At 45.0% G+C, this 144,179-nt stretch overlaps 2 protein-coding genes across 2 annotated transcripts in view; both read left to right on the top strand.

The window, feature by feature from the left end:
- Positions 1-21,982: 21,982 nt before the first annotated feature.
- Positions 21,983-100,265, top strand: LOC144767725 (phospholipase A2 inhibitor and Ly6/PLAUR domain-containing protein-like). Its single transcript, XM_078651109.1, has 5 exons — positions 21,983-22,081; positions 30,008-30,127; positions 33,450-33,599; positions 54,005-54,154; positions 99,049-100,265. The coding sequence occupies exons 1-5, from the start codon at positions 22,030-22,032 to the stop codon at positions 99,180-99,182; spliced, it is 606 nt and encodes a 201-aa protein (XP_078507235.1). The 5' UTR covers positions 21,983-22,029; the 3' UTR covers positions 99,183-100,265.
- Positions 100,266-135,618: 35,353 nt separating this feature from the next.
- LOC144770797 (phospholipase A2 inhibitor and Ly6/PLAUR domain-containing protein-like) overlaps positions 135,619-144,179 on the top strand; it is a 16,416-nt gene continuing 7,855 nt past the window's right edge. The window contains exons 1-2 of the mRNA XM_078655556.1: positions 135,619-135,722; positions 138,046-138,165. Of these exons, the coding sequence (XP_078511682.1) occupies positions 135,671-135,722; positions 138,046-138,165 (172 nt within the window). The 5' untranslated portion in view covers positions 135,619-135,670. The remainder of the gene's footprint in view (positions 135,723-138,045; positions 138,166-144,179) is intronic.

Below are 144,179 nucleotides of genomic sequence, written 5' to 3' on the forward strand. Positions count from 1 at the left end.
GCGGTAAATCTGCTTTCTCCTTTCTTTACTTTTTTCTCCAAACGAACTTTCACAAGGTCGCCAACCTTGAATGAATGATCTTTTGCGCTGTGTTTAGAATCATACCATTCTTTGTAGTACTTCTGTGCCTTGATGATGTTTTTTCTTATGTTTTCAGGTGACCATTCAATTTGTTTTGATTCAGACATCCATCCTAGATCAACGCTCATGGGCTGTCTGCTTCTCATGAGAATGAATGGTGCTGTGCGAGTGCTTGCACAAGGAGCAATCCTGAATGCCCAGATGAGTTTGTATATTTCCTCTTCCCAGTTTAAGTTTGCATTTCTGGATAGTTGAATGTGTCCTTTCAAGACACGGTTGAAGCGTTCAGTGAGGCCGTTTCCTTCTGGGTGATAAATTGAAGTGGTGTGGTGGGTGATGCAGTTTCTGGCAAGAAATGACTTGAATGCTTCAGAACAGAATTGCCGGCCATTATCGGTGAGGATGGATTTTGGTAAACCTTCACTGAGAAATAGCTTGTCCAAGAAGTCTATACATTTGGAGCTGTCAATTTCCTCTACGATCTTAATCTCTGGCCACTTGGAGAAGTGATCTATAGCCACCAAGATGTACTTGATTGCTCCATCGTGTCCTTCTACGGGCCCCACTATGTCCAAACCTAATTTCTCCCATGCCATTTGCGGGGGTTGAATCGGGGAGAGACTGACTTTTGACGTTTTGAGGGTTTTGTCTGAGTCACAGCATTCCATACAGTTCCTGACCTGGACCTCGATTTGCTTGTCGATACCCGGCCACCAATAACTTGCCCTGACACGCTGCTTGGTTTTGGTGATGCCAAGGTGGCCAACGTGACACAAACTTAGGATTTTGTCTCTGAGCGTGGCAGGGGCTATGGCTTTACCCATTCTGTACAACACGCCATTTTCCAAACTGAGTTCATTCCTAGTTTCCCAATACACCTTGACCTTGTCCTGTAGGTTGCGCTTATCTGGCCATGCAGAGTTGATGAACTGGCATACCATTTGCAGAGTGGAGTCGCGCGACATGTGTTGACCCCATTCTTCCGCTGATATTCCATCCAGGTCCGTGTTGAAGAGCAGAGCAACCTTCTCCTCGTCTTCTTGAGCGATCATGCTTTCCATGTGAGGCAGTGGTAGTCTACTCAGGAAATCCGCAATCTTGTTTTTCACTCCTGGCCAATATTCCGCCGAGTAGTTGTAATCCAGCAACTTGATTGACATTTTGCTGAGTCTTGGTGAAGCGTTTTGTAGACCTGAGGCTGTCAGTATCTTAATTAACGGTTTGTGGTCTGTGCGGAGATGGATATTGTAACCCCACACATAAGCTCTGAAGTAATTGAGCGCCCACGAACAAGCCAGCATTTCACGCTCTATGACAGAGTACTTTTCCTCCGCAGAGGTGAGCGACCTGGAGGCAAAGGCTACAACCCATTCTTGGTTAGATGAGTCCTTCTGTGCTAGCACAGCTCCAATACCTTTGTTGCTTGCATCTGTGGTGAGGTAGATATCTGCTTTGGGGTCAAAACCTTTGAGGAAAGGAGCCTCGCTGATTTCTTTTTTGATGGTAACGAAGGTGTCTTGACAGTCCGATGACCAGACAAATTTGTTTTTGTTTTTCAATAATTGTCTTATGCTGTAGGTTTTTTCAGAGAAATTCCTTATGAATTTGGAGTAATACTCCGTCAAGCCGAGAAAGGCTCTTACATCCTCTTTGCTTGAAGGACATGGGGCATTGAGGATGGCATCCACCAAACCTTGTTTGGGTTTGATCCCATCACGGCTGATAGTGTGCCCAAGGTAAACCACTTTGTCCTGTGAAATTTTACATTTGTCTAATTCTACTGTTAAACCATGCATTTTCAGTTTGCAAAACACTTGTCTAAGGCGTGTGTCATGTTCCGATTGGTTGCTGCCCATGACCAGGATATCATCCTGGAAAAACCTGATACCATCAACACCTTCCAGAATGGATGTCATGACCCTTTGGAAAAGTGCTGCGGCAGAGGCTAAGCCAAATGGTACCCTGGTAAACCGATAGCAACCAAAGGGTGAGATAAAGGTAGTGAGTTTTTTACTGTCTGCATGCAGGGGAATTTGGTGATATGCAGATTTTAAGTCAATTATTGAAAATACACACATATCATTGGTGGCACTAAACATTTCACAAATACGTGGTAGGGGATATTGATCAACAATAATGTTCTTATTGAGGTCCCTGAGATCGATGCAGAGTCTGATTTTCCCGTTGGGACGTTTGACAACAACCAAGGGGGAAACCCACTCTGCCGATTCCACTGCTTCTATGATGCCATCCTTGACAAGTCTGTTTAGTTCTGTTTGGACATCACTTCTCACAGATACTGGTAGATGTCTAACCTTGTGGATGCAAGGAACAGCTGAGTCCTTGAGTTCAATTTTGTGTTCGAAACTGTTGAGCAGACCAACTTTACCTGAGAACACTTCGGGGAAGTCTTTTTGCATAGACAGTTTGCAGGAATCGTTTATGGACAAGACGGGATCATCACTATTGGGGTCGAGCATGATGCCAAGATCAGCTTGGTCACTCCAGCCAAGGACAGAGGGGCCTTTTTTTTTCCTCTTCCCAGTTCCCAGGAAGGTACCATGCGCAGGGGTGCAGGGGGGGTGGCATGGGTGAGATACAACAGTATCCATTATGCCTGTAAGATTTGAATTTCAGAGGAAACCATATGTTCAATGGCAGTGTGGACTCCCTAGGTCAGTGGTTCCCAAACAAGAAATGTTTTTGTGCTTTTAGAACTATTTCCTACGGACCCCCTGGGAATGTTTCACGCACCCCTGGGGGTCCGCGGACCACAGTTTGGGAAACACTGCCCTAGGTTATTGTGTTCATGTTTTTTATTCCATGTTTTTCTGCATGACTGGATCTGTGACTTCCGAATGAGGGGGGGCAGGGAGTAGAGGAATTAATTGGAGACGGGGGTCGCTTGATTGAAGTGGAGGGGTTGCTGGCTTCCCTCTTTATTCCTCTGTGTGGAGACCCATAGAACACACACAATATAACACCCTCGCATGGTACTTAACACCTTGACTAGGTACCTAAAGGGTTATTTTATTTTTGTTTTTATTCAGATTCAAACATAAATGACATGATATAAGCAAATACTCATGGCAACATCAAATACAAGACATGCAATTGTAGTAAATGTATAATACAATGTACAACACAATGGAGAGGGTGTCATTTCAGCCAATATATGCCATCCAGTTGTATCAAGTCAACACGCATAACGTAAAAAAGACCAGAAAAACAGGAATAATACATGACTCAATCATCAGTATATAAAAAATAAGGTTCCTAGAGCTGCTTGGTCCGTAATCGTAAAAGGAAAATATGATAACTCCCACAGTCCCATGAGTGGTGTTCAACAGTGTGAAAGGAGTAGTAAGGGAGGAGGCGTAATCTGGACAAGGGTAGTGAAGGAGGGAGGATCAAGGAGTCAGAGGGAATCTGTTTTCCCATATGTCAAAGGTAAGGGAAATACCCGAGGTAGCTATAAGTGTGGGGGAACATGTAGGGGAACCCAGATTGTTCCTGTATTACCTAGGGAATCGTGGAGGGTGGTCCTGAGGCATGTGAGGAAGAGTCATGAGACTGATCTTTTTTCAAAGCAAAGCAAAGGTGCACCACCAAGGTCGCTGCTCTTGCCTTTCTCCCCCCGTTACGAGGTCCACGCTATTATGCCTGCATCTTGACTTGCTTGGAGACACTCGGGGGCTCATTAACTGATGATAACTCTCCTATGGGGATGCCTCCACTATTTTGATTAACTCCTGGTACTCCGTGACCTATTTTAGTACGGATGTATTCTACACTTGGAAAGGATCTTATTTACTAGCGCGACGGTGCCATTCTAGATCTTACACGGGAAAGGTAGTATATGACCATCCCCCTAATAGATACTCATACTCATACAATACATAGACGAAGCTATATGAGAAGAAGTGATATATTAAGGATCGCCAGGAAATGGGTTATCGGTGTTAGAGATTAACGCCTACTTATGTAGACGTAGTCCTTCTGTTCATTTTACTCCTTATCTAGTTACTTCAAGACCCCTTCTCTTTAATATATTGTACTTGACCGTGAACGACGTCCAGTAAGATAGCATATGCCCCACTGAATACATCTGGAGGGGCTTGTCCTACTCTAGTCTTCTGTCCTGAAGAAGTCCTGTATATGGACGAAACGCGTCGGCTGTCCGTTGTGTTCTTTGCACTGTTTTCTCTGGAATAATAACAAAGAGAGAGAAAAAGAAAAAAAGAAAAAAGAAATAAAAAATCGTCAAAGAAACGTTGAATATGGACATTTGATTTGTCTTTGCTGGTAGAACTCCTTGGTGGTGCACCTTTGCTTTGCTATGAAAATTGACTGTGGTCCATCTGGGATCTAGTACTGTGGCGGTGGGTACTATACAGTGTGCACATCTTCCCAACCAGAAATAGTGAGTAATTATTAATAGAGTAGATAATCCAGGTAAGGTGCTGTCAGACAAGAGGTTCCACTCTCTGTTCTTTTTTCTCTTCATGAGACTGATCTGTAAGTGTCAATATATAAGCACATCATGGTTGATAAATGTCTTTCATTCTAAGGTCGTGGTTGAAGAGATGTGTATAGCTCACTGGTGGTGTCGCCTTATGTCATACTAGTGAGCCAGTCTGAAGCGGTAGGGTGTAGTCATAAACCCCAGTGAATTGCAACTTCTTGTTTGGCCAATCAAAGGGGAATTGACGAGAAGCACCTAATGTTTTTTTGAGATCCAATACAAATCACACAGGGTCTGAAGCCAGATCTGTTCCCAGTATTCGGGGTAACTCACTGTAGTGTTCTACACTGCTGCAAGAACAGGCAATGTGGAGGACATTCCCTTCTGGAGTGTGGCATTTCAGGAAGTCAGAAGAGTGAGTTACTTAGGCGCGCCACAAACATTTTAAATGCAGGACATTGTGCTGATGGTTGGGTCATTCCAGCTTAATTTGGGCACAACATGCATCCCATATTTTATCTGTTATGCGACGTACCAGGTCATGCTCCCAATAGGATCTGAGCATTTCGTTGTGTGCAGGGAGAAGTAGCATGCTAGCATGATATATTTTAGATACCAAGTATATCCCATCTGTATCATTAATGACGTGTGAGAGGGGATAATTAATCCAGAGCAAGTGGATAGGTAGGTGATGGAACTACTAAGTGCAATGTGCATGCAAAGTATAATAAAACAGTTGATAAGTGGTGCCACTCTAAAACATATATCCGTGGAATGGGTGATAGCATGCCCCTCGGGAAACAGACTAGCAAACGTATGGATGTCATTGCACGATAACGTGCGCTTCAGCATAGTTTTGAATGTGATGGGGAGCTAAAGGTTATGAGCCAGGACAGAACTAGGGAGCATAGAAGGGTACCTCCCAAATTTATCCAGACCCAGCAAGTAGTAGACAGGGTTTGAATGTCCATAGGGTCTAAGGGTATTCTCTTCAGAAGGAGAGATGCAGGAGGGTAGGGGAAGTGAGATCTACCTCTAGGTTCACATAGAGCAATCAGGTGTCAGCATGGGACCAGTGATGAGTATACTGGCATTGTGCAGCCAAATAATAAGGGGTACTCCAAACCCCCCTTTTTCATAGGGAACCACTAAAGTGTCCCAGCTGACATTGGCCGCCCACCTGCCCCAATTAGTTTAAGGAGTACAATACGCATGGTGGAGAAAAATATGTTGGTAAGCGGTGTAGGAATATTGAGAAACAGGTATAGGGAATGAGATAGTATCACCATATTTACGTTCACAATTCTTCTGGCCATTGAGAGAGGCAACCAGATCCACTTATTGGTTTGCTAAGACTGTGTGTCAATGGCGGGACCATAGTGGAGCCATATCATCTGCTCTCGATATGGATGAATAACTACTTCAAAGTCTTTAATTGGCCCATCACACCAGGTCAGGGGGTAGTCACATTGGAGCCACCTCGTGGCTAGTGTTAATCGGAAAAAGGTAAGATTTGGACCAGTTAATTTGAAGACAGGATAGATTCCCAAAACTCATCCGTCCAGTCACTATCGGGGTAAAGTTTTCCTCTGTGCGTCTGACAAATAGTAAGATGCCATTCATAAAGGGAAATGAGTATTGGCCCAGGTTTAAAGTGGAGGCTACAGTGTATGTGGCTCATATGAAGGTGCCTTACTGAAGAGTCCAGAACACAAATGAATAATAAAGGGGACAAAGGATACCCCAGCCACGTGCCTCATGTTATAGTGACTGGTGCAGTGAGTGAGCAATCAACTCTGAGATGAGCAGTTGGTTTTGTGTATAGCAGGTCAATCAAGGAGGAGAAACCAATGGGAGCACCCAATTTACGGAGAACGCACGTAGGAGATGCCACCCCAAGGAGTCATACTCCTTCTCAGCGTCTATGAGTGCAATTGCGGCAGGTGTATCCAGCTAGATTCTATGGAGAACTAAGAACACGGCCCTTATGTTTAAAGAGGTAGAGCGATGGGGGACAAAGCCTGACTGTGCGGGTAAGATGATCTGGTCCATTAGAGAACATTTTTGCCAACATTATATTGTCTAGATTGAGAAGTGACAACAATCTGTAAATTCTGCAGGGTAAGGGGTCTTTACTGGGTTTGAGGAGGAGGGTTGTGATGGCTTCCTGCATGGATGGGACTAGAGTGCCAGTTTTAAGTGATTCCTCATAGAACTCAAGTAATCTCGGCACCAGGAGATGTTTAAAAGGTTTATAAAACTCTCTAGTATAACCATCTAGTCTGGGAGCTTTGGGGCTTTGGGGCTGTCATGGAGTCTATGGCTTGTAATACTTCCTCACAGGTTATGGGTTCACGGAGGAATTGTTGTTGGGGATTAGCAAGCGAGACCATGTCAACTGCCTCTAACTACATAGTCTGATTACGATTATCACTAGGAGGGCGGTAGGTGTAGAGTTGAATATAGTACTGAAGCAGGGCCTCAAGGATTCCCGCTTTGGAGGTGATCCTTTGGCCCACATTTGTACTAAGTTCAGTGCTCCCTTGGGCAGAGCAGGTGGGCTAATGTACCCCCAGGATGCTCACCCTCTCCATATCTCTGTGCCCATGCATGTTTATCTAAATAAAGACCCTCCCTATTAGCCAGGTCACAGGATTCATTTTAGACAGTCGCCCTGGCCTATGCGTCAGGCATTTTATTACCACCAGACAACTGGAGATCTATGTCTGCAGTGGCTTCCTCGAGCCGTGTAAGATTCCCACGTAAGCCACTAAGGACCCCAGAATGCTTCGAGATACATATGCCTTGGATAAAGGTTTTGAACGCTTTTCCAGAGTGTGAAATGGATGTTAGAGAACCTTCATAAGCTGGAAATATTCTTGAATTGCCATACACAGGTCAGATGGGAACACCTCGTCCAGCAATGCTAAAGTTGAAAAATGTCACAGACATTCCCTCCGCCACCAAAAGGGATATTAAAACCCGCCAGAACTGGAGAATGGGGGGAAAGCGTGCCATTAAGATGTTGGGTGGAAATCAACCAAGGGCAAATGGTGGTAGAGAGAAGGCAATGGGAGTGGCCTCTGTCATTACATCTGGGTCTCCACTTGATCCGCTCCCATTGAAAATTTGGAAGGAGTTTGAGGTTGACCTTTTTCCCAAGCTCCGGCTTGTTTGTAACCAGTCGCTCGCCACTGGAGTGGTTCCTCTGCAATGGAAGAGGGCGGTGGTGACCCCTTTACTGAAAAAGCCCACCCTTGACCCTAAGTGCGTGAAGAACTTTAAACCCATCTCGTTTCTACCTTATCCAGCAAAAATTGTAGAGCGGGTGGTGGCAGGCACTCTTTCTAGATATCTAGAGCAACACAAGCTCTTGGAGCAAGTGCAGTTTGGCTTTTGGCCAGCCCATGGTACCGAGACGGCCTTGGTGACCGTGTTATATGAGCTTCGCTGGCGAGCAGACAGGGGTCAGGCAGGTGTGCTGATACTGCTTGACCTGTCTGCCGCCTTCGATACGGTGAACCACGCCATCCTGCTGGACAGGCTAAGAGAGGTGGGGGTTGCTGGCAGGGCCCTGGGGTGGTTTGAGTCCTTCCTCCAGCACAGACAACTAGCGGTGGCCCTCCCTCCCTTCCAATCCTCCTTCTCTACCGACTTGCACGGCATTCCCCAAGGCTCAGCAGTCAGTCCGGTGCTGTTTAATATCTATATGACGCCCTTAGTTGCAATCATCAAGAAATATAACATCGAAATTGTCAACTACGCTGATGATATGCAGCTGATTGTTTCTCTGGAGGGAGATAACTCAACCTCCTTGGAAGAATTTCATAACTGTCTGCGAGATACGGCGGGGTGGTTGAAAGCCAATTCAATGCAATTCAATGTGGAGAAAATGGAGGTGCTATACTGCCCTAGGCCTAGGGTGCAAACTCTTTTACCCTGTAACTTCTGGCCAGGGGATTTTTCTTCAGCAGTACATCCAGTGAAGGTAGTACATAACCTAGGTGTTATGTTCAATAATGAGCTTTCTTTGGAGGCGCAGGTGTCGAAACTAGAAGCTGGCATTTTAGCTGTCATCAGACTTCTGAGAAAAATTCTTCCCCTATTACCGCCCCCTGCCCGGGTTGAGGTGGTACGTTGCACTGTGCTCAGCAGGCTAGATTATTGTAACTCCTTGCTGCTGGATTCTCCAAGCTATCTTATGAATAGACTTCAGAGAATCCAGTCGGCGGCGGCTAAACTAGCCCTGGGGTGGCCGATGAGAGCTTCTTCCTCTACGGCCTTGGCACAGCTACACTGGCTCCCGGTGAGACAGAGGGTACAATTTAAGTCTCTCTGTCTGACCTTTAAGGCCCTGCATGATTTAGATCCTGTTGGCCTACAAAGGAAATTTAGATGGTATGCTCCAGCGCGTAGCCTACGATCCTCCTCTGCTCGGTTGGTGACAATACCTTGGTTCAAGAAAACCGAAGCAGGAGGAAGATCGTTTGGTGTAGCCGCAGCAAAACTGTGGAATGCTCTCCCGGCTGAGCTTAGACACATCTCCGATCTCCTCCTGTTTAGGAGGAGATTGAAAAAAATACTCTTCCCGATATCTTAGTCTACCACCGGCCGCCTTTTGCTGTTATGAGTCTGCCAGCGCCAGGATGCCTTTTTTAGGTGATAAATGCGCTTTATAAATGCAATAAATAAATAATGGTCAATCAATCAATCAAAAAAGCTTTATTTGGTACATTACACATGACCATAAAAACATTCAATTAACAATATATACTCCTTGGAGTGGAAGTTGCGCGGTACAAATGTCACTTACAAATGTCACTTACAATAATAAAAACATGTTACTTATACATCCTCACAATCATTTACAAAAATACAGTCCATATTTAGTTAGTAATCCAAGGAAATCAATATAGTAAGGTTCATTAAGATCTTTTATAATCATTAGTCTTCAAAAACTTCTCGAAAGCGTGTATAGTGCATGCAATTCTATGTATCATACATTTGGTTAAAGGGCATTATAACAACAACGTCAATCATCATAATATTCAGAAGTTAATGCCTAAATAGGAGTAAGTCTTTCTTTTCTTAATAGACATTTGTGTAAAGTTGCAAGCAGCAGTCATGATTTTATCATTCTCCAAGCTACAGATAAAATTAAAAGCTTGTTTATAGTAATAAACTGTATTTGCTAAAAAAAGAGGTTTTCAAGCAAGTTTATGAATGTCCCTATAAATATTACAAAATAATAAGAAATGCAACGTGGATTGAGGAGATTTTGTATAACATGGGCAATTTGGTAAAATATGGTACCTATTCCTGGACTTAGGGAATGCAACTAGATAATGTAGGGTACCGAGTCTTAGTCTTGTTAAAAAAAAACCTATGTTGGGTATTTCTTACTTTTATGAGATAAAGTTGTATGCCCATTAAAAGTGGGCGCTCATAGTAAATGTATGTGTCTTGTAAAGCGCACTGCTGCCCTGAGGCGTCGTGGTGCTGTAGACCGCTTGGGAAAATGTCCTGGCTATCCCTGTGAGACAGTCCCTACTGGGTATCTCCCAGGTGAAACCAGGCATCCCCGGCGAATGTGGGGGGCTGTTGTAGAGATGAGGCAAGCTAATGCCCAGAGTTGCCGAGTGTGATCTTTGGTTAGAGTAGGCACAGAGACGAGAATTATTGAGTTCGCTGACTCTGGTCCACAACCCTGCAGCGCCAGGAATTGAACCCTGGTCCCGGGCCGTTCTCTGCTTTGGGGTCTGCTGCCTCTAACCAGTGAGCCACACCACTCCACTAAGAGATGATACTTTGTTTCCTACTTGATTCACCATCCCTTACCAAATCCATTGCGGTAATAAGCCTTGTTTTCAACTCTCTTTTAGTATACTCTTGTATAGACATAGGTTATTTACGCTCTAGGGTTAATTTACAGCTTTTTAATAAAGTTTGAATATATTAAAGCCACAGTATTTTTCTGCTATTATCTAGAGTCAAACAATCCAGTATTATACTCTTAGTAAACCTTGCTTCTTCTCTCTTCCATATCACATGCCATAGAGTAAGACCAGCTGTTCTTATAAAATCACTTATGTAAGGGACAGACAATTCTCTGCAGACTAAACAATTTGATGTAGAGCTTGGAACTGATATGAAAAGTTTTTAAAACTTGTTCTCTTGTATTTGAAGGCTTTTTTTTTTTTCAGAGTTTTATATAGAGCGAACTAGACCCGAACCGAATCAGGTATCAGAGCGCTTTACATATCACCAGTTATGTTACATGAGGACACACATTCATTTTAGGCACGGGGAGATTAAGTGATTTGCCCAGAATCACAGGAGTTTTTTTTTTTGGTGTCGTTACCGAGACTCAAACCCAGATCCCCAGGTCTGAGGTCGAGCGCCTTAGCCGTTAGACCAACTCCTCTACCAAAGGGTTACAGTGTTAGCTCTTCCCCATAGAGTGCACCATAGCATGCAGTTGTAATAGCTTTGCTTCTATATAGGGTGAGCATTTCCCTTATGGGTTTATTTACTATTTTTGTAGAAAATCTATATGTACCCTCTATTGTTCGTATACATTTTAAATTTGATAAATGAATATGCGAACCCCATGTGCCATTTTCATTAAACATTAAACCCAAATACATAAAACTTGAGACTCTATCAATTACGGTGCCGTCCACATAATGCTTTTTAATCCTTGTTCTGTTTTTACTACAGGTCATAACGAAAGTTTTTGTTAAATTCAGCTTTAAATCCTTTTCAGACATGAAATGAGCACATTTTTCTATTAAACATTTCAGACCATTTGCCGTCCTTGAAATAAGGACAGCATTGTCCGCATGAAGAAGTACTGGAGTAGGACGAGCACCTACCTTTTGGGCATCGGCCTTTAGGTTCTGCAGAAAAGAGTCAACATTATTTATATATAATGAAAATAAAAGGGGAGCTAAGACACACCCCTGTCTTATCCCACGAGTTACCCTAAAGTCCGGCAAACATTCTCCCTTTATTCCAAACTGGACTCTGGATAGTAGAAAGACATAAATCTGTTTGCCACAGTTTATCATGATTTACCAGGTCAAAAGCGCTTGTGAGATCAACGAAGCAAAGATGTAGGAACCCTCCCTTTGCTAGGGTATATTTTCCCACCAAGAGATCCAAGTTTACACATCATCCCAATACCTCTCCTAAAACCATACTGGGCCTCTGATAGTATGTTGTTCTCAGGGACCCAGTTCTCTAGTCTTCCCAGCAGGACTCTCCCCATCAACTTGGAGGTAGAGGCAAAGAGAGATATGGGACGATAACACTAAGCATTCCCTCTATCCCCTTTTTTTAATATGCGGACTATTATACTTTCAACCAAAGATGTAGGTAGCATTCCATCAAAGGTTGCATTCAAAAAGTTCAATAGGATAATGTTAATGATGGTATGTTAATGAAATTAATAAGAGCGTACAAATACCAAATGATGTCTTGGCACTGAGGACACAAGTAACCTGCTGTGCGCCTAGCCCTGGAACAGCCATGTTTTTAAGTTTCTCCTGATAGGTGACCAGATTTCAATATCATGCTTAAAGACATCAATTGGAATCCCCTCGGGTCCGGCTGCTTTGCAACTAGCACTTTTATTAGGTACCCCTTTGATTTCTTCTATGGTTAGCCGGGGTAACCCAACTGGCTCAACTGTAATAAAGTTACTTTTTTCCCTTTGCATGACAATAGCGCCTTCTGGGTTGAAAATACCTTCGAAATGCGCTATCCATTCCTCTAACGGAAGTAAAACATCTATCGTTACTGCTGAGATATCTCTATCGTCTCGGTTCTCAGTTTTCCTAAGGTTCAGGGCAATTTCATACTTTCTCCTTAGGTTACTTATTTCAGAATTGTTCCTGGGTTTTGTATCTAATGTGATTTTTAATTCCTTACTTAACCTTGAGCATTCCTGATTAAACCATCTAGGTTTTTGGTTGCGCCCTTTATTCTTTTGTTTTATTTTTAGATCGTCCGCAATTTCGATAATAATATTTGAAAAGGTGCTAATAATATCAGAATTAATGGATGAACTATCTAGGCAAGTATCAATGTCATGCTGTTTTTTCCTAGTAAGATTTCCATAAGCAGACAAGGGTTTACGCCTGACCATTTTATTGTGACTCCCTTATTACCTCTGGTCTCGATGTTAATATCGGCTGCCTTCCCTCTTTTAGTCCGAGACATATTAACCTTCAAAATCAATGTTAAAGGGTGGTGATCACTAAATAGGTTTACACAAACTGTAAAATATTCCACTAGATCCCTACAATGTTCTGAGACAATAAAATGATCAATGGTTGAAGACGATCTAGCACCTACAAATGTCTGGGTAGGTGACTGTCCATCAAGATCATTTAATTCCATAATTACTAAATTATATTTATGAATAGCAAAGTTAATGGCTTCACCATAAATGTCTTGGGAAAAATGGGAGATTCGATCTCCATAATGATCAAGGTAGCCACATTGTTATCCTGCTATAACTTCACATTTTTCGACATTAAAGTCACCAGCCCTTATAAGCCTATAATCAACCCCCCATCCCTTTTAGGAAACCATCCAAATCTTCTTCTAGAGAATTAATTACCTTGGTTCTTGTATTATCGAAAATGTTTTTATAGAAGTTCATTATAACAATAGACTGTTTCCCCTCACTTTTAAAATAAAGTAATTGATAAAATTGTGATGCAATATATACATTTTTTTAAATGAGGGGAGAGGTTACTGGAATTGCGGCTGCTAAAAGCCACCTTTTTCGCGACCCATCCTAGATGGTTTGACATATGTACATATAGTTTGATATGTAGAATCCAATTGTAATGTAGATTATCGCACTTCGGGTGTGTATAAACGTAGTCAGGCTTGCTCTAGGTGGTGGGTGCCGTGTTGGTAAACCCTTCTGGGCATAAGGGTGAGTAACAACATGACAACAAGCGTTATTTCCCGTGGGAGTAACATCCCCAAGTAGGCGCACCTTGATTGAAATTTCAATAAAGTTTCATAGAAGTCTTGTGAATGGTTTTATCAATCCCTGATCAAGGGACTGCAGTTGGTCATGACGAATAGAAATGTAACTGGTGGGTTCAGGATTGTCAACCCATTGGGAAGAGGTCGACAGTTGGGCTGGAGTGGATGTCTGGTGATAACCTGTCAGGAGTTGTATGACCTCAAGAAGGACAGTCTCTAGAATATTGCTGGCAAAAGGCTGGTGAGTTGGCCAGAGTGTAAAAAACCAGGGCTTACAATTCATTTCCACCCTTAGGCGTGATGAATATAGCATCCCATAAATAAGTTCCAGCTTTCGAAGCGTAGCTTTTACACCAGCAAACTTATGGAGCACCTACTGGACCAACGCAGAAAAAGTCAGGGCACAAGGATATGGTTGAGCCCTGTCATTGTAGAGGATCCTGCTCTCTGGCGATGTGTAAGGCAGTGTCTTGGTCCCTAAAGTTTAGAAGGCGAGCAATGATTGGGGCGTGTGCCTAGCCAGCAATGCTTCCGTTCTACTATAAATGTGAGGGTAAGTGATTTCTTCCAAAACAGTTCTGTTAACAGTAGTTTGACAAACAAATCCAGGCGGCTAGTATTAGTGTATTCTGGCACACCCACTAATCACATATTGTTAAGCCTGCCCCAAGCTTTCAAACCTTAATATATCATTGCCACAGTCTTTGGGAGCTTATCCATTCGTTCCAGTCTCTTCGTTATTGGCCAGCGCCATCTTCCAGGTCCGACACTAACTACTCAGTAGTCTCTATTTTGATCTCATTGCAGTCAGGGCATTCATCCATCTTATCCAGCCTCATGGCCAGGGTGTCAAATTGGCCATCAATGGCCCTAAAGCCTGTCATAAATTCTGCTATTATCACGCCAGCCCAAGGCAGCAGCTCTGGGCCCGCACTGTATGTGCCTCCGTCTTCTGCCATTGAAGGGAGCCCCTCCACGCTTGAAGTCCGCTGCTTGCTAAAGTTTAGTCGTCGTTGTTTGGGGTCTCCCCTGGCGATAGCTTTCAAGATGAGGGCCAGAGAAGAAACCAATCTAAGGGGCAGACACAGAGGTGAGCCTGACAGGCAGGCATTAAAGTCATTGAGGATTCCATCTTGCGATGGAATAGGGCAATAGTGGTCCAGGAGTATGTCAAAGCTCATGCTGAGCACTGCTGGGCAGAGATGAGGATAAAGGCTCAGTGCTGCTCACAACACACATTGCCCCACCAATACCCCAGGTTCCACCACATAGGACCTTTGAGCCACCATCATTTACTGCAGTCAGAGGCATAGGCAGACCACAGAATGTTGGAGTGTTGCAGACATGTGATGAAGTAGAAAGGCAGGTCAACAGCAGGCAATAACCTTTGAGGAAGAGAGCCAGAGACACCACGGGGGCTGGTCCATCTACACATGCATCCCCAAGTGCGTACAGCAATGCAGGTGGAAGGCAGCAGCCAGAGGCATGGTGATGTGTGCCGGGTGGGGTGCAGCAAACAAGGCAGGAGAGTATGAGTCTCAAGCTTGCAGGACAATGGAAGCAGCCACATGACAGGAGCAGAGGTTCTCTACTTGTAAGGATATGACTTGGGGTCCTTAGTGGCACTGGTGTGACCTAGACTGTTGCAGATGCAGCCCAATCCATTTTACATCTGTGGGTAATTGCAGCCCGCTGTGGCAAATGGGCAGGAAGTCTGAAGCGTCTGGGCAACGGCATGTGGCCCAACCATAGTGAAACCACGGGCTTGATTATTATAGGCGGCTGCCCCTGGAGAACCCGACAGCGGTCATGATGGAGGGGGGCAGCATAGGAGAGGCGGAAGATGCAGGAGGCAGCAGCCAGCACCCCAGGCCAACCTGCGACCAATGAGAACAATGTTTATTTGGAAAAAACTCAGCGCCCGATTTTCATATAAACTATAAACACTCTCTGGAGTTGCCAGTAGTTTTCCTTTACCAGACTTATCTTCCTACTACAAAGCAGCTCAACTCTGAGTCATCTCTGAATGGTCCCTTAGGGAATTAAACAAACATTGACTCTGTATGGTTTGTGCGGCGGTGGATAAGACAATCTGTGATATCCTGTGAAAACCCAAACCTGACGAACCGTAAAATGGTTACTTATGCACACCGATTGCCACCACATTGAAGGTTTGGGACACTGTAACCAATGCAAATGACTTAGCGACCTTTCCCTTTCCCTACACACCTATCCATTATAACACGGCTTTGAACTGGCACTGTTACCGGGTCCCTATGACTTATGGTGAGATGGAGGTTGTCTCACTGTTGTGGACGTCTTTTGTGGATGGGACATATTGACATTTGGAAACTGTTGTCGGGATTTTAATTCACCAACTTCCAAAATGTACCACTAAGCTCAACTGAAGCACTGGGTATTACAATCTACTCTAGGATTAGCTGTCACCACATACCTACTCCATATAGAACAATTTGTACGCTGCCCAGGGACTACCCGTGGGTGTATCTCCTTTCTTTATACACTTCTGATGTCCACCTCCCACACTTTTACTCAGTGACACATTTCTTTCTGGGAACACATATTGGGGACACCCATCGATGGTAAACACTGGCGCACACTTTGGAACAACATTTTTCAGATTCATCTATTCATTGGGCCTGCGCAAAGCACTATAAAGTACTTTATGAATAGTATTTACATCTGACCAAACTCCAGAAGATATTTTATACATCAGGTTGCTGCTGGAGAGGTTGTGGGCTATTAGGCGACATTCAACATATTTTGCGGGACTGTCCATCTATTCGACTCTATTGTTCTGAAATTCTAGCTCAGAAAAAAGACATCCTACGATATCCAGTTCCATACACCTCTGAGTTTGCTCTTTTAGGTCTTACGGACCCCATCCCTCAAACATCAAACACAGGGAGATAACTCTATCCCTTGACTCTGTTTGGGAGCAGCAAAGATGGCTACAGCCTCAGCATGGAAGAAAACCAAGGCTCCCTCTATGTTGCAGCGGCATGCTCGTCTTTAGGGAGCCCTTACAATGGAGCATATGACTGATATCCTATTAGATACCAGAAAGGGATTTGAATCTTTTCTCCTGGCCTACTCGTACACAAGCACTCCATGAATTCCAGACGTAACATCTCTTAGTCCTTTGACTTGTTTGACACATATGAGGGTGCTCCATGAGAGTATAAACCCTCCCTCTGAATCAGAACCCTCCCTGAAGCTACTCATTTTACATGATTCACTCATGCACGTTGCAATATTTTTCTGTACATTTTGTTTCCTATTGTTATTGTTGTTTAATTGTTTACAAACTGGGTCATACATACTCTCATACTCTATTTGTATGAAGATGATTGTAGGACTTGCCCCTTTTTGGCTAAAGTTCCCTAAACTTTTTGCTTCCCCCCTAGACCTTTTTCCTGACATGGTGTTTCCAACTTAGATGCTTTGGGTACTTTGCCACTGCTGATCAGTGTCAAAGTGCAAGTGCTCCCTGTGTATAATGGTAATTGGTTGTCCATGATTGGTATGTTTGCTTTACTAGTAAAGTCCCCAGCTAAGTGCACTATGCATGCCAGGGCTGGTAATGCAAATGCTACTAGTGGGCCTGCAGCACTAATTGTGCCACCTACACCAGTAGCCTTAAAGAGGCCAGTGCAGTGCCTGTGCGTGGTTTGTTAAACTGCCATGTTGTTCTGACAAGTGCACCCACTTGCCAGACCTTACACTTCCCTCTCTATGCACATCAGACACCCCTATGAAAGGTTCAGGTTACCCCCTGGGCAGGGTGCAGTGCATGTGAAAGGTAGAACATGTACTAAGGTGTGTACCATGTCCTGACCGTGAAATAATCTCCATTTAGTTTTTCACTGCTAAAAGGCCATCTTGCCCATAGGACAGAATGGGGAGGCTGTGCAATATGTTTTCCAGCCTATCTTTCCAAAGGCTTAAGATGGAGAGGTGAAGTTTAGTATGCCTGAACTCACAATGTAATAACACATCCTTCTATGCAGGTGGTTTTTGCATTATATGTTTATGAACCACTCTTTTAGAAGTGGCTGGGTTTTTGTGCTCTAACATTGCTGTGTGTCTCTGCCTGGTTGTGGATTGACGGCCTGGATTTGAAAGCAATAGGATCTGGGGAATGTCTAGAGCCAGGGGAGAAAGTGAGACAGCAACAAGCTGACCTGCATCTGGAGTGTCACGGTTATTTACAGTTTAAGTGTTTTGTGTGTATTGGTCCTCATGTATTTACAGCATTGATTTGCTTACAGACCACAGCTCCCTGATGAAGGCTATATATTAGCCGAAATGCATTGGAGATTGTAGATTGTTAATACGATGTACATAGGAACATAAGAGGAAATGAACAAATGAGTGAAACATAACTCTTGAATAGAATGAAATAAATTACAAATTCTGGAACAAAATTGATGTGTTAATTTCATTTTTAATAAATTTGCAACCCCAGGAGGGGACAGTGCAGTGACCAGGGGACGTTCCCCAATTAAGGGGCGCACGTTAATATGATTTAATTGAAGTACTCTACGGAGAGCACACCCTGGAGCACGCTACAACTAACAGACTTGGCTAATTAGAAGTGTGAGTGTATATGAACATTTTATACCACTACAAGTGTTGACATGAGTGCTTGTAGTGTTTATACCAACATCAACATAAAGAGATCAGTATCCTGCAATAGTGGATGATGCCTTGCACTTCCTAGATGAAGGATGTTTATGTCTCCTCATACACCTGGATCTTTTGGAACAGACGTGTGGCCCAAAAAGTGTTCCATTTCAAGCCACATCTTCAACCCAGCTCGGGACACCTCTTTGATTGTTCTTACAGCATGGAATCTGATGAAGATATCAACTCAGGAGATGGACCCTCCAAGTCAAGAGCAGCCAGAATACGCTCACTAAGGGACAATCAGTAAATCGCATGAATCACCAGGAAGACCACACAATTTTCTGTTTTATCTTAATTTCTTTCTCTTCTTTCTTTTTTCTGTTCCTTTCTCCACTGCCTTCTGACTTTAATTTCTTGATTCTCTCTCATTCGTCCAGTGGAGCTGGAGGAAAATATAATTGTGGCATGACCTAGCAATGAAGTAACTCCCAGCTTAATGGGCAGGCTTGTTGGCACTGGTTGCAGCTTCCTCGAAGGCAGGAGACAAAGAGGAGAGAGTGTAAATGCCAAATGGAATGCACATGCCAGATTATAGCACCTCGATAAGAAGGAGCTCATTCTTGAAAGTAGTAAGAGCAAGCCAGAAATATAGGAATGAACGGAAAACATTGTGACCTGCATTGGTGTTAGACCTGTCGGCCTGAGAGTGGTCTTCTTCCAAATGTTTTGCCTTCCTCCTCCATTGTTCTGATATCGTTTTTGCTGGTTACGACTGCTAATCAGTGCTAAAGTGCTTGTGCACACTCCTTATAACATGGTAACATTGGCGTATCCCCAACTGGCATATATAATTTACTTGTAAGTCCCTGGTAAAATGGTAATAGATGTACCCAGAGTTGGTAAATTTAATGCTGCTAGTGAGCCTGCAGCCCCTATTGTGCCACTCACTTAAGTAGCCCTTTAAAAATGTCTCAGGTCTGCCATTCAGGCCAGTGTGTGCAGTTTTTAAACCGTCCTTTAAAAGGGACACTCCATTAGCACTCATCCGTACGTGGTAGGGGACCCAGGGGTTTCTTTTTTGTTGTTAGTTTCAATTTTTAAACTGCCTTGTCAACCTGGTACTTTACCACTGCTAGCCAGTTTGGCTGGCCTAACTGAGTCGCTGTAGCTGACCTGCATTTGTTGAACCTAGGACTCCAAAGTGACTCCTAGGGCTAGTTGGCTAGACTCCTGCCTAGAACCTTAGGGACAGAAGGCTCCAACAACTTAGGAGCCAGCATTTGGACTCTGCTATCTGTGAGTTCTACCCTGTCAATTAGTGTCACCGCAGACCTGGTCCCTTGGAAGTGGGCCTAAAGGTGTTTCACCAGCCTGTCTGTGGTGCCAGCAAAACCAAAGCATCTCCTCTGCCCTGAGGGTTCTCCTGACTCAAGGGCTCCACATTGAACTCACAGCTTGCATCAGAACCTCTGCCTGCGTGAAGCTTTCCTGACGCAGGCCCTCACATTACAAATCTCTGGTAAACTGCAGACTCAGCATTGACTCAGGTTCTTGCATTGAGCCACACAGCTCTTTTAAACTGATGGATCACCCCGACTGCGCGATGCATTCTCGACACTAAACTTCACATCACAAACCCTTATCGATGAGATGCTCGATGGTGATGCGTGACCTCGCATTGCAGCTCTGCAGCACCTCACAACCGATTCATCACCTCGGCTGCACAATACATTCACGGTGCAGGACCATGCAACTCTCTGCAACCAGGATCTAACCTAATCTCGATTGGCTATCCTAACTGGATCCCTGTAGCCAGTCCATGCTCCATCATGGTCAGCCTGAAATTGTGATTTTTTTCTGGTCCGGCACAAGCAGATATCCACAGTTGGTGCTTTGTGTCTTTTGACGCTATATTTACTGAAATCTTTAAACCTGCATATATCCAGTTCTAATGATTTTATTTTTGTTCTTTTGGTCATGTTTTATTTATTACACATTACTCCATTGTTCTAATATGATGTGGGATCTTTTTGTTGTGTGTTTTTATGGCGTTATTGTTTGAAGTTTTGCAAAAATACTTTATACATTGCCTCGAAGTGAAGCATGATGACTGTTTGATACACTACCCAAATTTTCAACGTAGATTAATTTAGGGTTTGATGGTGACTTCATCCTGACAAGAATTGTGGCTGCTGCTTGAGAAGGATTTCACCACCTCAGCCAGTAATACAATTTGTTACACTAGAAAACCTTTTCTTAACTGATTGGTCCCGTAGTACTTGTGTCACAGTGGCCTTTTCCCTTATTTGCATTCTTATGCTGTAATCTAACATTGATCATTTGGAATTGCCACCCAAGTTCCTGCCTTCTGAAGAAAGGCTGCCAGAAGATTGATTGTGCCAGATGGTATCGGCTAGTGTAGGTGCGCCAATCATTACATCATCTACTGTTGCATTTCTTAAAGGACAATGCACTACAATTCCCTTATTATACCTGGAATCCTGCAATCCCTGTATAAACGTCCATTTCTAATTCTTCATAATCATTGACTTTTAACGCTCTTAGTCCTCATTTATGAAGACAAGACATCAGAACTCAACCATAAAAATTTATTCAAGCCGAATTCTAACATCAGAATGCCTGCTGCTAAATCCAGCAGCCAAGGTGAAAGGCAGGTCAGGTCATTCAGCAGCTGCTTAACGCAACGGAAATTAAACATTACTTTTCTTTCTTATGCTCAATTTTTCTAGTTTACAGTGACAAGCAGTAAGAACATGTTTATTTGTGACACTCTTTAGAAAATTATCCAAAAGTTAGAATCTTTCTTCATGTTTCTACACATTCTGAGCTAATGCAGCTTTTTTATAAAGAAAATTGCCTTGTATTGAATTATTTTAAATATCTTTTTGCAATAAATATCTAACAGGTTTTTGATGCATTTAATTTTGCACTAGAGGTTCTATTTTTATTTTTCATGTTAGCAAAAATGCTCTTTTTCTCACACTCTACACACCAATATTTTAAGTGGTTTGTGAGAATTATTATTGTGTGGCCATGTAGTATATGGGATAAAGTAATCCGTGCTGCACATGATAAGGATATTACAAGTCACCTTGAAGTCCCATCACCTAATAAAGGTATGATCATGGAACGCCACAGTAACTTGAAATATCCTTATAATATTCGTCAGCTGCACTTTATCCCATGAATAATATAAATTGAAATGTGAACCACATAATAATTCTTATGTCATTAGCGATAAATATCGCTGACATGCAAAGTGGGCCCCAAGATGATCGCTATCTCCTACTAGCTGTCTCTAACTGGTGTTAGCGACAGCTAGGTAATAGGGCGATAAAATTATCGCCCGCTTTAGCGGGAAAAATTCCTGCTAAAGCGGCGATACGGCCCTTGGTAATATGCCCCTTGGTTCTTACCAGATATTATGGAAATCAAGGTCTCCTCTAATGAAGAAAAGGGCAAGGTGAGAAGTGCCCTGTCCTAAAGCCACGTTTGCTGCTTCTTTCTTCTGACATAGTTGTAACATTTCATCTGGGACATGGTGTGGATGACAATGCATGATATACACACAATGTGCAGGTCAGAAGTACAATGAAAGAACGTGGAGTTCCACCTCTGGCGAGGGGGGCGGAAGATCAGAGAACGGTGTGCCAAGGAAAGCATTTCTCGATTACATTGCGCAATATGTTTGTCTTTCACACATAAAACAGGACATAAATAATCTGCTCCAGGAGGCTGTGCAGGGAGAAGAACTTCAGATTTTCAGCTTAGTCACCTCCTGCTTCACCTTCACCCTCCTGATCGCCATGAGGGCACTCCTCACCAGCATCAGCGTCCTCCTGGCTTTTGTAGCAACAGGTCAGTCACCTCTGCCTTCCTCCTATGCATTGATCTGATCTCTGATGTCTTTAGCAGATGTCTCCTGACCTTTTCATTGGTCAGTGAGTCATTGTGAGGTCAGTCAACAGAGTGCGGGCTGCAGTAAGGTCTTCCCATCGGCAGCATCATTCATCAGTGTGCTGGGGACCGGCTTGTCGCGGGATCTTGTGGACTCTATCAGATTTAACATGATGTATCATATGTTGGAGTCACTACTGTAAAGATGACCAGTAATGCAGGTAAGTTGTAACTTCTTTATTAAGTATACCCCTGACGCCAAGGCACGTCTACATGCAGTCACCACTCTGATAGCAACTGTCATTCTCAACTGTCAACCTGCCGGTGGTCAGCTAGAACACCCTGACATCACAATGCACCGGCAGGTCACGCGTGCAAGGAACATAGCGCGCGTGCAATGCATCAGATAAGAGCACTAGATATGTAAACATAACACATCTCTCTTCCCAAAAGAACAAGAAGGAACGTGGATGCACGACTGAAGCTTAGGATGAGGAGGGGTAACCACAGCTAGTCACATATGTAATCATGTAACTTAACTGGAGGTTTTACCACTCTTCCATATCTGCTCACAGTGAGTTCATCCTCACAACTGACGTCCGGCGATGTAACATCTTCATAAACAGAAACATCTGAATCAGAATCAGTATCGCTGTTGGTCTGGTACCTGTACTCTTCCGATGTCTCCTTGCTCTGCCTACTACTACTGTCTTCCACCCATGAGGCATCTGAAGTGTACTCACTCCCAGAAGATACTTCGTTTGCACCCAAAAAAACAATGTTAGTACCATCTGGTCGAGACCCCTCAACTTCCTCACGGTCCAGAATCCAATCGTAGTCTTGGGAACAGGAAACTTCATTATTTTCCGGAGTGAATTTATAACCAACCACACCTTTCCCCTCCTTGCACAATGATAGAGCAGAAAAATGACAAGTTTTTCCATCACTCAAAAGAGCAGAATTACAAAACACTTTCTTTACCTCCATGGGTTGAGAGTAGTGATTTTTGCCCTTGCTAGTACCTCTAGTATTTTTCACTCTTACATTGTCACCTGCTTTGATGTCAACCTTTTTACATGCATGCTTATTGTCATAATATTTCTCTCCAATGGTTTGTGACTTTCGTACATTCTCTTGTATCTCCTCTGGTGACCAATTCTCTATTTTGGGGGTAGCCCAACCTACATTATCCTTTGTAATGGGAGTCCTCCCTCTCAAAAGTACAAAGGGACTGGTACATGTTGAAACACATGGTGTAACCCGAAAAGACCAAAGATTTTTGTTTAGTTGTTTTCTCCATGACATGTCATTCTGATTCGCTAGTTGAATTATTCCTTTAATCACTCGATTGAACCTTTCAACTGCACCATTTCCTGCAGGATGATAAACAGACGTGGTTTTGTGTTCTATCCCTTGTTTCTTCAGAAATTCTTTGAATATTTTTTACGTGAACTGTGGGCCATTGTCCGACACAATGCTGTTTGGAAGGCCCTCACTTAGGAATAGCTTGCGCAAGAAACTTACAACACTTTTAGCTTCCGCATCTTGTACCACTTCAACCTCTGGCCACTTTGAGAAATGGTCAACCAGTACAATAAGATATAACAGTTCTTCTTGTTCACGAATGGGCCCACAAATGTCAATACCCAATCTTACCCAAGGCATGTTTGGACAAGACCGGGGTTGAAGGGGTGGTCTAAGTGTTCTTTTAGACTTGTCGGAGTTTTCGCAGGCTGTACAATTCCTGACACTCCTTTCAATTTCTATGTCATAACCAGGCCACCAGTATGAATTCCTTACTCTACTTTTTGTTTTACCAATTCCAAGATGCCCCTCGTGGCAAATGTCAAGGAGTTTAGCACGTAAACCTTTGGGCGGAACAACCTTTCCATTTCTCAAAATCAAATCACCTTCGATAGACAACTCATCTCTCAGTTCCCAAAATGATCGCAAATGTCAGGCAATTTTTTCTTATCAGGCCAGCCCGCTCTTATGTATTTCTTTACCTCAAATAGAACATCATCCTTTTCCATGTATTCTGTCCATTCTGCACCAGAGATACATGGCACTTCTTCTATGACATTAGCTATGCAGAAAGTGTCAATGTCTGAAGCCAGATCATCATTGCATTGTTTGGTAGAGGTAAACGGCTTAGACAGTCCGCCACTTTGTTTTAGCACCAGGAAGATATTCTACTTCGTAGTTATATTCTAACAATTTCATCGAAATACGTGACAAACGTGGGGAAGCAACTTGAAGACCCTTAGTAGAAAGCACTTTTATCATGGGTCACTTCTGAGGGTGATTTTGTATCCCCAAATGTATTGTCTAAAATGGTTCAAACCCCATGCACATGCAAGTGCCTCCCTCTCAATCACAGAATATCTTCCTTCTGTTTGCGTGATTGAACGTGAGGCAAGAGCAACGGTAACTTCTTTTCCTTCTACATTAACCTGTGAGAGTACCGCTCCCAACCCCTTGTTGCTTGCATCTGTGGTCACAATGCTTTTTAAAGAGGGGTTAAACCCTTGTAGGGGTGGGGCATCGCAAATCTCTTTTTTTATCCTGTTAAATGCTTCTTCACAAGTAGCATTCCATTCAAATGTATTCTTTTGTTTTATGAGTTCTCTTAAATGTAAGGTTTTTGAAGAGAAGTTCTTTACAAATTTAGCATAAAATTCTGATAGGCCTAGGAATGTTCTTACCTCTTCTTTATTCTTGGGTGAGGGGGCTTCCCTAATAGCCGATAGCAGCTCTTTTTTGGTTTTATGCCATTTCCATCGATTTCATGCCCCAAATAGGTGACTTTATTTGCTGTAAATTTGCATTTGCGCAGATCCGCAGTAAGCCCATGATGCTCTAGCAACCCTAAGACTCTGTTAAGTTTTGCATCATGTTCACCTCTACTTTTGCCTGTTACCATGATGTCATCTTGGAAAATTAAGAGATTCTTCTCCCCTTTGAATAGTTCACTCATCAACCTTTGAAACATGGCCGCAGCAGAGGCCAGTCCAAATGGTACTCTTTTAAACCTGAAACACCCCAGTGGGGTTACAAATGTGGTAAGGCTCTTGCTTTTGGGATGTAAAGCCACTTGGTGGTAGGCCGAGCTTAGATCAATGGTTGAAAACCATTTTGCACCATTTGTAAGGGACAGCATCTCGCTAATTTTTGGCAAAGGGAATTGATCCACCAGAATGTTTTGATTAAGATCGCATAGATCAATGTATAGACGGAGCTTGCCGTTGGGCTTCTTCGCGATAACCAAAGGCGAAACCCACTCTGCTGACTCTACTGGCTCAATGATGCCCTCCCTCTGTAATTTTTTAAGTTCCTCTTCTACCTCTTCAATGATGGAAAATGGTATGTTCCTGGACTTTGTATACAAGTCACAGCATCTCTTTTAAGTTTAATTTCATGGACAAAACCTTTAAGTTTCCCAATGTTCTCTGAAAACACCTTAGGATATCTTTTCTTAAAGAAGTTGTTACATTCTTCCTCCGTTTGTAAAATGAGTACGGGATCCGGACTGTTAAGATCCAGGATTATACCTAATTCCCCTTGGTCAATCCACCCTAACACAGATGGACCCACCTTGGAGACATACAGTTTGCCAACAGTTTGTCGGGATTTGAGTTGGAACTGTAGTTCCCTGTAACCTAACATTTCAATAGGTTCGTAATTAAATGACTTTGGGAAAATATCTGGGTTCTTTAACTTCTTTCCAACAACTGGAACAAATTTCTCTAACCAAACTTCTTCATTTACTATAGTATATGGCGAGCCAGAATCTGCAACAATAGATATGTCCACCCCGCCAATGTTCATGTCACATATAGGTTTCTTTTTTTTGTTTCCACCATCTTCCACATTCAACACAAACAAGTTCATATCATCTTCATCTGAAGATGTAAATTTTTCTTCTTCTTCATAAATTACTGCTTTGACATTTCTACCCCCTTTTTGTTTCTTAGGACACATAGCACTGAAATGTCCTACCATACCATAAATAGTACATTTTTGTCTTATTGCTGGGCACGATCTGTCGTTGGCCAAATGGTATCTACTACCACATCTATAACATTTGCTGTCATCTGAAAGCTTAGCTTTATGGCTAGTATCTCTTTTCTGTACGTAACCGGAATTAGGCTTACTATTTGCTTTTCTAGAATTAATGACCTTTGCCACCATAGATTTGTCCTCAGTAGAGGATTTTTCTTCTTGTAACACAGCCTTAGCACACCTTCCAGTTAATTCAGTACATTTGACTATTTCTACTACTTCTTCTAATGGCAATTCACCCTTAGCCCACAGTTTCTCCTGGACATGTTTATTTGAGGATCTCATAATGACCTGGTCGCGAACCAGTTCGTCATGTAATGCCCCAAATCTGCACGTTAGTGCTAAATTTTTCAACGCAGCAACGTAATCTTCTACAGACTCTTCTGGTGCTTGCTTGCGTTGAAAAAATTTGAATCTGTTTACAGCAATAGAGTAGGTTTGAAATACATTGTCAAATCTTCTAATGCAATAGTATATACATCGCCTGGCCTAGTTTTTTTGTTGATGCGGTTGAAAATTTTCATTGCCTTTGCACCTAAGCAATGAAGAAGAATTTTCTTTTTCTTCTCCGGGGTCAATTCTTCATCCCCCTCAAAAGTGGATAAATAGTTTTCAAAGTACTCCCTCCACTCTTCCCATTTAAGGGCATCATCCCCTGTAGAGGGTATGAAAGGTAAGGGTGGAGATAAATTCCAAACATTACCTGAAGCCATGGCTATTAACCTTTTATGTAATTTTCTTGAACAGAATATGAAGTAAGTAAAGTTTCTTTTCTTGTAAATACTTTTTTCTAACCAACCATTACCATATTGTCTTTCATTTTCCTTAATGGAAATTGTAGATATCCAAAATGTTTTATAATTCCAACCCAAAAGGGATACTGGAAGTGTTTATGAACAGTTAATACTAATTTTCCATTAACATACTTTTAATGGTGTGCGTGTCACCCCTTTGAGCAACACGCAAATTCAAAAAATCTTTGCTTACTAGTGTTTATTTATTTCTTTAGAAACATCTAGTAGCGCTGGAATCAGATGATTTGTTAATGAGGCATGGTGTGCGTATCACCGTAACAATGACAAGCACCAAACACTGCATACGACTTTTCCAAGATGGCCGTTCCACTGACGTCACTTCGACACCTGACTGGAAAATCTTCTCCTCAGGATGCATCGTGCAGTCTAGCAGGAAGGCGGTAAACGCCTCGTAACCCAAACGCGAAGTCGTCTCTCACACAGCGGATCACCTCATGCCAAACACAAAGTCGTCTCTCCACGCAGCGGATCACCTCATGCGTCCGTTCTTCACTAATCACCCCAGGCATCTATTCCTCTCCGTTCGCTGAAGGAAAGATCTCCACATAACCCGGGTGCACCGTCCTCACATACGTGAGATCTCTATCCAGTCAAAAGATGATGGAGGGCAAACCGGAACAACTCCGCTGGCACGGCCAAGGTCTTTTTAAATCTACCAGTGCCGATCCCCCCGGAACTCAAGAACAGTCAAACCACCTCCTTAATTCTCGCACTCGCACCGGAGGGGTGAATCACAAAAAACCCTGACAGCGCGCAGGGCTACAACCAACAGCTGGACACATCCGCCTCACCCGTCAAGAACGGTGTATAGATCGACGTCCAGGACGCTGCCTCCAAGACTGTTCTATGTTGAACACGAACACAGCAAAGCCGCAGTGACAATCTGCGACTTCAATGATACCCGCAATTCCTGCATGGTGGGACAGCTGTGGTCCTGGAGATTCCGCTTTTCACCAAATTTCTTAGCGGAATTCAGATGAGATGGTAACACACTGCCTTGTTCGACGTACCAACCAGCAGGTCTGAAGGCTTCTGGTGGGTTCTTCGTGGTGTCAGGATCCCCGTCTCGTCGCCAACTTGTAAAGATGACCAGTAATGCAGGTAAGTTGTAACTTCTTTATTAAGTATACCCCTGACGCCAAGGCACGTCTACATGCAGTCACCACTCTGATAGCAACTGTCATTCTCAAATGTCAACCAGCCGGTGGTCAGGTAGAACACCCTGACGTCACAATGCACCAGCAGGTCGCACGTGCAACGAACATAGCGCGCGTGCAATGCATCAGATAAGAGCACTAGATATATAAACATAACAACTGCCATGATGAGAACATTACATGACACAGATGTGAGAAATGACACCATCCTGAATAAAAAGCTGCAGTTCCCTGTTCATATATCCATGGAATAAGCAATACTGTAGGCAGAAAAGGTCCAAGCACTCCATCCAGTCTGGCTGCTTCTCTGCTTGCTCTCAGCTCTTTTTTAATTGATAAGCTTTCAATATTAAAACAATTTACCCCTAAAATAGTTTTAAGAAGCAATGTTGATGGCCCTCTGCTGCACCTAAGCATCAGAGGGGCAATGGATGGAAATACTTGAAACAATGTGAGCCACTGGTAATATTTCTGACTGCATGTATTCCATTTAATTGATCTGGATGGTTTTGAATGTTTTCTTTATTGAAGGGGACAAACCATATGCACACCTTAAAATACACTGCCAAGCATGTTCACAGATATAAAGAAAAACATGTTGGGCAGCATCAGGTGTTCCCATTCAGGGAGGTCATGGCCAAGTGACTTGTGTGGGCTTGAGTGGGTGCTATCTTTGTGTTGATGGAGAGATGGATTTTCATGTAGACGATCCATCTCTATAGTTGACAAGAGAAGCTAAAACAATGGAATGGAATGTGCCTAGAGTAATTACCAGTGGATCAGACTAAATCTGCAGCCTTAACAGCTTATATATTTTACTTCCCCCGGTGGCTCAGCAGCCCCAATAGACAGAGAGGGCTCTGCTGGTGTGCATTGCATGTATGTGGTGGGATTCAACTGCCTACCCTAGCATTGACGGAGGGCTGTACAGTGAGGGAGGCAGTTTATGGGAGAGGAGGATAACCTCTCTTTGTTCAGTTCTCTTTGCTATGCATTGGTATCACACAGAAAAGACTCTTCTCCCCTGCACCCCATGAGCCCACCAAACCCTAATCTAGGATCTCCCAACCCAACCACTCAATCACAGAAGGACCAATGAAGATTCTTTGGGTAACTTGAGAAGCTCAGAAGGTCCAATCCATCCAGACAGACATTCCTAACCTCCCCTAAAAGGTGAATGGATTCTCCTTGGGATGTAGCCTTGTCATGGGTGGCATCTGGGATCACGGGGGCCAGAAACATACAGTGTTGACACTATCTGGGATTGCACATCTGGTTTCTAGAGGATGCTCTTGATCCAACCTTTCAAGAGGTGAAAACCAACTCACTGAATAAGAACAAAGTTACCGACAACTTCCTGATAGCAGCCTTTTGCATTGAAATTCGCTTTTACCATAGTTCCAGGGGCTAAGGACTGACACCACTTCACTGCATTATTGTGTTTGCTGGTGACGGTATGATCTTAAGTTTGGCCATAATACCCAAATGTCTTTCATGTACGTCATTTTTTTCTGATAATGTCATTTTATTCTGATGATGTCATCAGGCACTCAAGCTACACTGTCATTTGCTATGATCTAATGCCATGTGAGTTGCTGTGATGTCTTAATTGGGCCTAAGTCTTGTGATGTCATTTCGAGTGATGCCATAATTATATTAATTGGTGAATTTAAACCCTGAAAAATCCTATTTCTTCTGGTCACACAACGTTGGCAAGCATTCAAACGGGAAATCTGACAGCAATTCGCTCAGTTCTGCCCGCGAGGCCCGGCCCAGGACAGTGACGTTATTTGTCTTGATGCAGTTACTCCACAGCCGCAAACGAAGCAATTAACCCGCTCCTTGCCTTGCAGGAGAGACCCTGAAGTGCGAACTGTGCATGAATCCGAAAGGCACAACATGTTCTGGAGACAAGACCACCTGTGATGCCAGCGTGACACACTGCGACAACACCTACCTGGAGGTCGAACATGGTAGGTGCAACCAGGGATGGGGGGGAATCAGATGCTTCTTGGGGTGCAGTTGCTGTATTTTCACGTAGAGAAACTGCGCAACATGCAATTGAGGTGAAAACACAATTCATGCACGAAGTGAAAGTGTAGAAAGCCTGCACCTGGGTCATTTTCGAAAGGTGACACTCGTTCCAAGGGAGATCCGAATCAATCTGCAGATGCATGCTGTGCAGGGCTATTCACCAGCTGCCGCCAACTGGATGTAGACAACAACATGTCTGAATGATGAGCTTGCTGGGTTCGATAATTGGGCACGCAGAATAAATATATTGTACCAACCTACTCAAACATGTTACATTGTGCCTTCTGTCTGATCTAACTAATGATTGATGCAGCGTCTATCCTTACCTGATGATTTCTGACCCCTCACATACCAGTCAATGGGTCAAAACCCCAAAGACAGACCTTTGGTTAGTAACTGTTAGTTGCAGGGAAAGGCCTCTTGCAGCATTGTGTGCCCATGTAGCCACACAGGAGGTCAGCCAGCTACCTCTTGATACCCACCTCTTTGTCCTTGGTACAGAGAGGAGCAAGTCCAGTCCTTCAGAGCTCCTCAAAGGTTACAGATCAATCAATCAATCAATCAATCAGGGGTTTGTTAAAGCGCGACTAAAAAGGGTCTAAAGGCGCTAGGGGTGTGCAGGTTCCATTCCATCAAGGAGGGGGTCTGTTGAAGAGCCAGGTTTTGAGGTTTCTTGCGAAGATGGGGAGCGATGTTGTCTGTCTGAGGTGGAGCGGAAGGGCGTTCCATGCTTTGGCAGCGAGGAAGGAGAAGGAGCGGCCTCCCAATCTGGTCTTTCTGGTGCGGGGGACCACGGCGTAGGAGAGCTGGGCTGATCGTAGGGTCCTTTGGGGTGCGTGGAATTTGAGTCGGCTGTTCAGGTATGCTGGTCCAGTGTCGTGGAGGGCCTTGTGTGCATGGGTGAGCATCTTAAAGGTGATTCTCGCCTCGACGGGGAGCCAGTGGAGTGTGCGCAGGTGCTGGGAGATGTGGCAGTGTTTTGGCAGGTTGTGGACCAGTCTTGCGGCGGCGTTCTGGATGTTCTGTAGCTTGCGGATGAGGTTTTTGTTTATTCCGGCGTAGAGTGCGTTGCCGTAGTCGAGTCTGCTGGTGACCAGGGCGTGAGTGACTGTCTTTCGGTGTTCGAGGGGGATCCATTTGAAGGTCTTACGATGGAGGTGGAGGGTGTGGAAGCAGGAAGATGAGACAGAGTTGATCTGGCGGTCCATTTTGAGCTCGGAGTCCAGGATGATTCCCAGGTTGCGTGCGTGGTCTGTGGGGGTTGGCGGGTTTCCGAGGGCGGTGGGCCACCAGGTGTCGCTCCAGGCATCGGGGTTTGGGCCCATGATGAGTACTTCTGTTTTGTTGGTGTTTAGTTTGTAGGCAGCTGTTTTTCATCCATTTGGCGACGGCTTCCAGGTCGATTCCTCTTCTGTTCTTCATCAAGTCCAGAAGGTTTTCTTATGGGGTTCCCTTGGGGTGCCACATTCATGCCGGGCACCTGCTATTGGGTGTGGATGGCTCCTAGTTACTCCTTCACGGTTGTATGGTGAACCCCGCATGCATTTACCACGCATGCCTTACATCGTAGTCTCTACCCCAGCTGCAATGTCACCACACATTCCTTTACCATGCAAGTCATTACAGCGACTTGCCTTATGGGGCACAGGACTTTGGAACAGTGAATGTACTATTCCAACTCCAGTCTACTCAACAGTAGGGAAGGTGTTGGACTTACAAATCCAACACCAGTTCAGCAACGCGCCCCCTAAAGCCCATCGTTGTAATCAGTGATGGCTCACAGAGGTAAGTGTGGTTGGGTGGGGCGGGGTGGAGTGGTGGAAGTCGACAGAGATAAGTGATATGAAAGAAATAAAGAAATAAAACCACTTACCTTGAGCTCGCCTAATCGCCAAGTCTTACAACACCTACACACTGCCCCAACTTCGCCCCGCCCCTGGCCTGCCGCTCTTACCTGTGTGAGACACTACTGAAAGTAATGTCTTATGTGGTAAAGGAACACGTGGTAACATCGCAGTTGGAGTAAATTATGTAATTTAAAATGGGATGTCCAGTCAAAAAGGGAACATTTCCTGAATACAAAATGAATAAACTTTCTTAGCCAATGCCTCCCTCGTTGGGCGTAGCCTAATATTATTATGAATGACCCCCTCATGCAAGTCCCTGCATATCTGCAGTCACCCTTCTTTATCCATTGGTCTGTGTGTGTGTCAGTCACATGCTGTTCCTCTCGCCACAACATAAAGCATGGGGCAATTGGTCTACCCACTTCAATGATTGGTTCTCATTAACTGTGTTTGACAGCATTTTGCTTGCACATAGGAGCACATCTGACCTAAAAGTAGTCCACTGCAGTGCCAAAGCTGGTAGGAGAATGTCTACTTTCATTTAATGTTTTTTTCTTTTCGGTATTTCTGACTGGTCATATTTCCCTTTTTTAATAAAAATATATTCAGTCATCTTCAGATGGTGGCATTTTTACCGTTTATCATTTTCATTCAAATTGCATATGTTTCCAAAAAAAGAAATAAATGAATGCATGTATATATGTGGTATATCTGAAGCATAAAGTGAACCCAAAAAATAACAGAGCGTTGTACATGGTCAAGGACAATAAAAGATAAAGAAACATACATTTACAGGTTCCCCAAGGCCAGCCGCGGTCCGTGCAGGTAACAGCAGTGAGTCGGTGGGACCAGGCGAGGATGGGTTTTTGAGGGACGATGAAGAAGGAAAATTAAATAAATAACTAATTTTCCCTCTGCATCGTCCATCGAAATCCCCCCTTAACTGGTTCCACCGTTGTTACATACAAGGACCGCGGATGCCCAAGGCTAGTCCTATTACCTTTGAGAATGACTGTTCTTCATTTGTGTTTGGTGTATGTTTTACTGTGTAATGATCATTTTCATTTCTCAAAACAAGAGCATGTGATTCAGCCATTACATTGTGACACATGCACTATAGTATATACGTTGAATTACCTCTTACCTTACCTCTTATGTTAGGCCCTTTTAGCAATTTGTTATGAACCCTTTATCACCATCATTCCTCTGAATGTTCGGGAGGGTGAGGCACCTCCCACAAAATCAGCAACTACTGCAAATCATGTGGGGATACCAACCAGCACTCACTACATCCGGGTCTCCTGTGGCGGCCATTTTGCTGGCTAGGCTGATGTCTTCTGCTGGGCTCTTAACATCTTGGAAGGTGTTTGTGGCACTTAATCAGACTCACCTTTGTTTCCTTGTATTTTTACAGAGGGTCAGACCACCTTAATGGCATTCAAGTCCTGCGCAGAGCCTCGCAACTGTAAGAGCTATTTGTTCAGCGAGACCATTGGAGACTTCCGGCTCCGGATGAAGAAGGACTTCTGTGATAAGGACAACTGCAATTCAAATGAAATCAAGTGTATGTGAATCTGATAATGTCACGTAGTATTTACTTTGGCCATCAATGCACCAAGCACACTCTTTTTTTTAATTTGATGGGGTTCAGGAGCTAATTTCCTAAAAGATGGATGAGGATTTATGTTCTGAACATATATGGCCAAGGGTTGTGGCTTTGTTGACCCTGCGCAGCTGGCTCACTAGTAGGCCATATTGAAGATTCCGAAATTCACTCTCTATAATAGAGTTTGAGAATTAGTAGCCACATTGAAGCAGGGGCATAGCTTCAGGGGTGGATATGTAGGGTGTCACACACCTAATACATGTTTTTTTTACGATACATCGTTCGGTCCAGGTGCTTCCAGTTGGGTATGGTGAGGTGGCTGTTGGATTTCACCAATACTTTATACACACACAGATAAAAATGCACACACACACTCTCTCTGTTAGAAAAGACTTACACATTGTTGGTTAATTCACTAATAATGTGATTTCTGTCTTTTAGTACCCCTACCAATCAGCACCCCTCTCCGTTTCCACTGCCCCTGAAGCCCCTCATGTGAATTTTGCTTGTCATATAATTATTTTAACATTATGTGCAAGATCAATTGTTGGAAAATCTGAAACTCAACCGATCCCCCCCATCTTACTGACCAAGCTATTCCCCTGTATTCAAGACTTAATAGGCCAGGTACTCTCTAAAAGACAACAAGCATGCATTTCTCTGCAGCCCCCATCCCCCAACCCGTCCGGGGGCCCACAACAGGCCCCCAGAGCAATTCCCACCAGCCTTTCCATGGCAGCATCGCTGCCATGGAACACCTTAACCACCCGGCATCATGAAATGGATGGCGGTGCCTTCCAGGCACCACCACCATATGATGCCCCAGGTCCGCCCGGCTGGCAATCGTAACAATTGCCGACTGGCAGAAAAGCGGTGGACAGACTTTCCGTCCTCTGCGGTACACCAACCATGGTAATATGACGGGGGTAAATCATGTTGTGATGGCGGGCGGATGGCCACCGCCCGCCATCATAATGACCCCCTTAATCTTGAAAAATACTTTGCAATTTGCTTTTAACCAAGCCTGTCGGTCTTCAATTCTCCATTCTCAGGACAGTCCTCAGATTTCAAGATTGGCTCATTACAAATCAAAAAAATGAGTGCCTTTTGGGGAAGTGTGGGTGAAATGGATCCCGCCTCCTCACGATTAGAGCGCTTGAAAGATACACACATGGACAGTCCTCATTCATTTCAAAAGCTGAACAAGGAAGTCCACTTGAGAGCAATAAGACAGCTAAAGAGCAACATATTGACGTTTTACATTCTCAAGGTTCTATGATAACGGAGAAAAATCCGATGGTACCCCCAAATTGTTGTTGTTGAAGGCGTCGGAACCTTCATTCATTTTGTGCTATCATTCATATACAGCTTATATCACCTTTTTAAATTAACATATTTCATATGTTGCCACGACCAGACCACGGACAACATGTCGGCCCTCAAGCACGCCACCCGCAAACACCACCAGCTGATCCGCACCATCAAGTAGACAGCATTCAAAGAATGACTGGACAACAACGCCCACAACAGCAAGGAACTCTTCAGCATCGTCAAAGAGTTCTCCAACCCCAGCGCCAGAAACAACGACATCACTCCCTCGCAAGACCTCTGCGACTCACTCGCCTCGTTCTTCCACCGCAAGATCGCCGATATACACGTCAGCTTCGGCGCACCAACCACGCACCCAACCACCGAACCAACGCCCCCCACCACCACCCTCTGCGCCTGGACCCCGGTCAGCACGGAAGACACCACCCGCACGATGAACACCATCCACTCCGGATACCCAACCGACCCCTGCCCCCACCACGTCTTCAACAAGGCCGACTCCATCATCGCACCCCATCTCCGGGACATCATCAACACCTCCTTCAACACCGATACGTTCCCGGAGAGCTGGAAGCACGCCGAACTCAGCGCCCTCCTGAAGAAACCAACAGCGGACCCCACCGACCTCAAGAACTACCGCCCCATCTTGCTCCTCCCTTTTCCTGCCAAAGTCATCGAGAAGACCGTCAACAGACAGCTCGCCGCCTTCCTTGAGATGAACGGATCCCTCGACCCCTCGCAGTCCGGTTTCCGAGCCAACCACAGCACCGAGACCGCCCTGATCGCAGCCACTGACGACATCGGATCCCTGCTCGACAACGGGGAAACAGCGGCCCTCATCCCCCTGGACCTCTCCGTAGCATTCGACACTGTCTGCCACCGCACCCTAGTACAGCGCCTCAGCAAAATCGGAATCCAAGAGAAGGCACTGGAGTGGATCCTCTCATTCCTCGCCGGAAGAACCCAGAGAGTCCGTCTCCCCCTGTTCAGATCCGAGGCCACAGAAGTCATCTGCGGCGTATCACAAGGATCATCACTCAGCCCAACCCTTTTCAACGTCTACATGAGCCCTCTCGCAGCCATCGCATGCAAACACAACCTCAACATCATCTCCTACGCCGACGACACCCAGCTAATCCTGTCCCTCACCAATGACCCCGCCACCGCCGTAACCAGCCTACACGAAGGGATGAAAGACGTCGCCGAATGGATGAAGAACAGCCGCCTGAAACTGAACTCAGACAAGACGGAAATCCTCATCCTGGGATCATCACCCTCCACCTGGGACGACTCCTGGTGGCCCCCTGCCCTGGGCACCACTCCCAAACCAACGGACCACGCACGCAACCTGGGTTTCATCCTGGACTCCTCCTTCTCGATGACCAGACAAGTCAACGCCGTCTCATCATCATGCTTCAACACCCTGCGCATGCTCCGTAAGATCTTCAGATGGATCCCCACCGAAACCAGGAAGACGATCACCCAGGCACTTGTCACCAGCCGACTGGACTACGGAAACACCCTCTACGCCGGAACCACAGCCAAACTTCAGAAAAGACTCCAGCGCATCCAGAACGCCTCCGCACAACTCGTCCTGGACATCCCACGACACAGCCACATCTCCGGCCACCTGAGAGACCTGCACTGGCTCCTCATCAGCAAGAGGATCACGTTCAGGCTCCTCACCCATGCACACAAGGCCCTCCACGACTGGGGCACCAAGTACCTCAACAACCGCCTGACCTTCTACGCGCCCACCCGCCAGCTAAGATCAACCGGCCTCGCCCTCGCCGCCGTACCACGCATCCGCAGAGCCACCGCCGGAGGAAGATCCTTCTCCTACCTGGCAGCCAAGACATGGAACTCCCTCCCGATCCACCTCCGGCGGATCCAGGATCATCTCTCCTTCAGGAAGCTCCTCAAAACCTGGCTCTTCGAGCAGTAGCGGACCCCTCCCCCCAAGTGCCTTGAGACCCTTCCGGGTGAGTACCACGCTATACAAATGTCCATGATTGATTGATTGAGGTTCCCCTTAACACATCATAAAATAGGACTCTGGTGAGGGTCATGGTCTAGAGAGCCAATGACTGAAAAATCCAATGATTCAGTATATAAGCATTTTTTTACTTTAAGTTGAAAACATTGGCAGCATTATCCACCCATTCCATGAAAGGTAAATCCAAAATCCCATGTCCCTATTTGAGAAAATTTTTAAATCCACTGGAAAAAGTTGCTTTGGTTTTTCTTGCAGAACCAACAAGGTGGGCCTGATTCACAAAGGGCCTCCTCCAAGAGTGCAGACACTCCCCCACGACTGCGGGCCTCTGCCAGGAGTGCAGAGACTCCCCCACCACTGTGGGCCTCTGCCAGGAGTGCAGATACTCCCCCACCACTGCGGGCCTCTGCCAGGAGTGCATAGACTCCTCCATGACTGCAGGGCCTCTGCCACAAGTGCAGAAAACTCCCCCACTACTGCAGTGCCTCCACCACCAGTGCACAGACTGCCCCACGACTGCGGGCCCATTTCATGAGTGTGGAGACTGCTCCAGGATTGCATGGCCTTTGACATAAGTATGGAGAGTGCCCCATGACTGTGAGGCCTCTGCCACAAGTGCACAGACTGCCCCATGACTGCGGGGCACTGCGGGGCACCTGCCACAGGTGCACAGACTGCCTTATGACTGCAAGGCATCCGCCACAAGTGTAGAGACTCCCCCATAACTTCGGGGCCTCCGCCACAATTGCACAGACTGCATCATGATTGCGGGCCTCCGCAAGGAGTACACGTTCTGCCTCATGACTGCAGGGCCTCTTCCACGAGTGCAGTGACTCCCCCGCAAGTTTTGGGCCTTCCCCATGATTGCACAGAATGCCTCGTGACTGCGGGCCTCCGCCACAAGTGCACGAACTGCCTCATGACTGCGGGGCCTCTGCTACGAGTGCAAAGACTGACTCATGACTGCGGGGTTTCTGACATGATTGCGGAGACTGCCTCATGACTGCGGGGCATCCGCCACAAGTGCGAAGACTGCCTCAGCACTGCAGGTCTTCCACCACGAGTGTGGAGACTGCCCATGACTGTGGGGCTTCCATCACAAGTGCAGGGGCCCTATGTGAAAAGGGTAATGTTTAATTAGGAATACGAATCTTAAATATGCCCTGCTGTTCAATTTTGTGTGATCCAATTTCCAGATGCCTAGTGCCACCCTAACTCTAGCTCATTGAACAGATAGCCAGGATTGCCAACATATGAGATATTCCCATAGTTTAACTGAGACTTCGCTACGGCACCTCTATATATATGTCGACAACAAAGAGAAATAATCTTTCTTAAATGTGATAGCTGAAAATTACAACTTCCATCAAACTGGCAAGTCACATACAAGTGTCTCTCTAGTAGCACATCCATGTCTTTCACCGATCTTTGGTCTCATGAACTCTCCGGGAATGTCGGGGAGAGTCCAAAACATCGACTTGAACCCAAATGCACCTCCCCTATCTGTGGCTATGAGAGTGTGATCTTGTTCAATCACAGAAGCTAAGCAAGGTCTGGCCTAGTTAGTTCTTGGAGACCTCGTGGGAAGAACAGGTGCTGTAGGACAGTTATACAAATAACTTCTCCCCAAACCTAGCCTTGATAATGTCCCAGAACTAACGAAAAAGCGTGTAACCGGTTTAAATCCCAAGAAGCGATGAAATACCCTGTTTGGGTGATTTGTGCGCGGTCAGCAAGTTAAAGCATTTATTCAAGCCTAGGGCCTCTACTTTTCCCTCAGTTAATACAAGTGTTAGGCAAATAATTTTCAATTTTTAGTTGCCTTTATAGAAAATAAATGATTGGGCCATGTAGAATAGTAATTAACTTTTTTGAATATTGGTATCTGAAATGATACCAATCTTGTTGTAATATTCATAGATTTTAGTGATGCTCCAGTTTGGACTTAAATACTTCATCTAATCAGATCACCTGGAGAGCCTTAGGGGGGAGAGTGTTTGTTTGGGGTAGTTACCTAAATGCATTATAAAACACAGCTCTACAACTGGGACCAGAGGGGTACTAGCAGCCGGCCCCACAGTCATCTCGGTAACAGTGTTGGACTTCATCTAGGCACTGAACTATTCCAACATCCCTGTAAACACAGTAAACTAATATATTTAGTGAATATTCGATGGATGCTAATCAGGAACGGTATGCCGCTGTTGTCTGACTCAGCCTGTGGTGTGTTGCTTGTTCTTTTTGTGCTTAGTGGTTACTAATTACCTCAAATGGTGATGAAAACGTTTAAATCAAAACAATTGGCATTGGGATTAAATATAACGCGAAATTGTTACCAACGTTGTTGCATGAATAAGCTTTTGTTTAATTAAATTGTGCTGTAATTTACTGAAAAAATGCAATTAAAATTAATTTGGGGTTAAAGTTAGGGTGAAAGTTAGCATTGACATTGAAACATTCGACTACAATTTAATTAAAAATACCTTAATTTAATAAAGTAACACATTTGTGCCAGCATTGGACTTAAAATAAGACATAGACAGTTATTTTAATAACATGTCATTGAATTATAGCAACGTTGAGATGAGGATTGAAGTTAGAATAAAATAACTTGATTGGTTAATTTAATTTTATTTAGGAGATAGGGCCAGATTCACAAATGTGACCTTACACTTGTATGCAAATTCACTATTTTTGGGATCGCAGAGGAATTTTACGATTTGTATCTTTACGAGTGCGTAGACTCCGCACATACAAAGTCATTAAGATACTACGGGTAAGATTTTAATGTGAATTGCAAAAAATCGGAAATTTACTCTAAAGCGTAAATGTATCTTTTGTGAATCAGGCACTTACATTGGTTCAATTACATAAACTAATAACAGAGTTAAAGAAATGCTTAGAATTATGCTTACGTTCACGGTTGGGCTGAGACAGATTGAATTTAAAGGGAAAACGTACATTTCATTTTAGTTGTCGGGATGGTGGAAGAAATATATCTAGTATGGAAGTGGGATCTTTCAAGGGACCTGGGATTTCGGGTTGGACCTTGTCTGTTTTATTTTATTTTCCTTCCCTGATTTCATTATATATTGAGCCCAGAATCACAAAAGGCATGCCTGTAAGTAACTGACACAAGTCTCATGTTTTTATATATTCCAAAGCAGTTTTAGTTGAGGAATTAATCCGGGATGACTAGATTAAAGACGGAGGTAGAAAATCTAATATCTGAGGGATGGTTTGGGGGGGATGTGGGAGGGGCATCACTTTCAAAGGAGCAACATTCCTCTGCTTTAATGTTAAAGGTAGGTGCTGCACATCTGAGAAATGCACACGACAGACACATGCTTGTGTGCACTTACATACCCACAGAGTTGCACACATGCACACTCCCTGATGGACACGCTTACAGACACAGTGCTTCAGACACACTCAAGTTGGTTGCGCCCATCTTCTATGGTCTAGTTTCTTACTGTGTTGTGTGTGCAGGTGGGTTGATTGATTGGAGTTGAGAGAGCGCAAACTGACCTAAATGTATGAGTGCATCACACTTACTTGTAGTAAGCACAAATCATGAGGAGAAATGCCATGAGTGCTAATAGTATCTGCAATTATATTCTAAATGTATAGCTAATATAGAGATTTAAGTAGAAGTGGAACTAATACAGAAATGTGTGACGCTATATGATTTTATTAGATGTGATTATTCCTGAATCCATGTCGTGTAGCTGTTAAAATGTAAGATGGTAGGTGGTTAAACGCAGAATGTGGTAGGCCTCAGGGCCAGAGCTGGAGGGAAAGGGAAGATGTTTCTTTTCACGACACAGATTGTATTAATGTTTTGGTCATTGCATTAATGGGCCAGGATTTATAAAAATGTTTACTGAATAATAGAATAAGAGTATTAACATGCTTTAATTAATGAAGAAGTTGAATGCTATAATCATTATGAGAAATATTGTAGGCCTGAAATGTTTTAACATTGGTTTACACGTACATGTCTGGGCTGAGAAATGTTGCAGGCCTTTTTGGAAGTCTATGAGAGTTGGGTTCTTGGCTGCAGATATCTGTCTGCAAAGGAAAAGGGGGGATCCAATTATAAATGAATGAATAGAGGTCTGTTCAGTAGACGGCCCAGACATGGAGGAGGGTTCCGGAATGTTTAAGGGGTATCAGCGGGCCGGAGAAGAGTCTGAGAAGCAAGGTCAACTCTAACGTATGAGGCCCAATACAAAGCATCATGGAAAAAGCCAGAAGCTACACCACGTGAGGGGCGTCTCGAAAGGGGCGTCTCAAATGTTGTTGACTGTTTTGTATTAGGGACAGCACCCCTGGGTGGAGTTAGAGCAGATACCTGAGGACCCTTTAGAGAGCGGATGGGTAGGCAGAGAGGGGTCATGACTGGAGAACTATAGGTTTTCACCAAGAGACTTAGAGTGAGTGACTTCCCTTGGGGTCATTCACTGCTGACACCTTTGTTAGGTTGGGATTTGGTTAAGTAGGGATACCATCTAGAGCAGGGTAGGGACAGCCTAACCTGTGCGTTTTCCTCCAACTTAAATGAAGGAGAGATATGCGTCAATGCTGATAGCTTTATTATTCTTAGAACTTGTGTTAGTGATTTCCGTTGCTCGTCTGAGGGCTTTCCGAGAGCACATGTATGTAATTGGACCTGTGTATCTCGTGAATCTCATTCTGAGATGCCTGTATTTGCAGCTTATCATTTCCTTACAATAAACTTTTGAAAGCTAGAAGTTGTTTGTGATCTTTGGGAGTAGAGTCCTTTATTGGGTGAACTAACGTGGAAATGGATGTACTTTGTACCTTAAAGACAGGCAACAAAGGTTCAGTCGACCAGATCGAGGTTTAGATCAATAGTGCTAAGGTATCGATCAAAATCTCGCCCTTCCAGTTGGTAGCTATAGAGGATGGTTGCCTTCTTGAGGACGGTAACCTAGGCCAGGTTAGCTTACCCCAAGGCCCCTAGAAATCGATGATTGGAAGAACAGCCCGCTGAAGAAGATCCGGATGACGTGAGACAGAAACAGCAGCAGTATCGGTCGAGAGTGAGTATAAAGGGTTATGCGTGTTAAGATTGCGGTGTTTTGTATTGTATCTATGTTGTAATGTCAGGCGGAGGTGAATGTCTGTAGAGTGACTGTGGAACAGGTTGTGAGCGCGCGCAACCGGTGGAAATCTTAAGTTCAAGGAGAGCTTAAGTGGTTCGGGTGTATCGGACACCCAGAGTAATTGTCAACTGTGAAGGGGGTCATGAGGTACCATTGATCACCCGAAAGACCGAGATAGGGGGAACGTAAGAGTGAGTGCGTGAGTAACGGACGCTGGTCGGAAGTTACTGTGTGTGTAAGCAACCTATCAGAGAGACGATAGACATTTCGTCAGTTACGTTGACAATTACATATAGACTGTGGACGTACAGTCGAGAGAAGTGACCGCTTGGTCGGAAGTAGTCATTTTTCGGTGTATGAATGGGACGCATGCATAACCGGGAGACGAGTTGAGAAAGGAGGGGTGCTGCTGCGAAGCGGAGAAAAGTGACGTCAGAAAGTGTCGCGACGTGATTGGCCGACCGGAGAAAGACCGCGCTGTGATAGGCCAGCTAGCAAAGACGTCAGAAAGTGTCGCGACGTGATTGGCCGACCGGAGAAAGACCGCGCTGTGATAGGCCAGCTAGCAAAGACGTCAGACAGGGTCGCGACGTGATTGGCCGACCGGAGAAAGACCGCGCTGCGATAGGCCAAGTTAGCAAAGCCGCGACAGGATTGGTGGATTGTCATCAGGAAGTAAACAGAGTAGCGAGGCTGGATATTGTGCGCATAATTATGAAGTGTTTTAAATGGTTGAAAGCGGTGTTAAAAAAAGAGAAGCGGGGATCGTATGAAGGGGAAGAAGCCCCGCCGGAGGGGACGCCAGCTCGTTACATGGCAGTGAATGTTGGGTTGCATACGATCCTCTGGATATCAGAGTGGAGTAAGATTACGGAAGGAAATGAGGAACTGACGTTCCCGAAGTACGGGACGTTCAGATTAGAGGTGTTACATCGATTAAAATCAGTCATGACCTCAATAAGACCCTTGCCTAGACCGACCCAGTTTGAAGCCCTTGAAGCATGGATTAGGGCAGCGCATGAAAAGAATATGAACAGACGACAAGAAAGGGTGAAACGCTCGGTAAGGGCAGTGCAGGATGCCAGGTGGGATGCGGATGCTAAAAGATGGAGAGTGCATAACCTGGAAGTAAATAAACTGTACCCAGTGTTAGAGGTGCCCGTAAATAAAAGCCCCCTAGAAGAAGATGATGAGAGCGAAACAGAGGACAGCCTGATAAACAGATTATTGACAGACAGGCCACCCCCGTATAATAGAGCAGGGGGAGAGGTCGAGCATACAGAAGGAGAAAAGGGGGGCAATGCAGGAGAGCATAGACCGCTTCCCAGTTCAGAGTGGGATCCTGAGGCAAAGAAAGAGCTGTCCCAGCCTAGTCAGGTGCAGCAGGTAGTCGGTAGGTTTGTGGTACAAAGAGCGCCGGAAACGGAAAGCGCCACATCCTACGCATTACCAGATGCACTACAGGTACCTGTTACCATAGGTCCTATAATATCGATATATGACCAAGAGAGAGCAAGAGGGGAAGAACGGGTACGGAAGGACAGAGAAAGAGCAGAGAAGGCAAGAAGGAACGATACGATCAATTCCCCAAGTCAGATGCCGATACCGAGAGAGTGGAGCACCCCGATGCACACAGCAGGGGACCCGGGAGGAGATCCTGGGGGCCCTAGATGGCCAGTGGATCTGAGGGGATCTGGACGAAAATCCTTTCAAGAGCTAAATGAGTACATGAAGCAGTGGGATGAGGCAGTGAAGGCTCAAAAGAACATCATAGCTGCGGAAGCTGAAAGGGAAAGTCAGGACAGCCGAGCTCGGACTCACTGCGGGGCTGGGGAGAGTAGCCCGGAGTGGGACTGTAGAGAGAGAGATAGTAGGGGAGTCACCCATTGGGCCCGGAGTGGAGATAGAACAGACCTGGAAAACGGGGGCCCCGGGAGTGGAGGGGTGGCGCGCCCAATACTCAGTGAAGGGGAGAGGAGAGCACAAGAGTACAGAAACAGCTTTAAGTGTCCACACTGTGTGCCTGGCACCAGAGAACTGAATGGGAGTTGTGAGAGGTCGCACCATAGACCCTGTGATGACGGAAATGAGCGCAGCCCAGGGAATATGGGGAACCAGGAAGGATCGTATCGGATACTGAGCGATACGAGGCAAAGGGAGAGTAGCGACCAGAGGGAAAATAACAGAGAGGTGTACGGTGAGAGGAGAGAAGAAGAAGAGAGTGGGCAGAGCAAGAGTAGGGGTAACAGGCCCGTGTTCCATCGCCTTCCAAGATCGGATGGCCGAGCATGGGACCTGGAGAGATGGGAGCAAGGGAGGGCACCCATTAACTCTCCCGAGCCCAAACGCAGAGCTCGAAGTTGGGATGGTAGGGAGACCAGTGAGCCCCCTTCGAAAGACATATTGCGAGCTGAGATAAAAGCCAAGAGACTTGATGTCACCAGCTTAAGGTCAGATCTGGATGACATGGTAGATGGTACCCTGCCTTTAGAAAGAATGGAAATGTATGAGCAGGATGAAATACTGTATATGGCAAAGGACATCACTCGAAAGGCGAGAGCAGTCCATGAGAAGTTAGTCGAACTAGCAGGCAAATATATGGTGGATCTGTCAAGAACCAAAGCATTACAGGGTAACCACAGGCTACATTACACAGATCGAGACCTAGATGAGAGGAGAACGATTGGGCTGAAAATGCACATAAGGGAACTGATCGCTGGAATAAGGACATGGAGGGCACTAGATAAGTGGGAAGAGAGGTGGTCCAAGAAAGGGACCGGCAGGAGAAGCACGCTTGGTATGACACCAGGACTGCAGGGAATAGAAGCATACCCTTTGCGGGAAGTCGCAAATGGGAACTATGTGCATGTCCCTTGGAGTAGGGGAGATTTAGCTGCTTTTACCACCTCCTTCCCCAAATTGCGGGAAAACCCCATGGAGTGGTACAAGCAAGTCGAGAGGTTTGTAAAAATCTCAAAGGTCCTATGGATAGATCTGAACACGCTGTTTGACATTGTAGTACCAGGAGATCTGTGGACAGCATGCAAGGTTAGCGCTGAGTGGCCCACAACGGAGCCAGAGAGAGATGCTAAGACTAATGGGCCGTCCGAGATTGTGATGGCAAAATTCGAGAGAGTGATGACTTGGCTGAAAGAGAAAGTGCCAATGCAAGACATAGATTGGGTCAGAATAGACCGAACCAGACAGGAACCCAAAGAGACAGTCCACGAATATTACGAGAGATTGCTGAAGGCGTTTAAACAGTATAGCGGCTTGGATGTAATGGATCCAAAGGACATAGGGCAATTTGTGTCCAAGTTCGTCCTGGGACTGAGACCGGATATTAGTTTAATGATTCAGCAACACTCGATTTGTTGGCAAAGTAAACCCCTAGACGAAATACTGAGATATGCCAGGTACTGCTGTGATGAGATAGACTCCAAGGCTAAGAAACTAAAAGAAAAGTTGATGGTGGTACAGATGCAGGCAGCAGGAAAGGGGGGACCGCAGCAACAGCAGCAAGGAACAGGTACAGGAGGAAAGAAGCAGTACAGTCAGAACAAGGGCAATGAGGAGAGTTCTACCTTTAGACCCAGAATAGACATAGCTGCCTTGAAGAAAACGACTAGGTGCCACCAGTGTAACGAGGTGGGGCATTGGAAACGCGAGTGTCCCTACAATGGAGAGATAGGAGAACAAGAGATAGAGGAGGAAGAGGTCCAGAGCACACCTACAAGAGGGGTGACGCCATACCAAGGAAAGGTGCTCAAAGGGGGGGGGGCTCCTCCCCGAGCTCAGTTCCCGCAGCCTCCTCGAGTAGGGACTGTGGGTAAGACCTATAGACAAATGCCCCTGTTTGTGGAAGGTGAAGAGTGCTATTATGTGGACCCATTAACCGGACAGAGAGTGGAAAGAGAAGACTGCACCCTCGGGGCAGCCTTAGAGGTGGACCAGAGGGGACCCTATGTCGAAGCAGAAGTAGCAGGGTGCCCTACGACATTTCTGGTGGACACAGGAGCCACTAGGTCCACGATCAGATCAGCTGCAGTTCCAGACCTGCCCATGTCTGGAGAGACCATACAAGTGGTAGGGGTCGCAAATAGGAGAATAACCAGCCAATTGACAGAACCGGTACAGGTGAAAATAGGGAAGTACAGCGATGAGCACCAATTTGTGGTTTGCGATTCAAGCCCTGTGTGTCTGCTAGGAAGAGACCTGTTGTGTAAATTGAATTGTACTATATATTGTACACCTCAGGGAGTGGAGGTATTGACCAATGATGATGATGCAGATTTCAAAGTTGCAAACTCAAGAATATGCGTGGAGCTGTATCCTACTTTGACAGTAGATGAGCTCCCCTGGGACTTGAGAGAGACAGTGGCACCAGAAGTATGGGATTTCACTGGGGAAGAGATAGGTTTGGTCAAAGGGGTGGACCCAGTGAAAATTGTAGTGAAACCGCATGCTGAGTTCCCAAGAACACCCCAATATAAATTGACTCCAGAAACGATTGCAGGTATAAAACCCGTGATCGAGTCCATGATTAAACAGGGAATACTGAAAGAAATCGTGGGTAGTCCATGCAACTCCCCGATTATGGGTCTGCAGAAACCAAATGGGAAATTTCGGATAGTGCAGGACCTTCGAAAGATTAATAACATAGTCGTTTCGTGTTGTCCAGTGGTACCGAATCCATCAGTGATACTGTTTCAGATTCCATTCCAAGCAGAGTGGTTCACAGTGATCGATCTTTGTCAGGCTTTCTTTTCGATCCCTCTGGACGAAGAAAGCCATTTTCTTTTCGCATTTAAGCTGGAAAATCGCGTCCTAACATGGTGTCGTATCCCTCAGGGGTATACAGAGAGTCCATCGATCTTTAACCAGCTTTTGAAGAAAAATCTTGAAAGTCTAGTGCTGCCCCAGAAGTCAGTTCTGGTCCAGTACATAGACGACCTCCTCGTGGCGTCAGAAACAGAAGAAGCTTGCAGGGAGGACTCCATTGCTTTGTTAAATCACCTAGCTGCCAATGGGCACAAGGTGTCCCCGGGAAAACTGCAGTACTGCCTGACAGAAGTGCAGTACTTAGGACACAGAATAGAGAAAGGCAAACGAAAGGTGTCACCAGACAGGATAGAGGCGATCATGAAAATGAATGCGCCTAAGACACAGAGAGAGGTCAGGATGTTTCTAGGGATGGTGGGTTATTGCCGACAGTGGATCGCGAACTTTTCACTGAAAGCAAAACCCTTGCAAAAACTGACGCACAAGGAGGTGAGCGATCCGGTACCATGGGACAAAGACTGTTTGATGGCATTCTTACAGCTGCGAGAGGACCTGTGTCGTGCTCCGGCATTGGGAATGCCTGATTACAATAAACAATTTTTTCTTTACTGTTGTGAGAGAGAAGGTTGTGCGTTGTCTGTGTTGGTCCAAATCCATGGGAATGCCCGTAGACCAGTTGCTTATTTCTCGGCTACTTTAGACCCAGTAGCCGCAGCGTTGCCCGGATGTCTCAAATCCGTTGCTGCAACGGGTGTCAGCATTGAAAGATGTGAAAATATCGTCATGGGGCACCCGTTAGAGGTGTGCGTGCCCCATTCTGTTGAACTGTTAATGACCAGGACCAAAACACAGCATCTGACCAACAGCAGGCTCACGCGATATGAGCAAGTTATTCTTGCTGCAGAGAATGTGACCCTCAAGAGATGCTCTGTTTTGAACCCTGCCACCTTGATGCCACTTCCAAATGATATCGATGATGATGATGAATGTACAGACCATGACTGCCTCGATGTGACTGAACTATGCACCAAACCCAGACCCGACATCGTAGATGAGCCACTGACCGACCCAGACGAAATTTTCTTTGTCGATGGCTCATGTGTAAGAGACGAAGTTGGGCAGTTGAGAGCAGCTTACGCTGTTTGTACAATTGCTGGAGTTGTGGAAGCTGGGTGCCTGGAAGGAGTACACTCCGCTCAGGTAGCCGAGATCATTGCCCTGACACGTGCTTGCTTAGCAAGCAATCAAATTCGAGTCACCATATACACCGACAGCCAATATGGCTATGGGGTAGTTCATGATTACGGGCAGTTATGGTCTCAAAGAGGGTTCATGACCTCTTCAGGCTCTCCCATTCGCAATGGAGAGTTTGTGCGCCTGTTGTTAGAGGCGTTGCAATGCCCAGCAGGTATCGCAGTTGTAAAGTGCACCGCACATACCAGAAATGAGGACTTTGTTTCAAAAGGCAATAGATATGCAGATGAAGTTGCGCGGTATTGCGCGGAGCAAGGGTACTCTTTCACAGAGGTGGAAGTGGGCGGAATAAATGTAAGAACTGAATTAGCCATGATATTGGAAACTGTTGATACTTGGGATGAACTGTCAAACATGCAAGAAAATGCTCCTGATATTGAAAAGGAAACATGGGAAAAGGCAGGATGTGTAATGGGTGAGTCCCATTTTTGGGTCTCAGCAGACGGCAGAGCAGTGTTGCCCAATGAGATGGTGAGTCCTATGGCCAGACTCATACATGGTCCCGTACACTTAGGGAGAGATGCTATGCTGAGAGTGTTTAGACAGACTTGGTACAATCCTAAGTTTAGAATAGCAGCAGAAGCAGTGTGCCAGCGTTGTGTGACCTGTCAGCAGCTGAACGTAGGAAAAAGAACACCAGTTACACTGAGTCACATAGGAAGGTCTGGAGGTCCATTCAACAGAATGCAGATAGATTTCATTGAAATGCCAAGATGCAACCGCCTCCGCTATGTCCTGGTGGTTGTTTGTGTGTTCTCCAGATGGGTTGAGGCATACCCTACACGTAGGTGCGACACCCTCACCGTGGCCAAGTTACTGCTCAGAGAACTCATTCCGCGCTTCGGGGTGCCGGCCTTTTTGGAATCAGATAGGGGAACGCATTTTAACAGCGAGCTTGTGAAGATGATTTGTGTAGCGCTCAATATCGACCAAAAGTTGCATTGCAGTTACCTACCAGAAGCTTCAGGGATTGTGGAGCAGATCAATGGCACAATCAAGGCCAGAATAGCAAAAGTGTGCTCCTCAACGACCCTGAGTTGGCCTGACGCCCTGCCATTGGTCCTCATGAGCCTTCGTAGTACCCCAGACAGAAGAACAGGGTTGTCACCACATGAGGTGTTAATGGGGAGAGCAATGAGGCTGCCATCTGTCCCAACTGCTGCACTGTTAAATATCACAGATGATATGATCCTGGACTATTGTAAGGGGCTGTCTGACGCCATTCGTTCTGTGTCCCTTCAGGTGCAGGCTGCCGAGGTTCCAGCGTGCCAGGGCCCGTGCCATGACCTGTATCCTGGGGACTGGGTCCTGGTGAAAAAACATGTGAGAAGAAGCTGTCTGGACGTTCGTTGGCGTGGGCCCTTCCAGATCATCCTGATCACGAACACAGCTGTGAAGGTGGGAGGCCTGCCCAATTGGATTCACGCGTCACATACGCGAAGGGTTCCAGCACCTCTGGAAGAAACAGCTCCTCTCTCGGATAGACGTCCAGCAGAGGACCGAGAAGCCATAGAGGGGGCTAGCCAAGCTGTAGAGGTGCCAGCGGAAGCAGGGGAAGAGTCTGACCAAGCTGAGGACGGTCAGTACAACAGCGAAACAGACGACGCTACAGAAGGAGAAAGTAGCTGGGAGTACGAGTCAGACCCTGACAGGTCTGAAAGAGAGAGAGAACAGACAAGAAGGAGAAGGAGTAGAAGGGCACGTGGAGAAGCTAATTGGCCGCAAAGAAGGAGCTCGAGCCTGAGGTCAACTCCAGAAGTAACCCTTCCTCCGATATCAGAAGACTCAGATCCGGAAGAAGGTGCTCAGGGCGCTGAAGCACCAGACCGAAGAAGGTCAAGAAGAGTGCGTGTGCCAAACAGAAGATACTCCACACCTGAGTGGACATATCTGGCGACAAATGTCTGTGAAACCGGAGACAGGGAGGATCCGAGCGGTGGTGGTGTCCAGTTCTGAGCCCATTATCACCGTGGAAATACGACTGTTGGTACCCGGTGTCGAACAAGAAGGGTCACTAACATTCATGCTCCCCAGACCTCCCCGCCTCAGCAAGTTAAAACACATGTTTCTTTCAGAATTGCAATTCCCCAACTTTGGTACAACGATAACAGCACATGAAGAGCACAATCTTCGTTTGGAAATATTGAACTATGCTATTGAAGCTGCAACAACAAATCTGATAGTAGACTGTTAAGGACTTTGTAAATAAAGCAAGCAGAAAAAGAAGATTACCTAGCGCCCAGGAAGCAGAAAATTTTAGGGAACTTCCCTTGAGTTGATGGAGAAGGGCTAGGGTTGTCTTTATTGAACTGTTAAAGGACTTTTGCGGAGAAGGTTGTCAGCTTCCAGTTGTGTAGATTCTAAAGACAAAAGGATTAAAAAGAGACTGTAAAGGAACGAGAGGAAAAGAACTTTTGCTAAGATAAGAGAGAGCCATATTGTCTGACGAAATGGAGGCCGGCACCCCGAACCGCAGAGCAAAATGTATAATAGGTACACTAATAGTAGGAGTGATAATATTAATAGCTTTAGTGGTAACAATTTCTTATGTAAAGGGACATGAGGAAGAGGCAAAGGTAACTGATGTGAATTCTGTAGAAACGCTTTCACCTACTGTTGTTGGTGAAAAAGGGGAAAACACTCAAGAGAAAGCGTTATTAGCTGCAGAAGCCCGCAGGTTACACGTAGATGAGTCCCAAGGAGACTTTAGGTCAAATGCTTATGCTAAACTCTTATATGAATACGTGGATGCCATGGAGGTTAAGAATTGTTATGTCTGCATGCAGTTGCCGGCGTCTGTAGATGAAGGAATTCGATATCATCACCTCCCGCTGACATATGGCATTACATGTAGCTTATTGCTTAGTATATTTTATGAGAGAGATAGTTTTGAATACTATTTCTCCAATTATGATTCAGTGTTGCCAGAAGTCCCAAATTATAAGCAGATGAACAAATGGGATTACTGGAAGAGTGAAGACAGATTGGCTAAGTTCTTCATTCCTTGGATTACCTTAGATACTTCACATGCCCGTAGAAATAACCTGACATGCAAGGTGTCAGAAGTCGAGAAGAAGTTCATAGGGCAGGTGGATGATCGTTACAGGAGACAAAAGATTTTGAAAAAATCAGGACAATGGAAAACAGATTGGACCGAGGAAGAAAAGGCACACAAGAGAAAGGGTAGTAGTGGTCCAATAGCTTTAGATAAAACGCAGAGAGGAAAGCTATGTCTTCACCGAGCCAAAACGTATTATGAAAATGTATACGTTGGAGAAGTTGACTGTGAACATGCTTTCAATATAGAGTACTATACTAAAGATTTCCTGAAGGGAATGCAGGTGATTCCAAATGTGTATTTTGTATGTGGAAGAAATGCCTACGTGAGACTACCTGACAACTGGTATGGATCATGTTACTTAGCAATTGTCTTCCCCAAAATATATCATGCACAAGACTTAGTGATCATTGAGGGCAAGACATCTTCGAGGGGAAGGAGAGATATAGGTGATGCAGAAATGGTTGGAGATGTCTTTGGAGCTATGTTCCCTCTTTTGGGAGTAATCCTTAATGATGTTAAAATTAGACGACTGGCAACAGTTGTCGACAGGTTGTCTGCCAGCACTGCTCAGTCTTTAATGCTGGTAGAAGGAGAGATGCAATCGATAAGGGCTATGGTTCTTCAGAACCGTCTTGCATTAGATGTCCTACTAGCAAAAGAGGGCGGAGTCTGTAAGGCTTTGAAGGTCCAGGAATGTTGCACTTACATTCCAGACAATTCAAAACCCCTTGAGAAGGTTATTAGGAACATAACTAATATTCACAAGGAGATCGAAGACTTGAGTAGAGAAAATGTCTGGGAAAAGGTGGGCCACGGAATGAGTGCAGTTGGTGGGTGGTTTTCCACCTTGGGCAAAAGCTTTGTGTGGTATATTCTAAAACCTGTCATCATAATATTGGTCTGTGGGATCATATTGTGGGGATTGGTGAGGGTATTCAAATGGTACCGAGCAAGAAGGACAGAAAGGGCCCAAAGAGAGCAGCTGCAGAGATTAGCTGCCATACAAGATAATCAGTACAGGAGTCTGAGGGCTCTGGAAGCGCAGAGACAAGTTATGCTACCAATAACTGCAGTTTAAATGTTAGTGATGACCCCGAGAGGTCATCAAAGGGGGGAACTGAGAGAGCGCAAACTGACCTAAATGTATGAGTGCATCACACTTACTTGTAGTAAGCACAAATCATGAGGAGAAATGCCATGAGTGCTAATAGTATCTGCAATTATATTCTAAATGTATAGCTAATATAGAGATTTAAGTAGAAGTGGAACTAATACAGAAATGTGTGACGCTATATGATTTTATTAGATGTGATTATTCCTGAATCCATGTCGTGTAGCTGTTAAAATGTAAGATGGTAGGTGGTTAAACGCAGAATGTGGTAGGCCTCAGGGCCAGAGCTGGAGGGAAAGGGAAGATGTTTCTTTTCACGACACAGATTGTATTAATGTTTTGGTCATTGCATTAATGGGCCAGGATTTATAAAAATGTTTACTGAATAATAGAATAAGAGTATTAACATGCTTTAATTAATGAAGAAGTTGAATGCTATAATCATTATGAGAAATATTGTAGGCCTGAAATGTTTTAACATTGGTTTACACGTACATGTCTGGGCTGAGAAATGTTGCAGGCCTTTTTGGAAGTCTATGAGAGTTGGGTTCTTGGCTGCAGATATCTGTCTGCAAAGGAAAAGGGGGGATCCAATTATAAATGAATGAATAGAGGTCTGTTCAGTAGACGGCCCAGACATGGAGGAGGGTTCCGGAATGTTTAAGGGGTATCAGCGGGCCGGAGAAGAGTCTGAGAAGCAAGGTCAACTCTAACGTATGAGGCCCAATACAAAGCATCATGGAAAAAGCCAGAAGCTACACCACGTGAGGGGCGTCTCGAAAGGGGCGTCTCAAATGTTGTTGACTGTTTTGTATTAGGGACAGCACCCCTGGGTGGAGTTAGAGCAGATACCTGAGGACCCTTTAGAGAGCGGATGGGTAGGCAGAGAGGGGTCATGACTGGAGAACTATAGGTTTTCACCAAGAGACTTAGAGTGAGTGACTTCCCTTGGGGTCATTCACTGCTGACACCTTTGTTAGGTTGGGATTTGGTTAAGTAGGGATACCATCTAGAGCAGGGTAGGGACAGCCTAACCTGTGCGTTTTCCTCCAACTTAAATGAAGGAGAGATATGCGTCAATGCTGATAGCTTTATTATTCTTAGAACTTGTGTTAGTGATTTCCGTTGCTCGTCTGAGGGCTTTCCGAGAGCACATGTATGTAATTGGACCTGTGTATCTCGTGAATCTCATTCTGAGATGCCTGTATTTGCAGCTTATCATTTCCTTACAATAAACTTTTGAAAGCTAGAAGTTGTTTGTGATCTTTGGGAGTAGAGTCCTTTATTGGGTGAACTAACGTGGAAATGGATGTACTTTGTACCTTAAAGACAGGCAACAAAGGTTCAGTCGACCAGATCGAGGTTTAGATCAATAGTGCTAAGGTATCGATCAAAATCTCGCCCTTCCAGAGTGATGTTGGTTTGTCAAGGGATGTTAAATGAAGCAGACGTTATGATGTGCACACACACACAGACAAACATTCGCCAACACATGCATCCATGCACTGGTTCACCCATTCCTCATGATCTTGTTTCTGCTCGAGCCTGTGTGTAGTTGTGCTGGTTTCATGGTTGTGCAAGAGATGTGCCTGCACTGGAGTTATTGATGCACAGAAAGGTCTCAATGCCTCAGTGCAGGAGGCAGGCTGAAGGCTGCTTTGCATCAACTGAGGCTTGTTCTCCTTTCTCTTGGCTTCACAGTACCCCCCAGGAACCTCACATTGAACGGAGTGCGATGCCCCCTGTGTTATGCTGAAAACACCACAACCTGCAAGACTAATAATGTATTCCAGATGTGCACCGGCCTGGAGACAAAGTGCATGGACTTTGGAGGGAAGGTTCGTAAATTTGGTAAGTCACCTCACTCTACTGCCAGGGTGTGCCCACGAGGCTTACTCAAGAGGAAAATGCGACTAAGAGGGGGCTGGGATTGGCCTTGTGTGGAGTGTGGTGGCCTGTGCGGTGCCTTCCATGCAGGAGAGATGGAGGCCATGTCTTACAACAGTGAATTGCAGCCTTCACGTCTCCTGATCACCTATAAGTACAAACATGTGACACTTGTTGACCCATATCACTATCAAAGGAGAGAGAGAGGACTAGGTAGCTAATCCGTTTCCCCAGGGTTTTATATGTGTAATCAATAAGGACTAGCCTATTTGTGAATTAACATAGACTCAAGACTGTAAGACAGGGTACAAACCCTTTTGTTTGTTCATGAAGCCCTCACCCACCAACCTGGTTGGTGGCATGCTTCATCATCGGGCCCACCCAGTGACTCCGAGTGTGTCCCGGGTGTGTTTCGACGCCTGAATACAGCGGAGCAGGTATGTTTCTGAGTGTGCAGTGTAGTGACGTGAAGGTGAAAGTTTAAAATCTATACAGGGATCCCAGTACCCGAGGGTAAATTATATCCGGCCTACCATAGGGGTTACTCACATGAAGCAAAGGGAAGGTTTAGGGACTGACAAGTGGGTGCACTTGCCCAGTCAGCATGACAGTACAAGACTGCACGCAGGTTCTGCAATGACAGACCTTAGACACATTTTACCAGGCTGCTTCTGTGGGTGGCACAACCAGTCCTGCAGGCCCACTAGCAGCATTTGGATTTACAAGCCCTGGGCACTCATGGTGCACTTTACTGCGGTCTGACAGTAAACCAAATAAGCCAATCATGGAATCCCATCAATGTATACATTTTATACAGGGAGCACTTGCACTGTGGCACTGATTGGCAGTGGCACAATGCTCTGAGCAGCTAACACCAGCAAAAGACATGAGGAACAGTAACAAAAAGTGGAAGGGAGACCCACGCCAAGGTGCCAGGTCTAACACAGTGGTTTTGGCAAACCCAAGTCCTCTTCTCATTCACACACAGGCACAAGCTTGTGCCTAGATCCTGGATCCGCAGACCCTACAAAGACGGCTAGTCGATGGCTGACATTTGGATTCGGAGGCGATAGATGCTAAAGAGTTGTTTGATTATTTTACAGAATGTTTCTGTTTTGTCACGTCGTAGGTATCTCATAATGAAGCACTTTGAGCAAGTCAAATCCTTCATTTGGTCATCTTCAGCATATTCCAACCACAAATGAGCACTACTGACCAGTCTTCTAAATGGAGGGCACGCCAAAGTGTCTGCAAGCGCTGCATATCTTGCGTCGGGTTTTTATAAAACAGCGCTACAGATAGACATTGCTTTCGTAAGCAGGCATTCATTTATCTACCAGTGTTTGTTACGGAAGAAGTTCTGACTCAGAGAGGAATTCTTGTTTATTTTTTGCTGTGTGGAGCCGCAAGCAATTGGTAACATCCCACTTCTTTAAAAGTCTTAAAAAGAAGTGTAACAGAAGGCATTACTTGTCAAAAGGCAGACTTTGTTGTCTCATGCATGTACGTGCTGCCTCGGGCTCCTGTTGCAAACAAGGAAGTTGCATTGAAAAGAAAACTATATTTCAATGACATCTAGGCCCTGCGCTCAGTTATCTCTCAATCACTATGCTCTATTCCTTCAAAGGTGTAGCGCTTTGAGATTTCAGAATTCTTGTAATACAATTCCTGGGTACTCGAGGCCCCAAGAACAAACCATGGGACTTATTCACAAAGGCATTATGAGTAAGTGTTATCATCATTTACATAAGGGAAACATCCATTACGACGCAACTTTTACCACGCAGTGCCTTTACAATGCAGGATTTACAACGCAAGTCATTACAACGAATTGCGCTGGGGGCGCTCTAGGATAGGTAATAGTTTAATTTACTATCCAACACCTTCCCTAATATCCACGGGGACTGGAGTTGGAATAGTAAATTAAACTATTCACTATCCAGCACCCCCCAATGCAAGTCGTTGTAACGACTTGCGTTGTAAATCCTGCGTTGTAAAGGCATGCGTAGTAAAAGCATGCGTTGTAACAACGTACATCCTTCACATAAATCTCTGACATGCCCCAAAACATCTGTCACATAAATATTATACGAATTTTCACGGAATAGTTAAAGAGTTAGTACAAACAGAAAAGACTGTGCCTTCTTTGCATTTTTACTATGAGGATTTTGAGTCGATTTACAAAGACCAGTCAGAATATGTAAACGAGTACTACCTGTACTTGTAGATGCTTTTTGTGAATCGGCCACGTGCTTTGTCCTATTCCATGTACATTTATACAGTATTGGAAGGGAATTCCTATTATATAGCGGGTGTTGGTTGGGGGCCTGAAACAGAATAAAAACATTGGCAGAGGAAAGCTATTTTTAGGTCGATCCTGGGAAGCGCATGCGCTGCGAGTCATGCTGTATTGGAGTATGGACTAGAAGCCCCGCACGCTCTCCACCCATTTTTGTCATTGGCTTGTGTCATTGTCCTTAGTAAATGCTGGCTTCTGATTTGTTAATAGGCTTGTTAGTCCCTCCTTGGTACCGCCTTGTCTTCATTTATAACCTCCCATGAGGACAGGCCCTGTTACTTCAGTACATGGTACGTCTTATTTAGTCTGTAAGCACTATTTTCTTTACTGAGTTTCTCTTTGCAGGCTTTCCTGCAACATTCAGTGCACCATGCACGCTTTCACTTTCCAAGCAGCTCTGGACGATGGCGGCCGCTTCTTTGAAATGCAATAGGTCTTGCATTTACAAGAGTTTGAGATATTGTCATGGTAAATTACAATGCCTTTTTTTTATGTGTTAATTATCAAAACAGATCAATAAGAGGCATCGTCATTTACAATGCCAATGGCTTAAAGTATCGCAAACGCGAGACCTATTGCATTGCAAATGCTTTTTTAGGTTTTGCTTACAACTATGTTTTGAGAAGCAGCTGTTCCTCAAGACACTGAACAGAAGCCAGGAGCTCTTCGTGGGAGGTCGCACTTGACACAGTTGTCTTCCTCCCCTCACACAATGCCTTTCTAAAGGGCGCGATGTGAGGGCTGGAGGTAGGTGTAGAGTGTAGTCTCCACCAAAGTGTCTCTGCTGTATCTCTCCATGTCTGGGATGTCTCTGTCCTCTCAGCTCCTGCCTAACTAGCCTGATCTGAGTCTTAGGGATATGCCATTTCCAAGGGCTGCTTCTGCTAACAAGGAGGTGAGGTACTGGGAATATATGTGTCAATAAGCATACAAGTGGTCAAGATGTGTTTCACATTCCAGAGATACCTGCCACTTCCCAAAACATTCCTTTCAGCGGTGGCTGGCACAGGTAACCTTGGAGGGGTGGGGCTGGGCATGGCAGGGGGGAAGTCGACAGACGAAAAAATAGGTATTAATAATTTATTTATCTAATTATACCCATTCTGTCGTCTGTCAACTTACCTCCTCCTACCCTGCCCTTCCCCACTACCCCACCACGCTTACCTGTGCCAGCCGCCACTGATTACTTTACCAGTGTCATAGAAATTGCCAGGATCCCATAATTTTGACCCACAGACAAAGCTGCCCAAGAGGTGGTCCACAATCAACCTTAAAGAAGCTAATAAGGCCAAGGGAGAGTGGGCTAACTCTAGACTTCCATCACGAGTGCCAGGAGGGCCTGTCTTCTGGTGTTTGTAGTTCTCACAGTCACTGTGAACAGGTAGAACATGTACTTTTTTCACAACAGAAGGGAGCCTTGAGCAGCCCTGGTAACCCCAATAGTACACACAAACCCCCCTTGGCTTTCAGGCTCTTTAGCATGGATCTGGTTGGTGCTGACATTGAAAGATATGTTTTATATCACATCCATGTATTATCAGCCCCCAAAAATGTATCAGCAAACATCAAGGCTCAATCAATTTCATAAACAAAATTGGGGATGCAGCTACCTAATGACCCCGATCAGGGGGAGGGGTGCTGCTTGAACAGGGGAGAATGTGGGCTAGATCCTGCCTTCCCACATTTGGTCAGGTCCTTCCTATCAGGCTGGAAGCTATGAACCTTCTGGGTCCCTCCCTCTAGGAGTAATGTTGACTTTCTTTACACGCAACATTACTGGCCTTGAATGACCTTGAACTATCCTTGACCAGGCATAACCCACCCCTGACAAGCTACCTGGTCCTACCATGCCTTTGACTGTCCCTTCCTTCCAACCACTCTTCTTTCAATAAGAATCAGAGACCCTGGTTAGAGGTAAGAGATTGCAATTTTATTAAGGAATCTTGAGATGGTTATAAGTCGCCATGACAATAATCGATCATTGATATACCTCATAAATCATTAAGAATGTCAGCATAAATCCATTCTACAGTCATACATCAGAGGTCCCCAGCCTTAAGTTAGTTTTGCAACACCATAAATCATCTTTGACTGCACCATCCTACACAGGTTCCTATGCAATCGCTGGGCGTGAAGGCCCCTTGGGTTGCACGCAGATTCTTCTATACTTCCCTCTTTTAGGTTTCCGGGGGCAGGGAAGTCACACCCTCCTCCCAGTATTAGTTCCTTTAAAAAGACACCAGACAGGCCTTAGTGTGGGCTTATCTGGTTCAAGGTGGGACTAACTGCCAAAGGAGAGGCAGTGGGATGCGTATGTTTTCTGCTTCCACCCCCCAAAAGCAGTACATACTTCTTGGAGCCCTCCATTGTGATTGCCATGCTACCCTGATGGCCCGCCTTCTGTTCCGCTTCTCTCTCTCTTTCTTTTTTAACAAAGTTTTATACAGTGCAAACTTCACCTGAAGGTATGGGGTATCAGAGGGCTTTACACGAGCACCAGTTGCTTACATGAAGACACGTTCATTAGGTCGAACCTCGACCTGTTGTAACGCTTCTGTGGGCTTTTGGCAAATGCAGTGCTTGCCAATGGTTGCTATCTGGGGCATTCATAAATTCTGGCTTGTTATTGGTGCTTTTCTGCAAATGTCCCTCCTTTGTGCGCAGAGTTACCTCCCTGGCAATTTCACTCTGAGAACATTTTGATTGGCTGTTACACTGTACAGCGTGTGATGGCCCCTCCCCCCATCTGGGCATTGCAGTCATTTTCACAGCTTGTTTAACATCCAGCTCCATTTGTCTCTCCCCCTCCCTGGCCTGCCTTCCGTCCTGCTTTCAAGTTCTCCCGCAAACCAGAGCTGCCGCCAGTGTGGTGGCGTTTTCTAAAATTAATTTGTTCAGACTCTGCTGCACTTATCCGGCATCTTTTCCAACAAATACAGCTGACAGAAAATAAATTACATTTTGTATTTTGTATCGCTTTGTTTGCCTAAAGTTGGCAGTTATGCTCAGACGTGAGTTTCTTGCTCACTTTGCCACTGGATTCAAGATACCCTGGCTGATGAGGGTTATGAACCCGAAACCGGTCCCAGGATGCCTTTTTCCGGTCCAGGGAAGACATGAGGCACAGAGTCAGACTGATTTGCATTTGGCCATGTCTGAACTGGGGTGGCGGAGTGAGCTAAAGAATGGTGATGGATTAAAACCCAGATCAGTTGACTGGGGGCGAGTGTTTGATTTGCTCAAATGCTCCGTCCATCATCCCCTTTTGTATTGCTTTGTTCGCCTCAAGTTGGCAGGGTATGCTCAGACGTAAGTCCCTTGCTCACTTTGCCACTGGATTCAAGATAGCCTGGCTGATGAGGGTTATGAACCCGAAACCAGTTCCAGGATGATTGTTTCCGGTCCAGGGAAAACATGGCTTGGCAGTTCGGGCTGGACTGTTCCCATGAGGCACAGGGTCAGACTGATTTGCACATGGCCATGTCTGAACTGGGGTGGCGGAGTGAGCTAAAGAATGGTGATGGATTAAACCCAGATCAGTTGACAGGGGGTGAGTGTTTGATTTGCTCAAACGCTCCGTCCATCATCCCCTTTTGTATCGCTTTGTTCGCCTTACGTTGGCAGGGTATGCTCAGACGTGAGTCCCTTGCTCATTTTGCCACTGGATTCAAGATAGCCTGGCTGATGAGGGTTATGAACCCGAAAAACCGGTCCCAGGATGCTTGTTTCCGGTCCAGGGAAGACATGGCTTGGCAGTTCGGGCTGGACTGTTCCCATGAGTCACAGGGTGAGACTGATTTGCATATGGCTATGTCTGAACTGGGGTGGCAGAGTGAGCTAAAGAATGGTGATGGATTAAACACAGATCAGTTGACTGGGGGTGAGTGTTTGATTTGCTCAAACACTCCGCCCATCATCCCCTTTTGTATCGCTTTGTCCGCCTCAAGTTGGCTGGGTATGCTCAGACGTGAGTCCCTAGCTCACTTTGCCACTGGATTCAAGATAGCCTGGCTGATGAGGGTTATGAACCCAAAACCGGTCCCAGGATGCGTGTTTCCGGTCCAGGGAAGACATGGCTTGGCAGTTCGGGCTGGACTGTTCCCATGAGGCACAGGGTCAGACTGATTTGCATATGGCCATGTCTGAACTGGGGTGGCGGAGTGAGCTAAAGAATGGTGATGGATTAAACCCAGATCAGTTGACTGGGGGTAAGTATTTGATTTGCTCAAACGCTCCGTCCATCATCCCCTTTTGTATCAATTAGAAAGTAAATTAATAGCATAGCTGCACCACTTCAAGCAGAGCATGGAGGGCTGGGGGGTCATCTCCAGGTTTTCCCTACAAGAATGAGCCACGGGGCAGGATGACAAATCTTCTCTCTGTTTCTCCGCTACCTGAGTGGATTTCGGTGTAAAAACGGAGCAATTGCGCCATGCAACGGGCAGTGATTACTTACGTCAGTGGGCACAAACATGGAGCAGATTAGCGCATGCATGGGGCCTCTCTGCTTCTGGTCACAGACACTGAGGGGTTTATTTTGCGGAAGGGAAAGCTTTTTACTGAACAACATCAATAAGTGTCTCGCTGGCACGGTGCTCTGCAGCTCTGCGAAGCCTTTTCATCTGGTTTTATGTTTTTCTGGATCGCAGGAGCAGAGCTAAACATTCAGCTGAGTTGTGTGCGCCCTGCTGCTAAACTTTCCCCCGGCGTCGCTCTCTGGGACTCGGGTTGGTGTGCACCACATAAGAGTATGTCATCACATTCCATCTGATAGAAATATGCATCGTTCATGTTTTGTTATTCAGTTATGTAGTTCACCCTATTTAACTTGTTTGCTTGCAATTTGATAAAATGTGCATCATTAATGTTTTAGGTCGAGCCTAGATAGTGCACTTGCGCTGCTCTGCGAGACTTTGTCTAAGGGCTTCAGAAAGCTCACCACACACTCGTGCGTGTGTTTTTGTTTGTGTCATAGGCTATTGGGCTTTGCATGCATCTTCCTAAGAAAGACAGCACGCAATTGGGCAAAGGCGGGCAAAGGCGGGCGCATGTACCGCCTTTCCCTAGCCCACGGCCTATTGCTTGCGGTTACCTGCACGGGCCACATCTATTTTCAATTATCGTGCACAGATGTGTGCGCAATAATGCAAAACAGATGTCTCGCTGTGGAGCGCACGTGCTCACCACTCGCATGGTTGTCTGGTGTTTTGTCCGGGCATGGAGACTGCGTGAACGTCTGAAGGCGCTTAGGGGACCGCTTGCTGTTTAAGCCTTCGTGTTATGCACTGTACGTTTCAGGAAACATTTTTAGCATACATTTCTGTCATACCTTTGGGGTTTATAACTTTCAGCAATGCTCGTTAAGCCTGTTATCATGGCTGGTCGGAACCCATGCTAGGGCACGCACAGAATGTGAAATGTTTTCCGAAACCTTTTATTGTTCCAGCAGCATAAAAATAACAATTTGGCTTGAGGGATCCCAGCTCTGGGGTATCACATATGAGCCCTGATATACAATGCTCAGATACGTGCACTCAGGGGTATGCCTCTAATGGCCCCCAATATTCTGCCACTGAGGGCAGTAGGTGTTTGTTTTCCATGTCAGCAATCCTGACCAGACGTGCTTTCTTTCTGGGAATAAATCTACTTTAATCTACATGAATGGTGTATCTTTCATTCCAAGATACTACACAAGCCAAACAAGTGCTTAACACCCTTTTCAACTGAGCGGCACAGTAATCTCGATGCGGACAGATGGTAATAGCATGTAGTCTTGTAATTTGCGCGACTACAATTGCTCAGCAGAACTGACCTTGACATTTCTCCTGCCCAAAGCAGGCAAAGTGTCTGTGTGGTAATCTGTCGACAAATGTGGAATAATTTACAGGAATCGATGCGGAAGTGCCGTCTCCACCAGGTTATTCCTCATTCCTTATGTGCCCATTGTGTATCAATCTATGATCTCCTGGTAATATCTGGATACTGTTTTATCACTATCCCAGCTTTCAGTAATGCCAGGTGCTCTGTTACTACCCAGGGATGCTTGTGATAGGCCTCGAAAAGGGAATAACGAATGCCCTTTCAAATATCTGATCAAGGCGATGCTATACAGCCTCTTAAAAACTCCTCACCTGTTAACATGGCCATATACATAGATATCCCTTGTTAATGTAACTCCATGTAGTACAACATGACTAACGTAAAGAAAGAATACACGCACTCTCACGGAGCACGAGAGCAACATTACAAACCCCTGCAGGGGGCTTTGTAAACAACGCCTGTAGGGGCCGTTAAATAAGCCGGTGTCTGCCGGTACGCTCTTCTGCAAATACAACTAAAATAAAGAAAAGTACATAAAAAATGTTTGCGAGCGCGCAGTAAATCTACACTATAAAAATAAAGTTGACCGCTTTCTCCATAACCCCATATTTTGCAACTGTTTTCGGTGTGTTTTGGGGTGAAGTATGCCAAACTGTTGGGTTTTGCCCAAAACAGGTGCTTTAAGTTATCATCTGCAGGGGGTTTAAATTACGCAGTTGTCTGACAGGACTCTCTGAGGACAAATCAGACAAAAAACAAATAATTGCAGACAAATAACTAATACTTTACTTAAAAACTAAAAAAACAAAAAAACTAAAAAAAACAACACTAAACATGGTGGATCTTAATTTTCACAGGGCACACGTTTTAAAATATATTCATTAGGTCGTGTATCAGCGTATCTCCCCTAAACATCGTAGACACGTATGTTTACCCATATTTGTTTACACATTCATTCCCTGTGTTTACAATGTTAACCACCCTCTGTTCATATTTTCCCCCAGCCTCTCCCTTTCTATAAAGCAAACAGTTTCTATGCGGTCCTCCTTTCCCCTCTGCCAGTTCCCCTTCACCCCACCCCTTTCTTTTAAACTGCTTCCCCAATCTTTAAGAATATACCACGAACAGATGGTGGATGCTGCGAAAACCATGATGTAACCAACGCCTGCAGGGGGCTTAAATTGCCGGTACGCTTACCAGCAAATGAAAATACATTTTTTTTAAAGTGCAAATATATATTTCTCTCACATCCTTCTCTCTTCGCTCTGCCTTTCCTCTCTCCCATGAGCCTTATTTCCCATCAGCCTCTACCTTTCTTTACAAATACGTTAACTCAGGTCCTCCTTTGCCCTCAGCGTATTTTCTTTCCCGCCACCCCCTTGTATACTCCTCTGCCTCTCCTCTCTTCCGTGGTCCCTGCTCCCCTTCAGCCTCTCCTAAAAAGAGCCGTAATGCCATCGCCAGCAGGGGCCTTAAATTAAGTCGCTGTCTGCCGGTATAACAGCCAAAGCACGTAAAAACAAGAAAAGTACAACTATTACTTGTAACTTTACGCAGAATACTTAAAACCACTTCTAAATGCAAAGACTTAGGCATAGATGCGCCAAGGTAAAATCCGCTCGCAAAGGGGCAGATTCTCAGAATCTGCCCCTTTGCGACCTGTATTTTTGCATTTGGGATGCATCATCCCAAATGCAAGAATCGCAAATTAAGAAATCGCAAAATTGCTCTCCCCGCTGTCTAGTCTGTGCATGGAATAGGCCACATCAAGCTCTGTAACAGATCATTTGTAAACTCGTGGCAGGCTTCTGCTAATCAAGTCGGTGGGAGTTTGCGGGTTCTCGAACCACTCACTCCAAGCTCCATATCTATAAGGGATCACTTTCACTACCAAGCATTTTAATGGATAATTAAATAAAATGACATTTCTCAAAAGACTTTAGTCTATACATTTGAAAAATGACTTTTTGTCCCACTGAATTAATTGACTGCACCCACCCAAACACTTCAATTACATTTCCTTAAGAAATGAAACTGCATACATGAGTCTGAGTGAGGATGCTTCAAGATTAAACAAGTGTTGGACCTAGATTACCCAAGCCTACATATGGTAGCTTGGCACAGTAGTGGTCTACAGCTAACTCAAGGCGTTGGCTAAGTACTTACAAGTCTCACTCACAGTAACTCAGTGTTGAACCACTAAAATAAAGACACAACACCACTGTTTGGAAAAATACCGTTACCTTTTATAAAAATAATATGTCTCTTTAGATTCAAATCATATAGGATACAACATCAATTTCTTTCAGGAATAAACATTACACTTTTACTTTGAGAAACTCTTTTTCACTCTTCCTGCTGTGGAAAAAGGGCAGTAAACCACATTCTTTTGTCAAAGATTCAGTAATGAATAACGGTAACTCTTTGAATGATTAAGAGAATCTCATTAGCTCCTCACTATACAGGGTTACTTTACATTAATACTCAATGTCACAATGCTTCACCAATAGATTTACAGAAAGGAAGATGCAGTCTGTCAGTGCAATACGTTTTTAAAGACTCAGTAGCAGGTACATTACCCCACAGCTCCTAAGCACTGCTCAACTCAACAGAAAGACCTTGTTGTAGATCGTCACAGCATTACCCACCAGTGATGTGACTAAAAGGGGAGACACAATAATATTAGCAAGGTACCTCTCACTCTAATTTAAAGGCACACCTATCTAGTAGGGGATCTACTTCTTCAATTATCAAGAAACTGCAAGGGTTTTTACCCAGGAACCCTGTGATTCCCTACACAACTTCCTTCTCTTTCCTCCGTGCCACTTACGGGTTATTTTAGTTAGAATTAGGCAGTACACTAGCCCGCTTTCTCCAGTCAGGCTTCCCTGGACAGTTCAGTTTATGGTCCTAGACGTAGCCCCACTGTCTTGTTTCCTCACCCGGTGCTGCTGCCTCCCGTCCCCACACTACCCGGCTTACTTGCAGGATTCTGGGCGTGTTGCGAGTGTTTCCCTCACTCGCGCTGAAGCCTGGCAGCAGTCGGCTGTTGGGAAAGGTCGAGGGAGGCTTCCCTGGACAAGGCTCTTTACTAAAACGTCCGCTGTGGCGCTTCTGCCTCCTCAGGATGGGGGAACGGCTACCTGAAGCTCCGACGCGATCGGCTCACCTCAGGCGGCACTACTCCGCTGGGCATGCGCGGAAGCGCTCGCTCTTCTTCCGCCTCTGCGCGCCGGCTCCCAGGAAGGACGCTGTTCTCCACGGAGACGCTGCTCTGTTTCTCCTGGGCCTGCCCGATCCTAGGCCCCTCCTGCCTCCACAGAAGCGTTTACACGCCGGTCATGCGCGGAAGCGCCTACCTCCTCAATTGACGCGGCCGGTGCCCCCGGGGTCCCGACGCCGATCGGAGCAGCGCCGCTGCTTCTCCTCAGACACTTTTCACTCCGGCCTCACAGGAAGGATGTGCACACACGGCGCCCTCGCTCCTCAGGTCACAACAGGCTTCACGGTTCCCCGACCTCACCAGGGCACGTCAAGGGGTCCACAGCTGTTTCGTCACACTGGTAGGTGCAGCGCTGGGCAGGGGATGTGGGAATGATCTTCAGACAGAGTATCCTGTCAGCTTCCACTGGGGTGCAGGTTGAGAAGAGTCTCCCTTCACACTCAGATGGCTGTTCTTCTCAGCAATTGTTGTATTGGGAGGGATTGGTCAGAGGCTGAAGGGGGAACAACCCTCTGAAGAAACTGTCAGCCTCAGAGACAAACTAGCTGCTCTCAGTGTGTCCACCTCCTCTCACCACTGCCTCACTCCTCCACTCTTGGGTCAGCACAAAATGGCTGCTGGTCACTGGCCTTATATAGGGTGGCCTGAGACCTGCAGAAGTCTCTAGTCAATTCTAGAAAGTTCCCTAATGTTATCCTATGGACCTGTCCTCCAGTAGTGTCCGTTATGGCAGTTGGTGGACACCATCTTAGGTTTCTGGAGATCCCTAGATTTTCAAGGGGGCTGACTAGGCCTCACAGGTTATGAGGGAAAAATGGCGTCATCGCCAAGGAACACCTAGCCCCCTGACAGCATTAAAAAATTCCTGATGGACATATGTAAAAATAAAAATAGAAACTCTGGGAGGCTAAGGGGGATAAAAAATAAATAATAATGGTTAGAGTCTCTCCAGAAGCAGACAGGTCTAACACGCGTCCCCCCCAGCTGAAAGTGGGGAGAACTACCCAACCCCTTGGGAGTCCTCATCACTAAGGCGGAAATACCTGGATAGACCGTCTGCGTTGGCATGGTCCGCCCCAGGTCGGTGTTCCACCCTAAAGTCCATTCCCTGTAGGGAGATGGACCACCTTAGCAACTTGGGATTCTCCCCCTTCATTTGCATCAGCCAACGAAGGGGGCGATGGTCAGTCTGAACTAGGAAGTGCGAACCAAACAGGTATGGTCGCAGCTTCTTCAGAGCCCAAACCACCGCAAAGGCTTCTCTCTCAATTGTACTCCACCTCCTTTCCCTGGGGAGTAGTCTCCTGGACAGGAAGACCACGGGTTGATCCAAGCCCTCATCATTTAGCTGCGATAACACTGCCCCAATGCCATGTTCTGACGCATCTGTTTGGACAATGAATTCTCTAGCAAAATCAGGGGCCTTGAGAATGGGAGCGGAACACAATGCTTGTTTCAAGGTCATGAAGGCTCGCTGGCAAGCCTCCGTCCAGACTACCCGTCGGGGTTGCTTCTTGGAAGTAAGTTCAGTGAGGGGTGCCACGATAGTGCCATACCCCTTCACGAAGCGACGGTAGTATCCAGTGAGGCCCAGGAAGGCTCGGACCTCTGTTTGAGTCTTGGGGGGCTCCCAGGCGATGATGGTCTCAATCTTTGCCTGGAGGGGCTGCACCGTCCCTCTGCCCACCAAGTGACCTAGGTACACCACCGACCCCTGTCCGATCTGACACTTGCTGGCCTTGATGGTCAAGCCAGCCTGTTGCAGGGCATGAAGAACAGCTTGCAGGTGCTGCAAATGGTCCTCCCAGCTGCTACTGAAGACAGCAATGTCGTCCAGGTATGCAGCAGAAAAAGCTTCCATTCCCGAAAGGACCTTGTTCACCAGCCGCTGAAAAGTGGCAGGGGCATTCTTAAGCCCAAAGGGCATCACACGAAATTGGTAGTGTCCCTGAGGTGTAGAGAAGGCTGACCTTTCCTTCGCCTCCTCAGTAAGGGAAATCTGCCAGTACCCTGAAGTTAGGTCAAAGGTACTTAAGTATTGAGCAGCTCCCAGCCGGTCAATAAGCTCATCCGCCCGTGGAATAGGATGTGCATCAGTTTTGGTTACTGAATTCAAGCCTCGGTAGTCCACACAGAATCTCAATTCAGGTGTGGTGCCTGGTGGGGCAGCTTTTGGTACCAAAACCACCGGGCTAGACCAAGGGCTACCAGAAGGTTCAATCACCCCTAACTCCAGCATCTTGGCGACTTCACTTTTGATGTTGGCCTTCACCTTGTCCGACAGCCGGTAGATTTTAGATTTCACAGGTGGGCTGTCTCCTGTGTCCACGTCATGGGTACACAGGTGGGTCCTACCTGGGACAAGGGAGAACAGGGGAGAAAATTGCTCCAGGATCTGGCGGCAATCACTTTGCTGTTCAGAAGTCAGGGATGGCGAGAAAATCACTCCCTCCACGGACCCATCTTTTTCTTTGTACGAGAGAAGATCAGGGAGAGGTTCACTTTCTTCTTCCTCTGCTCCATCGGTTACCAGCATTAAGACAACCTCGGGCCTCTCATGATGTGGCTTGAGACGATTGGCATGCAGCACCCTGAGGGGCTGCCTCGGGGTCTTAAGATCCACCAAATAGGTGGACTTCCCCTTTTTCTCCAAAACCTCAAAGGGGCCTGTCCAACGGTCCTGGAGGGCATTTAGCTCTCCAGGTTCCATTACCCACACTTTCTGTCCAGGCTCCAGTTCCACTGGGTGAGCGTTGTGGTCATACCACTCTTTCATAACTGCTTGGCTGGCCTCCAAGTTGTCTGAAGCCTGCTTCCACAACTTAGCCATTTGGCTCCGGAAGGCCAGCATGTAGCTCACCACGTCCTGGGGAAGCTTCCTGGGAGTCTGTTCCCATCCGTCTTTCACCAGGCTGAGAGGTCCCCTTACAGGGTGCCCGTACAAAAGTTCGAAGGGGCTGAAGCCCACTCCCTTCTGTGGCACTTCCCTGTAGGAAAACAAGAGACAGGGTAGGAGGATGTCCCATTTCCTCCGTAGGCTCTCAGGTAGACTCCGTATCATACCTTTCAAGGTTTTGTTAAACCTTTCCACCAGACCATTGGTTTGTGGGTGATAGGGAGTGGTAAACCGATAGGTAACGCCGCACTCCTTCCACATAGCCCGCATGTATGCTGAAAGGAAGTTAGTCCCCCTGTCGGAAACGACCTCCTTGGGGAAACCCACTCTGGTGAAGATCCCCATCAGGGCCCTTGCCACTGCAGGTGCAGTGATGGTCCTCAGAGGTATTGCCTCTGGGTACCGGGTGGCATGATCCACCAAAACCAGTATGAACCGGTGTCCAGCTGAAGTTGGTGGATCCAATGGCCCTACAATGTCGATGCCCACCCTCTCAAAGGGGGTGCTAACGACAGGTAGTGGTTCCAGGGGAGCTTTTAGCTTCACCCCAGTTTTCCCACTGGCTTGGCAAGACACACACGTCCGACAATATGTATCCGACGCCACTTTCATTCGAGGCCAGTAGAAGTGGGGGACAAGCCGGGCAAAGGTCTTGTCCTGTCCTAGATGTCCTGCCAATGGTATCTCATGAGCCAGTTCCAGTAGAAAGGCTCTAAAGCATTGAGGGACCACCAAGGCTCTGGCTGAACCGTGGCCAGGTGCCTTGGGCTCACTGTAGAGGAGTCCATCCTCCCAGTAAATCCAGTAGCTCCCTTCAATGTTTCCCGCTGCCTGGGCGTTGGCCTGTTGCCGCAGCCCCGCGAGAGTAGGACACTCTTTCTGAGCTTTGCAGCACTCTTCCCGGGAAGGACCTCCCTCCACATGCCATTCAGTTGGGATGGGTAGGTTTTCCAGGGAAGCAACATTCTCCCCGGTGGACTCCAGATCCACCTCCGCAGGTGGTCCAGCTGTCTCACGAGGTGGAGATGTCGAGGCAGGGTCCTCCGGCCTCCTGTCCTTCTCCTCTCTGGCAGCCGGCTGGGCCATTGTTCCAGGCTCCAGCGTCAGTGAACTCCCCCTTCGGGCAGTCGCGGACCTTGTGCTGACACAAGTCCAGTCAGGGGGTCCCAGCATCTCAGAGTGAGTCTGGTACTCCACCCTCCTCCAAGCATTGTGCTCCATATCATTCCCTAACAGGCAGTCAACAGGCACGGCAGGGCTTACGGCAACTCGAAGTGGACTTGCAACCCCTCCCCACTCAAAGGGAACCTCAGCCACAGGGTAGTGGCCCAATCTGCCGTCAGCCATTACGGCGGGATGGAGTACATCTGGGATGACCTGCTCTGGAGACACCAGCTGACTCCTTACCATAGTCATGCTGGCTCCTGTGTCTCTCAGAGCCTCCCCTCTACGGCCATTGATGGTGACCCACTGCTCATACTTAGTAGTATTAGAGGGCAGCTGGGTCTTGGGAACCATCTCCTTATCTCCCAGGGACACTAAGGTGACACCCGCCCGCTCCCCTCCCTTAACCAAAGGCATCTCCTCCCCGAGCACTACACTAGTGATTCCCGGGGCTTTTCCTCCAGTGGGAGGGGGTGGTCTTTTTGGGCATCTCACATCTCCTTTATAGTGTCCCACACCACCACACTCAAAACAATGAACAACCCTTGGCTGCTGGCTTTGGCCAGGGGTAGGGTTGCGAGGGGGGTTACTCTTGGGGATGAATCCTCTGCCCCTTCCTTGCGAAGTATTTTGTGGCCCTTTTGAGAACTCCCTCTTAGTTTCCCCTCCCTCTTTCTTCTGGGGGGCGCCCTGTCCTTGCTTCTGGGAATTCCCTCCAGTCCCCTTAGTCGACACCCGGGTACTAACCCAGATGTCCGCCTCCTCAGCAAGCTTCCTGGGGCTGGTCAGCTTGCTGTCCACCAGATGCTGTCTTAGTTCGGGAAGACACTTCTCGAGTAGGTGTTCCTTGAGTATGAGGTCATATAGTCCCTCATAGTCTCCTACTTCGCTGCCTCTTACCCAACCCTCCAGGGCCTTCCTGGAGTAGTCCAAGAAATCTACCCAGTTTTGCGTGCCCAGCTTGTAGCTGCCCCGGAACTTTTGCCTATATTTCTCAGGGGTCAACCCAAACTTCTTGAGCAGCGCTGATTTCATAGCCGGATAGTAGGTCTGTTCAATCTGGTCAAGGGCCAACAAAGTATCCCTGCCAGTGGGGGGCATGTATTTGTATAACCCACCTCCCCAGTGGGCTTCCAGAATCCCATGGGCCCTCAGCGAGACCTCGTAGGCGGCTAGCCATTTAGCAATGTCGTCACTGGGTACATAACAAGCCATAATATCTTTTGGTAGGTACGGTCTAGGTTCTTTGATGTTGGTCTGGGTATCGCTGCCACCATTCTCTGATTTGGGGGATCCTCGGTTTAGGGCTTGTAAATCCATCTCTTTGATGGTTCGCTCATGCGCCAACCTCCTATCCTCCCTTTCCATGTCCATCCTGGCTAGTTCTATTTTCAACCTCCTCTCCTCCCTCCTATCTTCCAGCTCGGCTTCGGTTAAGCCCCTGTCTGAAACGCTGCTGCTTGCCCTTGAAGGTATCCTGGGACCTGTCAGAAGATTCCCTCTCCCCATTTGGTTCAGCAATGCAGCCTCAGTAACAGTGTCCCCATCATCCACTTCCGTTTCTGGTTCCTCCCTTAGACGAGCTTCTAACCATGCCCTTATGCTTGTCAGCAACTCTCCTTTCTTGGCACCTTTATTAAAAAATACCCCGTTCTGCTGACACCAATCCCTGAGTTGGGCCACAGTATTGGCTTCCAGCTCTTTAAGATTTACCTCCAGCTTTGCCATGGTATAAAATTACTCACAGGAGAAAACCACGAAGTGACCTGAGGTTAACCTCCACCCACCACCAGAAGTAAATTTAGAAAAATCAAAAATGTAAATTAGGAGGGCCGCAGGGAGAAAACTCCAGGTGGGGTCCCGTGGTTGGCACTGCGTTACTACTAAGTGAGTGTAAGTACAAATCCGTGATCCCACCGCTGAAACACCAATTATGTTGGACCTAGATTACCCAAGCCTACATATGGTAGCTTGGCACAGTAGTGGTCTACAGCTAACTCAAGGCGTTGGCTAAGTACTTACAAGTCTCACTCACAGTAACTCAGTGTTGAACCACTAAAATAAAGACACAACACCACTGTTTGGAAAAATACCGTTACCTTTTATAAAAATAATATGTCTCTTTAGATTCAAATCATATAGGATACAACATCAATTTCTTTCAGGAATAAACATTACACTTTTACTTTGAGAAACTCTTTTTCACTCTTCCTGCTGTGGAAAAAGGGCAGTAAACCACATTCTTTTGTCAAAGATTCAGTAATGAATAACGGTGACTCTTTGAATGATTAAGAGAATCTCATTAGCTCCTCACTATACAGGGTTACTTTACATTAATACTCAATGTCACAATGCTTCACCAATAGATTTACAGAAAGGAAGATGCAGTCTGTCAGTGCAATACGTTTTTAAAGACTCAGTAGCAGGTACATTACCCCACAGCTCCTAAGCACTGCTCAACTCAACAGAAAGACCTTGTTGTAGATCGTCACAGCATTACCCACCAGTGATGTGACTAAAAGGGGAGACACAATAATATTAGCAAGGTACCTCTCACTCTAATTTAAAGGCACACCTATCTAGTAGGGGATCTACTTATTCAATTATCAAGAAACTGCAAGGGTTTTTACCCAGGAACCCTGTGATTCCCTACACAACTTCCTTCTCTTTCCTCCGTGCCACTTACGGGTTATTTTAGTTAGAATTAGGCAGTACACTAGCCCGCTTTCTCCAGTCAGGCTTCCCTGGACAGTTCAGTTTATGGTCCTAGACGTAGCCCCACTGTCTTGTTTCCTCACCCGGTGCTGCTGCCTCCCGTCCCCACACTACCCGGCTTACTTGCAAGATTCTGGGCGTGTTGCGAGTGTTTCCCTCACTCGCGCTGAAGCCTGGCAGCAGTCGGCTGTTGGGAAAGGTCGAGGGAGGCTTCCTTGGACAAGGCTCTTTACTAAAACGTCCGCTGTGGCGCTTCTGCCTCCTCAGGATGGGGGAACGGCTACCTGAAGCTCCGACGCGATCGGCTCACCTCAGGCGGCACTACTCCGCTGGGCATGCGCGGAAGCGCTCGCTCTTCTTCCGCCTCTGCGCGCCGGCTCCCAGGAAGGACGCTGTTCTCCACGGAGACGCTGCTCTGTTTCTCCTGGGCCTGCCCGATCCTAGGCCCCTCCTGCCTCCACAGAAGCGTTTACACGCCGGTCATGCGCGGAAGCGCCTACCTCCTCAATTGACGCGGCCGGTGCCCCCGGGGTCCCGATGCCGATCGGAGCAGCGCCGCTGCTTCTCCTCAGACACTTTTCACTCCGGCCTCACAGGAAGGATGTGCACACACGGCGCCCTCGCTCCTCAGGTCACAACAGGCTTCACGGTTCCCCGACCTCACCAGGGCACGTCAAGGGGTCCACAGCTGTTTCGTCACACTGGTAGGTGCAGCGCTGGGCAGGGGATGTGGGAATGATCTTCAGACAGAGTATCCTGTCAGCTTCCACTGGGGTGCAGGTTGAGAAGAGTCTCCCTTCACACTCAGATGGCTGTTCTTCTCAGCAATTGTTGTATTGGGAGGGATTGGTCAGAGGCTGAAGGGGGAACAACCCTCTGAAGAAACTGTCAGCCTCAGAGACAAACTAGCTGCTCTCAGTGTGTCCACCTCCTCTCACCACTGCCTCACTCCTCCACTCTTGGGTCAGCACAAAATGGCTGCTGGTCACTGGCCTTATATAGGGTGGCCTGAGACCTGCAGAAGTCTCTAGTCAATTCTAGAAAGTTCCCTAATGTTATCCTATGGACCTGTCCTCCAGTAGTGTCCGTTATGGCAGTTGGTGGACACCATCTTAGGTTTCTGGAGATCCCTAGATTTTCAAGGGGGCTGACTAGGCCTCACAGGTTATGAGGGAAAAATGGCGTCATCGCCAAGGAACACCTAGCCCCCTGACAGCATTAAAAAATTCCTGATGGACATATGTAAAAATAAAAATAGAAACTCTGGGAGGCTAAGGGGGACAAAAAATAAATAATAATGGTTAGAGTCTCTCCAGAAGCAGACAGGTCTAACAACAAGCATTAGCATAGCCAATAGGTCTTGCATTTGGGACCTTATAAGTGTTTAGCCATGCAACAGTTGATGTTGTTGCACCAAGGATATTCAGCTGCATAAATAAATACCTATAAGGTCACAAAGGTGAGACCTATTGGCTATGCCAATACTTGTAACATACTGATTGAATTCACTACGATGTAACAGATTTTTCTTGTACCTCTGTAACATACATTATAATTCCAGTTCGTAGTGACTTTCCGATACAAGTACATTGATTAAAACAAATGCACTGCACATGAGGTTAAGAGGGACACTTGATGTTTATGTTGTGGGTTTGCATGGACGGGCTTTGCAACCATCACATACTTTACAACACTTTCTATTTTTGATTGTGGACACTTCCTCTGCACCTTGTTAGTCCATTTTCAGCCTCTATCACCCCGCACATCAGGCACCATCTTTGTCGTCAATCAAATACACCTGGATCCGACAGTTGCTTTGTCCTGTGAGCCATACTAATCAACAGGGTTTCATTGGGATTAGAAATCGGCCCGGGCACTCTAAAATAAAGTGGCCCACATTTGCATATTACCTTCCCTCAAAACACTGCTTCAGTGAAGTTTTATAAAAACCTGAAAACAAGTGAGGCCACATCTGCTCAGGCCCCCTACCCCCACTCAATATGCACACATTAATAGGCCGGCCCAGAAGAGAAAGGGAGTGACACCTCTGCCCGTTGATAAAAGGAAGGTAATTGATGCCCAGCTGCCTCTAGATTGGCCACTCGGGGCCCCACTGGGCAACTGGCGACATCTGAACACCAGGGCCGGACTGGGAACAGAAACTGGCCTTGGCACATTGCTCAGCTGGTGAGAGGTGAGTGCAGCTGAGCAGTTTGCGAGGGCCGATTTCAGCTAATTTTGTTACAGGGGGTTGATATTGCCGACCCTCGGTAACAAAAATGGCCCCCCAGGTGCCCAAAACCAGCCCCAACTCTAGCGACCCACTGGGGAAACGCCTGGTGCCCGCTATGGCCAGTCCCTGAACACACCAGACACAGCCCAAATCGGCCTCCAAGCTGCCTAAAAAGCAGCCCACAGCTGGAACGTTGATACCGGCCCCTCTGCCATTGCCTGAGTGCCCGCTTTACCAATCTTCCCCTGCTAATCACGGTGAACACATGTGTGACAGTTGGATTCACTGGCATTTTGGTGGTGAGTCATGCCGGTTTTTTAACCTTATTTGCTGGGCGCATGTGCAGAGATCCATATTCTCACGGCTGTTTATCACTTCTCCTAGTTCGCTTATGAAGCCTGATCAGTGGTTCAGGTATTTACTATCGCTTGTTTAGCTCAGAAGGCACTGTAATTAATAAAATGAATTTCGTAACGCGGGCTGCATTGCATTTTGCGATGCAGGGCACGCTATGAAATTCATTTTATTTATTAAATTGTTTACTTACCTCCAATTATCCATATTCCGGTTTTTAGCACCCCCCTCCCCCGCCCCACCTTTCTGCCCCACCGCAACTCCCTCCACGGGCTGTAGCTGCTTCATGCATTATGAGTAACTGCTGTCTGGGAATTCCGGCAGTACCATGTAACACAGGGGGTCTACATACTGCCCAAGGATTCCCAAACACATAAAGCAGATGCCAGCATAGGGTGTTTAATCACGCTGCCATCTTGTCATGTCTCCTTATCGCATTTGCAGTTGCATGGGATTGTTTTAGGATTCTGCACGGTGGTGCCTATAACATCTAACTGCAGTTCACTGGTTGTACGTGTGACATATCAGAGTGCAGTCCACAATGGCACCTGTAACACCTCTAGCTGCAGTGCACTGTCGGTACATTTAAGATCTCGAAGTGGAGTGCATTGGAGCTGAGTATGGCATTTAAAAAGCCTTGTTTTTTAAGTGCTGAGCTGGTATAGTGAACTTTCTTTTCAGTGGCGTTACACGACTCACTAAGTAATGAGCATGCTGTACAAAGTTCTACAAAAAAAACGCACAGCAGTTCTTTGTTTTACTAAGGTGGGGAGGGCATATCTTACCAAGTGCATTAATGTTTGTCCAGTTACATCATGTATTATGTCATTCTATAAATATAATTTATAGGTGTTTGTCTGCCATGGAAGGCGGCCCACAACAGCACACCACATCATTACATTTCCCTATATAACACAACACAAAACATCATTCCACACAATTACACTCCAAAACACACAATCCAACTCCACATAATTCCAATACATTCAATACCACATTGTTCGAAATAGGATTTCCAGTTGGCAAAGGCTTGCGCCAAAGCCAGGCAGAAACCACCACTCTAGTCAGGGCAAGGGAGTTACACACCAAAGATAACCCCTGCTCACCCCCTTGGTAGCTTGGCACGAGCAGTCAGGCTTATCCCGGAGGCCATGTGTAAAGCGTTTACGCATGCACACAGCAACAACACACTAGATACACCACTAAAGGAACTCCACACAAGGTTTTTATAAAAAATAGCCTTTATATTCTCATAACACATCGAATAGTACTCACATAATATACATTGTGCCACCTGGCACTAGGTCATATCTACAAGGGATTATTTACACCTGGCAGGGCCCACTGGACCACCATCACAAAGCGAACTTAGTAAAAGTAAGACATATCATATACGCACAATCAGTATTCACTGGTAGCCACTGTACTCAGCATCATCCTGTAACATAAACCACATTATGCACAGTATCACATTAGGCGCCAACCTCAGCAGTCTAACATATTATACCCTAACCTCCTAGGCATCACTCACATTAGGGGAATACTCGCAGTAGGAAATAACCTCACTAGCATAATCACATTACGCACATAATCTCATCCCCAAACACATTTAGGCATGAATCATAGTAAAGCATCACATTTTCTACATCACATAAATCACTGACACCCCCTGGCCAACTGGCCTTCTCTAGAGCTCAGGTGCCCTCTTTCCAGATTGTCAGGGCTGCTGCTAATGCAGTGGAATCCAAAGTGCACCAATGCGCTAGGGCAAAGGAGTGCATCTCACTCCTCTCTTAAAACATGCCCCAAAGAACTGTGGCCTAAACGTGGCAGCAAGCACTAAGTGCTGCGCAGCTGTAACTTCAGTGAAGGCCTGGCACCACAGTGCCCTCTCCTGTCCCTTTCAGGGACCCTATTTCAAAGGTGTGCCAAATGTTGCAGCTGGCTGCGCTCTCGCAGGACAGCTGGGATCAGCCAGTAACCCACAGTCACCACTGTGCCTCTGCCCCGCCCCCACTGGGTACCTTCGCAATAGATCATGCCTGGCGTTGGAGTGGCTGGCTCTCTTGCGGGACCCCTCAGGCACCAAAATGTGCTTTGCTATACTGGAGTGGACAAAGGCCCATCTGGGCCCTTGTCAACTATGTGGCCCCCTCGTTGGAGCCCCACAGGCTCTGCACACAAAGCATGACCCATGCTGGAGCCACATGGGCTCTGGAACGATCACTTGCCCCACGTGGGAGCGGCCCGTAACTGCGGGACTACTCAGGCACTCACAATGAGCCCCTGGAGCCCTCAAGGGCTCCGGACCAACAACCTGCTTCTTCCCGATTGACCCCACTCACCGGATAGACATCTGCCCTCTTCAGTCTCCGGGACCCGCCAATCTCCTTCTCCAGCGCAGGTCCTCTGGCTGTAATGGGGCTCGTACAGCTCCAACCTTTCACATGCGGCAGGGCAGGCGCCGACAATGTGCCTTGTGCCCCCTCCGCCGTCGACACCCAACGTGGCACCTTGCGGGGCTCTCCCTTTGACATGGGAGCTCTGCCGAACCACTTCTCTTCTACGCAATTCCGTGGGCGCGGGCTACCCTCGGAAGGCGGAAGTCCTGCCCCACGACAGGCATCACGCTGCCTGACTTCCGGCCTGGGCGGGCGGCAGTGATTTAACCAACGGAGAACATAGGGTGGGCACCCACAAAAGGCTGACAGCACAGTAAAAACAACCAGGAAGCGGCCATGTGGGGTGGGCACCCACTCAAATACTGGAATAAGTGGGGTGGGCACCCGCCGCCCTAGGCACCACAGGGAAATCACTCATGCCGGGATTCTCCCCCATCCAGTCAAGCAGCCCAGCGCTATGGATCCTTCATGCTCCTTTTCCTTTGAAAAATGTAGCTCTCACCAGGCGCTAGGTGCCCCAAGAGTCCTGGAAGCCCTTAGGGATAAAAGGCCCATGCAGGTCTCAGGGAGGCAAGCCCTCCTGGTTGCCCCCCTTGGGCCCCATCAACAGCACGCCCCAGCAGGATCAGCACCAAAGTACAGAACCTCGTCATGGGGTCACAGCCCCTATATTTATCAGCATTTCCCTTTGTGTAACAGCACAGGGCTTGGGGATACCAGTCAGAACTGGTTTAGGGGGGATTTGGAACACTTTGTTTTTGACCCTGCACTCCTCTCATACCAGGAATTACCATTGACACACTTATCCCCCTTGCATTCCTAACAGAGGGCAGGCCAATCTCGCCACACATACACAGAAAGCGCGCACACTTTACACTGGACCATAGTGTTAAAGTGCCCAGAGGCCTAAAATCACCAACACCAGGTTACAGAAAAAGGCTAGGAAAATGCAAAAAGCTTTGGGGGGAACCTGCCAAAAGGGCCAGGGCCAACACACATAATTCCTATCGATAATTCCACAACACACCATGCCACATAATTCCAATACACAAATCCACTTCACACCACACAATTACACTCCACACAATTACCTAACTAACTAATCCAATCCAACCCACATAATTCCACAACACACCACATCCAAACACTCCATAACATAACACATAAGTACAAGCATTTACAATGCAATGGATCTCGCATTTGCAAGAGTTTGAGCTATTGGCATTGTAAATGACTATGCGTTTTATTTATGTGTTTTGAAAACCTGCAAGTGGTGCATAAACTTGCACTTTGTACTCATAGTCCTTGCGTAGAGAATCAAGGCTGGCAGTGAAAGAGGTGCAGGTACTGCCAGCCTTGCTTCTCATAAGCAAGGACTATAAGTATTAAGTGTGTGTTTACGCACCACTTGCAGGTTTCCAAAACACATAAATAGAAGGCATTGTCATGTACAATGCCAATAGCTCAAACCTTTACGAATGCGAGACCTATTGCATTGCAAGTATTTGTTTCTTTTGGAGTGAAGCAGATGTTTTTGTTGTGGAGAGGAACTGTGTGACTTGGATTAGAATTGCTATGGAATTGAGTGGAGTGGAATTGTGTGGTGTGGAATGGAATTGTTGAGTCGAATTAGGGGGCTTAGTAGATCGATAGTGGTGAGAGCTGCACATAACAGATAAACAGGATGACAGAGAGGACAAGGTAGTTTTTGCATGAAGTGCAGAAGGAACTACACAGGAGCATAAAGTGTGTGAGAAAGAGAGAGTGAGTTAGTATGAGAGGAGAGCAATAGCATTGAAAGAATGGTACTCAAAAGAAGAACAAAGTGTGAAAAGAAAGAGAAACAAGAGAGAGAGAAAGAGCATGGAACTGTGTGGGTGCGTGTATATGTGCTTGAAAGAGAGAGACAGAAGAACCTAGAGAGAGAATGAGTGTAACTATGAGAAGGGGAACAGATAGTGCGTGTTAGGATGAGAGGGACCACAGGAGACATTTAATAAAATAGAGGATTAGTGCCTGGATGGATGTTAGACAGTGAAAGAGAAAAGGCAGAAGAATAGAAAAAAGAGCAGCAGAGAGGAAAAAAAAAACATTATTATAGTTAAACAGGTATAAGCAGCGTTTTGTGCCAGTACCAGCCAGGAATATTAACTTGCAATTGCTGTTGCTTGATTTGTCATTGAAAAAAATCCTGCTGCTATCTGATTAACTGTCATTCTCAATGTTATTGCACTTTCTACTTTAAAAAAAAAATTACATTTATCGCACTCAACGGAGACCGACTAACTTATCTCGGTCGAGTGCCTTTGGGGGGAAATTTCTGCCTCTGTGTCGCCACTTCATTTGACTCTCCTCAGTCCTCCACAGCTTCCATAGCTGATTGTGGGGCGGGACTTCTTTGGCCAGAATACTCACTTCTGGTGGGCCGCCATTACGGGACAGTAGCCAGTCTAGTCTTCCGCATCGGCACCTCCCTGGTCAGGATTGAAGACCGAAATGGCGCCTATGCGCAGCGAACGTGCTTAAGGACAGCCCATCTGTGCCTGTCCGCACTGGGACCAGGGGCCAGAGACTCTACCCGAATTGTACGTGCTGCAGCTAATCTGGTTAAATACTCTAAAAGGGAGCTCAAAGCCTTAAATGGGGATGTCCATCCTTCCTGTCTGCACTCGCTGGTCTTAATGAATCCTTGAATTGCTAGATCTGTGGCTTTGTTACAGAAACATGGGCCCAATACAGAAATCATGCAGGGACTGGAAAAGACCACTTAAAATACTGGAAGATGGGGCTAATTAATTGTAGATCCCTCCCAAAGCATTCAACAGAGATCAAGCTATTAATAGAGGAGTAAGACCTTGAGGTTTTGTTCATTATGGAGACCTGGCTTCGAGAATGCTCTACCCCTTAGATTGTAGTACTCTCCCCCAGGTTTTTATTTTATATATCAGCTAGATAGAGTAAAAGAGGAGGTGGCATTCCCATTATTTGTAAAGCACATTTGGCTTGTGCCATCAGCCCCCTGAAGATTGTTGACTGTGACACCTTAACATTTAGACTGTCCCTCACCCCGACCACCTCTCTGTCGGGCAGCCTTATGTACAGGCCTTCAGGGACTTGTAAGCCTTTTTTAGAGGCGATCCCGGATATCCTGGTCAGCATGATGATAGAGAAAAGTGCCTTTACCGCTTTAGTTGACTTTAATATTCATCTGGATGATTAGAATAATCTGTTAACCAAAAGATGTGTTGCTGATCTCGAGGCCCTACTATGAACACAACTGATGCGACTGGCTACGCATGAAAAGGCCCAAACGCTGGATGCGATTTTTTCCAATGACCCTAAACTGGAGGCGCTTGTTCCCATCCAGATGCCTTGGTCAGACCATTCTTTTATCCCCATTCGATATTTAAAAACCCCTATAATAAAGCCCAAGGGTAGTTGCCCAATGCTAGGACATAAATGGCCAAGGCTGGTCCTTGAAGCCTGGCGCACAGACCTTGAGGCGAATACCCCACCAGAAACAAGGAACTTAAAGCAAGCACAGAAAAATTGCACAACCTGGATGAATGGCACTGTAGATAGGAATTTTAGGAAACCTGGTCCAATAAAACCAAATAATTCCATCAGGTCCTCCTGGTTCAACCCCCAGCTGGTTGCCCAAATGAAAAACTGCAAACAGTTAGAAAGGAGCTGGAGGAAGACTTATGCCCCTGAGCTCAAAATAATATACAAAGCAGCTATCCAGCAGTACCATAAAAATATTAAGAAAGCACAAGCCGACTTTTTTGAAGAAAACATAAAGAGGGCCCCTAACTCTTCAAAGGAACTGTTTAAAATTGTAAAATCCCTCACAACAGTTTAGTCAGGCATCCATATTGCTCAATATTCAAAAGAAAGATGTAATGAGCTGGCCACGTTCTTCAAGAGTAAGGTGGAAAAGATGCATAATTCCCTTCACTTAAACATGAGCCAGAGGTCAGCAGTAATCACAGTCCCTAAGAGCATACATGTACTTCCTTCTAGCACAGAGCAAAGAACAACCCTCTCCCCCAGCCAAGTTTTCATACCTGAAATTAAGCGAAGAACAGGCGGGTTCCCTTTTACGAAAAATTAAGTCAGGGCCGCCCCACATTCTTGCTCAAGGGGGTAATTGTGTTTTGACCCAACTGACCAACCTCATCTCTCTATCTCTTGAAAAAGGGATAGTACCTAAGGAGTGGAAGGATGCCATCGTAAACCCGCTATAAAAAAAACTCAACTTGACCCCGCGGTCATGGCAAACTATCGCCCAATCTCATTACTGCAAATTTTGGGAAAGATCGCAGAGGAGCATGTAAACAGTGCTATTTCACAGTTTCTGGAAGAAAATTATATTCTATACCAGACCCAGCTGAGCTTTCGGCTGGAGCATAGTACGGAGTCAACTCTACTTATGGTCACTGAAAAACAAAAAAGCATATTAGATCAGGGAAGGGCCGTAGCTATTGTGTTATTAGATCTAAGAGAGGCCTTCACACGGTAGACCAGAAAATTCTTGTCAATAGGCTCAAAAACATTGGTATTAGAGCTACAGCCAACCAATGGATGGCCACGTTTCTGAATGATAGATCTTTTCAGTGTATAGAGGCCGACATCTTGTCAGACACTTTCTAAGCCCCTTGGGGAGTGCCTCAGGAATCTTCCCTGAGCCTGACTCTTTTTAATGTCTATATGAGCCAATTGGCCCATATAGTACAGTAGTTTGGACTCCCCAATGTGTCATATGCCGATGACACACATCTAGTGGTGTCAATAGCTGACTCTATTATTAAATTCCAACCATAGGCAACTAATTCCGTGTCTGATAAAAATAGGAATTTGGATGGCTGATTGTAGTCTCAAGCTGAACCGGGATAAAACCAAGCTCATGATCCTGGGCAGCAATTTCAGACCTCGCTTCGAGGTCCCCTGGCCAGCAAATTGGGAACCCCCCAACTCCGAAATGCTCCATAAAAAATGTGGGTATGTGGCTCGATCAGAATTTAACTATGGAGACGCAAGTCACTAATTTGGCGGGTATATATTTTGGTATTCTCCGGATGATCAGGAAATTTCTGAGCCTAATCACAGAGAACTCAAGAATGACGGTGGTACAAGCCTTGGTGGTCTCGAGACTCAATTATGGCAACTCGATATACCTTGGGTCACATAAATACGTCACCAAAAGGGTACTGGTTGTTCAGAATCCGGCAGCTAGACAGTTTCTTCAGATACCTAGAAACCAGTCAGTCAGAGTGCGCTTGAGAGAGCTGCACTGGCTCCTCGTGCATACCAGGATCAAACTTAAGTCCCTCTGCCTGGCACACAGAGCCGTGCATGGTAGAGGCCCAGTTATGCTACGAACTTTGATCTCCCCCAATTCACCCTGCCGCTGTGTCAGATCAAGATCAAATATTTTGATGTGAACTACCAGAATTAAGAGATCAAGGTGGGGTGGCAGATCATTCTCTCACATGGTGCCCAAACTCTGGAACAGCTTGGACCCAGAGTTGCGACTGATCGGAAATGAACAGTCTTTTAAAAAGAAACCTGGCTGTTTCCCTAACTCTCACTTTAGATAGCTGCCCTACGTGTTATAGCGCTGGGATGCCTGCGGGTAGCCATGCGCTCTATAAATCCCGTAAACCTATACCTAATCCATAGAGAGGCAGAAAGAGAGAGAGAGATGAAGGAATAAGAGGGCAGAGGAAGATGATAGGAAAAAGAGAAAAAAGAAGAGTGTGCACCAGAGAGGATAAGATGGAGAGAAACATAACAAGAAGGAGAGAGGGATTGAGGAAAACGAAAGAGAAGGAAGGAGAAGGAGAGAGAAGAGTAGACGAGGAAGAGAAAGATGGATAGTAATTCGAGAGAGGGAGCAGAAGAAAACCTGTAGGCAACAAAGAACTCATAACTCATAACTCATAACTCATAACAGAAACACAACATAAAACGTTCTTCTGGTATCCCTCACTTAACTAATTTGAAAGAGATAAATGTTGGTGTTTTCCACAAACAAATTCAAAATAGTCGTTTCTTTAAAATAAATATGTAATTCTTTCCTCGGAGTGCAACTCCACCTCGGTACTCGTTTTTGTAGGTGAAGTTCCAAAACGGTAAACAAAACAAAATGTACATGCCACATAAATAACAGGTGAAAACGTCCACTTTCGTTTTTTTCACCCTGTCGATAATGTGTGTCTTCATCTGAGAATGTCTACGTTTCTTCACATACATATGTGTGGGTGCTTATTGTTGCGAACATGTAGAAATAAATAAAACAAGGTAAAGGGGACATGTACATGTCAAAATTGACAGTCACAGAAATTGGAAATCCGACTGGATAGGTATGAATAGTTTTATTAGCCAATTAAGTAAATGGTGTTTAGGGAGCAAGAACCTTAAAATACAGTTAGGAAATGTCATGAGGAAGGAAATGTTTTTGTTATCCCATTGAAGCACATGGTAAAAAAAATACGACATTCCTGTGATGATTTATTGTGCATGTTTAGTGCTGATAATGTATAAGAATAAAAACTGGAGCTGCGTTATTCCCTCTTGTCATTTCAGGTTACCGCCTACTGTTCTGCCCTAAAGGCACACTTCATGCACATTTCATTCATCCCCACGTAGCTCACACTGCTAACGAGGAATGCGCAATTGGCAAAGTACAACATTTTACTGACCACAAAACCGTTAGATCATCCCTGTGCATTTGACTATTGCAGGGTTGTATCACATGCATCGAGATAGCACTTATTAATGCTTAATTGTGAAATAGCCCCACTGTCACGTGGCACACTTTCATACTTTCAGCCAGTACTGACTTTCTGACTAGCAGAACTTTGCATGCTTGGTGTTTGAGCGCATGCTTAGAATTTAAAAAGAGGGACTAAAACTCCAGAATGTGCCTTGTGGTGCAGGGTGAACAGCCCAAACTGGCTGTAGAGAAAGGCGAGCCCTATGAGGTCACCAGTAGTATGTCTGCTCAAATTCAGGGGCTCTTAACCCCTCGAGGTCCACGAAGCCTACGCAGGATTAACCCCTTGCGTGTCCGACGTCACAGTGGGTGTGTGCGGAGGACGGCCGGGGGCCGTCTGAACCACGCCCATACCATAAATCACCCGCACCGCGGCAGAATTTCCGCCGCGGTCAAAGGGTTAATGGATATTAACAAATTAACACCTTAACCGCGGCGGTTTTTCCGCCGCGGTGTGGGCGTTATCTTAGGTGGGCTGAGCTGTGTCGGCCGTTGGCCGACGGCAGCACTAGCGAGGTAGTGCTCCCGTCGGCCAACGACCGAAGGCAGCACGCAAGGGGTTAATAAAGTGTATATAACTAAAAAGTCAACATTTCCAATTGAAAATTTTTAAATGTTCTGGAACTGAGAGGGAGTTTGAAATTAGAAGGCTCAATATTAATTTTGAACCCTCAGATTAATTTGTGGAGCATTGCAAATGCATCAAACACAATAAAGTATGGCGTATGAGTGGCCTCAGTTGAATTTATAAAAACACCAAACTTCCTATAACATGTTTATTTTTTGTTTTTGCTTGTGAATTAAAGAAAGAATTTCATCCTGTGTGTATTTGTTTGATGAATACTCTTTCTGTATTGTTTGTCTATTGTTATGTTATGTTAAATCATTGAAAATGCTTCGGCTTGGGTCCTCGGCTCCAGTAATGACTAAGTGGGGGTATCTGGAATTCCAATAATGATTAAGTTTGGAGGCCTCAGAAGTTGAAAGGTTAAGAACCACTGCTCTAAATAAATGATGCAATTCAACGTGCCAGATGAGGTGAAGCCCCTCGACAGGCAGGGCAACCTTAGTCCAGCCCATTGAACAAGTTTAAGCATTTTTAAATAAAAGAAAAAAGATAATATTGAAAGTGCAGGAACGTGTCCTGCTCTCAGTATTTAATTTGAGTTGCAGGTGGTGAGCACTGGACCTCCTATTCGGCCTGGAAATTTAAAGTATGGACTTAGATCAAGAGACATGCAAAAAAAGAGAGAAAGAAGCCTGAGAGATTCTGGGAAACAGTAACAAAGGGAGAAAGAAGGGATGAGAAAGAACCTTAAAGGGTGAGAGAAACACATCAAGAAGTATAAGGTGTTGGAAGAAAGGAGCGGGAGGTAGAATCAAGCCTGTGTACCCTTGGTAATAGGCAGCCCAGGCGAAGTAGCCCAAGAAAAATACATTTGGACCAGAACACTCAGGGGCATATCATCAAGGACCGTCGATAATTATCTCTAAGCGCACTTAGCGCTAGGATAATTATCGCCGGGTAACGTGGAATTTTATCGCTGAGATAGCATGCTATTAGCAACGCGTATCTCAAAAGCGATACAATTCCAAGCGCTAACTGCCAAATGTGAGATTAACGCTGGAAATCCAGCGAAAATCTCACAAAGTTTGGCTTTAGCTTGATGATAGGGTGAGGCATACTTAGCCATGATATCCACCTTACATAGGATATCATGGCTAAGTCAGTCTCGAAGCAGACGTAAGGAAAGTAGCGATAACAGAGGTTATCTCTACTTTGCTTGTCGCTCTGCAGGTTAGCGTGCCCCTTGTTAATCGGAGAAATGTCGCTTATAACATTTCTCCAGTTATGTCAGGGCAGGAACGCCCACTTTGCATCTCATTAGAGATGCAATGCTGGGCGTTCAGTAACCAGGGGCTGATGCAAGGTTTCACGCAATAGCGTGACCTTGCTGATTAGGCGATAAAATTATCGCCGCTTTTTGTCTGAAAACGGACACAAAAGCGGCGATAATTTTATATCGCCTCATTGATGATATGCCCCTTATATTTTACAGAGAGCACTGACCTTTCTATAAAGAGCAGTTGCGCTCGCTGAAGTTAGCCGGTAAAGTTTTCTTTCATGTTATTAAGAACGCTTACAAACTCCCTCCCCGTTCCGCGCCTCAAACAACCAAAAGAGGTTAACATGAAGAAGGCTCTCGAGGAGAATAGTCGGTAAAATCAGCGGTCTGAGTGGTGATAATTAGCGTCTGACAGGATAAGCTGATCACAGTGGTAGGGCACAGACACTTTCATAGTAAGAGCCGTCCTAGCCTAGTCTGCCCTTGAGCTCACCTTCAGTTAATGTATTTCTGCTACTGACAAATCGACCGATTTAAAAACCTGTTCCGTCGTTTTGGTGGACCCTATTAAGAGTTTAGCACATCTTTCAGGAAAATGGAGGAGTTTTCATTACATACAAGCTGAAACTGGCTTTATTCCTCATACCCACCGTTGCAAGAAATGTGGCTCATCAATGTACCAGATCGCCAGCTCAGCCCGGCGCAAGCACATGGTCCCATGAGCCTGGTTCACACTTCACAGAGGGGACAGAAATATGTATGTGTGCACATGTATGTGCGTCACATGGCACTTGCAAATGCAAAAAAGTGCATTTGTCAAAGAAATCACAAATTACCACCAACTTGAAGTTGGTGGTAATTTGCGATTCCTTAAGGCCAAATTGCACTTTTTCTGTGCTTCATACATTGCATTTAAGGAATCGCAATGCTATCCCTTAAATGCAATCGCAAAATAGAGAATCGCAAATTTTACGATTCTCTAATTTGCGATGCCCTTTTGGGATGATACATTGCAAAAGGCCTTTTCCTGCTCGCAAACAGGCCGATTCTGAGAATTGTCCTGTTTGCGAATGGGAAAAGGGCTTGATACATATGCCCCATTGTGATTTGCCCAGAATCAAATGATGTTGCAGTCGTTGCCGAGACTGAAACCCGGTGGACTGCCCTCGCCATTAGAGCTAACTCCTCTCCACTCGGCTTCACTGTGGAGAGTATGACACTGCAAAGGTCCTTCCTGAGGATGGGACCATGCCTGTTTGCCCAGCGGATTAACGAGGTGGGTGAGTGGGGTGTATGTTGACCTTTGTGTGAAATGCGTGATGCTAGAGAGGAGTTCCCCTCTCTCATACAGGGCACAGCCATTCACGTCTCATTACAGAAGAACATTAAACTCGTGCCATGCATTGTTTACCTGCTGATAATAGCTAAAGGTTCCTCTAGAAGGGCTTTCACCTCCGTAAGATCTGTGCCCGATCTATTGCAGCCTTACATTGCTAAGAAGCTTCCTTACTCACCGGTTGTGAGGGTTCAGGGGCCTTTTGTTACAAACCAGTGACTATGAAACTAAAAAGAGCTCCTTCGGAGTTAGTGTCATCTCAGGCACCAGTCTTCCCTGCGTGCCAGTCTTGGGGTCTGTAACTGAGAATGCTTCCTGGCAAAATTGTTTTCCGAAATGTTAGTGCTTAGGCAGGTAGTCTCAGGTACTGATGCCACACCTACCTAATTTGAAAGGGAGATTACCTGCACTTCTCAGCAGGGGTGAATAATTTTAATAGGCGACTAACATTACTTCTCAGGGCAAAACAGGTCAAGAAATGTATGTTTGAAAGCGTTGCAAGCACACCAGGAAGCAGCAAGCACTGGCAAATGCAACATGTCCTGCATTTTCATGGCACATGTGAGGTTTGACGTTGTGACACTACGGCGGGCTAATGTGATGACTTAGCACATGCATCGATCCCCTTGCATGGACGCTTATATGGCATGTCATGGTCATTATTTTATTTATTTATTAGTGCAGCAGGTGGAATTAGAAGGGGGCCTACTGCCTGGGCTTTCATTGCACCCAAGCTGTGGTGGTAGTTACTACCCAACTAGGAAGAGTATGGGGGCTTTTGCGGTCTGGCGAGGCAAGATGGCGGACACAGCGGTGTCCGAGTGAGGCAGGCGTTCTGGAGCTCCTCACCGATAATTTTTCCCCATCACCCCAGTGATTTTGTGCTTGGAACTTGTTCACCCATGATTCTCCTAAACTAGCTGGCATTTTCCATCTCAGAACTCCTAGCAGATGACACTCTCCTGTTCTCTCGAATTCCAGTTGGGCTCCAAAACCTCTTAAACAAATTACAAGAGCTTTGTGTCATCCGTGGGCCGGAGGTGAATACTACTAAAACTAAGATCATGATACTCAACCCTGCAAAAATCCCACAGAGGTATTTTCCAAATGAATGGGGAGCCCCTCCAGATGCTAGGCAAAGTTGACTACCTGGGGATCAGAATCGATAAGAGCAGGATTTGGAAATCCCAGGTGGAAAAGAGAGAAATGCTGCTATTATACTCTGCCTCTGCTATTATCAAGATGCTTAAGGCAACTTCCTCCAAATCCGCATCCCCAGCCATAGATGTATATACTGCAAAAGCGCAGACCGCTGCACTCTATGGTGCAGAAGTCTAGAGAATATCGAACACCAAAGGCCTGATCATAAAAGAAAATAACTTTCTGAGAGCCTTGTTCAGCCTCCCACAGAGCACACCCATGCTACCACTTTACTTCGATATGGGACTAAAAAGGGTGGGAGACCTAGCGATGCTAAAGTCACTTCTATACTGGGTGAGGCTGTGGTCCACCACAAATCTCCACTATTATAGGCTAGCAGTGGAGGATATTCTGTGTCACAGCAAAGTCCATCTCCTCCTCTGGCTTAAATGAGTTAAATCTCACTTTATTGACTTTGAGTGATTAATGGAGTAATCCTTCAATAACTGATGCCGGCGCCAGGGGTAGAGTTAGCGCTCTGTTCTGGGACAAGAAAATCAACAAACACCATCAACAAAGCAAAATCATGGGAATTGATTGAAGCATTCCTAGCCTGTAATTCTCAACCAGCCAAAGAAGTATAGGTAGATCAGATCTAACTACCTGTGGCGTGAAATCTTTATATAAAATGTAGACTGAGAACACTTTTAGTTAATAAATGTACTAACAGAGTGAAGTTCTACCATTCTACCTCTTTAACCTGTCAATTTTGCAGATATGTCAGTGAGGATGTTTAAAACATCCTATTTTGTTCATTATATGCCATGTTTAGATGGAGATGGATTAAACCATTGTGTAATCTTTGGGGGATAATATTAATACCGGTGGCCTATCAAATTATGAGATCAGATACAAGCCACGTTGTGGCCTTCATAATTAGGTGATACCTTCATACTGTCTGGTGATGCAGGAAAAAGGTGGGAGCATTATTTTAAATGTATATGTTCTTTTGTCTGTATTTGGTCAACTCACATAAATGTGATTTTAGGGGTATTATGGTTTATGAGGTCTGAAAACAGCATCATTGTTTTAGTTTTGTTTTAAATTGACACATGTTTATTGCTATATTTATTTTTTAACCTTCTTTTTAACATGGTTTTTGTTTTATTCACTCTAACTTTGTGTCTGACCGAGTAAGGGGGCACTTCCTTTCATCTACTCCAACTGATTCCCTTTGGAAATTGTTGTAACATTTTCTTTCAACTCATTCTATTTGATCTACTTTGAAATTGACTATGTTATGAATCTGTTTTGTAAATTGACATTTTTATACATTTTATATACAATGCTTATATGGTTTAAAGAACCAAAGTAAAGTTTAATTGATTGGCAGGTTTGTAAGTGATATCAGATCCAAGAGCTGGGCGGCATTCTACTTTACAAGGATCTTGGCTTTGATATGTTTTTCTAAGATGAGAATATTAATTTTTCATTTGGAGAGAAGCACCAGGCTTAAAACAATGCAGAAACGCCTGCAAACAAGTAACCTACATGTACAAATATAAGATTTAATTCAGGAATTATTCATTTCATAGTAGTCATCTTAGCAACTGTGCAGAAAATGCTGGCAAGGTAGGTATACTACGTTATGGTCTCTTGACATCTCTCACTGTCCAAAAGCTTTGTCAGACCTGCAGAATCAATCAACTTCCTCAAGAGCTTTAAAACACAATATCTTAAAAAACCCTGAGGCTCATTTATGAAGAAGTCACACAGCACAACAAGTCACTGTGCTACACTGCTTGACAGGGAAAGGGCAGGAAGGTACCATATTTAAGGTAATACAGTAATTCCTGTTGTTTCCCATGTGTTGGTGTCCTTTGGCTGCCTGGTGCCAACTCAGGCACCCTTTAACCATGGTACCAATCCTGGGAGGCATCTTCCTCTTTCTATGTGTACTGCAAAAAGTAGAAGACAGAAGGAGAAATAGAGGTATTTTTCCTTGTTAACCTCACATGGGAAGGTGTAATATTTTGGTTCATTTCCAAGTTAATAAGTGGAACGCCTTCCCAGGGCACAGTAATGCAACCCATTGACTTGTGTTGCATTTCGCCAGATTTATAAAGCCACTCAGAGACACACAAAGTGGCTTTGTTCAGCATAAAAAATCTGACTTAAAGATTTGCGTCACACACGTTTCATGGTGCAAATGTGATAAAAGCTTCTCATACATATGCTCCCTTGTGCTTAACCACACATTCCAAATTGCGGTTTAAAGCTTCAAATAAGGGAAAATAAATAGCGTTCAAAGAGGTGTGTTTGCTTTGCTACAAATATTGTGCAGTAAACCTAAATTGTTGTTCACCAACCTGTAAGAGAGTGAATTATTATTTGGGGTTAGCATTCAAATTCCCCCACCAAGGAATAATAATGCTAACTTGTCAGAGTAAAAACCAAAGTCCCTTAAGTTAACAGAGCTAATGCCACTGGTAGCTATGGCACAGAGCAGACAGGCTTAATTTAGGGAAATGTGCTAAAATGTTTGTGCACTGCCAAAACAGTAATAAAGTCAAACCAGCAAACAATAAAAATCCCAAGCCAAATTTGGAAACAGAGTAAATGTTAATAAAAGGAATGATACCAAATGGGCACAATTCAATAGGAGGAACTGAAGATATGAATTTTTGAACTTTTCAGTGAATATTGCACGAATAAGCACACTACTTAAATGATAGTCCATGGAAGTATTAGACTAGGACCTATACACAATTTTCAGACTGACCACAGTTGAGGTCATAGATTCGATAGACCGAGACGGTTTGCCCTGGTCAAAAATTTTATCTTTTGAAACACAGAATAATTTAGAGATCAAAGTACATTATTTACTCTATCAGAGTAATCACATTCTGAATTTAGATATTTCCATCATCCCAGTGGTTATCACTGAACATTGTCAGGAGCCATGTCAATGTATTAAAAGTTTAACAGACAATACTGTCAAAATGATAGTATCATTTGTCAAACTTTTAACATGTTTCCATTTTCTCAAAAGCAAAATCAAAACAAAAACTAATCACCCCAACACAATATTGTTGAGGTCATTAAAAAAATATCCAGCCCTTTATCATCACATTTTTCATGGCAGTAAGGCAGAGAAGAAACAGGCCATTTGATTACCCACTCTAAATGGGTTGGGACATCGAATGGCTAAAACCCTATCGGCCCTTTTTCTGCCGGAGTAGTCTTTGTGGTCTATCTGTCTGTATATCAGGTGGGTAGGCACACTGTAAACTAGCCCCTTAGTCTTTTTTCCACGAACCTCAAAATCCTCCAGGGCAAGCCTGAATCTGTATCCACGGAACTTGCATTGAAATCGGGCACCTTTGCTGCAAGGTTCCTCTGTTGGCACTATAGATCTTGGAAGTCCAAATATTTCCGAAGTCCCAACTTTTCAAAGACTGTTAGAAAAGTCCAGCTAGACAAAACCAAGTGTCCCAGACATCAAGTATAACGCTTAGGCCTCAATTACGTGTCTGGCGACTCGCGGGGGCACAGCAGTGGCTGCCCCATTATGTTTTGGGTGTTGGGAAGAAATAAATCAATCATGGAATTGTAAGCGCTTAACTCACCTGTGAGGGTCTCAAGTTGCTAAGGGGGAGGGCCACAGATCTGTTTAGCCGAAGAGCCAGGTCTTGAGGGTCGGTCTTCTTGAAGGTTTTCAGGGAGGGGCGCATCTGATGTCTGCCGGTAGCTCGTTCCAGGTCTTGGTTGCAATGTGAGAGAAGGATCTTCCACCTGCTCTGCCTCTGTGGATGTGAGGGGTTTCGACCAGTGCGAGGTTGGAAGATCGGAGGTTTCTTTTGGGTACGTGGAAGTTGATTCTGTCATTGAGGTATTTGGGTCCGTTGTTGTGTAGTCATTTGTAGGCGTGCGTGAGGATTTTGAAAGTGACTCTTTTCTCCACGGGGAGCCAGTGGAGAATTCGTAGGTGTTGACTGATGTGTTCATGTCGGGGGATGCCGAGGACGAGTCCGACGGCGGTGTTCTACATTGTCTGGAGTTTGCGAAGTAGGCACTTGTTGAAGCCGGCATAGAGTGCATTGCCATAGTCCAGTCTGCTGGTGATGAGCGCGTGGGTGACTCAGGGGGGATCCACTTGAAGGTCTTGTGGAGGATGTGGAGGGTGTCGAAGCAGCTGGAGGTGATGGCGTTGACCTGTCGGTTCATGGTGAATGATGAGTCGAGTACGATGACGAGGTTCTTGGCGTGGTCGGAGGGAGGTAGGTGGGCTTCCAAGGGCGGTCGGCCACTAGGTACTGTCCAATGCAGGTAGGTGGTACCGAGGACGAGGACTTCAGTCTTCTTGGCGTTGAGATTCAGGCAGCTGTTGGTCATCCAAACTGCGAAGTCTTGCATTTGTGTCTGGAAGCTGAGTTTGGCAGTGGTTGGGTCTTTGGTGAGGGAGAGGATGAGCTGGGTGTCCTCAACATAGGAGACGATGTTGAGGCCTTGTTGTCGGACAATGGCTTCGAGGGGGACCATGTAGATATTGGAATATCATAAAAACCGTGGCAGAGAGGAAACAAAGCGGGCCCTACAGGGCCCCCTGGTGTCTTATGCCCTGCAGAGGCACACAGGGGGGCAGAACATGTGCCCCCCAAATGCATGCACACCAGTTCACGCACAGCATGGAGTTTTCAGTCCATGGCGTGTAGAAACAGATTTTGGCTTTCCCATTGACGTGCCCATTTTCAGGGCCCCCGCCGTGGAAAGGCAAAAAACAAAGCCTGCCAGACAGAAGGAAACTCCTAATTTGGTTGGTGGTCTGAGCACAGCTTTGGATGTGCGACGGCGGGGTGGACCAGACGCCACACTGCCAAAGTCATAATCTGGACCTTCGGGACCAGAAAGCACACCAGCAGAGGAATACAATCAGGTCCAGTCCAGGTCCAGTTGCAACAGATCAGGTGGACACTTCAGGAAAACTTGTTGTGTCCCTCGAGTCACAAGGTAGGTTATCTAACTGAAGTTTGGAGTCCACTTCTTTGTATGGAGTACACGTTGAAGCAGGCCCTTCAGATCTCCTCACAGATCTCAAACAGCAGGCGCAGACCTTCCTTTTTTCTTCCCCAAATCCAGAAAGTGTTGTGATCCTCTTGCTCCTCGGGATCGATTTGATGCTATAAGGGTTCCGCTTCCAGATCGTTCCGAACTCAATCTGACTTACACTGAGTTCTGGTCGGATCAGGCAGGGGACAAAGGACAAGAAGGGACGGCAGGGACAAAGGATCTGTAAAACACAAGCAGACAAGATTAGCACACACACATCTCTCCCCCCAATATCTACTCTCAATAGATCTCACTAAAGGGTGTGTACCTTCATCTGCAGATCCTCTGCCAAACAAAACAGTAACGTAACTAGGACCATCTCCAACAATGAAACTAGACTCAGCACAGCATAACTCGCTGATTACTTCATCAGTATATGCAAAGTTTTCCCCTTCCTTATCCACTTCTTGTAAATACAAGTTCAGTTAAGTGAATGTTCCTATGTCACCAAACAGTGTACTTTAGGCATCCACGATATAACAACCGCTGCCAAATACCCAATGTTTGCGCTCCTCCTCTTTGGGAATCAACACGCTATCCCGGAGCAAGCAGAGTAATTCGTTACACCTATTCCAAAAGCGCTCCTTCTCTCCGGGGGATCAACGCGCTTCAATTAGAGCTAATATCTCCTCTCATGCAGGCATACACCAGGAGACCATTCGTTAGATCCGCCTTCCTGATTTATGTTCATCTGAAATGAGCCAGGACACTCCGTTGCCTTCACAAAGCTGCCCTCTGAGTTCCGCCTTAATTAACGGCATTTTCGCAGAGTCAAGAGAGAAAGAGCCGCGACTCGTCTATCCCTACCTGCTGACGCTTCTTCCTCCGATTTCGCGGTCCCAGGATGAGCGGATCCTCGCTTGAATGGAAACCCCGCTGAAATACGGTCCGCGTCTCCGAGTCGGCGTCTTCCTCGCCGACCGCCGAGAATTCTCCAAATCACAAAATTACACGCGCGCAGACGTGCGCGCGTCTCTCATAAGTAACCTCTTCCTTGCCCCTAAGCCTTATGGGACTTGTAGTCCCTTGCTCTTCTTGCGGTTCTTTACAGGCTAGGCAGGCGCATCAGCTAGATCCCGACAGTAGGCCCCCAGTCCCAGCGCCTTTTAGAGCCCGGCTTCTCTGGACATCTCCGGTAAAAGGAACGAACCGCTCTAGGGGCATGCACCCCACTGCAAGGTTCCCATGAATCCTCTTCCTCCGAGTATCCTTTCCAGGATACCAGAAACCATAGTTTTCCTCTGCGATACTGGGAATACCGAATCCTCTGCACCTCATATTCCAATCCCCTCGAAGTGGCATCGGGGGGAAAAGACCTCCTTCTCGCCGGACCCGCAGGTTTCAGCAACCCGCAGTGGAATACTGGGTGAATTCTCAGGCTACCTGGCAGGCGAAGCTTGTAGGCCACGGGGTTCACTTTCCGCACCACTTCATAAGGGCCTATGAACCTAGGATGAAAAACGCTCCTGAGTTTGAACCTTATGTTCTTGGTTGACAGCCGTACTCGGTCCCCCACCTTGTATTCCGGACCATCCACCCTCCGACGGTCCGCCCACTTCTTGTATGTTCTCTTCGCTTTCCGAAGGTGTCCAGCTATTTTCTTATGCAGCCGCAACAGAGTTCTCATGCGTTCCTGTACCGTTACCGGAAGGGTCTTTGCGGCGCTTCCGTAATTGGCCATGAAGGGTGAGACCCCTAAGGAACTGTGTACCGCGTTATTATATGAGAGCTCAGCCAGCCACAGCATTGAGACCCAGGACTCTTGAGCCTCCTTCGAGTAGCACCGTAAGTACTTCTTCAGAGTCTGATTGAGCCTCTCTGTTTGTCCGTCTGTTTGGGGATGGAACGAAGTGGAAATCGCAGCATCGATCTGCAACGCCTTGCACCAGGTTTTCCAGAAGCTGGCCACGAACTGAGGACCCCGGTCTGATACTATCACCTCAGGCAGTCCATGTAGACGAACCATCTCTTTCAACAACAGTTGTGCCGTCTGTCCCGCTGTGGGTAGGTTCCTACAAGGCAGGAAGTGACCCATTTTAGTTAAGCTGTCCACTACAACCAATACAGCCGAGTTACCCCTTTCAACAGTTAAGCCGGTGATAAAGTCAAGACTGATGGTGTGCCAGGGATACGGCGGTGTGGGCAGAGGAATGAGCTTTCCTCTGGCTCTAGTGTGATCCTATTTTCCACGTGCGCACGTCTCGCATTCCGACACCCATTCTTGGCTGTGACAGTCATGGATTCCCACCAGAAGTGCCTTTGCAACAGTTCTGTGGTCTTTGTTATCCCCGGATGACCCGCTAATGGAGAGTGGTGACACCATCGAAACGCCTTCTTTTGTAACCCCTGGGTGGGTAGATACAACTTGTCCTTAAAGAACGGCAGACCTTCTCTGATTAACCTTCCTTCACCACCTTTTGCCCATCTTTCCCACTGTTCCTGAGAACGGTTTATGCGTATCTCTGTGAGGAAGTCCTCTGCTCTCACGATACAGATCACTCTGTCCTTAGGTATTATTGACATGGGCGCATGTTTGTTCTGATCTTTGTTGCTTGCCTGACGAGACAGGGCATCCACCTTGCAGTTGTCCACTCTTGGACGGAACGTGATGTGAAAGTCATATTCCGCAAAGAAAAGAGTCCACCGCATCTGTCTCTGGGTGAGATGCCTAACCGACTGCATATACTGAAGATTCCTGTGGTCGGTGTACACTCTTACCATGATGGCGTGCCCCCAACAGATAAGGCCTCCATTCCTGGAATGCCTTTTTGATGTAAAGGAGCTCCTTCTCCGCTATAGTGTAGTTACACTCCGCAGAGTCCAGTTTCTTTGACAGGTATGCTACCGGGTGTAAACGACCCGTCTCCTTGTCCCTCTGGGAAAGAACCGCGCCTATTGCCATGTCAGACGTGTCTGCTTCCACCACGAATGGAACCTCCAAGTCCGGATGTCTAAGAATCGTGGCCGAAGTGAACGCCTTCTTCAGAACGCCAAATGTTCTGTCTGCCTCTGAGTCCCAAGTGAACGCCGCACCTTTCCTCAGCAGTCGTGTGATGGGTACAGCCTTCGAAGAAAACCCACTGATGAATCTTCAATAGAAGTTTGCGAACCCCAAGAAGCTTTGTACATCGCGAACATTCTTGGGCTCAGGCCAGTCCAGCACTGCTTTCACTTTGCGTCCAGTCATACAAAGTCCTGAAGGACTAAGATTGACCCCTAGGAAGTCTACTTCCTTGACCCCGAACTCACACTTGCTTAACTTGCAAAAAAGGGCCTGTTGTTGGAGCCTCTCAAGCACCTCACACACGTGCTTATAGTGATCTTGTGTTCTTCTGGAATAAATAAGTATATCATCTAGATACACGATAACAGAGATATCCATCAGCTCAGACAACACCTCATTCAGGAAGAACTGGAATGCCGCTGGGGCATTACATAGCCCGAACGGCATTACCAGGTATTCATACAGCCTATACCTTGTCTTGAACGCTGTTTTCCACTCGTCTCCCTGCCTTATCCTCACCAAGTGGTATGCACCACGCAGGTCTAATCTGGTGTAAATCACTGCTTCCCGGACCTGATCTAACAACACATTGATGAGGGGCAGCGGGTACCTATTCCTGACGGTGTTTTTGTTTAACATTCTATAGTCACAGCACGCCCTGAGATCTCCATTTGCTTTTGATATAAAAAACAAAGGGGAGGCCGCCGGAGATCAGGAGGGACGAATGAACCCTAATTTGACATATTCGTCCAAGTAAGCTCTGAGGTGGTGTGTTTCGGGCTCTGACAGTGCGTAAACCCTGCAAGAAGGAAGCGTGCTGTCGTCAATCAGGTCTATCCGACAATCGTATCTCGTATGTGGGGGAAGTGCCTCAGCCTTTTTCTTACTAAAGACCTCTGCAAAGCTCTTGTATTCCTCCGGAAGAGTTACCTCCTGTTCTACCACTGTCGCTACACACCAAGAAGAAGCCAATGCAGTCGCTATAGATTCCCCTTCACTCAAACACTGTACTCTACAAAGCTCAGATGTAAAACTCACTACTCGTTCGGCCCGGTTCCCTTCTGGGTTATGTTTACAAAACCAGGGCATACCCAGAATCAGTTCATATTGCGATGTGTCTATGATGTTCAGTACGATCTCTTCAACATGTAATCTCTTCTCCCCAGGCAGTGTCAGTATCAAAACTTCCGTTTGGGACGTGATCAGACCAGATTTAAGAGGCCTGCCGTCTGCCGCCACCACCTCTTCCGGAACCTTCCTGTCTACTACCCCTACAGACTAACTAAGCCACTATCGATAAAATTGCCTGTGGCCCCTGAATCCTGCATAGCCAGCACTTCATGGACCTGAGACCCTACTATGAATTCCAATCGAGGCCCATGTTAGATGTGTTCACATCTAACATGGGCTTCGATTGGAATTCATAGAGCATATTATCAAGGCCATTATCGCTGCTTTATCGGCAGTTTCCTGCCGATATAAGCGGCGATAATGTATCGCCTGTCCTTGATAATATGCCCCTCTGTTTTTTTGCCCCATCCCAATTCTTTTCACACTTCTGTGCTATATATTTATGGAAGGGCATTTGACAAAGGTTTACTTTATTCAAAGCATAAATTAGTTCATATCTTACTCAAAGTCTAAAATAAACTTCCTGAAATTTCTTCTGCTACTCTGCTACTAAAATCTTTAAAGACAAATTATCAGCCAACTTGCTCGGGGAGTGGAGATCTGCCCAAGCCTTGTGGCTCTTTTCACACTTTTAGAAAGGGCTAAACTATAAAAACTTTCATGGACTACAACTGAGTTAGGCTCAGGTGGGGTTGGTGTAACTCTAGCCGAGTAAACTTCCTAGGAGGTGCAAGTGACAGTCCCCTTGAACCTGCATTGAAATATCTCAGGTCCATCATCAGGGTCTCAGCAAGTTCACAAGGTGCTTCACTTAAGAAATTCAGCACACTGTGAGAGAAAACCACATATTCCTGTCCAACATAGTCTTTTTTATCTGCCAACTGCAAGCTCTCCATAAAGATCTGGCTTTCAAAAACAATTACTGTATTTTATGTGTGTTGTCTCTACAATGTCCATCTATATCAACCGATTGCATCTGTAGCTCCATTGAAGCAGGACACAAAATTAAGTTATTGTCTGCACAGAGCAAAACATGAATTATCTTTGTGCCTGGTATAAGCAAGGCGATGCTCCACAGATTCCTGGCAAATTGAAACATAACATCTGCTTTAGGTCAACACTCCATGAGCACCCCCAGCCCAGAAGAGTAACTTTGCTGAACTTTGCACAAGTTCTCCTCTTGAAATGAGCAGATCGGCTCCAACATATGATGGAATGTGCCATGAAAAGGGTGTATACTTCCACTCTTACTATTTAGTGAAGATTACGTGGCATTGTATATGAAATGTAAACTTCTGTGCTTGTGGCATATTTGCTTAGGCTCTGTGGATCTAATGTTGTCGAGATCACACTGTGTAAACTGCACCTCCGATACATGCTTTGACACATCTGTATTTTACTTTGCAGACAAGATTGTGACAGCCGCATCTAAGAATTGTGTCAACAAACAACCATGTGAGGATCGAATGCTGTATTGTCATGGTGGCCCTATAGTAGAAGTTGAGCACTTCCGCTGCTCAGATGGCCTCGGCCATTCCTAAATAAAGGGCACAGAAAACTCTCCATGGCTGAGTAGATGGAATTGCATCGACATTACCTTTCCAAAGCTCAAGCTTTCGTTCCAGGACTGATGTCAATACTGTTTGCGAACTATCTAGAACAATTTTCTCATGGTCAACCAACAAGCTATCAGATCTCTTGTATATCAAGTCATTTAGAGTAATGTGGTTTGCTTGTTTTCCAGCATTAATTCTAAACTAAATTGTAAGTGGGCGCTATTGTGGAGCATTATGCAATACATTCTATTATTGTTTTAGTTCAGAGGGGAAATCATTGATTGTCCTTTGTATCACACTGTGTCTAGTTAGTACCTTTCAAGATATGTACAAGAAAAATAACGGCAATATATGTTAGAACATTGATATGCGGCCTTAATGGAGAGGAGACGTCATCATAGGTTTGAAGAGGATTTACTGCAGGTGAGAACACATGATGCCAGTATAGGTAAGAAGGGGATCTGCTTTTCAGTACACATAAATTTCCTTTCTCATTCAAATTACATGGGTCCACGTAGTTTATTCTGCTGAGTAGCTGTGCGCATTACAAGTCTAATTTCATCATCATCATCAGAGAAGAGGTGTGGAGCAGCGGCCAGGGCGACTGACTCCGGAATACGGTTCGATCCTCAGGCACCGGCGGCAGATCAGCTCAGCACCATGTGACTCTGGGCAATAGCTCGCTTAATCTTCTAGACGGCCCCAAGCGCCTTGACACCTTCGGGTAATTGTTTGCGCTTTACAAATACTGGATATTTACATCATCATCATCATTGAAGACAAACATGGCCATTCAGAAAAGATGGGCAAATGTCCCACCATTCCAGTTCCTGCAGGCTCTTGAGCCAGGTACACTTAGGTTACAGACTAAGTCTGGGGATTCCATCAAATCTTTGTTTTGGAGTCATATTTTAAGGGTAACTTTGCTTGTGATCGCACCTATGCTACCCAAAACATATTTATCTGAAGCTCCTAGTAGCATCCCAACAGGGTACATGGATGATCTGGGAGGGATGTATGACGTTACAACGCATGCTTTTACCACGCATGCCTTTACAACACAGTATTTACAATGCATGCCTTTACAACGCATAGCGCTTTGGGGTGCTGGATAGTGAATAGTTTAATTTACTATTCCAACTCCAGTCCCTGTGGATAGTAGGGAAGGTGTTGGATAGTAAATTAAATCTATTCCCTATCCTAGAGCGCCCACCAGCGCAATGTGTTGTAATGGTTTGCATTGTAAAAGTTGCGTCGTAAAGGCACTGCGTGGTAAAAATTGCGTTGTAAAGGATGTTTCCCATCTGGGAGTCAATAAATTAATCAATCAATATAAACTTTAAGTAATACAGACCACAACATACACATCAAATATAAATCATCCTCTAAATAGTAAAATACATTGAAAGATAAATATACAGTTAAAAATCCAAAGAAAAATCTGAAAAGATGACAACTATCATGCACACCAAAGGGGTTTAATCACAGCTGTTTCTCAGCCTGATGGCAACTTTTAAAAAGCAAAGAACATTAAGAATGATATATGGGAGTCAAATGCGTTGAATGCTATTTCTTAAAGTATTTTTAAGTTACTTATTCCTTGCAGGTCTCCCAGGGAGTATTTACATAATATGTTCTAAATACAATTGATGGAATGCCCTTGGTCGGATTGCACCTGAACTGAAGGATGCCCAAGGATGCTCAAATTTATCAGCAAACCTGGCCAGATTAAAAGGTTTCATTCAGCTACGCACACCTTGACTGTACTAACAAATGCACAGAAAGATGTCACCAATATGTAGACATATATATCCAGGACACTCAAGTCTTGTATCATCCGGTCTTGATGAGGGGAGTGACAAAAGTGCTCATGAACATGAATGAATGAATTGTGAATGTGACATTGAAACCTTGACAACCCTACAGGATAAGAAGCCTGCAGCAATAGCCCAGACCCCATTTACAACTGAAAGGGGAGTGAATGTATTTTTGAGAATCCAAAGTAAAGCTATGCAGTTTGCAGGGATTTGCCATTTAAAAAACTACACAAATGTACATTTTTTCATCCATCTCCTAGGTAAAGTGCAATACTATACCCAAGTTCTAGCCCATTGTAGGATGTCTCACATGAAAGGCAAACTACAAAAAGTAGATTTTACACCTATTTAGCCCTTTAGGAAAGTCTTAATTCTACCTTACTATCGCCAGAGATAGCTAAACGCTACATCTAGGAGTTTCCTTTCCAACGGAATGTGGTGTGTTTGCACTTCTAACAAATACGCTAGGAATACTCTTTGGAATGGAGTCTAGATGGCTTAATTAGCAGGCAGAATACATCCCACACCAATCTCTGATGTTAATGTGTAAACTGATTCATTGACTCTGTATCTCGTTGTTGATATGTTTTACTTTCCATGGATGCTAGGTTTGTAAGACGGCATCACCATACAATAAAATATATACACAAAGATGGGTTTCTTGTAGGCATATTTCCAGGGATTGTTCCATAAATAAAGGTATGTGCTTGTGCTAGTCACCTCTAAAGGTAAATCCAATGATTTCCTGGTCACTCAAGCGTTATTCAGCTATCTGAAAATAACATTTCAGGACTGGAGCCTGGATAAACCTTTGCTGTCCTTTAGACATGTTTCTCATCTGACAGCAAACCTTTCAGATTTAGAATTGTACCTCTTTTTAACACTAATATACAATCTGTAATTAAAAGTATTAGACACAATTTTAGAATATCGACATTGAAGAAGATTGTGGACAGAATATCAAAGCAGTAAGGACATATGTATCAAGCAAAATTGCGATCGCAAACGCTGACATTCGCAGAATGTCAGCGTTTGCGCTTTCAATTTGGCTTAGTGGTATGTACTAAGGCAAAACTGCATTGCAAAATAAGGAATCGCAAAATGTGCGATTTCCTATTTTGCAATTGCATTTAAGGAATCACAAATTATGATTCCTTAAATGAAATGTAAGAAGCACCAAAAAAGTGCAATTTGGCCTTAAGGAATCGCTAATTACCACCAACTTCAAGTTGGTGGTAATTTGCAATTTCTTTGTAAAATTCACTTTTTTGCTCTTTTCAAAGTGCAATGTGGAGCACATACATGCCCTTAGGGCATGTTTGTGCACCACATGTGCACACATGCACATTTCAGTGGTGCACCAGCAACCTTGAAATTGCATTCTCAATTTGCGATTCTCTAATCGCGAATCGCAAATTGAGAATCCCTTCCCATTTATTCCTATGGGCCTCTTGGCCCATAGGAATGAATTGGGAGGATCTCCTTAATTGCGAATCGCAATTAAGGAATATGTAGGATTCACACATGTTTTTGCAAATCCTACATACATCTCGTTTTGCGATTCTCAAATAGCGATTCTCGAAAATTCACTATTTGAGAATCGCAAAACCCAACATTGATACATATGGCCCATAGTATCCCAAACTCCACATCTACATACCCAGAAGATCTTGGCTTGGTTTGCAGCACATAGAGGCTATCAGGGCAGACCTTCTAAAAACCTGAAATGTGAAGCCCTGAAAGCAGCTCGAGGCTAACCACAACCCTCTCTGCCTAGGTAACACTAGCTCCTAAGCTACTGATCCCAAAGCTAAAGGGGCGCCCTCATTGGCAGCCACATTGGGTTCAGCTGTCTCCAGGCATTGAGCATGCTTCTTGGAGCGGGTCATGACAAACTGTGTTTGTCATTTTGTGTGTACCAATGTTTGGATGAACGGTAGATCGGACATGTAAGGCCGCATATGGAGAGTGCCTCCTCTGAAAGTGTCTGTAGGTCGTGTAGACGAGACTGGGTCTACCAGGTGCAGATATCACATACATAGGCACTATCTATATTTGTTCATGTTGTCATGGAAGATATTACCCCTTCCCAAACGTTGCCCACTTGATTACCACATGGATGAATGGCTTCTACGCCATCCTTGCTTTGCAGTTACCGTGCAAATATGATCCTGTTTCGTGCCATAGCCATTCGCAGCCTCCTCGTGGCTGTTTACCCTGATGTCTGAAGATGGATTTCTCCAGTGACCTAAAGGAGTGCTCTCTCTCGGCTGTTTTCATTTTACCATCTCTTCAACACGTTCTGCTTGCAAAATCAACTAGTCTGCTTAGATATCACTGAATGGCTCTGCCCTTGCTTACCTGTGCGCCTTGGGAACCAGCTGACTACCACTGTCTTACCTCTTGAATAAACACACAGTGCACATAGTTTCTGGAGTCACTACTCAACTGCTTTGCTCTACTCTGTAAGGTAGAAGCGCCTTTCCTATACCAGTCACATGCGTTGGTACACTAATGCATTCTGCTGCCAAGTTTACTATAATATGTCTAGGGCCAGGAAAATGTAACTGGGAAGTACTCTAGACTCAAAAGGAAACCTACCTCAAGGACAATGTGTACCTGAATTATTATTGGCCGGGATCTTGAGCTTCTGCTTGTTGGTTTGACACCTCATGCTTGATGTCTTGAGAGTCTCCAGACAAATGACTTTTCCCAGAGACAGTTGCAGGCAAATGGAGAGTGGGCATATCTCCAGGAGCTCTTGTGTTGCAGGACATCCTAGGCTCATAAATGCATTTCGGGGAAATGAAGACATTCATCAGGTCTACTTGAGGATTTGTATTTGAGGTGTCTCTGGACATGAAGCAGTAGCTGTTTTTTTTAGAGAGAAGAGGACCGTGTATGTAATGTGATATAGTGTTCTATAAAGAGGTATGTCTTCCGGTCTTTCCCAAATTGGAGCACGGATGGGGACTTTCCTGACGAAAAGATTTTACTAATAGTTCACAGGCACCACTCTCGGGAAGCAGCCAAGAAAGTTTCATCATGACCCCTCATTGCCTGTTTTCTATGTCAGGCAAGAAGTTCTGGTGGCCAGGAAATAGGAAATATTTGTATAAGAAACATAAGATTCATGTCTCAACAGTCTTTTATCAAGCGACAAACCGCAGGAAGAAAACAGTCCTTGTGCTGCACATGCTACTTGCATACCACCATACAATAACCCTTCTTTCTGCAAACCACAAAAGGGGCTTTGAGAGCAGGACACATTTTATCATTTGCTAGGTGACCAGTTGTATTACACCTGCAGTAGTTCCTGACAGTAACTTTTCTTCTCTCATCTCCATAATCCTTCGTTGTATTAATACTTTTGTATCTGTTTCTGACAGCATGTACACTTTGTTCCTTCCTGCCTTTTCTGATTACCTAAACACATTTAACAGGCTGCTGTCTTTTCTTAGCTACCAGTAAAACTGCTTCAAGTTCTAGGTCATCTTTTTAACTGCTATTCCTCCCTCACTTTTTCAAGATTGCATCCTAAAAGTGATCACCGATCCTTTCATCCAATAATGCTGCAAATGTACAGCAGGAAACAGGTTTCCTTAGATCTGTCACATGTCATTCTATCGACTCCCCTTCCTACTGAATCCTTCTTCCAAAGTGGTACTTCTCTAAGATAGTGCTCGCTTTTGGCTAGTAATGATTATCACACTTTTTTAATAGATATCTCGTATTCATTCAAGTTTTCAGATTCAGTGTCAGAGATTTCTGGGAGATGATAAAATACTTCTTGCCCTTCTGAACCCAGACATTGAAGAAGAAGAGCTGTTTTTCTTTCTGCACTCAGAGATTTCCCACACATTTTAGCATATCTTTCAAATACCTTCTTCTATTTTTGCCAATTCTTGGGTGGCACCCCAGACTTGCCAAAAACCAGAAGGAGGACTAATGTTATGCATAAATTGTACTACACTGTATCCCACATGTTGGATTATGGAGATTCAATGCCTTCCTTTCCTGCAAAAACACTCACAACATCACAACTTTCCTGCAAACATGTGTAAGTAGGTTATATACATATGTTTCAGTATGCAGACATAATAATGTCCTTCTCTGCATAAAACAATCATAGTTTCACAACTTGAATAAATAAGTGGTTAAAGAGATACTTAAAGACTGTCCCACCTGGCACAACTGGCAAAGTTTTTCACAAGGTTCCAGTCTCCGTGTGTTACAACTGAAACATAGTGTGTCAATCACTGAAACCAAGACAACGCAGGCAAAACTTCAGAAAATGTATAATAGTGTGCCAATCCCGGTGTGCTAATTCCAAAAAATAGTTTGCCAATCACTGAATTCAAGACAAGACTGGCAATTTTGCTAAATGTATCCTAGCTTGCCAATTACTGTGTTACAAAATGTCATTCGAAAACCCGATCACGAGTCTAGCAGGACATTTTTATGGGATCTCAAAATCCCTAACCAAAAATTCGTGCATACCTGGCAGAGGCAGACAAAAAGACAGCGGTTCAGTCCCTCATCACAGCTAGACTGACTGCTGCAATGTATTGTATTTATGAGTCTCAAAGGCACACATTATGGGACTCAAGCGGGTGCAGAACATGGCAGCACGCCTGCTGCAGAATTTGCCTAGATGATCCTCCTCAACACCTGTTTTAGCCAAACTGCACTGGCTTCCTTTGAAAGATCAAGTCTCCTTTAAAGCTCTCTACTACAGCCACAAAGTCCTCAACGGCAAAGGGCCTAGTTACCTGCGTTCTATGATCTCAGCGTACTCCCCTAAAAGATCTCCGAGATCATCCCATACCTTTCCAGCATTCATCCCTAGATTCAAAAAACAACCATCAGAGGATGCTCATGTAGGTTTTTAACAGCAAAACTGTGGACTTCACTACTTCCACTCAAACAGAAGTCAGAGATCTCTTTCAACACAAAGCTGAAAATTGGCTCTTCAGATCCATCTAGCTTGGCTCTCCAGTTTTTTGAGTTCAGTACAGAGGATAGGGAACCTCAGTCCTGGGACAGATATGACATACCTGTGTGCTTTACAAAACACATTTATTATTATTATTATTACTTATGGACTCCTTCCTGTACAATGGAACAGTCACTGTAGCTCAATGTATGATGAAAAGGTCACAAAAGTGTGCCGATCACTGGTTTTCCTGTCAGGACTGGCAAGATGCATATACATGTACCAATCACTGAACCATATGTAAGAATTGCCATTAATCAGTCAGAAACCTGAACATTAGGGCATTGATTGATGTGCAAGAAACTCGGTGCACAGCAGATGTTAATATATTTGAAGAAAACACTCTATAATACTCCAGGAGGACTGTCTTTTCACCTAGGGATGAGCTCAGTCAACAGCACATGGTTTTCAAACCCCAACAAACTTATTCTTCAAACACCAACCAGTTCTTCTAAAGAAGTATTTTCTTGATATATATTTCGTTTCAAAGGTTTGGCCCACTGGAGGGCTTAAGAATGTTTCCTGGATTGCACATACAGTTTGAAACCCACCGGAGGGAAAAAAAATGCCACGAGTAAACTACATCATCCAGCAGGCATTGTGAAATAACAGTGACATCATCGAGCACACCAGAGGCTCATTAAAGTGTTAATAGACTGTCAGGGGTGATGTAGTGGAGATAAATCTCTTGCTGTATGTGTGGCCTCTGATGAGAAGGACAAAACCTTCGAAACGCGTAAGGCCTGAGGAATAAATAACTGGGGGAGAAGCTGCATTCTTACAAAATTAAAAGGTTGCTCACCAAACTGCAACGGAGTGCGGCCTTATATCTGAGCATTTTGGGATTATATATATATATATATATATATATATATATATATATATATATATATATATATATATTCACTGAAAAAACCATAGGTTATAGACCATATATAGTTAGGAATTAGCATTTAAAAAACCTTATTTTACTCACACAAAACCATTGAAATTCCATATATAGTTAGTTGTACTAACTATATATCGCGCACCCGCAATCCACTGCTGATCATGTCACATATTACATCATTCATGACATGGTCAGTGACATCACTGATGACATCACTGATGCCATCTCAAATGACATCACTGATGACATCACTGATGACATCTCAAATGACATCACTGATGACATCACTGATAACATCTCAAATGACATCACTGATAACATCTCAAATGACATCACTGATGACATCTCATTTGACATCAATGGTCACATCACTGATGATATCATTCATGTGACAATACAATGCATCTCCTCACACTTTAATATAACCTCTGTTACACCCAGTGTTAAATACAGATTATATTTTGTTAAACAATTGACACACCAATACTAGTTACTACATACGCACTCACTGATTCCTACGTCTACACACACATTCACTCATTCACCCATACAATCATTCATACATACAATCACTCATCTTTACAACAATATCATATGCACTCATACACCCTATACAGACACTCACACTCTGCCACTCATCCTTGGAGTTACTCACACACCTAGTCAGTCCTGTAAAGAATCAATCACACTTCCATTTTCTAATCTATACAGTTAAACATAGAGTACCTTACATTTTCAAACATATTCTAACACATACTTACTCTCTTATAAATCATTGATACAAGAACACATTGATCTGCACAGAGTCACACATCTCCCAGCCAGCCACACACACACTCAGTCTCCCATACAAATACTTGGACAATCAATCAATAACCCATATAGTTACTCATATAGCTACTGATCAACACATGCAGCAGTTTACAGAATACCAGACATAATGATGCACAAATTAAGACAGTTTAGTCACTAACCTATGCATTCAGTGAGACACATTTAATCACTCACTCATACAGTCAGTCACGCACCTACTAAAACCTTCATTCAGACACTTATACATCCACTCATTCAGTTGTGATGTGATGTCATCAGTGATGTCATTTGAGATGTCATCAGTGATGTCATCAGTGATGTCATTTGAGATGTCATCAGTGATGTCATCAGTGATGTCACTGACCATGTCATGAATGATGTAATATGTGACATGATCAGCAGTGGATTGCGGGTGCGCGATATATAGTTAGTACAACTAACTATATATGGAATTTCAATGGTTTTGTGTGAGTAAAATAAGGTTTTTTAAATGCTAATTCCTAACTATATATGGTCTATAACCTATGGTTTTTTCAGTGAATTTTCAAGGTTTTGTAAATGCTAATTCCTAACTATATATGGTCTATAACCTATGGTTTTTTCAGTGAATATATATATATATAATATATAATAAAATAAGGAATAGAAAATTTTGAATTAAGGACATTTTAAGTAATTTCCACATGTGCAGTGTTTTCAAATTATGATTTGAAAATCGTTTTTGGGGAAAAGTAATGGTTTGCAAATTTATGACAAGGACATAATGGTGTATGCTTCTCTATAAGGCATTTCAGTGTCTCTGATGTCATTTTTCCCATATTACATTATAAGACCTTTCCCCATGGAGCACATTCCTTGTAAATATGCTCCCACCTGTGCATGGCGAATTTAGATTTTGACTGTTTGAGTCACATAGCCATGTTAAAAGTGACCCAAAAAAATTGCAAACGTTTTAAAAAAACACATTCATGTGTCTTAAGGACATTTTAAGTCCTTTCCCCATGGACAATGTTTTCTAAGTGGCGCAAAAGAGGCATACACCTATCATAAATCTGTCCCTAGCATTTTAAATGATTAATTCAGGATAACAATAAGATGTGGCCTATCCAGAGGTTTGTTTAAAGTGAGGCCTACTCAGGATTGCAGATTAAAGTTACGCTTGATGAAGAATACAGAGGAGATAATACATGTAAAGCTCTACCAATGAAGTAAGTGATTTCTACTTCATTGCGCCAGTCATCATAAATGTATCCCTAAGCTTCTTATCTTGTTAGACATCAACCGCCATATGTATCATATAACTATTTTGCATTTCCAAAAAAGCGAATTTTAAGGAATAAATAGCGATTCTTTACCATTCCGAATTTGCGATGAGAAAATTGCTAATTGCAAATTACCCATTCATTTCCATGGGCTAGGAGGCTCATATAAATGAAGGTGCAATTTGCGATTAACAATTTGCTCATCACAAATTAGGAATTTTTTCCAAAGGTGCAGGGGTGTCTCAAGAACACCCTGCTGCACCCCTGAAAAAGAAATTTGGGGGCATATGGCGCACATAAATTTTAACAACATTCCTTTACCTCAAAAACGATTTTCAAATCATAATTTCAAAACACTACACATGGGAAAATTACTTAAAATGTCCTTAAGACACATAAAAGCGTTTTTTGATTGCCTTTCCTGCATGGTTGGGTCACTTTTAACATGGCTATGTAACACAAACATTCAAAATCTAAATTTTCCATGCACATGTGGGAGCATATTTACAAGCAATTTGCGCCACAGAGAAAGGTCTTACACTAAAATGAGAAAAATAACATCAGGGACAGTCAATTGCCTTATAAAGAAGCATACACCATTATGTCCTTGTCATGAATTTAAAAACAATTCCTTTTCCCCAAAAACGATTTTCAAATCATAATTTCAAAACACTGCACATGGGAAAATGACTTAAAATATCATTAAGACACATGAAAGCGTTTTTTGATTGCCTTTCCAGCATGGTTGGGTCACTTTTAACATGGCTATGTAACACAAACATTTAAAATCTAAATTTCCCATGCACAGGTCGGACCATATTTACAAGCAACTTGCGCCACAGAGAAAGGACTTACATTAAAATGGGAAAAATAACATCAGGGACAGTCAATTGCCGTATAAAGAAGCATACACCATTATGTCCTTGTCATAACTTTAAATCAATTCCTTTTCCCCAAAAACGATTTTCAAATCATAATTTCAAAACACTGCACACGGCAAAATTACTTAAAATGTCCTTAAGACACATAAAAGCATTTTTTCATTGCCTTTCCTGCATGTTTGTTTCACTTTTAACATGGCTATGTAACACAAACATTCAAAATCAAAATTTTCCATGCACATGTGGGAGCATATTTACAAGCAATTTGCGCCACATAATTCATAATTTTCTCCTTAAAGCACACTATTCTCTATCTAAATTAAAGAAATATTTTCTCACCTTAGCAAATACTTTGAGTTTGAAAACAGTCTCAGAAACACACCAATTTGTCTTCAGCAGAGCAAAAGGTATGCACTCCAGAGTCTGCAGCTATCAAAAGCACAGAAATGCTGTAATTCTTCACACATATTTCTCATGTCACCCAATCAAAACTCTTCCCTCACTTTTTTTCAAATGAAAACCCTTCCCCCCTCTGCCCTTTCTGTCTTTTCTGCATGGCAACCACCTCTTGGAAGACTTCTGGTGTTTGCAAGTTCACACAACTTTGTTGCAATTGAACTCTGAACTCTCAGTGCACCTGCATATCCAGTGCATTCTTTCATTTAATGATTTTTTATTGACCACTCAAAATACATCTTTCAAATAACTCATCCGTGCACCCTAACTTTCTGTTTTCAGCAATCAAAATCCACCAATCACTGTTACTGCTTCATGAACACAGAAACTCCACAGTTTTTTTCATTTTAAACTCTCATTTTTTCAACTGCCATTTCATTGCCACACTTCATCTGACTGCAGGAGAACCTTCTCTCACCATGTTTTCTGTCTGGATTGTTGGACATAGTTATATTCACTGGGCTCAAAGGTACGTTGAAAACAGGAAATTACCTAACCTCAATTTACAAGATGTGGAAATTAAGTGGTTTGGCCACAGAGGATTAAAATGTCACCAATTGATACCATTGGTGAAAACCTTTATGCATTTGCCCAAACCTGACCTGTTAATTGTGCACTGTGGAGGTAATGACTTGGGCACTTTGACTGGTGTAGGTCTGGAAATGCTTTTAAAGGACACCTTTGAGCAATTAATGGCACTTTTTCCTCAGACTGCCTTGGTATATTCACATATATGCCAAAGACAGAAATGGAGGTGGTCAAACCAATTTTGTCCACAAATTGAGAAGTCGAGGAAGCATGTAAACAAATCTGTTTCAGCTTACATGAGAGACCATGGAATGGGCTCCCTGTACAACAATAACTTGCGTTACTACATGCAAGATATCTACAGAGGAGATGGAGTTCACTTCTCAGATGAGGGCAACAGAATTTTCACTCTGAATTTAAGAATGTGCATTGGTACCTACTTATAAGTACCTAAATGTACCATAAACCCAAAAGCTCTTCTCAGCGCTACCCTACATCTGATCACTCACAATTATTATTGTACTCTAACATTTTTCACTAATTTTCAACAAAGTACGCTCCCTGGGGCGCTACCCGGTACGCGAACCGGGAGCTAACCTCGCGAAATTTAAAACATTTTTTTTTTTTTCGCACATATGGGCCTCCTCAGCCACCCTCACAAAACCTAGGGGGTCAAGATAAGTCTACCGTGCCCCCTTCTACCCATTCTGAACATTATTTGCCCTCCATCTTGTATCTTAATTCGACCGAAACACAAAATGGTGGACTTCTGGAACGCTTAAGGTCCGCGAACCGAGGCGCTCAACGGTTCGCGTACCGGGTAGCTCCCTTGGAAGCGCACCATCAAAAAAGGTGGGAAAGTAGTTCACAGAAAAGCCACTGGAGACAATTTCACCAAATATAGATTAGCTCATACTACATACCAATCCCTACCATTTTCACAAATTTGATTGGAATTCCATTTAGTCATTTAGCCTGTAGACCTCTCTAAATACCCTGAGGTAAATTACTTCACAAAACACATCCGAAGTGTTGGAATTGACAACAAATGAAAATGTTACTTTCATTTTCTACTTTTTTTACCTGACATTTGATTGGTTATGTACCTGAATATATATAAAGGAAGAGAGAGAAACACAGCCATTTTGACTACTACTTCCTGAACTACATTGCAAGATCATTTTCACTCACAACTTAAACTTGTTTTTAGAAGGTGAGATATTATTTTATAAATTTGAAAACATTTTCAGATAGTTATATACTATCCCTCTGTAAGAGTTAGACATTGAGAAAGGCTTCTTTATTATAATTATGGATTGATTTAGGTTTCTGTGGTATAATTATGAATTTACTTAGGCTTCTTCACAGGCACTTTTTAATAGTACTACTTCACGCCTGAAACCATACAGTGCCCATAGATTACTTCTCTGTTATAAACTCACAAGTACCTGTCTGAACTTAAACCCAACAGTGCCCTATCTCTACTGATATATTTATTTTTTATGCAAATTACAGCAAGAAAATGGAAGGTGAGCAGAATGTTTCCTTTGAAATTGTTCTGGAGAACAACACAGAAAAAGATATTGAGGACAATGATGACTCAGATTTCATGGATGAATCACGGGACCATGAATTAGTTCAATGTGTAGAATCTGTGGATCATTTACTTCATTATGATGACGGTCAAATGTGGGAACTTATGTTCACTCAACAAGAGGACATATAGGACAGTCAAATGCTAGACGTTCTATTAAATTTTGAAAAACAATCCGAAAAATAAAATTGTATGTAATATTTAAAAATTGTTTGAGTCTTTAATCATTTTTATATGTAATTAATAAACTAGTTAAATGTTAGAAATGTTATTAAATTTTCAACCACAATCACAATAATAAATAATTGCTTAAAAAAATAAAAAAAATAAAAAATAATCAACAAAACCAACAATCAATTAACATACTGCATTTGAAAAGTCTCTCATTCATTTTTCATTGCAGTACGCTGCCCAGAACGCTTTCCGGTTCGCGGACCGGGCGCTACCCATGAAAAAAATCAAAAAAAATTTACTTTTTTTTGCCCCGCGGGGCCCTTTTAAAGCCTCCACATTAAACCTAGGGGGTCAGGGAGGATCTACTATGCCCCCTTATGGTTATTTCCCCCTTTGTTTTGGCCTCCTCTTGTCTCTCAATCCTACCGAGAGACAAGATGGCGGCCGCTCCGGACTGTTTAGAATGTTGACAGACACCGGAGAGCCAATCAGCTTCGCTACGCGAAGTTCTGGTACGCGCCCCGGTCCGCGAACCGGGGAGCTGCCCGGTCCGCTGTTACAGATATATATCTTTTTTTAAACGTTAATTTCTCAAAATCCACTGGAGCACATATATTGAGACCTACAAAAGGCACATCGGGCTACCAGTCCCTACAATTTTGCCAAGTTTCGTGCAAATCCATTCAGCCGTTCGGGCTAAAAGTGAGGCCAACCGCCCTATGGAAAACTCAATGTTAAAAACACGTTTTGGGACCCCCCTTTTTTCTCGGCCCCCCCTAGACGAACCCCCCCCAAATTTTCAGGGGCTGCTCAGAAACAAAATGTTCCATTTTCCAGAAAATTTCATCCAATTCCGTCAACAAACGCCAAAGTTATTAGACATAGAATTTTCAAAAATCCCATAGGGAAAAAATCCTAACTATATATACCTACTGGCGACCGCCAGTAGGTAATATATATATATATATATATATATATATATATATATATATATATATATATATATCACCTACTGGCGGTCACCAGTAGGTAGTTATAGTTAGGACCTTATTTCTTTTCAAAAAGCATTTTTTCTTTTCCCAATAACTTTGGCGCCGGTTGACAAATCTTCGTGAAATTTTCAAAACTAGTGAGGCACTCCGGTCAGCTCCTATCTTGAAAGTTTCGAGGTGATTCGGCAAACAGGGACCAAGAAAAAGGGGGGGGTCCAAAAATGTGTTTTCTCCATGTTAATTCCCATAGGAAACTTTAGACACAGTTACAGCGAAACTGCTTAACAGAATTACACCAAATTTGGCACAAAGGTAGCCCTTGGCTACGAAAGAGACCTTTTATTAAATGGTGTAAATCCGTTCAGTAGTTTCTGAGAAAATAAAAAAATAAAAGTCTTGATATTTAGAGGCGCGAGGATCCGCGCACCCTGCCGATCACAAGCTTGATTCTAATTGGCTGTCAACACTCCAAACCAGGAAGTGTTGGCAGCCATCTTGTGCCTCTGTAACCGAGGCACAGGAAAACAGAAAAAGAAGCCCAAAGAGAAAGAAAAGGGGGCAAGGTACAAACACCCTGACCCCCTAGGCCTGCTCAGCGGTTCCCACAAGGATACCCAGGGCCGAATTCGCACTGGGTGCATGAATCTGGGCGAGAACATTTTAATTGAAGCCCCCGAGTGGGCCCGGTCTCCCCCACATGTCCCCCAGGAACGCCATCCCCTGGGGCTTTTCATAAATATTTGCACGGGCACACAGCCCCCCCGCAGCCCCGGTGACTGCCACCCCCCGGGGCTTGTTTTTTTAATGTAGAGGCCCCCCAAGCCCCAGGGACCACCAACCCCTGGGTCTTTCATTAATTATAATCGCAGGGGCACACGCCCCCCCCCCTCTCTCCGCAGCCCCAGTGTCTTTTAGCATAGCACTGGCTCCAGGCCTGGTTAGTCAGAGTCAGTTACCACCAGTACCCTTCTGAAAAAGTTGTGGGCACAGGATGATTTTGCAATAAGGTCTTTTTCTGCTCCTCTGCTGGTTCTTTCTGCACATGTCTTGCTTCTTCTTGCACTTCATCTTTGTGGACTTCTGTTGCTTCTTTCTCCATTTCTTTTGCTTCTTTCTGTGAGTTTTTTTCTTTCTTCACATGTACTACCTCTGAAGGCATTATTAGAAACTAGCATTTAAAAAACCTTTGAAATTCACTTAAAAAAACCAAAGGTTTCAGGCACATTATAGTTAGAAATGAGCATTTAAAAAACCTTTGAAATTCACTGAAAACACCATAGGTTTCAGACATGTTATAGTTAGAAATTAGCATTTAAAAAACTTTGAAATTCACTGAAAAAACCATAGGTTTCAGGGACGTTCTAATTAGAAATTAGCATTAAAAAAACCTTTGAAATTCACTGAAAACACCATAGGTTTCAGGAGTGTTAGAGGTAGCTGGACATTTCACTTGTACAAAACCATAGAAATTCCTCAGTTATAGTTAGTTCTGCTAACTATAACTTGCGTGTCCGAAATGCACTGCTGATGATGTCACATATTACATCATTCATGACATGGTCAGTGACATCACTGATGACATCACTGATGACGTTTTTTGATGAATCTTTATTGATATTTTCAAAACTAATTATTTGTTCATATCAGCTCCTCTGTTGAAAGTTTGGGGGTGATTCTTCAAGGGGGGCTGAGAAAAAAGGGGGGTCCCAAAATGTGTTTTCTTCATGTTAATATCCATAGGAAACTTTAGACAAGGCTACAGGTCAAATGGGTGAACGGAATTACCCCAAATTTGGCAGGGAAAAGGGTCTTGGTCTAGAAAGCAAACTTTTGGTTATTTAGTGTAAATCCATTCAGAAGATTTTGAGAAAGATCAAAATTTATAGATATCGATATTTGGGAATTCTGCCATCTGATTGGCTGAGGTGTTACGAGCACAAGCTTGCTGCTGCTGCTACCAGCGGTGCAAGAGGTTGCAACTAGGGAGTGTTGGCCGCCATTTTGTGATTCCGTTGAAGCAAGTAAGGAGAAAAAAGGGAGAAAAAAGTGGGAAAGAGGAGGGTAGGAGCACTGTGAGCTCTGTAGGGTGGTTAGGGTGTGCTGTAGAGGGAGTGTGAAGTGAAACGTTCACCTCTACCGGTGTGAAACTGCTGTTTTGCCCACTGTGAAAAGGTGCTGAAGTGAGGTGCCGGTACACTCCGGAATGAAAGCGTGCGTGTAAACAGGGAGCTGAGTGCTGTAAACTGATGTGCTCTGGGTGCTGTAGCATACTGGCGGAAGCAAAGTATTTACTCCTACCGGTGTGAAAGTGCTGTTTTGCCCACTGCGAGATGGTGCAGAGGTGAAGGGATGGTGAACTCGGCGATGAAAGCGTTTACCTAAACTGTGAGCTGAGTGCTTTGTAGCATCCTGGCAGAAGTGAAGTATTTACCCTTACCAGTGTGAAAGTGCTGTTTTGCCTAGAGTGAGATGGTGTTGCGGTGAGGTACGAGTAAAGTCCGGGATGAAAGTGTGTGCTCAAACTAAGAGCTGAGTGCTGTAAACTGATGTGATGTGGGCGCTGTAGCATATTGGCCGAAGTGAAGTATTTACCCCTACCGGTATGAAAGTGCTGTTTTGCCCACTGTGAGATGGTGGTGAGGTGAGGTGCCGGTACACTCGGGGTGTGCCTAAATTGTGAGCTGAGCGCTCTGTAGCATACTGGCAGAAGCAAAGTATTTACCCTTACCGTTGTGAAAGTACTGTTTTGTCTAGAGTGAGATGGTGCAGAGGTGAGGTACCGGTAAACTCAGGGATGAAACTGTGTGCCTAAACTGTGAGCTTAGTGTTGTAAACTAATGTGCTCAGGGCGGTGTAGCATACTGGCTGCTGTAGCATATGTGTGCAGGTGGTGTTAGTATGCGTTTAGAGTATAGCAGAAGTGGGAAGCAAACTACTCACTGGTATCGGTCTGAAGACTCGGGGATGAAACTGTGAGTGTAAGTCGTGAGTTTGTTGCTGTAAAGTGATATGCTGTGGGCACTGTAGGATATTGGCCGCTGTAGCATACCTGTGTAAGTATTGTTAGTGTGCGTTTATACTATACAGGGAGTGGGAAGCGAACTACTCACCCCTACCAGTCTGAAGACTCAAATGAAGTGTTTTAGGACGCAGGAATAAAGAAATAATCGTGAAGAATATAATGCAGAATGTTGCAATACCACAGAAGACAAATGGGGAAATTAGGTGTGTGTGGCTGTGTGTAATAAAGGGATGGAGTTGGAAAATTATATAGAAAGTGTCTTTATTTAAGTGCCATAATTGGACCAACTGGTGCAAGAGCTAGGGCATCCAGCTGATGCAAAGTTGAACTACTTCTGCTGTTTTCAAACGTAAGCTCCTGCATCAGTGAATTGCACATTACATGTTACAGTTGCATGTGACATAAACAATAGCTATTACACTTGAATGACTACATTCTATAAGGAAATAAAGGTAGGATACGATTACCACATATATCCTTTAGGAAAAGAAAGAAATAAAAAAGAAATTGCAAAATATAATCATCAAACTTTTTAGGTACCTTGGCAGTGCTTTTTTGTAACACAAAAAACTATCAACAGTAGAATAGTCAGCAATCTGTTGTAGAGTAGATTCAATGTGGTGCGTGTCAGATTTGGTACTATTTCTACCCACATCGGTACTTTGAGGATGAATACAAACATTGCGCTTCTGAGAAGCACATTCAGTACCTTTGTAGTCAAACCATACATTATTGTCTTCAGCTGTTTCAAAAAAACATTCTTGTGTAGCCAGCTGAGACAAACTCCAAGCGCTTCTGCTGTAGTCAAATCGAAGCTCCTGCATCAGTGAATTGCACATTATATGTTACAGTTCTATATGACATACACAATAGCAATTAGACATAAATGAATAAAGTGTATAATGAAAATAAAGGTAGTTTATGATTACCACACTGTGACAACCAGTTTCTAAACAAAATCGTCTTTTTTCATTTTTATCATCAGGTTGTGAGCAGAGGCTGAGTTTGAGTACATTTGTGTGAAAGGGCTTCGTGAATAACAGGCAGGCAGAGAGGCGTGTATACAAAGAATGTACGTGGTTTCTAAATGGGTGTCGGGTTTAGGCTAATTTAGGAAGTAAATAGTGTATTTGTATAGGCCATACATCACTGATCCCTGGTTAGAGTGGAGACGTAAGGGGCAATAATGAAGACAGAGTTTAAATGTCTGAGTATACTTAGAAAGTTATTATATCAAAGTAGTAGGGTTGAAGTGTATTATGAAAAATTAAAAGGAAAAAGTAAAACAAAATGGAAAAAATCCATTCAAGTATAACGTGAGTTTCTTACAGGTCTTGAATATTGCAGTCCAGGAGTTCTTCAGCGGCTTGAGATGTGTTCCAGGAGGCTATTGCTGCCATCGTCTGAGAAAAGTGAAGCAATCCAATTCATATCCTGGAAGGGACAGTAATGTTCCTTGAATGTTGGAGCGGCAATTTGAATAGGGAGGCAAGCTGTGATGTTGTGAAAGGTCACATGTTGCAGGAGATCTTTCACGGCTGCGCAGTAATCCCATTCCGCTATGATTCCTTTTTGCATTGCATTCACCATTGCTTCCCTGCCAGAACAATCATGTTCATGGTTTTCAAGATAATGCATTACCTGCTGGATATCGGGAGGGATTGTTGGGATGTGGGCAAGGCATAGATCCATTCGCTAGTCAAATGGGCAAGTTTTACAATCAATTGATGGTTGTGCGCATATTGCATAAGTGTAGATAACAATTATGTTGTAGCTGGGTCCGATAATATATAGAGGCAGGTAGCGTAGAGGCGTAATCTGTCGGACATAGTTGTTACCACAGAGAGCGTAGCCATTTTTAGAAGTAGTATTAGTAGTAGGATGGCCGCAAAGAGAGCGAGAATTATGGGCACGGTTCTTGTTATTCCAGATATGATTGAATGAATGTAGTCTGGTATTAAAAGAAGAACAGTTTGAAAGCATGTTAGAAGGCTGAAGGAGACTGTGTTAAAAGAGTGTGCCAGACCTTGAGTGTGACGTGTTGAAAATTGTGGAACAATTCACAAAGTGTAATAGGCTGTTCGCACTTAAAAGGGAGTGTATTTTACTTGAAGTTCGTAGTATCTGAAGTCGATACATTTCTTTTGCAGAAGTGAGGGAGACTTCTGTTCTGAAAAAAGTGCTTTTAGTCTGGTTTGTTTCTTGAAATCTGTTTTCAAACTAGGAATTGAAGGCCAAGTTGAAGTTTGGGAGGTACTTTGTGTGGGTGGGAATAGGCATTGCCACAGGAAGTTACTCTGTTTGAAACAGTAAGGACATGCAGTGTGCCAGCTCACATTCCGTAGGAGTGCATGTTATTGAGAAGCAGATAACTGCAGTTAGAAAGCTGTGTGAATGTTGGTCTGATTGTGGGAGTTGGTGCCCTTTTAAGAAAGGACGCAAGATTGGGTGCTGTAAGCTTAGAAGCGCCGCGTAGTTGGACATTTTTGGTAATGAATGACTGCCATTGTGATCGCACTATTCACCTGTGAGAAAAACCTCTGTATGCTCTTTAAGACAGCAATATGTAGATGGGAGAAACCACTTCCCGTGAATATATGCGCTACCTTATATAATCATATACAACATGACAAACAACAAGTACACCTAGCAGACACAATGAAACGTGGCTAGCCATGTACACAAACTAAACATGGCATGGCACCTCCGCCTCACAATGCAGAATGCGGGGAGAGATGGGAGCAAATTATGTGCGAAGGTGGCAAGTCTTGAGGGGATGTGCCGGACAGAGTTGAGTATGCAGAGCACAGACATGGACATGTCAACTTACAATGATGGTCTATTGAGTGAAGTGGACAGTGGACGCATCCATGATAGTACAGTCAGTAGGGAAGATTACGGAATAGTAGCGCGTACGTGCATCCTCCCCCCCAAATGGTTAGGGTAGTGGGCTGGATCGGCGTACGCAAGGTTAGCATAGGGGTATGAAGAAGAGGCACGTTGTGGTTCTGTTCCAGATTGGCGAATGTGTCTGCCAGGTCTGCGCAGCTTACACCACCACAAGGCTGACGCCGTGAGCGAAGGTGGCTGCGTGAATGATGCTTCCAGTGTGCTGGTATCTAGAAACCGTCATGGCCGCTGCAAGGCATATATGCCCCACAGTTCACCTTTCGACACCACCGTATGTGAAAGAAGGCCCACCCTGTGCCGGTTGAAGCTCCTGGGCCGAGGTCTGCGGACTACCGCGACACAGGCACACATTGCCCAGCCTGAGGCCCAGCACCTTGGAGTGCTCTGTATACTAATAACACAGTAGTCCAACAGGTACCAACAGTGGAACGTTGTTTTGATACCATAGTGAGTGATGTTAGAACTGTATCTGAGAGTGGAGATAAAGGTACTACCTTCGACCAGGTGCAACCAACTCTACGTCCCAACAGTGGAGTGGTGTCTTGATCCCACAATGGACGATGTCCGATATTACCGTGTGCTTGCTTTTCACAGGGCTTCCTCCGTTGAGGTGCATCAGACTCTGTGATTCCATAGTTAACTGTTGCATATGATTATTGGGCTTGGTTGACTGCTGTCACTGGACTATACCGCGGTACAGCAGGTCTGAACAGTGAAACGGGGTCTGAATTATATGAATGAGGATATCAAAAGTTAAAGTCTGTGATGATTTGTGTGTACCCCCTCGGATCAGGTGCAACCAGCTGTAAGTCCCAACAGTGGACCGTTGTCTTGATCCCACAATGGATAATGTTAGAACTGCATTTGAGAGTGGAGATGAAGGTACTCCCTTCGACCAGGAGCAACCAACTCTAGGCCCCAACAGTGGAACAGTTTCTTGATCCCACAATGGACGATGTCCGATATTATCTGCAGCTTAGTTTTGATAGGACTCCCTGCGTTGAGGTGCATCACAGTCTGTACTTCCGTAGCTAACTGCTGTACAGGATTATTGGGATTGGTTGACTGTAGTCACTGGACTATACCGCAGTACAGCAAGTTCAAGTTCAAGTTCACAAATTTGTATAGCGCACTACTCACCCAGAATAGCCAGGTTTTTAGCTGCTTTCTGAAGGAGAGGTGGTTCTGTGTAAGGCGGAGGTGGGGGGGGGGAGAGAATTCCAGGTCTTGGCTGCTAAGTAGGAGAAGGATCTTCCTCCCATGGTGGATCTCTGGATGCACGGAGTTGCGGCGAGGGCTTGATTGGATGAGCGTAGTTGGCGGCTGGGTGTGTAGAAGGACAGTCGCGTGTTGAGGCATTCGGGTCCTAGGTCATAGAGGGCCTTGTGTGCGTGGGTGAGGAGACGGAATGTTATTCTCTTGTTGACGGGGAGCCAGTGGAGGTCTTTCAGGTGACCGGAATGTGAACTTGACGGGGGATGTCCAGTATGAGTCTGGCTGAGGCGTTTTGGATGCGTTGGAGTTTTTTCTGAAGTTTTGCTGTGGTTCCGGCGTAAAGGGTATTTCCATAATCCAGTCGGCTGGTGACCAGTGCGTGGGTGACTGTTTTTCTTGTTTCGATGGGGATCCAATGGAAGATTTTTTTGAGCATACGTAGGATGTTGAAGCATGAAGATGAGACGGCGTTGACTTGTCTGGTCATCGAGAGGGAGGAGTCTAGGATGAAGCCCAGGTTACGTGCGTGGTCTGTGGGTATGGGTGCTGTACCCAGGGCTGGTGACCACCATGAGTTGTCCCAGGCAGAGGGAGATGATCCTAAAATGAGGACTTCCGTTTTGTCCGAGTTTAGTTTTAAACGGCTGTTCTTCATCCATTCGGCTACTTCTTTCATACCTTCGTGTAGATTGGTTTTGGCGGTGTTTGGGTCTTTGGTGAGGGAGAGGATCAGCTGGGTATCGTCGGCATAGGAGATGATGTTAAGGTTGTGTTGTCGCGCGATGGATGCGAGGGGACTCATGTAAATGTTGAAGAGGGTGGGACTGAGTGATGATCCTTGTGGTACGCCGCAGATGACTTCGGTGGCCTCTGATTTGAATGGGGGAGAGGCGGACTCTCTGGGTTCTTCCGGCGAGGAACGAGATGATCCAGTCCAGGCCTTTTCCTTGTATCCCGACGTTGCTGAGGCGTTGTATGAGGGTGCTATGACAGACTGTGTCGAAGGCGGCGGAGAGGTCAAGTAGGATGAGGGCAACTGTTTCTCCGTTGTCCAGTAGCGTTCGGATGTTGTCTGTGGCAGCGATGAGGGCGGTTTCGGTGCTGTGTTGGGCTCGGAAGCCGGATTGTGAGGGGTCGAGTGAATTGTTGGATTCAAGGAAGGCGGCGAGCTGATTATTGACGGCTTTCTCAATGACTTTGGCAGGGAATGGGAGGAGTGAGATGGGGCGGTAGTTCTTAAGTTCAGAGGGGTCGGCTGTGGGTTTCTTCAGAAAGGCGCTGAGTTCGTCATGTTTCCAGCTTTCCGGGAAGGTAGCAGAGTTGAAGGAGCAGTTGATGACATCGCGGAGGTGGGGTGCGATGATGGAGTCTGCTTGGTTGAAGATGTGATGGGGACATGGGTCGGTTGGTGAGCCTGAGTGGATGGAGTTCATCAGGCGGATGGTGTCTCCAGTAGTGATTGGGTTTCAGGCGCTAAGGTTGTGAGAGTGCTGTTTTGGTGCGGAAGTGGATGGAGTGGACTGTTCTTCGGACTGGTTTTCAAAGCTGTTATGTATGACGGCGATTTTGTTGTGGAAGACAGAGGATAAAGAGTCGCAGAGGTCTTGGGAGGGGGTGATGTCGTTGGTGCCGGCGGTGGGGTTGGTAAATTCTTTGACGATGTTGAATAGTTCCTTGCTGTTGTGGGCGTTGTTGTCGAGTCGATCCTTGAATGCTGATTTTTTGGTGGATCGGATCAATTGGTGGTGTTTGCGGGTGGCGTCCTTGAAGGTGGTCAGGTTGTCAGTGGTTGAGTTTTTCCTCCAGGTTTTCTCGAGAGTACGACATAACTTCTTGGATTTCTTAAGGTTATCGTTGAACCAGGGGGCCTTTTTGCTGCCTTGTTTTATCTGGTGGTTTTTCAGGGGCGCTAATTCGTCAGCGCTATGGGTGATCCATTGTGTGAATTTGGTGGCAGCTTGGTTTGGGTCCGATGATATGGCAGGAGGGTTTTGGATAAGCGATGTGAAGAGTTGGTCGGTGGTGATTTTGTTCCAGTGTCTTCGAGGGATAGGATGTGGGGGGATGTGGGTCGTGGTCTTTTTGTAGCTGAAGTGGACGCAGCTGTGGTCCGTCCAGTGGAGAGCTGTGGTGTGATCAAAGGAGATGTGTTTGCTGGAGGTGAAGATAGGGTCGAGCGTGTGTCCGGCTAAGTGGGTGGGGGTGTCAACAAGTTGTTTGAGTCCGAGATTGGCCAGGTTGTCCAGAAGGGTGGTGGTGTTGTTGTTGTTTTTCTTTTCCAGGTGGAAGTTGAGGTCTCCCAATAGGATGTAGTTCTCAGAGGTGAGGGCATGTGGGCTGATGAAGTCAGTGATGTCTTCGATGAATTGTGTGCGGGTTCCTGGTGGTCTGCAGATGAGGGTGCCTCTAAGTGTGGTCTTGGGTTTGGTGTGGATCTGGAAGTGAAGGTGTTCGGCGGTTGTGAGGTTGTCATCGGAACTGGTCGTGATGCGAATGGTGTTTTTATGGACGATGGCGATACCTCCTCCTGTTTGGTTGGTGCGGTCTTTTCGGATGATCTTGTAAGCGTCCGGGATGGCTATGGTGATGTCGGGCGCTGAGGAGGCATTCATCCAGATTTCTGTAAGGAAGGGGACGTCCGGTGATGTACTGTCGAGTAGGTCCCAGATTTCAGTGGCGTGTCTGTGGGCCGAGCGGGTGTTGAGTAGGATGCACTTCAGGTGGTTAGAGTCGGAGCTGTGTTTGGTGGAAGTGGATTTGGTGTGGGTCCTGATGCAGGCGAACTTGCAGGAGTGGCAGGCAAATCGTCCATGGGTCTGTCCTGGGGCAGCTTCGCAGCATTGTGGTGTTCGGCGGGGGTTAAGGGCAGAGAGGGTAGCGGCGTCATATGTAAAGCGGGTGGAGTGGGTTTTGCAAGAGCCAGGGGGTCTGGCGCTGGGCGCGGTCCAGGCGCGGACGGGCGTAGACGGGCTTACCTTTGGTGCGCCTTCGGCGCGCATGGGGCGCGACCGCTGCGCGCAAAGGCATCTGTCATATGTAGATAGTGGAGGGGGGAGGGGCAAGGGAGGGTCAGCTGGGAGGCGGGAGCGGGGTGGAGAGGCGGGCTGGGAGGCAACAAACAACAACAAAATGGCAGCAGACTAGGATCGAAGCAGGACGAGGTTGGGGCACAGGCAAAAATATTGCCAGCAATGCAGCCTTTACATAAATCGCCACGAGGCCACAGAGGCACAAACACGCAGTGCGCGCGATGTGGGCTATGCGCTCACAGCGTTATAGAAATTACAATCAAACAGGCAAATGAATGTAACAGCGTTACAGAAATTACAATCAAAACAGGCAAATAAATGCTATTGATGCGCTCAGGTGGCGAAATCAGCAGAGAAGCAGCAAAGCGCTACGATACCACAGTGCAGCCAAGCGCCAAGACACCAGTAGTGGAGCAGGGAGCGTGGGGAGCGACCGCCTCAGATCGAGTCAGGAAGGTCAAAAACCTGTGAAACGGGGTCTTAATTATATGAATGAGGGTATCAGAAGTTAAAGTCTGTGATGATTTGCGTGTACCCCCTCTGATCAGGTGCAACCAACTCTAGCTCCCAACAATGGAACGGTGTCTTGATCCCACAATGGATGATGTTAGAACTGCATCTGAGAGTGCATCTGAGAGTGGAAGAGTGAAGGTACTCCCTTTGACCAGGTGGAACCAACTCTTGGTTCCAACAGTGGAACGGTGTCTTGATCCCACGATGGAAGAAGTCCGATATTACCTTCTGCTTGGTTTTCACAGAACCCCTTCTGTTGAGGTGCATAAGACTCTGTGCTTCCGTAGTTAACTGCTGCACATGATTATTAGGCATGGTTTACTGCAGTCGCTGGACTACACAGCGGTACAGTAGGTCCGAACAGTGAAACGAGGTCTTCATTCTATGATTGAGGATGTCAGAAGTTAAAGTGTGTGATGATTTTTGTATACCTCCTCTGATGAGGCGCAACCAACTCTAGGTACCAACAGTGGAACAGTGTCTTGACCCCTCAATGGACAATGTTAGAACTGGATCTGAGAGTGGAGATGAAGGTACTCCCTTCGACTAGGTGCAAGAAACTCTAGGTCCCAACACTGGAATGGTGTCTTGCTCCCATAATGGATGATGTCCGATATTACCTGTTGCTGTTTTTTCACAGAACTCCCTCTGTTGAAATGCATCAGGTTCTGTGCTTCCGTAGTTAACTGCTGCACATAATTATTGGGCCAGATTAACTGCTATTGCTGGAATACACCACGGTACAACAGGTCTGAATAGTGAAAGGGGTCTTGATTCTATGATTGAGGATTTCAGAAGTTAAAGTTTGTGATGATTTCTGTGTACCCCCTCAGATGAGATGCAAGTAACTATAGGTCCCAACAGTGAAATGGTGTCTTGATCCACCCATGGACGATGTTATAACTGTATCTGAGAGTGGAGATGGAGGTACTCCCTTCGACCAGGTGCAACCAACTCTAGGTCTCAACAGTGGAACGGTGTCTTGATCCCACAATGGATGATGTTATAACTGCATCTGAGAGTGGAGATGAAGGTACTCCCTTCGACCAAGTGCAACCAACTCTAGGTCCTAACAGTGGAATGGTGTTTTGATCAAACAATGGACGATGTCCGATGTTACTTGCTGCTTGGTTTTTTTCAGAACTTCGTCTGTTGAGGTGCACCACACTCTGTGATTCCATATCTAACTGTTGCACATTATTATTGGGCTTAGTTGACACCAGTCAGTGGAGTACATTGCGGTACAGCATGGCCGAACAGTGAAATGGGGTCTCGATTCTATTATTGAGGATGTCATAAGTAAAGTCTGTGATGATTTCTGTGTACCCCCTCTGATCAGGTCCAACCAACTCTGTGCTTTTGAATCCAACGGTACGTGGCTGTGAGGTATTAATGACCACTGCCTCTAGCCTACACTGCGGTTAGCAGGGTTCATAATTCAAATCGAGTGGTGATTGTTTGATTACAGAATCCAGTAGTCAAGTAACTACAACGTCTATTGAAATATACACAATATTGTTTTATTAGAACATTGGAATGTTGGGAGGTCCATTGAAAACAATGGAGTAGCTCCAGGCTTATAATGGCTGGTATAAACCTGGATGTCCCCCGACGCAGCCACATCTCCAGCCACCTGAGGAACCTGCACTGGCTCCCCGTCGACAAGAGGATCACGTTCCGGCTCCTCACCCACGTACACAAGTCTCTCCACGACCTGGGCCCCAAGTACCTCAACGACTGCCTGACCTTCTACACGCCCACCCGCCAGCTACGGTCCACCAGCCTCGCCCTCGCAGCCGTACCACGCATCCGAAGAGCCACCGCCGGAGGAAGATCCTTCTCTTACCTGGCTGCCAAGACTTGGAACTCCCTCCCCATCCACCTTCGGCTGACCCAGGACCATCTCGCCTTCAGGAAACAACTCAAGACCTGGCTGTTCGAGCAGTAGCATACCCCTCCCCCCAAGCACCTTGAGACCCTCCCGGGTGAGTAGTGCGCTATACAAATGGCATGATTGATTGATTGATTGAGTTCCAACATTCTAATGTTTCTTTGTTCACTGCTCTGGCGGTAAACAAAGGCCTGAAGGGATTCCAATCCCCTCGCGCTCCCTTAAGGCTTTGTTTTATTTTTTAGAACATTCTACCCTCTAGTGCAGAATGTTCTAATAGCCTTATAGCCCTTCGTAGCTGGGCTATACTGGCTATTAAAGTCCCTCTCCCTTGTTAAAGGCTCTTGTCTTTGGCTCAGGCCTTTAATGCTGGAGAGGACTTTTAATAGCCGGTATAGCCTGCTACGGCGGGGTATAAGGCTATAGTATACTGGCTATGTCATGAGTGATGTAATATGTGACGTCATCAGCAGTGCATTACTGGCGCGAGAGTTATAGTTAGCACAAATAACTATTACTGTTGAATTTCTCTGGTTTATAAGAGTCAAATGTCCAGCTAACTATAACGTCCCTGAAACCTGTGTATTTTTCAGAGAATTTCTAAGGTTTTTTAAAGGCTAATTCCTAACTATAATGTCTGAAAAACCTATGGTTTTTTCAGTGAATATATATATATATATATATATATATATATATATATATATATATATATATCAAACACACTGTCACTCCTCTCGCGCTCCGGATCTAATCCAGCCAGGAAGAAAGCCAACGGACACGGACCAGTTGTAGTGCTCCAAGTTTTATTTAAGGTGCAGTAGAAGTCTCATGACTTTTCGGCTCGCAAGAGCCTTGTTCACATACATATTTACAATATATATTTACAAAGCTAAAGTTTATATAACATTAGCTGTAGCAATGCTTCCACCCTGAGCCCTCCCCCGCCATCCTCCCCACTTTGCCCTTTGCCTTCCTCTGCTGCGAGCACGCAGTCAACGTCCTCTTGTGCTTTGTGAAAGAAACGGATATGAACATCTATATCTTTAGGAAATATGCTAAATCATTTCAGACTTTGGAGGCACCTGTGGAAAGGAGAGCATAATTTCACATTTGGTTTGCAGAATGGCATGACTTTTGTGCCAACAGCTAGGATATATATTGAAAACTAGGAAATACTGTCATGATGGGTACAGTCCTCTGAAAACTGAGACTGTCCAGGGAAATCCGAGATGTCTGGTAACCTTAGATATTAAGCTTTTCTCTGTATTAATTAATACGGAGGTTCGCAATTCAGAAGTTTCCGATGGAAAAGGATAGTGCTCACCCGGGAGCAAAATTATGTGCCCAAGTTAACACGGCTGGGAATTCCTAGATAATGCTTCCATTCGCAAAGTCCTCCTAAATTTGTACTTCCCCGTGCATGTGTAATTGATCACATCCAACATTCTCATTTTTTTTTTTTAAATTCAGGTATTGGCAGATGGCAACTGATAAAGGGATAGCCAACACTATACGTCCCAGAATGAATTGACAAAAATGGATAGACAAACCAAACACTCATGAAACGGAGCAAAATTGAGCTCTGTTTATTAGTCTTGGCAAAAGGTTTGGGCGTGTTGAGGAACACCTTCTTCTCGTTGGTATTTTTTGTTTTAAAAAGTACCAACTCTTGATTTAGCTTTGTTGCGGACCATGTCTCATGATTTTTATTTCTATGTTTACATTCCCGAAACTTCATGTTTAGTGTTTTGAAGTCTGCTTCTGGCAAATAATTAACTCTTGCCCTGTATGCGGTCACTTGTCTTTCACCCCCCTGGGGCAGTGATTTCCAGAGCATGTAACACCCTCACCTCTTTAATCTTGTACATGGGTTATTGGTTGTTTAAGTAGTGCCTAGAGGTGCTTTGTTTGATTGATTCACACATTGTAAGCGTTGCTCTGTTCTGGAATCAGCAGAAACAGTGCTTAATTTGAGCCTGTGGTTTCTAGTACTCGACACCAGGATGTGATTGTCAACACTGACTCTTGTGACAGTCTGCCATAAGGTGGCGCATTCTGGCTAATCTTAAGATGATCAGTACTGTTAATTATTAATTAATATACATTCAAAATTACTATTACCTGCTGCCCATACCATTGTTATAGCTTTGGGGACCTTAACGAGTCCGTATTGTCACACTTGTAGGAGTGTGATCGTTAGTAGTTGCGTTGGCACTTATTTGGTTACAGATTAACCACTGAATGGGAAACAACATTAGCAAGGCGGAACAAGCCACGTGTTGCTGTTACAGCCCAGCAATTACAATGAATGTGCCTTTACAATGCATTATTTCACCACGCATAACTTAAGAAAAGCAGCATTGGACTATAAAGTATAACACGTACCCTACTGTTGCACAGACTGGAGTTGGAATAGAGATTTGTACCACTCCAGAAGCAGGAAGTGTATGACGGGCGAGAACATTTCACAATTAGTAAAATGAAGGTAACTTAGTTATTTCTGCAGGAAATATCCTGAAGTCAGTTTGTGAATTTGGATTAGAAATATTCACAATTCCAAACCTTCTTCTTCCAACAATAAGTGACCATATTCATCAAAGCAATGTATTGGAGAAGAAATTATTTGAGAGACCGCAGCACCTCAACTGCCACCAGCTGATAGATTACACCAGTTTACCTTTGGTTATTCCATTTCTTCACTGTTGAACCACTCAATACCACACTAATGCCTGTGGTAATGCTACTATAGCTGCAGGATATTACCTCAGTATATTCAGCTGAAATCCCAATAAGGGCTCAAATTCTCATGTCAGCAGCTTCCTTGTGTCTCACTTTTATATCATCATTCCTAAGCAATGGTTTGACTCATGGAAGGATAGTTCTAGTCCTATTTTTGTGGGGTACAAGTTTATAATCTAAACTGTGTGTTAGCTGTACCTGCTAGGTCAATTCATGTTATCTACAAGGGTAGTGTAATTCATGCCAGCTCCGTGGTTGCACCAGGAAGATTTCCACAGGAATATTGGGCAATGTGTATGATTCCCTCAGACATTACTGCTAATGTCCTAGCACATGCCACTTAACAAAAGTCCCATGCTTACCAGATCTGTCGCTCACCGAGCGATGGTTGCACACCTGGTGAGAGGTTACCCATCTGAGCTTCAGGCCCTTTGTTAGAGGTTGGTCACTAACTGATGCCAGACTCTTTCTAGGATTGGCTCTTCCATGGTACAAGCAGGGAAACGAGTACCTTCATCTGCTCTGGGTTAGTATCGAGATTTGTAACACATTAGATGCATTTTTTAGTGTGACATCTAAACCTAGATACAAGAGTTGCTAGATGATGAAAGGGCTTTTTTCAATCACCGTGCTCTTAAAGCACCCTTCTTACCTGTCAGCAGTTTTCTGTAACTCCAATATTTAAAGATGTAAATTATGTCTAGAATTATTATTATGAAAAAATAAGCTATTTTATTTGAGTTAAACTGGATTTTATGATTGTTCAGATCTTAATATGTATATCATGTTCTTAATGCCCTGCTAAATTAATTAAAAAAATTAAGTTATTTTCCGAAAGAAACAGATTAATATTAGAAATGTCATCCATGACTAAGAGTTTTCTTTGTACAAACAAGGTGACCCAATGGATATACTAGGACCATGGGAAGTCAATTATTATAAAGGACAAAGGTCCTAGTTGTGGTTTGAATAAACATGCAAATGATTTATAGACTAGAGTCCGTACTATAAATTTAATTCCTATGCCCAGCCGGGTAAGGAATATTTATTAGATCAGGAATGTAGTGATCCTAGAGGGGTTATACACACACATCGGATGGGGCACAATCCTGTACCTATCCAAGGAGGAAGAAACATTAATTGAGGAAAGAATGGAAATTAGAGAAAAGAATATCAGGCAAGAACATTGGAGCCAATTGCTGCTTGCAAAAGGTTATATAATATGGCAAGCTTTCATATACAGTATCTACAATTAAGTGAACACAATGGTACTATTGCAGAACTGTTTAACGGTCGATGTTTCGATCCCCTGGCTCCTAATAAACCGGGATCATCTTCAGGACTATTAGATTAATTGCCTGCTTGTGAAATTGAGCCTGTTGGATTTAAAAAGAAAAGAAAAACAAAATAAGGCGAGTGCCCACGGAATCACAAGACATTAAAATAGCCCGCATGTGAAGGACAATTGCAACCACTCTTGTCCAGACTCTAGATGCAGCCAGTAAAATACCATGATCATGTAACAGGTGATTAAAATGAAAACGTGAAGAAACTCTAATGTTTCTTGAGCTGTCGTGCATGCAGTCCATTCCTTTGCGGTTTTTGTTACGGCGCAGTGATAGATGAAAGTGTGGATCTAAAACCGAGTATGAAAACCGGGGCGGCGCAGTGAAATCTTCCAATGTGAAGTATGAGACATGGGCCTTCCATAGAGTATTGTAGCATACATTGGATGCTGGTGCCACTTGGTGTTACAATCGAGGGTCTGGAGTGGCGGTCCGGTGACTACTGGCATGGTGGGATTGTGACACGGTGTCGCTGCAGGGCTAAAGTGAAAGTGCGTATGGCATGCACTGTCTGGTAATTACAGATTCCACTGACCTGACCGCGTTGGAGATAAGGAGTTGGTCTGGCAAGGACAGCGATTCCATGCTTGTCAAGGGTTTGGAGTGTTGAGGTCTCCCACCACATCAGGGGGACCTCCGGCAGATTGCAGAGACCTAAGGAGAGGGTATGTTGAGTTAGGGCTGGCGTACTGGTATACGTGAGTGTAGCCAGGCGGCGCAGGGATGCTGAATACCTTGCAAGAGTGAGTTCTTCCAATTGTGGTGCGACAGTACCGCCATACTCTTGGAACGTCTCTTGTGTTGCGGGGATGGTTTCTAGGAGTAAATTAGGCACAATGGCCTCGGTATCTTAATCCTTGGAGAGCCATATGGTGGCTGTTCCGTCTGGAGCTAAACTACGGGAAGAGGAATATAGTTAGGGCAATGCATGCTGAACTCACGTGGGTCTAGGATTTCCGTGTAGCGGCTGTGGGGGGGACCGGCAGGGCTTACCTTCTCTTTGGTCGCGTTGTGATGAAAGGATGATGACACAATGGTCTCTCCTTGGCAGTGCGCGTGGTGGCGGGTGCTGCGCATACTAGGAGTGCTACTGCTGATAAGGGCAGTTGGTCGGCACGGAAATAGAGGGGTGAACTAAGGAGAGCCGAGTGGTGAGGTTGTGAATGGCGGTCATTTTGAAGGGGTGATTCTTACGGCCGCCATCTTGGAGTGGTGTTTCGGAAGTGGTGCATGTGGAAGGTTTGAGGCCCGAACAGTTATTATTCATCCAGTGGAGGAATTGGCGTAGATCATTGACGTCATATCTCCATATAATGAAGATATCATCAATGTATCTACGCCAAAGCTGGACACCGGGAAAAAATGGGTTAGTTGATGTCAAAATCACATTGTTCTCAATCTCGTCCATGAAAAGTATGGCCAGATTTGGGGAAAAAATTGTGCCCATTGAGGTGCCCTTTATTTGTTGGTAGTAAAGGCTGCTAAATGTAAAAAAGTGTGAGTGAGGCAGAGCTCAAGGAGTTGCAAAATAAATGTGGTGGGTACTCTGGATTCCCGTCTCTGCCCCTACGCTGTACCCACCACATTTATTTTGCAACTCCTTGAGATCTGACTCACTCGAAGGCGCCATCCTTTCATCTAAGCTCAAAAACCGTGGTTATCCGAGGATAATTGTGAAAAATGCATTGAAACGGGCATGGTACTGTCCCAGAGAGACACTTCTAATCCCGAAACCTAAGAACAAATTAGAGAGAATAGCTTGTGTGACGACTTTCTCACCCCTGTCAAACAAATTGCGGAAAATGATATTGCACCACTGGCCCATCATCAATGCTGGAGTCGTAAATATTGACAAGCCACTGTTCGCTTTCAAAAAAAGCAGAAATTTGAAAGACCATTTGGTCCGCGCAGCCCTGCCCATTTCTAATCAACCCACTACTCTTGAATCTGTATGGGGTCTGTCCCCCATTGTTGGGCACTTTAAATGTGGTGGATGTAGCATGTGTGATTTTACTATTGGGCACATCTAGTACGTTTAACAACATTACCTTCAAATGTAACACTTTTTCTAATTGCAATATGATTAATGTTGTGTATCTGTTCCCCTGCTCCTACAACAAAGTGTATGTCGGTCAAACAACGCAGAAGATCAAAACACGCACCTGCCAACATAGAAGCCGGATCAGGTGCAGAGCACCGAATGCTCCATTAGTTGAACATTTCAGTGACACTAACCATAGTGAAGACGATGGACAGTATTGAAAGCATTAAAATTGCCGCAAAGAGGGGGCAACATGTCAAACTTACTGAACAGAGAGGAACTCAAATGCATGATTCTGCTTGATTCCATTCGCAATGGCCTCAATAGAACTGAGGATGGGACTACCTTGCTGTGACTTCAGTTAAAACATGGCTAACCTCCTTGTTGCCAGCCATAGTCACCCGTGAGTAGTACTACTGTTTACCCCTGATGGTTAACTTGATATTTGTGGGTACTCCACAACTGAAGTTCCCTGCCAGAATGGATATTGCCTGGTTAAGCCTCGGGGCTCAATTGTTAACCATGAACAGATAATAGCTGGCCAACTTGTAACTGTTTGTACAACCTATACCCTGAAGACAGGCAGACAAAGGATGCAACTGCTATCCTCAAACCTGTATGTATACATGTAAATATTCCAACTGTAATTCCTAAAACTGTAATGTCAAGATTGTATGTAAATATGTAACTAACAGTCCCCTTTGCTCATCTATATTAGAAATAAGACAGATTTTCCTCCAATACCATCACTCCTATAAGGTCACATCACGGGCACAAAACCTTCCACATGCACCACTTCCAAAACACCACTCCAAGATGGCGGCCGTAAGAATCACCCCTCCAAAATGACCGCCATTCACAACCTCACCACTCGGCTCTCCTTAGTCCACCCCTCTATTTCCGTGCCGACCAACTGCCCTTATCAGCAGTAGCACTCCTAGTATGCACAGCACCCGCCACCACGCGCACTGCCAAGGAGAGACCATTGTGTCATCATGCTTTCATCACAAAGCGACCAAAGAGAAGGTAAGCCCTGCCGGTCCCCCCCACAGCAGCTACACGGAAATCCTAGACCCATGTGAGTTCAGCTTGCATTACCCTAACTATATTCCTCTTCCCATAGTTCAGCCCCAGACGGAACAGCCACCATATGGCTCTCCAAGGATTAAGATACCGAGGCCATTGTGCCTAATTTACTCCTAGAAACCATCCCCGCAACACAAGAGACGTTCCGAGAGTACGGCGGTACTGTCGCACCACAATTGGAAGAACTCACTCTTGCAAGGTATTTCGCACCCGTGCGCCGCCTGGCTACCCTCACGTACACCAGTATGCCAGCCCTAACTCAACATACCCTCTCCTTAGGTCTCTGCAATCTGCCGGAGGCCCCCCTGCATGTGGTGAGAGACCTCGACACTCCAAACCCCTGACAGCAAGGAATCGCTGTCCTTGCCAGACCGACTCATTATCTCCAACGCGGTCAGGTCAGTAGAATCTGTAATTACGAGACAGTGCATGCCATACGCACTTTCACTTTAGCCCTGCAGCGACAGCGTGTCACAATCCCACCACGCCAGTTGTCACCTGACCATCCACTCCAGACCCTCGATAGTAACACCTAGTGGCACCAGCATCCAATGTATGCTACAATACTCTATGGAAGGCCCATGTCTCATACTGCACATTGAAAGATTTCACTGTGCCGCCCCGGTTTTCATACTCGGTTTTAGATCCACAATTTAATCTATCACTGCGTGGTAACAAACACCGCAAAGGAATGGACTGCATGCACGACACTCAAGAAACCTTAGAGTGTCTTCACATCTTCATTTTAATCACCTGTTACAGGATCATGGTATTATACTGGCTGCATCTAGAGTCTGGAAAAGAGTGGTTGCAATTGTCCTTCACATGCGGGCTATTTTAATGTCTTGTGATTCCGTGGGCACTTCCCTTATTTTGTTTTTCTTTTCCTTTTAAATCCAACTGGCTCAATTTCACAAGCAGGCAATTAATCTAATAGTCCTGATGAGGATCCCGGTTTATTAGGAGCCAGGGGATCGAAACATCGACCGTTAAACAGTTCTGCAATAGTACCATTGTGTTCACTTAATTGTAGATACTGTGTGTGAAAGCGTGCCATATTATGTAACCTTTTGCAAGCAGCAATTGGCTCCAATGTTCTTGTCTGATATTCTTTTCTCTAATTTCCATTCTTTCCTCAATTTATGTTTCTTCCTCCTTGGATAGGTACAGGATTGTGCCCCATCCGATGTGTGTGTATGACCCCCTCTAGGGTCACTATATTCCTGATCTAATAAATATTCCTTACCCGGCTGGGCATAGGAATTACATTTATAGTACGGACTCTAGTCTATAAATCATTTGCATTTTTATTCAAACCACAACTACATCCATGACTAAGAGAACATTTATTTCTCAACTTACTGGACACAGTTATTGCACCACTGAGATCCTCCCTTTGCCTATCATTTCTCACTTATCATGTGATCTGAAAGGGATGAGGTAATCTCACCGGTGCCACTCAGCTTCTGCCATATGTAGCAAGGCTTCCTGGCAGATGGGCATGGACCAAAGGTGACTCACTGTTGGCTTCCAAACAAAGAAACAGTGTTTGGCCAAGTTGATGCCCTCAGTCACTGCACCACCTGCAGCTACCTAGCTTAGGTAACAAGGGATCACAGGTCCCTTGTAAAGTACATAACAAAATGAAGCCCATGACCATAATAAATGTTTTTTGTATTCATGGACTCCACAACGTGGTAGCCATTGAAAATCTGGCCAAGAATTGGCTCCTTCTTCCTTGAAGAAGTAGGCCTTGGCACCCCTGTGTGTAAAGAGCACACTGGAGGGTGAGCTGGCCTCATCAGACTAGAGCTGCCTTCACAATACATCCTGCTCTGCAGGTTCTTTCTTCATTTAAATCTTCATGTAAACTCTCGGTCCTTCCCCAGCACAGAGAAGATGAACGGTACCTGTGCTGAGGGAATGGACACGTTGGGGCGAGCGTGCTCAACTATTTATTGGGTGCCTTTTTCTCCAGAGGTAATTTTACCTTTTGATTAGCACATGGTGTAAATTTACTGACAGTACACAGTGTAATGGCCACGATTAAAGGACAGATTTTGGCAATCGAGAACAGGTAGTTTCACCTGAGAGGCGGGCGAGGAGGTGGAAGATGAGGGCAGGGTGTGCCAGGGAAAGCATTTCTCAATCTAATTATGCAAACTGGGGATCTCCCAACATATACACCAGGGAATAAATAGCCCGCTCTACAGCACCCTGTGGCAGACGGCGATCAGATCCTCAGCAGCGTCACATCAAGCTTCAAACTCTTCGTCACCATGAAGGCACTCCTTGCAAGCCTCAGCATCCTCTTTGCTTTCATATCTAGAGGTCAGTTTCATCCCTCAGATTTTGGACCTCTGCAGTGCACAGATGTGATATTTTATGTAGTCAGCAGTGGTTTCTTCCATGATTTTCTTGGTATGTGTGCCATGGTAAGAATTGACCCGGGGAGATATTGCTACATGCCTTTCTATTGGATAAGATGTTTTCTCGGTTCAATTACAGGATCATTGATTGATGCACTTAGAGATGTTCATTTCTTGATTATTTGACTAACACATCTTTAATTTGTCAACTTGAGAGGTCCTTGGAGGGGAAAAGCAGATTGTTTACGATAAACTCCTGCACACCTCCAGAGCTTTTTGGATTGTCAGGCACACGTTTTAGGTTCCAGTCACTGGCAGCACAAATGCGTCAACTGACACTGCCCAGAGGAATTCTGCCATCTTGCATGAAAAGCTGAATTATTCCAGATTATAGGCACTTTAGTATCTGGTTTTTCACAGGACAGATAGGGCCATCCAGCCTGCCTCTTTCACTGCCTGCTCTCACTATCCTGAGATGAACTATTTTCATGACATTTTGGGGCAGATTTACAAGCTCCATGCAACACATTTACGCCACCGTTGCATCACTTCTGTGACGCAGCGGCGGCATAAATCATGTACCATGCTGCGCCGTATTTACAACGTGACCCATCTAGGGAGATAAATGTGACGCATCTAGAGACATGTTGTAAACCCCTGCGCCACAAGAAACCTGCGTCAGGTTTCATGTGGGCGTTCCAGCGCAGGGTGGGAGTTCCCTCGCAGGTACGCCTTATAAAAGTGACGCAGTGAAATCTACAAGATTTCACGGAGTCACTTTTATGGCCGTGCTGCGTCTAAACCCTGCGCCTGCTTGATGCAGGTGTAAGGATTGACGCAGCATGTGAGGTATAGGGCAGCCCAGAGCCTTGCTGGAGCCGCGTTGCGCTTGCGAAGCGACTCCAGCAATGCGCCGCATTTCCGCCGGGAGATGCGACAAGCATCTGCCCATCCATGCGCCACAGCGCGCCGCATTGTAAATGCGCCACATCAGTGGGGGCGCATGGGTAGGCAGATGCGTCGCAACTCTTCTGACGCATCCCTGCTGATTATCAAGGATGCGGCAGAAGTTGTAAATTTGCCAGCTTGTTTGTAATCCATCAACTTCTTTAAAATGAGTAACCTGTATCCAAAATACTCCATCCAAGCTGGTTTCTGGTGAACCTGTGGTTGTATTTCAAAATATCACCGACAGAAATATCGTCTGGGATAGATATTTATTCCTGACTCTTCTGTAAACATATATTGTCTCAATGTTCTTGTTTTCCTCCAGACAACTCAGGCCCCCTGCTGTTAGTGTTGCAGGTTTTCATAATCGACGTCACAGTGCGTCAACCCCCGTGCCCAGGTTTCAGCCCTTGGGTGTCTTTGCACACAAGTATGATTCGGTACTTAAATAGCCCTGCAGAATAACGCACGGCTATGCATTGTGTGGGAGACAGCCGAGGAGAAAAAGTCCTCTTGTTTTCCTTCATGTGCTTTGATAAACAAGCTCCCATGTGTGCCGCCTGAAGAAGCTCGGACGCCCATGAATCGCCCCAATGAAAAATGAAAACGTCTTTGAGCTTTTCTTAACTTTCTGTGGTTTTTCTACTTTGAGTGCTTTACATTTTCCTCATAGACAAAGAAAGAATCTTGATTTCTAACCTGTTTGAAATATTTCCTAAATGCATTAGGATTTATTCCAGGCTCCCGACAAAAGCCAGCACCGAGTCTATCAAATGAGATAGTTACTTCATCTGGGCAATAGTTTCACCTTTTTAGTAGGAGAGACCTTAATACAGCAATTAACAACTCAACAAAGAGTCTGCATCTAAGCTTAGTTGCCACAAGTTGCAGCATTATTTTAGCTACATTTTATAATGTTTTTTTTAATGTACACATTGAGCAGCAGAGGGTAAATTATGTGGCAAAACCTGTTGATTCACAGTTATGCTGAAATAAATCCGCACAGCAAAAACCAGCTTTTTCCAGCGGCATTAGCTATTAAAATGTAATCCATGTACTCGACCACTCATGCACTCGTTAATTCACCAACTCAAACATTGCTGTATTCATTCAACTATTGAAGAGTTATATTATATTCACTAACTCATCCATCGGCACAGCAGCACTTAAGCTGATAACAGCCAATCCTATGGGCAACCCAGTGCTTGGCTATGCTTTTCTTCTGTTCAAGTAGCAATAAGATATATTTTTTCGGTGGTGGGCATTTGGTACATTAATCCGTTGTGCATTTCCTCCCCCATCTTAATAAATTAATGAATGAGTACTTTTTCTTGCAGGAGAGTCACTGAGCTGCGAAGTTTGTGCGAATCTCAATGGCACAACATGTTCTGGCAACCAGACCGTCTGTGAAGGCTACGCAACCAGGTGCGACAGCACCTACCTGGAGTTCACATACGGTAGGTGTCACGCAGCCGCACACCAGGGCTGCGGTATAGGGTCCCTGTTGTGTGGATAACAGGTGCAACACAGCAGTGTGGGGTGCTTCTTTGAAAGGTAGACGGGGTGTCAAGGGGCCTGTCTGATGAGGTGGGGGTGGGCGGGAGAGAGGCCATTGAGGCAGAAACTGGATGCTTTGGTCTTGTGTAAAAAAGGGAAATGTAGTCCAGGAAACCAAAACTCTTTGTTGACAGAGATAATCTGAGGGGTTATGGGAGGCAAATGGATGGCAGGGTCAATCCATGGGTCACTAGTATAGAGAAGAAACATGAAGCTCCAATCACAGGGAGCAATGGTTAAAGATGGGAAGGTGCAGGTCCAATCACAGTCCTCCATTTAAAATAATAAGATGAAGATCCTATCAAAGTGCCTTGGTGTAGACCTTGGCATGGCACAGGTCCAATCCCAGCACTCCATAGAAAATAATACGATGAGGCCGCTACCATGAGGTGCATCTCCATTCACTGCTAGTCACAGAAAGTAATACGATGACAGTCCTAGCAAGTGTCACAGTAAAGAGAATGGCATTATATTGGAACATCTGTATGCTCCAGAGATACACTAACTGAAGACAAAGGTCCAATCACAGCCATTTATGCAAAATAACAAGATGAGGGTCCTACCACAAATTCTTGGTTTAGACAATGAGATGATACATGTCCAATCTCACCCCTCCGGAGAAAATGATAGAATTGTTTCCTGTGGAAAATAATAAGAAGAAGGTCCAAACAAAAGTTTCTCAATATAGGCAATGGGATGGTATAGCTTTAATTTGATGCCCCAGTGATATCCTATGAGACGGTGAAGGTCCAAGAACTGTACACTACATAAAAAAATAGGAAAAAATAAAACCAGCACTCCTTAATAGATAAAGGGAAGATGAAGCCCTATTCTCAGTGTCCAATAGAGAAGAACCATCCAATCACAAGACCACATTAAAGGAAATGGAAAGATCAGAGGTTTTCATAAAGTCAATGTTAGACAGTGGGAAAGTAAATATTCAGTCACTGACCTGCTCCCTCAGCACTCCCTAATTGATGATGGGAAATACTTAGAGCCAATGGCATGTCTCTGTTACAAATTACTGGAAGAGACTCATTCATTGAATGGAGTTCGTGTATAGTGCTAATCTAATCGCAGGACCACAACAGGGACCAGTCTTCTAAAAGATCCATGAACTCAACTGCAAGGATACTTGACAGTTAATAGGGAATTACAGGTCCAAACAATTCCCAGAGACTACAACTATTAAGGCCATGGTCCACCACAGAAGTCCCTGGTTGACAATAGTACATTAGGGATGTAGGGCCATATGTATCAAGCCGTTTTTGAATCGCAATGGCCGAAATTCGGAGAATTTCGGCGTTTGCGACTCGCAAACGGCCGTTTTGCATGTTTTGGGATGTTTGAAACATTCCCAAAATAAGGAATTGCAAAGTTGTGCGATTCCTTATTTTCCATAGTGTTGGACCTGCGATGGGCAAGTCCAGCACAAAGGGGGTAGCTTGGCTCAAGTGACAAGGCAAGTGAAGGCTGTAGTGTTAAGCCGGCTCTGACCCAATAATAACTCCCTGCACACCACACAAAAAGAAGGACACCACACCACTGTTATAGAAAAATACGTTTCGTTTATGTAAAAGTTCTCTGGGTTTGAAGGAAGTTCACTTAGGTAATCACATTCACATTTCTTACATGGGTTTGATTAGCTGTGTACTGGTTTCTCAGGAATAAATAGTTGGACTCTAATAAATAAATATACTGGATAAATATCAGGATTCAATACATTAGAATAAATATCAGCAATGACTGGAATACATATCAGCAATGACTGGAATAAATATCAGCAATGACTGGAATAAATATCAGCAATGACTGGAATAAATATCAGCAATGACTGGAATAAATATCAGCAATGACTGGAATAAATATCACAGGGTCATTCTGGTACCGCTGCCACCAATTAATCACTTTCAGGGTAACCACATTACGTTTGTCATTCAATGCGGAATGCGTGTTCTTACAGTTTTTGAAGTGTTCACAGGTTCGGGCTCTCTGGGCACAAGATACGCGTGATAATCCCTTTGTTGCACTCACAACTCATTGCGCGTATATCTGGAAGATAAAGGCATAAAATGACTATGGCAATTACACTCCGCGGTCAGCCGGTTCAATGCTACTGCTGCCGGAGGAGTCTGTGCGCTTCTGTCAGCGCAGGCGGGGTTTCCGAAGGCGGCTCCAGTTCACGAGTCTTGGGACCGTCGAACGGGCTGCCGGAGGGGCCAAAACACCTGCGCGCACAGTTCAAAATGAGACCGCATCACAGTTCCACAACAACGCGGCAACTTCAGGGGTAGAGACGGCCCACCTCACTTCGGCGGCGCCGGTAAGCGCTCCAGTCAGTATGGCACTTCTCCCAAGAGCGAAGGGGGGTTCCAGGGGCTCCGCGATCCCCCCTCCGAGCTCACTCACGGGGGGGTTCCCGCCCACACACCAGCTCCCAAGTCACTCAGGCAGGGCAGAGACAGTAATCTCACCCCAATGAAGGCCAGCCTTTCCCCGCCCCAGCGCAGCACCTCACCTTCTATCCACAAACAGCGCGTCGACGGCGGTGGGTTTGGAGACGTCCGAACGCCCGCCAGGAGGCACTTAAGTTGAAGGTGGCACTTTAAGAGTTGCGGTTGCGATCTCACCACTGGGGGGCGGGGAGGCTCTAACTATGGCCAAAGTCTCTGAAGGGCAATTGGGCACTCGCTGACCAGGCGCTGAAGGCTAGAGGACACTGCTCAAGCTTCTGACTGGAACGCCAGTCAGGGTCCACGCCAGCAACCTCTGCTGCTCTTCTGCCTGAACTATCAGCTGCCTCAGGGGGTTAACAGGGCAGGTGTCAATCTGGGGTCAAGTCCTCTTCTTCTGGTGTTCTTTGATCATTCTTCTCCAACATGGCCGCCAGGGACTGGGCCTTTTATAGCCAGTGCCCTAGGATGCCAGCACGAGCCAGAAGGTTCTAGAACCTTCCCTGGCTATGTCAATGACATGGCCCTTTCAAGGTATCTTTTTGGTCATTAGGAGCCACCGTACTGGGCTTCCTAAGGCAGCCATTTTGTGTACTTGTAACTCCTGAGGGGATTCCTGTCAGGTTTGCAGGTTACACAAAGTGCGCCAAAACCTTCAAAGGGTCAGAGGTCAGAGGGGCTCCAATGGGAGTCACTCTCATAGGGGACAATGGTGTCCACCATTTTAGAGTTGACAAACCCAGTTGGTTATGCCACCGGTTCCGTCAGGCGCCTTGTACATAGGTGCCAGGAACTTGGTGAGCAACTGGGCATCAAAGAGCATCTAGCCCCATGGGACAACACACAAAAAGGTCCTGGTAGACAAAGAAAAAGCGACAAATTTTAGGAGGCACGGGGGAACAAAATAAATCATAGTGTGAGGGGACTCTCAGAAGCAGACAGGTCTAACACATAGTATTTAGGGAATCGCAATTTTGAGATTCCTTAAATGCTATGTATGTAGCATTTTTGGCTTGCGAATTTTGGTTAAGAATTCGCAAATTACCACCAACTTGTAGTTGATGGTAACTTGCAAATTCTTCCAAAAATGCACAATTTGGCATTTTTAAAGGTGGCATGTGATGCACACACATGCCCATAGGGCATGTATGTGCGCCATATGCACACACACATGTTCTTTTCAGGGGTGCAGCAGGGTGTCTTTGAGACACCCCTGCACCCTTGCAATAATTCTCAAATTGCGATTAGCAAATTGCGAATTCGCAAATTGAGAATTATTTTGCATTCATTCCTATGGGCCTCCTGGCCCATAGGAATGCATTGGAAATTATTCCTTAATTGCGAATTCGCAAAATGCGAATTCGCAAATAAGGAAGATTAAGGAATCGCTAAAAAATAGCGATTTTTTTCATACATACCATTTTGCAATTCCTAAATAGCGATTTAGGAATTGCAAAATAGTTTGTTGATAGATATGGCCCGTAATCATAGGGCCCAGTGACAGACAGCATTGAGCTAATGGAAAAATATCCTACAATGAAACAAATCCTGAACATTTAGAAGATGTGTATGGCCTTTGAAAGAGCAGCATGATGCAATTTAAGGCTAGTTTAAGAACAGATAGGGGGTGGATACTTACATGGCAGGGCACCCAGGACAAATGGATACACAATGGTAAAAAAAAATAATCTTACAATGATTATATACACTAGGGGTTTCTACATGTTCCTGTCTCTTTGCTTTTTCTCTAAACCAGAAATTAAGTGTTTGTGTGCTTGTCTCCCAGCAGTCAGAATATCATCCAGTGATATGTAAACTAAGAGAGTATTCATGAGAGACTCATGAGAAACATAAAATAACATAAACCATATCCTTACATAATTAGTATGCATAATTTTTATTTCCTGATCTTTGTATTGTTTTTTTAGATACTACCCCAACCAGTGCTTACTTTTGTAAATAATAATGTTCTTAGGAGACTGCCGCCAGCCATGATGTAAGCTGGAGTTACCAAACACTAAGGTTGTCGACTCTTGAACCCATCTGTTGCTTCTTTCTTTCACCACCCTACACTTACGGACTCCTTATTTCGCTCTTGCAGACTCTTTTCATCCCTACTTTCTCACCTTATCTCTGTTTTACAATGTACTGCATCCTATTCTTTTCTTCCTCTCTCTATCTTGCATGGAAATAAATTCCCCATTCCAAAAAAATGAGCAGTGGTACCTCCAGCAGATGCACAGAGTGCAATATGCTAGTTTTTAACTATTGTTGCGTGCGAAGAGTGGACGGTGTGTAGGCATCTCAGGAAGATCTGCAGCTCCCACAGCAGGAATAATAAACTTCAGGTAATTTTCCCTCACCTCTGGGATACTGGCAGTCAGTCAGACATCAGCCTTGGTTTCACAGCAGTCTTTCAAGTATTCTGCAGAGCACTCTCTTCACTGGTCATAAAGGACTTGGTACTGGAACAAGGTGGAGTGGTTTGAGTCACATTGTCATACACATTTTCTAGATAGGGGATGTGGATCCCCTGGCTCAAGCAATAGGACTTGGTTAGTGGTGGGTCTTATTTCAAGTTTTGCCTTTAGGCTGCTCTCCAGACACAGACTTAGTGTAGAGTGGTGCTTCTCGTAGTAGATAGCTCTATGGCTTTCCTTCTAAGTGGAGCACTCAGCACACAGACACAATGAGGTATAAGGTATTTCCATCTGGCTGTCATCTGTTCAACTGAAGTAGTATAAATCAACAGACAAAGGGGCAGGATTGACCTAGAAATGCCCTCAACCCACACAACAGAACTCTACTCCCACACCTCCCTTATACCATCAAACAAATGGCAGTGTTCAAGAAAAGTAATCAGCAGTCCCTTAATATAAAAAGGCTTTAGGAAAATCTCGAAGGTAGGCCTGTCTCCGACCTCCCCACTTCTGGGTCTGGATCACCACTCAACAAGCAAATGAATGTAGGCACTACAATATCACCATCGCCATTTATCTGACTATGCCGGGACAAGGGTATCCAACATGGATCCCACTAGCTCAAATATACACTCAGCCCAACTATTAAACTTGTTACATGCACTACCCATGCACACACTCTTGACATACACAGAGGGTGCCAGTTCAACGTTTCAAGCATACACATAGCAGCAGAACTTTACTTGCTCTTAGCCAAATGTAATTAGAATTACAAGCAAGACAATGGCAGATATTTAAAATATATATAACAAATAACTTCAGTGAAAACTCACACTTAAAAGCAGGGTTATCACTGATGAACAAGGAACTGTTTAGAGGTGGATGTGAAGAATGTCAACAGGGTTGGTGCCTTGACTCAAAGTGAAGGCTGTCCCAGTGGCCCATGCTATATGCTGTGTTGGGTGGAAGCAAAATGGAAATGACTATTTAGCAGGTCAATGGATGACACCGGCAGACAACTGTGTATGTGTATATTTTGGA

Source organism: Lissotriton helveticus, chromosome 7 (assembly GCF_964261635.1).
Source record: "Lissotriton helveticus chromosome 7, aLisHel1.1, whole genome shotgun sequence".
NCBI lineage: Eukaryota > Metazoa > Chordata > Amphibia > Caudata > Salamandridae > Lissotriton > Lissotriton helveticus.

What these genes read in the sequence shown, in the direction of transcription:
- LOC144767725 (XM_078651109.1), top strand. Translation starts at nt 22,030, where the DNA reads ATGAGGGCACTCCTCACCAGCATCAGCGTCCTCCTGGCTTTTGTAGCA. An exon ending in CCTGGCTTTTGTAGCAACAG is followed by an intron (nt 22,082 to 30,007) that starts GTCAGTCACCTC and finishes CTTGCCTTGCAG; the next exon opens with GAGAGACCCTGAAGTGCGAA. An exon ending in CTACCTGGAGGTCGAACATG is followed by an intron (nt 30,128 to 33,449) that starts GTAGGTGCAACC and finishes GTATTTTTACAG; the next exon opens with AGGGTCAGACCACCTTAATG.